This window comes from Rutilus rutilus (genome assembly GCF_951802725.1).
Source record: "Rutilus rutilus genome assembly, chromosome: 12".
NCBI lineage: Eukaryota > Metazoa > Chordata > Actinopteri > Cypriniformes > Leuciscidae > Rutilus > Rutilus rutilus.
The window spans coordinates 23,927,649-24,032,737 of NC_140217.1; the positions used below are offsets into that span (position 1 = coordinate 23,927,649).

A 105,089-nucleotide genomic window follows, 5' to 3' on the forward strand; every position below is an offset into this window, starting at 1 on the left:
TACACACTCGGCAAAGCCGTCAGCCATGCATCATAAATATCCCATTTAACTCTCGGGTCCCCAATTACAGCGATGTTAAGCTTAGCTGCCAAGCCTGCAGCACACTTACAAACTGCTACTATAGGTCACAATCTACCACCGCTGATGCTAAATTGACATTTTGTGCGTTCACAGGCCCCAGATAGGAAAACGTCATCCTCCTGATCTATCATCTCTGAATCAAGAATTATGATGTGTGAATTTCAAAATGTCACTGGGAGTCAAAGGTTATATGCTGTGCAGTTTAAAAGTTAAGTATGGGTAAGGGCCAGCCCTTCTCAGAGGAAAAGAAATGAGTTGGGAAACATATTATGACTTACTGACAGAGCAAGACAGACTCTGAAATAAGCCAGACTTTGTAGAAATGTGGAAGATGGCCAGTTGTGTCTCTAGAAACAGCTGTACTCGGCACTGTCAGACATGTAGGGTACAGCGAGGCGAAAGGCGCACCGGGGTAAAAAGGCACATTTGATTTCATTTTCCTCTAAACCACTAGATGGCACAAAAACTTGCCGCGGCACATTTCAAAACATCCACTTTTCAAGATATCACCACATTTAGGCCTATAACCATCATATTTAAAAAAATGAATTAAATATCATTTATTGTTACTATACTGTAAAGTTTTGTTAAATTATTATGGGATCTACTTCAGTGCTTTCTGAATCTTTACTTTTTTTATTGTTTCTGTATTTTTTAAATATATTTTTATATTAACATATTTATTGAACAAAAATGAATTCTTTTATTTATCAAAATAAACAAAAAATAGTACAAACTTTGCTAAAGTGATTGTTTTCAACAAGTATTAATCTAACTAAAAGATTATTAAAAACATTATTTTAGCTAAAGTATTTGTAGAAATAATATGTGCCTTTTGCTGGTGAGCTTTTTACCCCCTTATTTACCGATTCTCACTTCAACAGACCAGATGAACTTCTGTCACCTGCGAAATGTGGTTCCACCAATTCAAGAGCTCAAACTTACACTTACAACATAATTCACAGAGTAAATAGACACAACATTTACAGAAAAATGTGCCCGTTTTAATGTGCTTTTTGAAAAGTGATTGCCCAGCATGGCCCAGATGAGAGTGATCTCACTGTGAAAATAAAAAAGGAATCTGTTGACACAAAGATTAAATGTTGTAAAAGTACTAGCTGGTAAAATAGACACAATAGCAGGAAGATAAGAAAGATGCATCCACTCGAATATGTGAAGGTGATGATGGAATGATGGGCTAGCTAATGCCACACAAATGTAATAAATAGATGGAAAAATAATAAATCACAAATACACATAGGAATATTTGTGCATATTAATAAATAAATACATGACTATGAATTTTAAATCTATATTTCTATTTTTCTTGAATAATTGATTCATTTATGTCTGCCTGTATTTATTACCCTTCGTGTAACATTATGCTAAAGAGAGAATGAGAAATAATGAAACAAATTAATGATTGGAGATTGGAAATTTTAAATATAGAATTCAAAATCAACTTTCAGCTTTGCACTTTTTTCATAAGCCTATTTTTGCATTTCTCCAAACATTTTTGTTTTATCATTTTTGCATTGATGAGTGAATTTATTTATTTTATATCCTCGCAGGTTTAATTATTTATATATTTATTTACATGTGTTATTTTATGCAGGTGGTTTCCTCTTGCACTCACTAGTTGCAGTTTTCGTGATGTCTCTTAAGGCCACACACACACACAAACGGCAGAAAATTGCGGATTTACAAAGCCAAATAATAAACAGAGAGAGAAAAAAAGATAAGAAAATAAAATCAAAGAAAATAAAAACAAAACAAAACAAAACAAAACAAAAAAAAGATATAAACGTGAACACTGGGATTTTATTTTGAAATCGTTTGCGCCGGTCCGCCATTTCGTGCTTTTTGGTTGATGCAGTGTTCACACTATGGAGTGGGAATAGCTTCAGAGACACGGTAGTATTTGCAATGTGTTTTATTATTATTTTTTTCATTTATTTTTTTAGGTTCTATTTATGTTTGCAGTACATGTGCATATTTTTATCATGCAATAACCCTGATACATTCTGTATATCAACTGCACTTTATAAACAGATTCAAATAAGCTTTTGTCAACCAGCAATGGAACAGAGAAAAATAGCGCCTCTGTTTTGATCTATAACATTTTACTATGTTATCATGGCTTGACGACTGTTTGTATGATTTAACGTTACACCCGTAACCGGTTCAGTTTCATGAAGTAAACATTAAAGCACCAAAAGTGACAGGTTTCGAAATCAGCTCGTGTTTATCACGGCATAAATTGAAGAAGAATATTTAAAGTCCCTCAGTATTGATGTATATATTTTTTTAATTAATACGAGCGAATGGCGAGTAACGTAATGTGTTGTATGTGCAGTGCATCGATCGTAGTTTGTTTAATTCGTTCATGTGTTTTCTTTGCAAGTAGCTAATTCCTGGTCTGTGTCAACAACACAACATGTTCCATACTGTACTCTCTAACCCTGTTGTTGAATGAGGCTACCCTCGTGCGTTTTCGATCCAGGCATAGACATACCATAATCATCTAATCTAAGTTAGGTCTTTCAGATTGCTTGAAAAGTACAGGCAGGTTGGAGTATAGTTGGAAGTAAACTCTGCTGGACACTAGGGGCCCTCCAGAAGCAGGATTTCACACCTCTGCTCTAAAGCACACTCTCTGTCTAGTTATTTTCAAATTGTGATATTTTTCTTTGCACCTAATACAGTAAGATATTAAACCTGTTTAACTTTCCTTACAGCTAACACATAGAAGATGAGTTCTCAGCAGTTTCCTAGGGCTGCGCTGCCTCCTGCTGGGGCCGGACCGGGTCAGACTTCTACTGACAGCAGCGTTTTAGGGACACACTCAGGTAGGATTGTGATACCACCACTCCAGACCATTTAGTTTGAGATGGGGTTGTCACTATACCAACATTCCAGTAGTTGGTACTGCAGGATAAACTAATGTATCGATGAGCATCATAACCATGAAATTAGTGCCGTCAAGTTAATTTATCGAGGTTAATCGATTCTAAAATAAAAGTCTGTGTTTATATAATATGTGTATATATGTATTATATACACACACGCACACATATATATATATATATATATATGTGTATGTTATGCATACATATTCTTATGTGCGCACATATATACGTATATACATTATATAAACTAACTTTTATGTTAGAAACGATTAATCGCGATTAGTCAATTTGACAGCACTACATAAAATCAATATTGACATTTCTTTATTGAATATTGCATGGTTTATTATAAATGATAAATTATCCGTGCACATCATTATTTAAAAAAATGCATTTGCCCTCGTAATCTTTAATCAAAATAACTTCCCCTCGCACTTGCATCTCTTCTCTTCTATGATGATGATGTGCTTACTGGCACGAGGGCGGGACAACCTGTCACTCACATGAGATCTTAGCAGTAGCAAATAGCAATTCAGTCAATTCCCAGTGGACAAAATACCATCCTACATTTTGTCTTGTTCCAGAAGCCAATTCACTCAGATGTACAAAAGAAAAGAAAAGAATGCCGACTTCAATCAAAAACATCTTTTCTATTTAAAATTCCCTTCGCAATGACATCTTTTTTTCTGCTACTCTCCCTGAGAAAGGCATGCGTCGAAATGCATAGGAGTTTTGTTTTTTTGTGTGCAGCCATGAAATAATAAAAGCTTTTTAACTGAAAAGAGTGCTATGGTCATACCCCAGAGCACCTTTATTTTAATGCATCTCTGGATGCATTCTCCATTATTCTACTTAGTTTGAGGACATCTTTTCTCTGATGACGTGTGGGCAATGTGGGCCTTCCCACGAAGCTGGGCAATGATTCCCTCCAATTAGCAATTGGCAAAAGATAACCACCGCTTTCATTTTGTGCGACTTTAAATACTAATACAAGTGTTTAGTGAAGATTTTTTCTTTCCCTGTGGGCTGATGCAAAGACTCAATATTTCTTTTCATCCTGTCCCTTTACATTTACAAACCTACTGTGTATACATTAAAGGGTCATAAAACCCTAAAATATGTTTTTTTGAGCATTGAACATAATTCAGGAAACAGACTTCCTAAAATCAAAATTAACCGCATTTTCCTTGTGTGCATTACTAGTCTTGTGGGCTGCGTCCAAAAGCTTAGGCAGACCTATCTGGCAATAAGTGCGTTTGCACGCATGTTCTTAGCCCGATTATGCATAATAAGCCGACAATGCATGTAGTCATGTAAATATATTAACCCATTTTTTTCAGGCTTTTATTCGCATATAAACACACATAATAGTGCATTACATGGTAAACACAGAATCTCGTTCATATGTGTGTGGCTGTGTGCATAACACGCTATGCATCATGTAAATGGCTTTATGTGTGTGTGTATCATGTGTTGTTCAGATGTAAACGAAAAGACCAATTTAAATCTGTTCATCATATGAAGCGACCGTATCTCTTCAGAAGAAAAATGCTTGATTCATTTTTATGACCTAGTTGGACCTTCTAAGTTTTGGTTACTGTCCTAGACTTTCAATAGAGGGACAGACAGACAGACACCTCTCAGGTTTCATTAAAAATATCTTAATTTGTGTTTCGAAGATGAACAAAAGTCGTATGGGTTTGGAACAACATGAGGATGAGTAAATGATGACAGAATTTACATTTTTGGGTGAGCTATCCCTTTAAGGAGAAAGTTAAGCAATTTAAATTTGATGGAGTGTATTGATATTTTAATGTCTGAGTTATGATTGACACAAAGAACCACAGAAAACATGCGTCCATGTCGGTCTGTAGGGATTTTTTTATTAGCAACAACCTAGTGCTGAAGTACGAGTATTTTTGACATACCAATAGGCATGACGTAATGTGGTGAATATTGTGTTACAGTTGGCAGTGAGGACAGCAGGCTTGAAGTGGATCACCCTCAGGATCCTCCACCTGGCAGCGGCAGCGCTTGTGGAATTGCATCATTCCGTGAGGATAAGCAGGAGACGGTGGTGGTCAGGCCCTACCCACAGATCCAAGCCCTCGGCCAGCCCCCTGCTCTGCCCCAGCATGTGCCTATCCAGCCCAGCCCTTCAGTAACTGTGGCCGCCCCATCAGTTCATCTACTGCAAGGCCAGCAGTCCAGCGTCAGTGAGGCCTCTGTCAAGGTCGTTTATTTTCTCTTTCTTTCGTCTTGTGATTCTGTCAAAATTTTAAAGTCCCCCTTAGTCAATAATTTTATCCCTTAACTCATCTTTGATCATCAAAATTACATATTTAACTGTTTTTGTCATGAGAAAATCATTTCTTCGTGCCTTAAAATCGCTTGAATGTAAATCTAAACCCCTGCTTCATTTATTATATGTGGATCCATGAATACGCATGTTAGTCCCCGCCTCCACTCACTCACACGAGATCAGAATACCTGATGTACTTGCTCAACTTTACTGTAGTAAACACAGCATAGTGGCAAGTGTAAATATTGTTTTAATTCAGCCATATATGTTTGAACCAGAAAAAGAGAGAGAGCGAATTATACAGGCTCATCTACAAGTCGATGTATCAGAATGGTAATGCGATTTATGTATCACTCACGTCGGACACATAACTATTGATATTGATATAATTGATATGATTAGCCTTTGGCTTGACTACGTTATCAAACAGCTAATAATGTGTTGCTAATGTTACACAAACCATTTATTTTGACCACTTTGAGCCCTTAAAAGGTGAAACTAATATATTTAGTATATAACTATATACATATGCATGATTATACTTTTCAGAGGGCTGACCTTTCTGTATTTAAAATCCTTTTTTTTTTTTTTTTGATTTCATGTAATATTCAAATTTTCTGAGATTTTGAATTTGGGGTTTTCATAAGCTGTAAGCCATAATCATCAAAATTATAACTTTTGCACAATATTCTAATTTTTCGAGTTTCACCTGTATGTATGTATGTATGTGTATGTGTGTGTGTATATATATATATATATATATATATGGGTGTATTTGGGATACTTTAAATGCTAATTGTGAGGTTGCCATCAGGATCACCTCAACTTTAGGCTACCTGAACTCACAAATGATTTTTGTTGTTAATTCTCCAGGCTTCCCTGAAGTCACCTATGCCCAGTCGTCTTATAGCACCTGCTCCGGCTGTTAGCCAAGGGCATATTCCTGTTCCAGCCAAAGTGTCTGGACATATCACTGTTCCTCTTGAGAGCAGCATTGCTCCAGCCTCGATACCAGTGGCAACCATCAGTGGTCAGCAGGTATAAGCACAATCCACTAGGAACTTCTTCTAATCAGGTTTCTTTAGATACACATAGTGTGCTTATTGTAAGAAAGGTTTTGAGATGAATAATGTTTCTCCAGGGACAGAGTAACCTGCATCATCTTATGGCCACTAACGTGCAGATCTTCAGGGGCAGTGCACCTGCGCTACAGATTGGATCTCCTGCTCCTCCCCACACTTTTACCTCCCATCTGCCCAGAGGTCAGTGGTTTCATTCGTACACTGCTGACATGTAAGGAATAATTTGATGACGGGACTTTAAATTATTAGAAAAATAGTGCAAGCACAAGGTGGTAATGCGGCCGCGAAGCATTCATTTTCAATAGTTTAGCGGCCCAGAGTCAATTATTCCACTTACACTATGATTACCACAGCTCAAGACATTGCTCAGATGATGTCTTTTTAAAGACAATAGTCAAGTTTTTGTCCTTAAAACGCTCTTGTGTGTAAGACTAATTTCTTACGCATCTAACCCCAAGCCTCCGTTGCTAATTCCAAAACATCATTTTAGAGCTAGTAACGGAAGCTTGGGCCACTGATAGCAGACTAATGCAGTTATTAATGTAGTTAGAGAGAGAAAGAAAGAGAGAGATTAAGCGTGTGAATTACCTGAGTCTGTGCGTCTCTCAACAGGGTTCGGCAGCAGCGTCTCTAGTAATAGCGAAACTGCTCCAAGAACAGCGCCGTTATTACATCGCTAGTGAGACATGTCATGTAGCTTTTAAGTTGTTCAACTATTTTACTGATAAAATCGTCAGAGCAGTGCTGACGTCACGTTTCTGAACGAGTGTGTGTCCGTACTATATGTGTGTGCGTTTGAGTGGGAGAGAACGGAAGAGAGTGCTTTCCATACATAATAAAACATAATTTTGTGGCAAAAAACATGGAAATAATTTGTTGTTTTTATCCTATTGTTTACTATATTTATTTGTTTGGTCAGTGTCGTTATGGGGTTTGGCTCTTTTGCTGTTATAGGCTGTAAGGACCTTTGAAATAACTGAAATCATTTGGCGAGGTGATATGGAACTGTAATGCGGTCAAGACCTGCCTGAACTACTTTAGCGTGCGCTTCCCTGAAAATAATTGCACACCTTAGAACGTTCGTCAACCAGTCAGATTCAATCATTCAACTGCCCCATAGTATAATATTGCTTGAAGGAATAGTTCACCCACAACTGGAAATTCTAACCTGTATGACTTTCTTTGTGGAACAACAAAAAAATATATATTTTTAAATAATGGTAATCAGTGGTAACCAAAAATGTTCGGCTTCCAACGTTCTTCAAAATATAATCTTTTGTGTTCCACAGAAGAAAGTAATTCATACAGGTTTGGAACGACATGAAGGTGAGTAAATGATGACAGCATTTTCATTTTTGGGTGAACTATCCTTTTAATGTCTTGATTATTTAAATAAATAAAGAAGTCACTTGCTCATTTTACAATTTTTCACTGAAACTTTCAGGGCTAAAGCTGAAGTCGGCATGTGCAATGCTAGTTGACTAAATGGTAGGAAGCGTCAAAAGATCTTGCGATATTAATACGTGACGATATTTCTCGTTGAGGTGAAAAGATGTCTCATAATATCAGCATGATGGGGTTGAGATTGTGGCAAAACCTTTTACAGCTCTAGCAATATGTTCTTCTGACTGATAATTCATACTCAGAAAGTAAAACTGAAGTGACATTCATTACAAGATGATAAGTTAAAATTAGTTAAAAAAATTTCGTCATTGAAGATTTAATAAAAAATAGTGTTCAAATATCATCTCGTCTTGTTCTTGTGAACCCAATATCGTGTTTCGTCTCGTCTTGTGAGCTAAGTGTATCATCACACTGCTACTAAATGGTACTGCTGATGCTGGTTGACATTGGAAAAACTAATTTGTTGTTTCCCATTAATGTTTTCAACATTTATTTGCACATTTACTTTTATTACTTTTATGCTCAAATTATGTATTACTAAATAATAAATACAAAGATGTATTATTATTATTATAAATAATACAATTATTAAATATATTATATCACTTAGTGAGAGAGTGAGACAGTTGAGGCACATTGGTCTTTTTACCATACGATTATAATTGTAAAATTAAAATGTATATGCTAGGTTTAAATTAAAGGTTTAAAAAATGATGGAAAGCTTTTTGAATTAATCAGTGCTTTCTAAATTTGGTTTTGATTGGAAAATGTTCAGTTAATGCAACCTCTGGTTATAATATGTTGATGACTAACTTATACTTTATATTCTGCTTAGAAAAGGGTGTTAGTTTTGCTCTTATTAGTCCTGCACTGTCTAAATATGACTATATTGGTTGAATATTTGTCGTTTTATGCAACAGATCATGTACAATGATCAAAATGCATGGCAAACAAATCGCAAGTATATGACCTGTTTTTCAGCTGTGTTTGGCATTGAAGTAGCATTTGGATTGTGTGTATATAGGGTTTGTTACTTTAACACTACTGGACTCGTCTATTACAAAATATTTGTTTAAACGTCTGTGAAATTAGTTGTTAATCTGATATAGAGCCATTTTGCATGGCTATGAGTGTGATAATGCTCATAAATATCCAAGTATATGATACAGCTTTCATTCTTCAGGAGAAAAATGAATCATGTTCATGAGAAAAAAAGAAATCAGTTTGAATAAGGAAAGCCATATCTTTGTCATAGTATCCTTTCAATGGTTAAAATAACCACAGTCATTGCATGTGCTGCACTTTATTTGTACCATTTTTTAAGTACATTTATTTGTACCAACTATTTCATAGTTTATTTTTATTTATCTATTTACCTTTTTTAGAATTTGAAGGATAATAAAGAGACTCATAGATAAGTGAGATCTCTGATTGTCTAGAACACCCAAAAAAGTAGTGCTTTAAAGGTCCTTGAAAGCCCTGGAAATTCATTTTACAGTATCTGTACGATGTTTTAAATGCCTGTAATTTTCTGCATGGTTTGCACTGCTGATTTATGCTAGATATGACACACTTCACCTCTATGTGATGAAGGTGAATTTTCTGGTATTTTTGTTTGTTTGTTTTGTGACATGAACCGTAGCGTACTGTAATAAAGTTATATCTGTGCCTGTGTTTGGTGTTTCAGGCGCAGCTGCTGCAGCTGTCATGTCCAGCACTAAAGGCCCTACAGTTCTCAGACCAGCCGGAGGAGCCAACGCAGGCCCTAGCCAACCTACAGCTGTGCAACACATTATACATCAGTCTATTCAGGTGCAGAAGCTTTACAACTTACTGATCACATACAGTTAGACCCAACAGTCTGCTCTGGTCTAAACAGCACTTCATGTAAATGCCACGTTTAGAGCAGTGGTTCACTTCTTTTTAACTCCAAACCCCCCCCATTGTCCACAACAATATTCAAAGGCCCCATGACTTTTTACTCTCAATAATTTAGAGCTTGGCATAACTACAAAATAGTTTATTCATTGTAAAAATTCCCATGGAGTTTTGATTTTTATTAATTTGCTTTACTTTTCCAGGTCTAAAAATCACTAAATTAGGCTACCTCATATATCCATATGAGAACCACTGGTTTAGAGTGATCAGATAAACAAACCTACCTCATGTCAGGGCTGTTTGGACTTGTAATGTTCTGTTCTTTACATGTACTATCAATGTAAATCCCACCACAAAAAAAAGTAATGATTAATTTTTTTTAGCAACATATGTATAAGTTACATATGTACAAAGTAAAATAATTTGTTTTTTATTTAATGTTAAGGGTTGTTTACGGAAACATTTTACAACAAATTATTTGTTCATCCCTTTTCTATACCCTCTTGTCCTATAACAAATGAGTTAATAGGTTTTTCATTTGCATTATTGTCTGGTTCTTTAGTGTCTCCATGATGCTATACATTTGATACAGTGCAAAACATGGATGATTCACTGATAATTTTCAACTGTTCCAACTAATTCAACCGATTCCAAGACAAACATCATTCAGAACCTCATCTCTGATAGCCAGCTAGCCTTGCCACCTTGATTACATATTTAAATCATAAGAATTTGCAGGTCTAGATAAGTATGGAAAAAAATAGTTTCCAGACTATTCAGTTTTCTAAAATCTGAAATATATTTATAATACAATTAGAGTGTTTTTATGTTTAGTGATCATTTAGTGATTGTCAAACACAATGAATTAGAAGTGCACAATTTCATTATGTAAAACTGTTTGTATTCACCATAAGTGAGTGTTTGTTTATCGTCTAACATCAAACCATATTTACAGTATCAAACTGATCACAACTGATGTCAGAATATATGCAGGTAATTATTTTTATTTTTTTAGGTTTCTTCTCATCATATAACCTCATGTTATCACAAAAAAAGAAAAGAAAAATATTTACAGATGACCGTATTATATAATATGCCAAATATAATGCTGTAAGAACCATTTATGTTAAATATGGTCTGAAAAATATACAGAGAGGTTTGGAAATTTGAGTCTGGAAAAGGATGGAATTTTGAAACGGAAAATGTGTAGGAACTGGTCTGATGGTGGCACTGACAGTTCTGACAGACCACTCTCACTTCCTTAATGTTGAGTCCCGTTTTGTTTATGCACTTTGTTTGATGTTGCTGTCAATTTAGACAGTTGTGAAAATGTATAGATCTGCAACATCTTCCTTTAGTTCTTGAGAGTTCTTGATATTTACCCTCTGTCTGTATTCACAGTCTCGACCGTTGGTGACCACCTCAACGGCTGTTCTACCCACCATGGTGGCTCCCATTACAGCTGCTAGAACCCAGTCCCCAGTCATCAACACCCCCGTCACACACTCTGCAGAGATGGTTCATGGGTAAATTATTGTATCTGTCTCTTCGATGAGCACTATAACTATGTGTCATGATTGGATTGTTTGGTGCTATTCCAATAATAATCTTGAATTTGCTGGGGTTTTTTTAGGCGACCAGTAACCATTCACCCTCCACCAGCCGCCATCAACATCCAGCGTCCACCAACCCCCCGGGACACTACCACTCGCATCACCCTCCCAGCTATTGGAGCGCAGAAGGCCCAGCCCCCTCACACCATCACACAAGTCAGTATGAACCTATTAATCTAAAGGTATTTGAATAAAGCAGGGATTTTTAAACCTTTTGATGCCAAGAGCCCCCAAATATTACAATCCCCTGCAAAGGAAGTTTATGTTCTTGCTGGAACATAATGCCACAAACTTTCTTTCTAATACTTATGAACTTTTTTTTCTGTCTGCAGAAGCCAATCTTCAACACTGTGACCCCTGTTGCCGCTGCCACTGTAGCTCCTATTTTAGCTACCAACAGTGCTCCTTCAGCCACCACTACAGGTAAAAATTTCCCCCCAAATATTTCATCCACAGAGACGAGACATTTTCATGCAGTTCATAACTGTGTGTACCCCAAAACAGGCTCTGCAGCACATACCCAAATGACCAGTAGCACTATTGTCACTATGACAATGTCTTCTCACTCTCATGCTACAGCTGTGACCACCTCTGCTATTCCTGTCGGTAAGCACAGCCCATTCTCTACATGTGTTTATAACATTCAAGATTGTTTCTCAATACATTGTGAGTCTTTACAATTTTGGTCTTTAACAATTTTTAATCAATCCAGAACAATTCAGACCATTTTTATCCACAATTACATATTGGCATTTATGAAGAGACAGAGTGCAATGCTAAAACTTTTGGCGAGTCATGCTAATACTTACTAGATCATTGCCATATCCAATGAAATTCATAGTTAAGGCAATTCATCAACTGTCATTTTTGATGACAAACCCAAACAAACCTGACTTGTCAAGACAAACTTTGAATGTTGGCTTAAAGACTTAAACTTTGACCCTTTATTGACTTTACAGAGGGATAGATTAATTGTTTTATAGATGGATGGATAGATGGATGGATAGATGGATTGATAGATATATTGATGGTTGAATGGATGGATATTATGGATTGATAAATTGTTTGGATGGATGGAGGGATGGATGTAGATAGATCATTGTTTTCATCCGAGTAGCCTGATAAATACATAATCTCTGGCCCTGTTTAGACCTGGTATTAAGATGCGTTTTGGTCGATCGGATTACAAGTGAACAACGCATAACATTGTAGCGTATAACAGCGTAACAATACAGGTGTAAACTGGGTCTAAAACATTTTGAGCTTGTCCACTTTTGACCACTTCCAGAGGTAGTCGTTCAAACACATTCAAACAGCCACAAAAGACTGCCTACTCTCCATCTACTGACCTAATGCGTAAACATTATGGGAAGTGTGCTAGCCAGATGGGATTTAAACTGTCGACTGGAAACCCAAGTTTGGTTTGAAGAGAAAACGTACCAAGAACAATGTTCTCTCACCACTCCTAATTTCTAACACACACTCACAGAAACGAAAGTTGATGCTCTCTGTATGTTTTTCCATAGTCTCCGGTCTCGTTCATATGTAAATTGCGTGAGCTTATTTTGTCCATTAGATTGAAAGATCTGAAAAAACAAACATTTACCTGCCCATAGGTCCCCCCCCCCGAAGAAATCAGGACAAAAGTGGTTGAAAGAGACTGATTAAAACACAAGGTGTAAATGGGAATGTGTCTCCCTTGTCTACTTGTCATCCGATTGTCCAAAACGCATCTTAATACCAGGTGTAAACAAAGCCTCTGTATGTAACAGGCCATCCAGATCCAACACAAGAGTAGTCTTAGTAATTGTCAAAAATTGTCTATTGAGCAAGTTACCTAATAAATGCACTAAACCAATGAGCGCTGCATAAAATGCAACCTTGAGTGGCACGGCTAGGTGTGCATTAAACGATTTTAATGCACTACATGCAGGCAAAGAATCACCGACGTGAAGCAGAGACTAGAATGGTAAAATGAAGCGCAGTAATGAAGCGGATGACGTCATAGCTTTACGGATGCGGGCCCCTATCTGCCCAGGCCCATATGCACATGCATACCCTGAATGCCCAGGTGCGGATGGATGGATGGATGGATTGATAGATTGATTGATTTTCATTCTTGCTTAATGTTTCTGCTCTGTCCAGCTAAAGTGGTTCCTCAGCCCATTGCCCACACATCCCCACGTATCCAGCCAGAGTATCCAGGAGAAAGGACCAACCTGATTTCCATTTCAGGTCATCGCTCTTCTCCAAACCCTGTCAACATGGAAGCCCGCAGTGATAACAGGTGAAACTATCTTGAATTAATCCAGGGGTGTCCAATCCTCCTCCTGGAGAACCACTGTCCTGTAAAGTTGAGCTCCAACCACAATTAAATGCACCTGAAGTAAGGTAATCAAGGTCTTCAGGATTACTAAAAAGACCTTTGGACCTTCAGGTGCAGGATTGGACACCACTGAATTAAGCCATCTAAACCTAAGTAATTAGTGAAATATCATTGAATTGAAGCTCGCGTCATGTTATCTATGTGTGTTCTTCTGCAGGCCGTCAGTGCCAGTGCAGTTTCAGTACTTCTTACCCACACAGTACTCATCCCCATATCCTCTGACCCACACCTACACCCCCATCACCAGCTCTGTCTCCACCATCCGCCCCTACCCAGGTAAACACAACACACATGCTCAACCAGAAACTGCGCTAATATCCAAATGTTTCTTAGACTTCTAACACGGACTCTGTGCTGTTTTCCTCAGTCACGGCTCCCGCTCAGAGCCCAGCTCTTCCTGCTCAGGCTGGTGTGAGTGTGGCCACCACTGTGCACTTGAACCCCATGCAGCTGATGGCGGTGGATCGCATCGGCCTGCCATCTGCCCAGATCAGCACTCAGAACATCCAGTCAGCCTCTATGACTGCTCAGGGCATTCAACCTGCACCCATAGGAGTGCAGGGGCTGCATGCCACTGCACCAATCAGCACGCAGAGCGTACAGCAGGCTCCGGTTTCCACACAACAGCAGCAATCAGAAGCAAAACCACCAGGTAATTTTAGCAGAACTTTTTTTTAGATCTACAGTTTTTAATTTATAAGGTATTCAGAAACCGTTACTGAAAAAAGAAATAAATAATTAGCTTGCCCTAATAGGCCAGTACTCACTACATTAAAACATTTTTTCAGTATTCTGGAGATCTAAATGTCACCAAGGTAGTGTTATGTAGCTTGTTTTGTCAAAATTGTGAAAATTACATGTGGAACATAATTTAATGGGTTTAAATCTCATAACATCATTGTATTTTGTCATTTTCTAGCAATAGTGCGTTTAACAAAAATTATAAATGTTTTTCAAACATAAAATTAAATGCATTTTTTGTGTGTTTGTGTGTGTGGGGCTAGTGAAAATGGTGTCAGGACAAATAAAATCCGGACTAATGAGAATTTTTTGGACAATGTTTGTCCTGCTCATAAATATTTTATGAAATCTTTTTTGTTATACAGGTGTCGTTTTGGCTGAAAGTCCTGCTTTTGTAACTAATCCGATCGGGAGCACTTTCACTGGCACGCAGTCTGTCACTACGATGGTGCAGACACACCCCCAGGGGGTGGGCACAGGTGCACCCACACTTGTCTCCTCCCCTCGGCCTAGCATCCTTCGCAAGAAACCTGTGAATGAAGGGTGAGTCAGCTTTCAATCCACAGCCTTCATCATTGTTTCCAAAGCATGTGTATTTATAGTATGCTAACTACTAAGGAGCCAAACTAGCCATCATATTACATTACTTTCTCATTAATGGCATCCTGAGAAGTAACAGTATCCAATGTGCTCACTGTTTTTAAAGGCAGAGATGATGTTGATAAAATAGTTTGAGACCACTTTTGGGGTGTGTTTCTAGGGCAGTACGTAAAAGTCTGATCCCAGCGCAGCCGAGCGAGCCTAATGCTGGCCGAGTGGATAGTGGGATAAGACTGTCGGGATCCCCTCGCCCAGCGGGGTAAGCCCTGCCTGAAGATCCTTTATTATCCTAATAAGGATAGGACAAAAGACAATGCTGCTAACACAGGGTTCCCACGGTCCTGAATACCCTGAAGATATCAGGGTTAAAGTTTGGTTTCCAGGCCTGAAAACCTCAAGAAAGAGAATTCGATCTTAACTAGGGCTGCACGATAAATCGCATGAGATTGTTATGCGCATCTCGTCAGTAAAGCCGGTTCCTTGATTAGTAGTAAATCGCCATCACCTGCTTTCAGATGGAGCGGCATTTACTACAAAGAGCCGTAGTTAACTGACAAGCTGAGCCATATCGCATTAATATCGCGGACGTATCGCCAGCGATAATTAATGCGATATGGCTCAGCTTGTCAGTTAACTACGGCTCTTTGTAGTAAATGCCGCTCCATCTGAAAGCAGGTGATGGCGATTTACTACTAATCAAGGAACCGGCTTTACTGACGAGATGCGCATAACAATCTCATGCGATTTATCGTGCAGCCCTAATCTTAACATTTTCCACATTTTCAATATGTTATAGATTTTCTTTTTTTGTAAATAATTGAATCCATGTAAATCAGAATCAGAATATCCTTTGTTCACCAACTGTGCACAAACACACAAGTAATTTGGTATTGTTTCCAGAAGCACTAGGTACTTGCATGCATATATACTACACTGCCCGACTCTCTTGCACGAGTCGCTGTTTGGATTTAAATAGGCAAATGCTTTGCAATTTGAGCTTGATGAATCTTGACATTGTCATCCTGGAATATGGGCACGATGTGTCTTCCTACATGGTTGTTTAGGAAATAAGCTACACACTCCATTAATTAGTGTTAGAAGAACTGTTGCCAAACATATAACATGCTAGAAACATAATAATTACTACAACAATGATCATAGACTTAACTACAATCATAGAGACGTTTGCCAATTTAAATCCAAACAGCAATTATTTTTTGGCCGGGTAGTGTATATACACACAAGAATAGAGAGAAAAAATTAAATAAGTAGAATTAAATAGCGTAATATACATCTAGAAAAATTGCAAAAAAAAGTACAAATAAGGTAGAAAAACGTAACCAGGAGGCTTAATGAACAGATGTTCACTTTAAATAAACTTAAATATACTGTATTAAAATAGGTATGATAAATGTTTAATCAAAATGTTCTTTTTGACCTTGTAAATTTTAATCAAAATGTCATAAACTGGATCTTTTGTTAAACAACTTATCTCTGGTGATGTGCTCCAGTTATTTAGTCTGCTTAAACCTGCCCAGGAGAGTGAAATAATGAATTACAAATGCTCATGTTACTGTAATTAAGTAGTTTTTTTAGCAGAAACTGTGCATTAAAAAAAGTCGGCGCACCAAGGCTCCAAAAATCTCACACAGGTGACGTTTCGAGCACACAGACTCTCCTTCAGATTTGTTTTTTCCTGTTTTTTTTTTTTTTTTTTTTTTTTTTTTTTCGTCGAGCACCCAACATGAGCATTTTTTGCCAGTGATGTGTGTGTGCTTTTGCCCCGTTTAGTAGTTTAAAAATTGTGTACTTTTACTTGAGTACATTTTAAGTGATGTAACTGTATGTTTACTCCGCTATTTTCCCTCTGTTTGTGGTCGATACATGCTTGTTTTAAATTTCTCCTTCAACATGATTGGCTGGGTAGAGAGTAGGGCTGGGGAGGTCTTGTGGCTCCTGTCAAATCTAATCGTGCACAGAAAACTTTAACCACAGCAGTAGATGGCGCCAACTGCTGTTCATCACGGTTGCTCTGGAAGCGCATCCTTCAAGCAGCAATTCAGTGATATATCAGCATTTAATTCTACCTTTAATTTGAAGAAACATGTTAAGAATTTTTTGGGGGGATTTCAGCTTACAAGATGATCTGTACAACTACAGGGCCTGCAATTTCAAGTCAAATTGAGTTCAACATTTTTTAAGAGAAGAATAAGAATAAGAGGAGCTTATTTGCAGAGACCACCGTGGCCCTGCAAAGAGATGTGCATTTGTGGTGGTGGTGTTTTTTTTTTTTCTTTTGGAAAAGTTTTCCCTGGTAAAATACTTCTATATTTAATTTAATTTTAATTATTTTATCAGCATAACATTTGGAGTAAATGTAGCTGTGTAAAAGGTAGAGGTAAAATTCCCCCTTTTAGACCAATGTGCATGTCTGTATATGTAACATATTCGGATGAATAAATTTAGCATGCTTAAAGGTGAGATTACACCACTTTCTGGGGCAAGAACGTAAACTCGGCACAGCTGTTATCTGATTTTTATTCAATATAAAATACATCTTATATCACTAACAGTGTATTTGTTATTTATTATGAAATACTACAAATATTCTATGGAATTATGTAATTGCGCATTTAAGTTGAATAATGACATGCATGCATAATAACAGACAAATCATATTAAAGAGACATAACATATGAGTTAGAGAGATTCATCTGAAAGAATTTTTTTTAATTAATTATACTGGCAAACAATATCTTATTTCAAGGGATGTTCTAATGACAATTTAAAAAATATGTATTCTTTAAAGGGGTCACGAACTGGCTTTTTAAATTTTTTTATATTGTTGTCTGAGGTCAATTTATGACATTCGCTTGGTTTTTACATTCAAAAACATCAAAATGAATAAGTAATAGGCTATTTTCTACCCTGGTTTTGAGCCTAGCTCAATTTTTATGGGCGTGTCGCATTGAAGACTTGGAAGTAAACGGCCACTGCTATGATTGGATTACAGTTTTGCATATTATAATGAGTTCATGTAATGCGAATCGGTGGGCGGGGCTAAACAGGCAGTGTTGAAGTAGGCGTTGATCTTCTTCTGCGGAGGCGGTGTTTGATACCCTTTGACGTCATAGATCCCCACTTTGAAAAACCTGTCGTTCGCTGTGCCTGGTGTCAATAAAAGCTTTTATTGGACTAACAAGGAAGTTTTCAGTTCTGAAACTTACAGGATATTCTTATAGTATGATCACCTCTTATATGTCAAAAGCTCAAGGAAAATTTTATTTCTCAGTTCATCACCCCTTTAATAAAGCATTAATTTTGTGGATTTTAGATTTCCCTTCCTCCAGAATCCCAGTTAACCCCTGGTTATCACTGATATTATTGGGCTGCTGGCTTTTTTTGCATTGTTAGCATTGTATAGTGTTAACTCACTATCTTTGCCTATTTCAGTGCATTACGTGAGGTAAACTGTTTGATAATATAAGGGATTCTCATTTCTTTATCACAAAATGCTAAAACTGGTGCTATTTTGGAGAGAAATTGTCTATCGCTTTTGGTATGATACTGAACATATGAGTTTCTTTATGTGCAACAATAGCTCGCTCAGTGTTAAGACATTACAGCTGATTTTGAATCAATTTTTTTCATACATTATAATTTAAAATGGTAAACTGTGTACTGAAAATAACTTTTTATCTTTTCATCTCTATAATAGACTCTCCCTGTTGTTTTGGAAATAGATACATTTTTTCACTGATAAGTGATGTAAGCTACTCGTTTACTCTTCCTTTTTTCTGTACTTGCACTAGTAATATTTTTCACTTGTATATGTTTCAGTTTCAGTTCTCTTTTCACGCCTGAGCTCTTAAATTCATCTGCCTCCATTTTTAGTGCAATGGCCACATCTCAAAATCCAATGCATAGAGAGAGGAAAATACATGTTGCTATTTGTGCTGGAAATTACAAGAAATTGGGTCTGATATACACACTATATATATATAATTCCTGCTGGAAAAATCATGTTGGAAAATGTGGGAACCCTGTTAAGTTTTTGCATGCATGTGATCTCATTGTCAAAAACTAGTTTTATGCAAGCAGATCTTAATGTTTAATGTTGTTCTAATCTTTCTGTATTTAGAATGAAGCACAAATCTGATGTTCATGTTGCTATGGCGCCCCCAGTCATGGCAACTGTGGAGGCTCTTCCGAGTCATGGAGGTGAGCAGCAGAAGCTGTCCACTCCTGCTCAACATCATTCACAGGCCATTCCCACCCTTCTGGCTCCACCAGCTCCGACGCCACCTTCTCAGCCCACTGCCGTTCTCTCAGCCCTGCCCGCAGCCATGGCTGTCACTCCACCAGTGTCTGCCTCCATGGCCAATGCAGTTGCTTCTCCTACCCAGCCAGCGGCCAGCAGCACTGCTGCCCTGAGTTCCACTCTTCCAGAGGTTAAAGTAAAACAGGAAATGGAGCCAATGGACACTTCACAAGCAGGTAGGTGTGCTTGTCAAAATAAGAGTCCATCTATCAGGGCTTGATACTTGCTTTTTTCCCAAGGAGCACATGCTTCTAATTTGAAAAATGTAGGAGCACATAAATAGCTTTAGTGAAAAAATATCAAATAATTGTGTTAACCTCAAGGGATACAAGGTGGCATTTACAAGAAAAAGTATTTAAATTATTTGAATAAAAAAGTACACTGTTTTTAAAAAAAATTCTTCTTCAAACTGTATTTATTTAATAATTTTGGAATTATGCATGTTCTAAACATTTAAATAAATCTTAGAGACATATAATTTTTTAAGTGAAATATCAATAATATCAGGAAAAAAATATGTTCTGCATATTGTGAGACTTTTAATTATAAACAAGGCTGAAAAACACTAGGACTCTTATTTTGAAAAATCTTTCCTACTTGCAAACACGAGGAAGATAAAAGATGCACTCTTACAACGTTCTAAAACATATTACAATACAAACACCATAAAGTCATAATTTATCAACAGTAGATCATAAGCAGTCCATTGTCATAAATGCACTGTATTCATTGATTGCATGAAACCGTGAGCCTATAGAACGTGCAACAGCACTGCGTTTTGACTTTGAAACGTGCAGCGCTCACATATTTAAATAAATCATAGCTGGAATTGTGATATAAAACTTTTGTTAAACAATTTAACACTTTTAAGACCTTAAATTAAAAACAAAATTTAAGACTTTAAGGAGCCGTGGAGACCTACTTTTTATTCGCACATGTACTCTTAAATACATGCACAGATCTTTTTTCATTCGCAAATGCATATACATTTTATAATAACTACAAACAATTCTACATCCAATTCAAGTGATGTTTGGTCACATCGACTGTTTTACATTGGCTTCTAATAACATGCTAGTCCAATGAAATTTTATACATTTTCTTGATCACAGTGCCCTCAGTTCCTTCTTCGATGGGTCCGGCTCCATCCCTCTCCTCCCAGTCCTTATCTTCTCAACCTGGAGACCTCCTGCCTGGGGCCTCCCCGAGGAAGAAACCCCGCAAACAGCAGCATGTGATCTCCACTGAGGAGACGGAGATGATGGAGACCAACAGCACAGACGAAGAGAGAGCTAGCAGCCGACCTCCAGGAAACAGGCCAGAAAGGCACGAGTCTCCACCTAGAGAATATGTTGGTGAGCTTATATTTATATATAAACATACACACATCCTTTGATATCTAGGTGCTGCATTAGCAACTGAAGCTGATTACTGTGATGCATCTGTGCTTTTGCCCTTTTGGAAAGGTCAAGATGTGACCTTTAACTCATAATAACCAACTGACAGATTCAGTCTGCACCATGCAACAGTCACTTGGAATACATTTTTATTTATTTTTTTATAAAATGTTGGTTGTCATAAATTCAGAAACATCAAAATGATAAAACTACAGTTAATCCTTCTGCTAAATAAAAAACTAGGGCTGCTGATTCATTTCTGAAAATAATTGTGATTAATTGCACCTAATATTAAATAAGGTGTAAAGAAATATATTTTCACAGAATCTCCAAACTGATGTGGAAACAATATAAAGACAGTATTTTAAATGTTTTATACTTCAAATGTTTATTTAATGGCATGTTAAACAATACAATGAAGGTCAGTATCACTGAAACTGATGCTGATGAATCTATTAAAGGGATTTATTTTTATTTATTTATTTCATTTTTGGGGGATAAAATGAGTTACTATTGCCAACTGCAAATTATCATATTTTTTATTATAATTGAACAAGTACAGAACATTATTATAGCTATTATGAATGATTATAGAAATTTTTAATTTAAGTCAACAAAGCCGTTTTTACATAAACTCATTATAATAAATATTTTTTAGACAGAACATGTGAAACTAGTATTCTGCCAAAAAGACAAAAGTGCACAGCTATAGAGCAGTGCTCAACATTAACACTTGTCTGGGAAAAGTGGATTTTTTTGAAGGGGTGATGAGAATTTTACTTTAATAAAGAATTATTTGTAATTAATCTGGCAATGCGAACATGTGATATTTAATTCTGATCTACCTACTTTAGCATTATAAATGTTACATCACAATTTGATCTATACTGTCTTTTAAAAACAATAGTCGAATTGTTGGTGTAAAAATGATTGCACCCGGTGTAAATAGGACCCATTGTTTCCTTCCAAAAATTTCCTTGCACCAAATATTCACCTTTGTTATGAATACCTTAACGCTGTGTCCTAACCAGATTCGATGCGACATGTGATAAAAGGTACCATGTTAATCAGAGTTTTTGTCATAACCATCTGCGACGATGATTCTATTTTAGCGACGTCGTACTGTTTATGTGCTTTATTGGTAACACTTTACAATAAGATCTCATTTTGTAACATTCGTTAATGTATTATAACTAACTTGAACTAAGAAAATACAATACATTTGTTACAATGTTTATTAATATTAGTTAATGAAAATCCAGCTGTTCGTTGTTTGTTCATGTTAGTTCACGGTGCATTAACTAATGTTAACAAATGCAACATTTGATTTCCATAATGTATTAGTAAATGTTGAAATTAACGTTGACTAAGATTAATAAATGCTGTAGAAGTATTGTTCATTCTTTGTTAATATTAACTAAAGTAGTTGACTAATGTTAACTAATGAAACCTTATTGTTAATGTTAAAAGCATCTATTGTGAGTTTAAATATCATTTTGCGTGACCTTTATAGCCGTACTGAAAGCGACAATGGATAATTTACCTCAGATCTTGAAAATACATGAAAGGAAACGTTCAAACTGAGAACTCGATATGAACGAACAAGTCAATTCTATGAAAAAGACTGTTTTAGTCAGTCACTATGCATTTTTAATAAAAATTTTAGGTGAAATGTTTATGAATTTAATTATGTACTTATCCATTACGCTGCGAGTGCAGTGCGCTTGCAGAGAGACTCCGCTCTTCTGATTAGCTGTGATTTTTGATATTTAAAATTGTCATGTCTTGTAGTCGTGTCGTGTCGTGTCTGGTGTGGACAGACAAATTGCATGTCGCTGGAATCTGATCACATTGCGTCAGGTTAGGACACTGTGATTCTTTGAAACTTAGAATATGCATGAAACTCTGTGTGAGTGAGTGAGAGAAAAACCGAGAAACAGTATTTTATTGTTCTTGCCGAGATCACCTGATAGTGTTTTTGGTCTCTCTTGGTTGCTTATTTATTTATTTCCCTTTTTCTTTAGCAGTGTAAATGTGAAATGCTCCCCAAAATGAGTGTACACTTGTTCAATTGTAACTTTGATTAATGTAGATGAGGACGGTGTTCGCTATGTGCCAGTCCGACCCAGACCTCCCCTCACTCTTCTACGGCATTACCGTAACCCGTGGAAGGCTGCCTATCACCACTTCCAGAGGTACAGTGACATCAAAGTCAAAGGTAGGTACCTTTCAAACATCCTGTCTGCTTTCTCAGTTTGGTCTTTGATTTATTTTGGTGTGCAGTTGTTTTCTTGTTTCCTTGTGATAATGTGTATAGTATTGAATCAGGTCATGTAATGTGAGAAGTCATCTTGCTGCTCTCTCCGCAGAGGAGAAGAAAGGAAGCCTTCAGGACATGGCCAATCAGAGAGGAGTAGCATGTCGTGCTCAGGGCTGGAAAGTGCACCTGTGTGCCGCACAGCTGCTACAGCTGGTGGGTTCTGCAGCTGATGGTTTTACTTCCGCCATTAGTCTACAATGGCTTAAAAGAGTTTTATTGTGTTATACATGAAATATATTATTCTAACAGCCTGTTGTTGAAGCAGTTAATGTAACGGTTTAATGAGTTCCTTTCTTGTTTGATGACAGTCTAACTTGGAGCATGACGTGTACAGCCGGCTGACCACTCTGCAGGAAGGGCTCATCCCAAAGAAGAGAGCGGGAGCTGATGATGAATTACACCGCATTAATGAGCTCATACAGGTTAGTGTCTCCACGTTCCTCACCATGGAAACTACATCGAATGGGCACTAACTTGATTAACCAAAAACCACCTTAAAAGAGATGGTGACTAATGATAGAGCACCTAAAATGTACACTTCCTCTTATACTGACATTACATTTTTAACCTGAAAACAAAATGCAACAGAACATAAAGGTCTATATATTTGTCTGCCACAATAATGTAATGTCTTTTAATTGTCTTTATTGATTGCATTTTCATAATTTGAGCATTTGAATTAACACCCCTAGAATGTGTGTGTGTATATGTATATATGTGTGTGTGTGTACATATACATATAAATATAAATATTAAGTATATTAGTACTGGTCAAAAGTTTGGAAACATTTCTTTTTTTAATGTTTTTGACAGAAGTCTCTTATGTTCATCAAGGCTGCATTAGTTCAGAGAACAGAAAAATAGTAATATTTTGAAATATTATTACAATTTAAATAATGGTTTTCTATTTATTTATGGTTAAATAATTTATTTCTGTGATGCAAAGCTGAACTTTCAACAGAATTTTCTCCAGTCGGCAGTGTCACATGATATGCTGATTTATTATCAATAGTTTGTTGGGAAGCTGTTATACTTTTTTCAGGATTCATTGATGAATAAAAAGTTAAAAAGAACAGCATTTATTTAAATTTGAAACATTTTCGAACAAAATAAATCTTTACTATGACTTTTTATCAATTTAATACATCCTTGCTGAATGAAAGTATTAATTTCTTTTAAAAAAGAAAGAAACGAAATGACTGACCCCAAACTTTTGAACGGTAGTGTATATTGTTTCTGTATATTTCTTTTGTAAATAAATGCTGTTCTTTTTTTTTTTACTTTAATTATTCATCAAAGAATCCTGAGAAAATTATCACAGGTTATACAAAATATTAAGCAGCACAACTGTTTTCAACACTGATAATACATCAGCATATTAGAATGATTTCTGAAGGATCATGTGACACTGAAGACTGGAGTAATGGCTGATGAAAATTCAGATATTGATTTGACACAAATTTTACCAATACATGTAAAAAGTGACCCCAAACCATAGCACACCATACCGTAAATACATTCGTGACCTTTTGACCTGACTCTGTCCAGGGTAACATGCAGCGCTGCAAGCTTGTGATGGATCAGGTGACTGAAGCTCGCGACACCATGATGAAAGTATTGGACCATAAGGACAGAGTCCTCAAGCTGCTCAACAAGAACGGAACTCCCAAGAAGAGCTCCAAGTTAAAGCGCAAGGAGCGGGCATAACCGTCTTAATCTTCCTCCTTCAGCATAGTTGAACTCAAGAATGCTCTTCAAAAGCTGGATATGTCATGGTTTATCAGGATGCTGTGCACAATCATCTACTTTCTTTTACAGTCTCAAAGAGAGAAAGAGAGACGTTTGTAAACCATCGAACAGTTTTTACAGGAACTGCTGCTTACTGTGGACCGTCAGACTGTCCATTGGGTATGAGGCAGCCTGGTTAACCAATGCTTTTTGTTTTTCCCCTAAAGACATTTCCTTTCATTTTAAAAGAAATATTATGTTGTACTATTTTTGTTGTTGTTGTTGTTGTTGTTGTAGAGGCTAAGCTTTTGCGGTAGTGATCAGAAGATCAGGTCATGTTTGCTAGATGTAACTCCTGTATTTAGTTTGATTCACACCAGTACAAACTGCACATATACACGCACTCGCAACAGTGTGTGAACTTTCCATGTTTGGTGCCTTGTAACATGGGTGAAACTGGGGGACTTTTTTTGTGCGTGTGGGCGTAAAACACAAAAGTTAAACACTCCCAGATTATTCAACAAATTAAGCCTACAATGAAAATGCGGTTATAGTCTTGTACTAACCAGATAATGATACCCCCACCCCTTCTAGTTTGTTTTTCATCACTGCAAACATTCAAGCGCTATAGTGACTGATGATAGTACAAAGCAGTGAAACGTGTACTTGAAAGAATCAGTATAATTATGTGAATTTATATTATAAGAATGTGTGGATTGTTTTATGTTTCAGTGTAAGAAGATTGTTGTTAGTGGAAGTGATGTGGTTTTCACAGTCTTTTTTTTGTGACGTTTTACAGACTGTAAGTGAATGTTGTTCTGCGTTTGAATAATATTATTTTTTTCATTCTTTCATTTTTCTGTGTATACTCTGTTATGTGCTATTGCAGTAAAACTGGATACATTTACAAAGCATCTTGTTTAGCAAGTACATTTGGTACTGAATGTACCTCACAAGAAGTGATAATGTGCATGAGACTGTTATATTTTGAATATAATCACATGCGCTATAGTCAGTGCATTGTTAGGGATCTTTTTTTTCTTTCTTCAGCGCAACCAATGAAAGCTCAGATACACAGCAGGAAATCTGGCCTGCTGTTTCTACTGTACTCAGTGTACTAGAACAGTTTCCACAATGTTCAAATACATGTTTCTAATATAGCGGAGAAGGTCGTAAAATGTCGACTATTTTCATCGTTCAGGAATTAGCGTGGATTTATGAATTACACTGAATTAAGCAAATACAGGGATATTACAGACATGTCTGCGTTAAACTGAAAGCTACTTTTAATGCAATAATTTTTTTGGTTAGAGAATGGTAATTAACATTAGTTCTCCAAAAAAGCACATGGGATTCGTGCGTCTAAAAGTACGGCTCAAGAGTTTAACAAAATGATTGATGCATTTAATGTGTAGCAAATAAAAGGAAATTACCTTTATGTGAAATCTGAATATAAATACCTATATATATACTCACAATGTGGGAATGCCTGCTTATACACATATACACACATACATACATATTATTAGTATTATTTTTATTAAAGTAGGCATTCCTGCATTTTGATAGTCCAACAGTTTTATCTGATCTTGATTCTTACCATTTGTTTTATTCGTGTATACATTTCATACAAGGATAGACATTTTATTACCTATATAAGGATTTGACATGCTTTATTCTCTTAACCCTCTAGTGTTTTTCACGTGGCGATCAAAAATAACCGATTTCTTTTTTTATTTCAATTAAATGAATGTACTGTACTTTAGTTCGATGTTTTTTTATTTAATATTTTGTATTTTTAAGGGATTTTAAGGTACTATTATGCTGTAGTTCTAATCCATTTATTCCCTTTTGGAGTATAGACCTGAAAATGAAATTTCCAAATTAAACTGTCATAAATCTTGAATGCTTTAGTCTTTAATCTTGAATCTCTTTTCAAAGACGACACGTTACAAATTATTGCCGAAGTGAAAAAAGTGAACGTAAAAAAAGTTGCTGAATTTTAGGTTTATTGTTACAAAAATACTATTTTCAATTTTTATATGAAATATATATTTTCAAAAACACGTATTACTCTAAAACTGCAATAAAATCAAAGCCATAAATCTGAACAAGTTGTGTTCCAAATTTGAGCTTGATATCTCAAAAAATGAGCTTTCAGTAAGATTTTGTTTGGGCGCAGTACCAAAAGTTTCCACTAGATGAAATTCGCCTCGGTTCCAATTGACCGCGAGGAGTACAAGTGTGACTTTTTTTTTTCCAGCACCATTGAAACTTTTCGAATCATGACCATGATTTGTTTTGTGTGTTCACATAGCAAGTGCGAAAACCTTTACCAAGTTTCATTACATTCCTTAAAATTTCCAGTCAAAAATGACCGAAGAGGACCATAGGGTCAACTCTGTTGTGCGAACCGGTCACACTTTACATTAGGTGTCTTTAGCTACTATGTACTTGCATAAAAATAAAAACATGTTAGGTACAATGTAGTTATTGTGTTCATATTGTATTGCAAAACACTTTGCTGCTATTGATATGAGATGGGATACGGGTAAGATTATAGACAGGTTTAGTGGTATGGTTAGGTTTAAGGGTGGGGTAAGGTGTAACTGCTTTATTTACACGCAGGTATTATTTAACAATATAAGTACAATGTAAAAACATATATTCATTCAATAAGTGCATTGTTTCAAATCATTAATTTAAATGTTAGTTCATACTAGTAGTTAAAGACACTGAATATAATGTGGGACCAGAGAACCTGTTCTGAAAACACACCACATGAACAATCACATTCAATTCTTGCAATGGAGTTTAATATTGCTTGATAGAAATATGACTTTCCAGAAAGGCTCCACCCTAAGTAACTATGACACTATGCTATTTACAACTTGATTGCCCTCTTATGATCAGAGCTCAGCCCTCCATATGCCGTCACATGGGTCCAAAGGTCCAGCACTTCACATTCTGTAGATTGATATTTACATCACTGGTGTGTCTGTGCAGGTTCACATTGTCTTTCTGTTGAGTTTTGATAAGCTTTCATTGTACAAGACACTTTAACGTGAAGCTTTGTTTTCCTATTATTGATCTCATGTGTATTGTGGAATTTATAATCTACTAATAACTTTTTTGTCATTGTTCAAGATTTCTGATATGGAGGGCAGAGCTTCCTTGTATCTATCATTATGGATGTGTTAGTCAGGGAGCAAAGTCAAAGTATCATAAACACCTGTTGTCTCCCAGCAGGCACCTGAGAACATTTCTTTCGAAACACTGACACTGGGGATCAATTCCGAATTCAAAGAAGAGGAACAGAAAATACTTCTTGATCAGGAGACTTCACAAAATATCCACAGGTAAAAGTAGCTCGCATTGGATTTTGTTATGGTTAATGTTTTGAAAGTGTAGATGGTTTTGTTTTGTTATCTAGTATATAGATGGATAAGACTATTATATGATTCAGGGAATGTGTACGTGTATTTTAGACGCCATTTTGTCTTTTTTTCATGAGCCTCTCTTATTAATTTAACCTGGAAATAATTGATTATAACTTTCTCTTTGCTTTAATATTCAGGCTGGGGGACAGAAGGACTCAGTCATGGTGGTTTTAAGAAAGGTAAATTGTTTAATGTATTTGCTGAGACTTTCACCTTATCGAATACTGTGGCGTTTCCATGATGCCGCCTTTCTATTCTATGTTATCTATTTAATTGTATATGTTAATACAAATTAATAAACACAATTTCGTTCTGTAAATATACTTGGCCTACAAAGTCAAAGTCAGTCACACAGGTTTTTTTTTTTTTTTTTACATCAAAAGCAAAAAAAAAAAAATCTCTCTATTTGGACTATGCCACAGGTTTATGTAATTTGATTCTACCCTTAATTTAATAGTTTTATAAAATATTTTACTGTGTACTGTATATGTTGATAAATCGTGATAATCGATTTGACAGCACTAATACATATATATACAGTGCAATGCATAAGTGAATACACCCATGCTAAAGTTGACTAAAAAGAGGAATAAAAAATCATATTTTGGAAATTGAACTTAATGCCTTAATTTAAAAAATTAGGAAAAATCCAACCTTTAAGGACACCAATTTTCTTTGTGAATGAATAATGTATCGTAAATAAATAAATGTTCTTCCTTAAAATACATGGTGCATAAGTGAGTACACCCCTATGTTAAATTCCCATAGAGGCAGGCAGATTTTTATTTTTAAGTATTTTAAAAAAAAAAAAATTTAGGATACTATGCATCCTGATAAAGTTCCCTTGGCCTTTGGAATTAAAATAGCCCCACATCATCACATAGCCTTCACCATACCTAGAGATTGGCATGGGGTACTTTCCATAAGATCATCTCTCAATGCAAATCAAACCAGCTATTAGGCTAACTGAAATAAAACCATGCCAATCTCTAGGTATGGTGAAGGCTATGTGATGATGTGGGGCTATTTTAATTCCAAAGGCCAAGGGAACTTTATCAGGATGCATAGTATCCTAAAAAATAAATAAAAAAAATACTTAAAAATAAAAATCTGCCTGCCTCTATGGGAATTTAACATAGGGGTGTACTCACTTATGCACCATGTATTTTAAGGAAGAACATTTATTTATTTACGATACATTATTCATTCACAAAGAAAATTGGTGTCCTTAAAGGTTGGATTTTTCCTAATTTTTTAAATTAAGGCATTAAGTTCAATTTCCAAAATAGGATTTTTTATTCCTCTTTTTAGTCAACTTTAGCATGGGTGTATTCACTTATGCATTGCACTGTATATATATTCTAAAATAAAAGTTTGTGTTTATATAATATATATGTATATATGTATTATTATATTTATATATAGCACCCATATATATATATATATATATATATATGTATGTGTGTATATATATATACATATGTATATGTATATATATATATATATATGCTACTCCAAGGTGCTTTAAATGTATTACCATGTTCCATGTACAAAAAGCTGGAATGGAATGAAGTGAATTATCTTCAGTTAATTTAACTTAATGTAACATATTTTCTTAATGTTTAATTAATGTTTAATTTTGAAAATGTGGATCAACCACTTTAGGGAGATTATGTGTGGGTGGACTGCAGTGATGGGGTGCAGATCGGAGCTGAAGTCAGACTCTCTGACACTGGGCAACTTCAGCTCATCGACGATGAGGGAAAGGTAAGATCTGCAGCCAGTCTTTCTGCTGATGGTGAACAGCTGCTCTTGACTGTCTAGAAGTGTAGCTGATGTCTTCTTTGGCATGATTTCCAGGAGCACAAGTTTAAGAAGGATAACTCTCTGAAGCCCATGCATCCCACATCGGTGAATGGTGTGGATGATATGATACGGCTGGGTGACCTAAATGAGGCTGGACTGTTACGGAACCTTCTAGTGCGCTACAAAGAAGGATCCATCTACGTGAGTTCTTAAACACCACATCAGATAAATCATGTATTAAATGTTTTTTTATTAATTAATTGTTAACATAAATATATTCATTAAATTGCTTTCAATTTCAAGATCCATCAACCCAAAATAGCCAGAATAGGGATTGAATTGTTTACTTAATTCACCAAGTTCAGTTCATTCACCAGCTGCTCTTTGCCCTTCCTGTTTAATAAAAAGATTGTTTCCATAGTTCCAGGTTAGATGGATCATATTGTTATACAACATTGACATACCCATTATATAGTAAATCTGACCTACCAATTTTATAGTTCATAGCACTAAGCAGTTACATCATGTGTATTATTCATCCAACTGCAAAACTTTCATAGACTTTCATCACACGGACCTTTTATAATCTTAAAAAAAATAAATAATAATTTTTGTTTGTTTGTTTGATTTGACAGACATACACAGGGTCGATTCTGGTGGCAGTGAACCCTTACCAGCTGCTGCCAATCTACACTCCGGAGCAGGTGGAGCAGTACGCAGACCGGCGTTTGGGTGATCTCCCCCCGCACGTCTTCGCCATCGCAGACAGCTGCTTCTTCAACATGCGCCGGAACCGCAAAGACCAGTGCTGCATCATTAGGTCATTCAGGCATTCATTCTTGGGTGAAACTGACATTTTGTAGTACAGTTTAAAACTATACGGTTTTACGGTCCGTATACGGTCTCTATTTACGAATGTTGTTACAAACCCTTTCATCTGTGGTACAAATGTTTTTTTTTAAGGATATTCTGGCCACTCTTTTCCATATGAAGATAGTATCTCTAAAAATGACAGAAAAAAGCACTATTATAATTATCATAAAAGTGGGGCCACTAAGTGCAAATAGCGATAGATTCGAATTACACTAAGATAGTAGTATTTTCTTTGCACTTAATGTAAACACTTGTTAGATGCTGTTTATACTTAGTGCTATATCAGTGATTTCAGGCCCCCCCCAAAAATCACATTCATCTAATCTTTCCTAACGATCCGCTAGCTGCCCGCCCCATAAGCAGGCCGTCGTCTCTGTAGGCAGCCTAGGCTCTGAGATCTGCACACAAAAACAATTGGTTTCACCAACCACTCAAAACCAAAACAAATAGTGTTCCAACCAATCACCGACAGGGGGAGGGTGTTGTGAGCCCCTGTCGGTGATTGGTTGGAACACTATTTGTTTTGGTTTTGAGTGGTTGGTGAAACCAATTGTTTTTGTGTGCAGATCTCAGAGCCTAGGCTGTTTTTTGACGGCATGCTTATGGGGCGGGCAGCTAGCAGATCGTTAGGAAAGATTAGATGAATGTGATCTTTTTTTGGGGGGCCTGAAATCATTGATACAACCTTTAATACTTAAACAGAGGCATATACTAATTGCACCTCAGTGTATTGTAGTGTATTCTAAAATAGAATGCAATAATAACAACATATTCAGCGTATATTATTATATTTATTAAAATCATAAATGGTGGCTGCTTTATTGGGACATTACTTGTCCCTACCCCTAAAGTCGCCCCCTTTGCTTATCCCTGACCCTATCCGTTAAACAATTTATCCCCACTATTAAAAACTCATTTGCCACTTTATTTACACTTTGTTGAGTATGTTCCTAACTTTTGTTTAAAATAAATATCTCTCCGAGCTGATATGCAATAGGAAAAGGGAAAAGATTGAGTTTGGAAAAAACTATGCAGATTATGAACTTGGGTCAAGTTACCAGCGGGATTTCTTTTGTAGTTTTGTCTGGCTCAGATAATCAGATAATGCTGGGCGGAGTTAAGCCCAAAGTATTTCAGCCATCCACATTCCGCGATGGTCCGTAATTTTCGTCATCAGGAGGGTCCGTGGACGTCTGCACGTACTGTTCTCATGTCCAATTTTGTGCAAGTGACTCGAGCGCTTGAAAATAAAGTCCACTATATTTTCCGCTCTTACAGCCAAAGGAATATATTTTGAAAGGCTTGCGCACTCAACCGTCCAACGAAGCGGAATGCGGAAAATGAAGTATACCTGGGCCTTTAGCACACCTTGTTGGCAGAGGATATTTACATATTTCATTATATTGAAAAAAGTGTCCTGGATATTCTTAAAAAGTGTACCTTTTGAAAGGTTTGAATCCAAAGTAAATTATGACATAGAATTCATTTTAGAGTAAGCTATTAAAACTCATTGCAATATTATACTGTAAATGGCAGGTTTTATGTGCCAGCTGTGCAAACACCCAGAACAAACTGGGCCTGTGTGTTGACAAAAAGTCGGACTGACTCCAACAGCTGTCTTGCATTCTGTTGTTTGATGTGTTCTGAGAGCATCTGTATGTGGTGTGTTTGTCAGTGGGGAGTCTGGAGCTGGAAAAACAGAGAGTACCAAACTCATGCTGCAGTTTCTTGCGGCAGTGAGTGGGCAGCGCTCCTGGATTGAGCAGCAGATTCTAGAAGCAAACCCTATCTTAGAAGGTAAAGTTACTTATAGGATGCTCCTGCATCACTCAACTTTATAGTTCCTCGGGTAAGCATTTCAGTATTAACATCAATTCTTATTTTGTAGCCTTTGGTAATGCAAAGACCATCCGCAATGACAACTCCAGTCGCTTTGGAAAATACGTTGACATCCACTTCACTAAAAGTGGAGCAATTGAGGGCGCCCGCATTGAACAGTACCTACTCGAGAAATCACGTGTTTGTCGACAGGTAAACCAAACCCTGATAATTACATTGTGTAATTTGTTGAAATATTTCAGGGCAAGATAAAGCAGATGAAATGTAGAACTGCTTGTTTGCCCAATAAATAATAGTGTATTTTGTCACAGGCCCCACAAGAGAGAAACTACCACATTTTTTACTGCATGCTCATGGGATTGCCTCCTGACCAAAAGAAGGTCCTGTCTTTGGGAAACGCTTCGGAATACAACTATCTCACCATGGTATTGCTCATAATAAAGTCTATATCTTGAATTCTTCTCTCTTTTCATATGTTTTTACATATATTTTGTCAAAGTTATTCTGGAGCGAGAAGAATGATGTGACATTAAAGTTCACCCCAAAATGAGAATTCTGTCATCAGAATTTCTTCTTTAGAACACAGTAGATGATTTTTTTTTAATGAAAATTAATGTAGTTTGGACCCTCAATGCTCTTTTGTGTTCCTCAGAAGAAATAAAGTCATACAGGTTTGGAACGACATGAGGATGAATTTATGAAACCATTAAGGGATTACACTATCCCTTTAAGTATCATTACATTAAACATGATTATGTTGGACTAGGGTCAGTGCACTACATGTGAAGGACGGGATGATATTAAAGAGTTCGCAAGCTTCCGTTCAGCAATGAAGATCCTGACGTTCACCGAGAATGACTCATGGGAAATTAACAAGCTTCTGGCTGCCATCCTACACTTGGGGAATGTAGACTTTGAAGGTAAGGAGTTATTAAGAGCCAATGTAAGAGGAAATACTCATTTGATATTTATTTGCATTTTCAATTTTCAAGACACCGTTATGAACAACATGGAGGGCTGCGATATTCTTTCCTCTGCACATTTCAAAATGGCTGCACAGTTATTAGAGGTAATTGAAAACCAATTTTGAAACCAATCTCGTCTTTGAGTAGCACACTCAAGCCCATAGATCTGTTTTTTTTTTTTGCAGGTGGCCCCAGATGCCCTGGATGTGAGCTTGACACAACGCTCTTTGATGACCAACAGGGAGAGTGTGACTAAACCTCTGACTTTAACACAAGCAATGGATGGCAGAGACGCCTTTGTAAAGGTTGTGCATGTAGTGAATATACTGGGCAAACAATTTAATAAAAATAAAATAGGCCAAGCCAAAAATGGCAAAATATTTGGTGGTGTTTTAATGATCTTAAGCATTTTATTCACAAATTACTGGCCAGGAAATTAGCCAGAATTGCACAAATACTGTTAATGGCTTCAAACAGTTCATGAGTAATTGAAAAATGTCTCCCAGTTCGTTTTAATTTAATGTTCACTATAGGGTTCACATCTGGACCTCTTCTTGGTTGTCTTTGCAATTTGGGCAGGAGCATTGTCTCGTTCAAAAATAACATCAGCAATATTCTCCTGTACTCCAAAGCATTAAATGACTTTTCACTGTGAAGTAGCTCACCAAAACCAGCAGCTAAAAAGGCTCCCCACACGACACCTCTTCCTCCATGCTTCACTGTGGTAGAGATGCATTTATTATTATATTTCTCCACAGATTTTTGAAGACATTGCTCTGGAGCTTCACCATGCAACTCGTATTTCATTGTGATTCATCACTCCACACAGAACTTCCCATATTCTGCCAAAAACTTAATTCTGTTTTTCTGAGACAAGTAGTGCATTAAATTTCGCTAATTTCCTGACCAGTAGTTTGTGGTTAAGACGATTAAAAGCTTAGTGTTTAGCCAATTTGGGCTTGTCAGATCTGATATACTCCAATATAGAGCTGTCATCTTCTATCTGTGTGCAGGCCATCTATGGAAGATTGTTTGTGTGGATTGTGTCGAAAATCAACAGTGCCATTTTCAAACCACCTCCAGATGACCCCAAACATCTCCGACTTTCGATTGGTTTGTTGGACATTTTCGGCTTTGAAAACTTCAAAAACAACAGGTTTGTAATATAAATATGTTGTAATGTAAATACTTGAGGTCTCTCATGTTATTACAAAACCGTATGGCTTTCTGTCTTCTCTGGAACACAATTTTTATTTTTATTTTTTTTGAATATCCTGTCCGCTCTTTCCCTTTTAATTAAAATGTACCAAAACACATAAATCTATCCAAACATTTTTTTTTTAAAAGCAGTCCACACAACTTGTGTGCTATAGGCCAAGTCTTCTGAAGCCATATGATAGTTGTGTGATGAATAGACTGAAATATAAATGGTTGTTTACTGAGAACTCCTAATAAATTTGACCTCATTTTGTCACATTAGTTTTGAAATGTCAGTGACAATTGAAGCAATGACGTTTAATGCTATTGACGCTCAACCAGAGCCACCATAATTGATTTTAGGGCTCTTTCGAAAGGCAAGTTTCAGTAAATAATGTAGCACATGAGTCCACTTTTATAATGCTTTTATATTCATTTTCACTATATGGAAAAGAGCGACCAGGATATTCTTCAGAAATTCCTCTTTTGTGTTCCATTGAAAAAAGAAAGGAAGTCTTACAGGGTTTGGAACAACATGAGGGTGAGTAAATGATCACAATTTTTGTTCATTTTAATGTAAACTATCTTAATTCTGTCTGATTCCTACAGCTTTGAACAGCTCTGCATCAATTATGCCAACGAGCAGCTTCAGCAGTTCTTTGTGAAACACATCTTCAAGCTTGAACAACAGGAATATTCTCGTGAAGACATAGTCTGGAAGAACATTGAATTTAACGACAACCAATACACGCTTGATGTGCTCGCCATAAAGCCTCTCAACATTTTCGCTCTTATTGATGAAGAAAGTCACTTCCCTAAGGTTATAAAATATTTTTGCTTTTATTTACAACATAGGATTTCCTTTGATTATTTTTTGATCATGCTATGTGTGATCGATGTTTATGTATTGTTATCTCAAAACCACATCTGTAATCACAATCTGTAGTGGAGTAGTTATTTTACAGTTATATGTACAGTTATGTACAGTTGAATTTTTTTCCAGGGCACTGATGCTACCATGCTCAACAAGATGAATCAAGTTCATGGGAAGGGTAATATCTACATGTCCCCAAAAAATAATCACGACACACAGTTTGGAATCCGCCATTTTGCTGGAGTTGTCTACTATGACTCCAAAGGTAATACAGGCTATCAAACTTCCTCACAAAGTACTTTCCCATTAGTGTCTTTGGCTTTAAAAATGGAAAATGTTTTATGAAATTTACTGTGAATATAGGTTTCCTTGAGAAGAACAGAGATACTCTGAGTAGTGATGTCATCCAGTTGATGCAAACATCATCCAATAAGCTCCTAAAACAGATATTCCACAGTGAGCTCAGCACCACAGAGGCGAAAACTACCAGCAACCACACTATCGTCACCCCAAGAAACTCACTGCGGGTAAGTTAACACCAGCTAAAGGCTATTAGGGTATACACATCCACTGTACACTGTCAGGAACAGTATATAGACAAAAGTTTGTGACAGAACAACACCACACCTATATGTAATCGTTGAGCATTTTACTTCAAAGTCATGAGCGAGAGAGAGCTGGACCTCCTTAACAGCTTCCACTCTTCTACAATGACAAAAGGTGATAAAATGATTTTCATGTGCCTTCCCTCTTGTTTGCAACATCTTTAGCAAACAGCAGACTCAAAGAAGCGAGTGCCTACATTAACTGGTCAATTTCGGCAGTCGCTAGACTCTTTAATGAAGACTCTAGCTGCGTGCCAGCCGTTCTTCATTCGCTGTATTAAACCCAATGACTTCAAGAAGCCTATGGTAGGTTGTTCATCCATTTCTCCATCCTCCCTCAATGTACATGAACTGACTTTTCTCTCAATGACCCACATTTCCATTATTTTTTCAGCTCTTTGACAGGGAACTGTGTATCCGTCAACTTCGTTACTCTGGGATGATGGAGACTATCCGCATCAGGAAGGCCGGCTTTCCCATCCGCCACTCATTTGATGAGTTTCTGGAGCGCTACCGTGTGCTGCTCAGGTCCAGTGTTTGTGACCCCAAAACTGTGAGAGATTCTTTAAACTATGAAGATTATGTTGATTTTGTGTTGTATGACATGATTCAGTGTTGCAGTTGTTTCTGTAACATACATTGGTACAGTTTTTGAAGTGATTTTAGCCATTTTGCTAACTTACACATAGTTTGCCACTGAATTAGACCGGCCACATGAGTGGCCACCATTCATCCACCAAACCCTGCCCCCACAGAGACATGTCAGCCAACCTGATGTCAGCAAAACACTAGTGTATATAAAGGGCAGAGAGGCAAAGAGCGCTCTCTGATTGGCTAAAAAGGGTGGCCAGTCTATTTTGTTGTGGTTGTTTGCAGAGTTCATGGCTCATTTCTGTGATCTCCTTCCGGTATTAAGGGTATTTTATGTGTGGTATTTCAAAACAAGTATTTTTGCCTTAAAAGGTTAGTTCACCCAAAAATGAAAATTCTGTCATCAGTTAAACTAATTTCGTTCCAAACCTGTAAGAGTAATTAATAACAGAATTTTCATTTTTGGGTGAACTATCCCTTTAATTTCAGTTAAATAAATATTGGGCATGGCCCATCCTTTTTTAGCCAATCAGAGAATGCCTTTTACATGCTGGCATTTACTGACATCAGATTGCTGACAGTTTTTTGGATGGCAGGATTTTGTGGATGAAGGGATGTGGGCAGTCTAATTCCATAGCTAAGTGTAGCGGAGGATAGCAAAATGGCTAAAATCTCTTGGAGCATGTTTAAAAGTGTGCCAATGTGTGTTGCCATAAGACAAAATACTTTTGTATTAAATAAATATTCTTAAAATAATAAGCCAAAATAAATTGCTGTGTTGCTTCTCAAGTAAATAGATCTTTATTCAAGAATTTTTTGATGGGCATTTTAGATGCGTAAAAGTATTTTTTTTTTTGCATTATAGCACCTTGAATATTAATGTTAACTAAATCATATTAACTGTAATATTAAAGGAGACTGCCAAGAAATGCTCTGAAAGCATCTGTGAGAACGTTCTGACTGAAGATGACTGGAAGATCGGCAAGACTAAAGTGTTTCTGAAGGTACTGAGGTGCATTTTACAAGTACATAATTTCTAAAGTTGATCAATTCTAACGCGCTGCTTATTTTGCGTCAGGATTTCCATGATACTGTTTTGGAACTGGCACGAGATAAGGCTCTGAATGACAAGGCACTTCTTATTCAGAAAGTCCTGAGAGGTTACAAACACAGGTAAAAGACTGAGGATAATCTCCTATGTCTGTAGAGATTTTTTTTTATGCTGGTTTACCACTCGCCATTTTACTTTCTTGTAGGAAAGCGTTCCTGAGAAAGAGAGGAGCAGCTTTGACCATACAGAAAACCTGGCGTGGACACAAAGTCAGAAAAGTTTACAGAGTGGTGAGTTGTCCTTTAACAGCCGATTGACAAGGTGATAGTCATTGCTTGTACATGTTTGTAGAGTTTCACTTGTCTTTCTGTAGGTCCAGTTGGGTTTTGCCCGTCTGCGGGCTCAAGTGCGCTCTCGTCAGATGGCCTGGCAGTATAAACAGAAGCGACAGGCAACTCTTCTGCTTCAGAGTCAGACTCGTGGATATCTGGCGAGGAGGGAGTGGAAACGAAAGAGAGAGGCGGTGATCCTCCTGCAGGCTTACACCAGAGGAACTCTAGCCAGAAAAGCTGTCAATAAGAAGAAGAGAGATGTAAGAAACCATGTTTAGATCACAGTTTGCTTAATATCTCAAGGTACATGTCATCATCTACCTCTTTCCATGTTGTTTGCAGGCTTTCCTCTCACTTCAGGAACGTAGGGCAGAAGAACTTGCTGCTCTAGAAAGACAGAGGAGGCTTGAAGAAGTTCTGCAGCAGAAAAGAGAAAGAGAGGCAGCTGACCAGTTTGAATCCGTCACTGACCAGGAAATGGTGGATGATATATTTGGCTTCTTGCCTAGCATGGTTGGCGGACAGGAGGGCCAGGCGCCTGCGGGCTTTGAGGTGAGAGATCAAACTACTCAAAGAAGCATGATGTTAACAGTATAAAGCCTACTGTCACTTTTACAAGGCCTCTAAATTATCAACATGATCAATGCTTTGCTGAAATACCTGTTGTTATCCTTCTAAATGCCTTCTGTCATCTGATTGATAGTTTGAAACATAAGAATAACTTTTATATTGTTAGTAATATTTGAAGTTGTACTCTTACTGAACTGAAGCAACTTAGGTTTATTTGATTATTATTACATCATTGTTTAGAGAAAATAAATTATAAAAGGTTAGTATCGAATATGATATATCAGGCTTTTGAGGAATGTTTATTTGTACATCTCTCAATCATCATTGTATCGCATTACATTATATGTTTTGCCACCCACATTGAAAACTACAGAGTTTTGATTATAAATCTGAACATTTAAATATCATCTTAAGACATATTATTTGGAGAGAGAGCGAATTTTTTTATTTTTATACATTGTAGGTAGTCTGCTATACTGTTATAAAGGTCTCATTACTTTACATGGCAAACTATCAGAGTTTCATCTTACTTTCTGGCCATCTGCATCAAATTCCACATTTTTGCTCAGTATGGGCCTTTTTTTTTTTCTCGAGTATGAGCTCTATATTCCCCTATATCATAATCTGTCTGATGTATCAAATATGTGTGTGTGTGTGTGTGTGTGTGTGTGTGTGTGTGTGTACTAGTCCCTATATTGTAGTGTGTATTCAGTTTTCAGGGCCCCTACATTATGAGGACATGCTGATGTCCTTATAATTCAAAACACTAGATAAACATACTACATTTTTTATTACAAATGTAAAAAAAGGAAGTTTAGGGGGTAGGTTTAGTGTTAGGGGCTATACAATTTCATTAGCTCAGAATAAAAACCATTATGCCTATGTAATGCCCTCATAATGATACCAACATGTGTGTGTGTGTGTGTGTTTAGGACTTGGAGGGAAAGCGGGCTGTGCTTGAAGAGGTGGATCTGGATGATGCTCCAATGATGGAGATTCCAGAGGAAGACTACGACGATTTGGATGAGTACTCCTTCTCCAAGTTTGCTTCCATGTCCTTCCAGGGTGCCGCCACACCCACACATATTCGGCAGAGAATACGTCAACCACTGCTCTACCATGAGGACGAGAATGACGTCCTGGTAAGTCACCTTTGACTTTGACCAGCTTTTGGTTGGTTTATGTTGTGTCATTTATCCGCAGCATGGCACAGTTTTTGTTACGTTGACGAGTCACAATAAAAAAAATGAAAGCTTACTACTGACCTTCTCTTCTTCTCCACAGGCTTCACTAACAGTTTGGTGGATGATCTTGAGATTTATGGGTGATCTTCCCGAGCCAAAGGCTCAGGGGGTCTCGAGAGGTGGACCAGCCTTTGCTGATCGCTCCGTGCAGCAGGATGTGGCCTCCAGACAGGATAGACGCCTCAGCCATATGGTGGGCCTGGACCAGGTGAGGAAACATTACATTACATATTTCACTGCTGAGAAAGACAGCAGGTTTGACCAGCTGGCTGCACAGCAAACAACAGCTTAGACAGAGACCAGTTTAAACCTAAGACCAGAAAAGCAGGTTTATTATTCAATAATAAGAATACTCAAGGATTCTGGACACCTGCCAACATATTTCCCTTTTCTCAATGTAAGAAAAGCAATCAGCAGTCTTTTGTTTAAATATGCAAGGGATGTTCTGAAAGTGTTAATTTCTCTTTATTTTCAGAGAATGAGAAATACAAGAAACGCTCAGAACAGGAATGTCACTACAGGTCCAGAAGAGGCTTCCCGCAACAGAAAATCTTCAACTTTCACAGACATACTGTCCCGGAACAGAAAATCTGTTCAAGACGAGGGTGTTCCAGGCCGTAAACTATCTGCCATGCCAGAGCAGGGTCCTAAAAACAGAAAGGCCTCAACTTTCACTGATATAATGTCCCGAAACAGAAAGATCTCCACAACTCCTGAGGCGCTGCCAGCAAACAGAAGACCCACTAGAAAACCATCTGTTATAGCAGAAGAGGTGAGACACATAAATGTTGCATAAATTGGTCAATGATGTGGCACTCATCTATTATTTTGATTGATTAAATAGATAGGACAACAAATAAATATATATAAAAAATTATTAATTATTTAATTAATTTAGACTTTTTGTTAACGTCATTAGGTCTTGTAAAGTATCAGATAACTTGACCTGTTTATGACAAGACAAGGTTAGTTCAGGTTGTAAAATGTCATGTGGTGTGACATCCCTCCCCCACGCACATAATGAATTTATAATTCTTGATTATTGTAAAAAATGCTTTTACCTTGAAAATTGTTATTATGAAAAGGTTTTAGAAAATAATTATCACGCTTTTATTTAGAGTTAAGGAAAATGTTACTTGATAGTTACACCACATGACATTTTTATAGTGATTGTATAATATATTCTATATTCTATATTCTATATATATATATATATATATATATATAAATGGTCTAAAAGTTTTTCCAAAACCATATGAAACCAACATGAATGCAAAGAGTACATTTTTAAGAACTTAGCACGTTTTTTAAATTAGATTTTCAAAATATTTTTTTTCTTTTCTTTATCGTAGACACTATCGTTGAATGAATTAGTCATTAATTCAAATATTTTAAACTTGTGTGTTCCTGCACAAACCATTATTTTATTCAACTAAAAGATAAATGTGACACTTTGAATTGATAGTCTTAACTCACAAACTCTTCATTTTAAGGCAGAAGATGGGTCTGAAGTTGTCAAACAACCCACTGTGCAAACTATTAGCGAAGAAGATGAAATCAACGGAGACGGACTCACCCTGGACCGGCCAATGACATCTCTTGAAAAGTTGCATATCATTGTTGGATATGCCATTGTCAGACGTGACCTCAGGTTGTTAATTATTCAATACCATAAGTAATCTATTGCTTAGTGGTCAAATGTTTCTGCTTCTAAGTCCTTAGAATCTTTCATTGTTAGGGATGAAATCTACTGCCAGATCTGTAAGCAGCTCCAGGAGAACTCAAACCGCGGTAGCTTCTTCCGTGGCTGGATCCTCTTGTCCATCTGTTTGGGCATCTTCCCTCCTACTGAGCACTTCATTAAGGTGAATGAAGAGTATTCTTCCTTAATAAACTCTTTGATGCATCATTTCACTCTTGCTTCATGGGATAAGACATTTAAATTAAGTAGTTCTAAACGTATTCAGTTGTGTTGAACTTGTCTCATCTGTCTCACAGTACTTGCAAAGTTTTCTTCGTTTCGGTCCCGTGGGATACGCACCTTACTGCGCTGAGCGACTGAGGCGTACTGTTGCCAACGGAGTGCGTGGAGAGCCTCCCAGCTGGCTGGAGCTCCAGGTGAAGACACTTATGCCTTGTTCACACAAAAAGTGATTTTTGGGCTACACAACTGAACTGGCCATTTTGAGAATCTGATCACTAATGAGATGAATTGCTGGTAAAAACGAGATGTTATTCAATTTGGAAAAGGGACCCATTTCTTAATGTTATATAAATTGCAGCAGTGCATGCATGCATCCATGCATACGTTTTTTTTTTTACTATATGGATGTGGGCCGAGACTAATCATGTCACTCACAGTAACATAACTGGACTGGAGTCCAGTGGAGACTGGACTACAGCAGGCGTTTTCAACCCGGGGTGCAAAAAACAAATATGGGATATGGGATTTTATAGATTAAAATTTTAGGAAGTTTATAATAATTGCATCAAAATGCTTGAAAACCCTGGTATCTCACAGGAGACTGATCATGTGTGCTTCAGTGTCTTCAATGATACTCATAGTCATTGCTTATTTAGATAAAGTTACACTTTTCTGAATATCATCATGACGATGGGCGGCTCATCAAAAATAATGGCTTTCGGTGATGTATGTGTGAAAACCTCTTAGGTCTTTATTCTCCTGTGGTCCAGAAAGTAATGCAAAATGTAATATATATCTACTATAGTTTTGACACTATTATTCAAGCCCTCTCTGTTCAATCACAGGCCACCAAGTCCAAGAAACCCATGGCCATCTCAGTGACTTTGATGGATGGCAGAACTATCAGTATGCCTGTAGATTCTGCATTCACATCTAAAGAGGTCTGCCAGATGCTCTCACAGAAGGTCAAACTTCAGGACACATTTGGCTTCTCACTATATATGGCCTTATATGACAAGGTATGAAGCCCTCAGACTGAATTAAGAGTTTAAGTCAGATTTTGTTCATGGTTTCCCAATATGATTATAATTTAAGTATGGTTTGGTACTCTCTCTTTCTAGGTGTGGTCTCTTGGTAGTAGTCGTGAGCATGTGATGGATGCCATCTCTCAGTGTGAGCAGGAAGTGAAGAGGAAGGGTGGGCAGGAGCAACATGCCCCCTGGCGTCTCTACTTCCGTAAAGAGATCTTCACACCTTGGCATGACTGCAGCCAGGATAACGTTAGCACAGACCTTGTCTACAGACAGGTCATCAGAGGCATGAAATATGGAGAGTACCAGTGTGAAAAGGTGCGCTTGAGATCATTTTTTTATATATTAGTTATGATATTAGTGGTTTAGTTCATTAAATAGCAAATTGATGTTGAATTGTATTTTTAATTAATAAAACAAATACTTTTTACTAATTTACAATTTCTTTGGCAATTCTCACAATTTGTAAAGATACATTTCGTGATTTTATGTTCTGCTGACTAAAATGGCAGCTGTCTTAGCTGATTTACTGACACTTAGTGGTGTGGATGGAGCATCAAGCAAATGCATTTGTTTTTCCGTTACCAATGCAATTGTTGAAATGTTTTATTCGCTGTCAGCCATGATTACTTATTCCAGTGGGAGCAAGTCAAATCAAGTCACATTTACAGTACAGATTATTTAAAATCAGCAGTTATCACAGTAATAAACAGTATTAATGTTGCAAAGTTCTTCAGTTATGAAATGAAAACAATTTCAGCTGTAAAGCAGCTCTAAAAAGACCATAGTGTCATTATTCAGCTCAATTTAGTTCAATGTTGATTCAGTTTAGTTCAATAACAGTGTGAATGTTGCAAAGCTCATTCATTATGAAGCAAACTCAGTTCGACTAAGCTCTACAGAAGATAATAGTGTAATTTTTTTTTAATCTCAAGCCAGTTCAGTGTTGTTCACTTTAGTTCAATAATATTGCAGGTCATCAAATTTTGAGACAAATTTTATTCTACTATAAAGCAGCTCTATAGCTCTTATCATTATCCAGCTCAATCAAGTTTTGTTCTCATCCAATAGTGTCAGTGATAGTATTACTAAATATCAAGTGTCTTTTAAACTTTTTGAAAGTGACCGATAAAGCAGGTTATTGGAATACAATGAGTAGTTTTTTGCTGATGATATGATCTCAACATGGTGGCCCCCATGAGGTGGTATTCATTCCATGGTATTTCACCTTTCTATCAGGAGGAAGACTATGTTGCACTTGCAGCAAAGCACTTCTATGTGCAGTTTGGATCAGACATCAGTATGGAGAACACTAAGACTGTAGTTAAGGAGTGCATTTACTCCAAAATACTGGAGGCCAAGTCAGAAGACAAGTGGATCCAGATGGTCAACACAGCACATGCGCAAGTAGAGATGTTTCTTATGCTGCTTATGTTAAAATAATAATAAAAAGACACTTTCCACTAGTATGTCACAAGCATTTGTCTCTTTCTACTAGGGCCCATTCATAAACTCTCGGACCAAGCCTGATAAAGTGAAAGCAGAGGTGGTTGACTATGCTCGTCAAAAGTGGCCCATGTACTTTTCCAAGTTTTTTGAAGTTGCCAAGTTATCTGGTATGCATTGCATGCTAAGATCAGTATTACATTATAGTAGCTTTCAAAAGTTTGGGGTCAGTAAGAATTTTTAATGTTTTTTCAAATAAATTAATCAGTTCTTAAATTCTGTTCTTTTGAACTTTCTCATCAACAGTTTCCACAAAAATATTAAGCAGCACAACTGTTTTCAACATTGATCATGATGTAAAAAGAAATGTTTCTTGAGCATCAAATCATCAATAGAATAATTTCTGAATGATTTTGTGACACTGAAAACTGGAGTAATGATGCTGAAAGTTCAGCTTTGACATCACAGGAATACATTATATTTTACAATATTTTCAAGTAAAAATTTTATTTTTAATTGTGGTAATATTTCATAATATTACTTTTTTTGATAAAAAATCGTATGCAGCCTTTCAACCTCAAACTTTTGAACGGTAGTGTACATTGCAAATTAGATCATTTCCACAACTAATGCACACAAATAGCTTATGTATAATTTGATGAATGAGATTAGATCTGTGTCATTTCAATGTTCAGGTCCTCCTCTACCAAAGAGCAAGTTCATCCTTGCCATAAATTCAACGGGAATAACATGTCTAGATGAGCGAGAAAAGAATCTTCTGGTGCTGACTTACCCAGAGCTCACTGGGGTCAACGCTATTAGGTGGGCTGGACACCAGTTAATGATTGATGGGCTTGTATAATGTTGCCATTTACAATTTTAAAATATAATATTTTTGAATTAAATAAATATGAGTGATACTTTCCTTTGTAAATTCCATGAATTCCACCTGCCTCATCGCCTCCAGAGAAAGGAAGTGTGTGTGTTTGCTGACTATGAAAGGAGACTTCACTCTGAATTCAATTCAGGCCGTCGACATCTCTGATCTGGTAGCCATGTTTCTGGCAGGCCTCATACAACGTTCACAATTTGCTGTGACCCTACAGGAGGTTAACAGACAAGGTCAGAAGAGACAATAAGTTGCATACATTTCAGTAATGTTTTTTTTTTTTTTTTATCATGATCTGTCGTTTGACTTTGTTGTTGTCTAATGAAAAATCCTTTGGCTTTTTTTCAAGATGATCGAACATTTCTCAGCTTTAAGAAGGCAGAGCTCATCTACCTCATTCAGGATGATGAGTTCTCTGCTGCCCGTGGCTGGTTGAAGGGTAAGAATGAGCGGACGGGAGAAATCGGTGCAGTCCCTGCGGATGCTGTCTTGATTCTTCCAACTCTTACGAAGCCAACCAATGAACTTCTGGTAAGAGCTTGAATATATATTTAGGGGTTCAAGCGCACAGCGCTGAAACCTATTATAATTGTTACATTTTCCAAGGAGCAGCATTCTCCCCTAAAAGTGATCGGGCACACCAAACCGTAAGTCTTAGAGACTTGAAACTTTGAGGGGCTGGTCGTACTCACACCGCCTACAGCGTCACCAAGGCCCGCCCCGATCGGCCTAACGGGGCCACTACAGCGGTCAAAAGTATGGAATGGCTCATAACTACTAAACTGTCAGGCTCAAGTGTCTTATATCATTAGAATCCTTGCAAAATGCATGCCCCAGATTTGCTTGTCGTTCTGCAAAATTTCCGGGTATTTTGGACTATTTTTAAAAAACTTTTGCAAACTAGTCCTAGGTTTTTGGCCCGATCGGAACTGAACCAGTGCAACAAGATTCTCTGGAGTCTGATTGTCAATAGTTATTTAAAAAAAATAAAAAATTACGGTTCACAGTCCCTAAGGGGCGCGCCAAAATGTTCAAAGTGGGAGGAGCCACTTTTACTAAAAATGGCTATAACTCGTGAACGGAATGAGATATTTTCACCATACTCAGCGCACCTATGTGAGAGCTCATTCTCTGGCTGCTTTGAAAAGGATGCGGTGACTGCCCACTTGGTGGCGCTATAACAGGAAACAAAACATGTAAACGGCTATAACTACTTCACCGCTAGTCCGATTGACCTGAAAATTGGCATGCCGTGTCTTTGTCCGAGCTGACATGATTGTATATGCGTACATTGACCTATCTCAAAAAACATGTCCGCCATCGGCCAATGAATTACTGTTAACTGTTAAAAAACGTTAAATGCATATATTTCCTACGGTAAATTTCCTGTATTGGCTGTAAATGGTCATTTTCATGATTGAGATGGTAACAGGCTTGCTAAATAAAACATATTATCTTTTTACGCATGTGCTTAAAGGCCTTAAACTGCTTGAACCTCGATAATTGGTACTCGCGGCTATATTTTTTTCATGCTTTCCTATTGAGTTGAAAAGTACTTTAGATCTTTGAAGGTCTGGGTAATGGAATATGCCTTGATCGTTTTGGCTTATATTTATAATATAATTTATAATATCTAATAAAATATTTCTAAAAGCTCCTTGCATACTGACTTTTTTTAGAGCCTGATCAGCTTGTCCCCAGATCAGAGAAAGACCATCATAGACAACACTTCAAAAGGAACCATCACTGAAAGAGTGGCTCCTTCAACTCTCAAAGAGTTCTCCGTTGAATATTTCAGGTACTTGCAGCAACTCTTTGACCACAATATTACATTACATTCTGAAGTGTTTCAGAAGCAAACACAGTGTTGTTTCTGTCATTGTCGCAGGCAGCCTATCAAGGATGTGAACAGACAAGTGATCGCTAAGAATGCAGCACCTGAGAGGCTGTGGGCAAACTCCAGAGAACCCATCAGACAGCCCCTGCTGAAGAGACTAGTGGGCAATCCAGATTTAAGTCCACAGGCCTGCCAGGCCTTTACTGATATCCTTTGCCACACATATTTTGGTTATTATGAACCTTGATTATTGCCACAGTAGTAGTTGGCACCTTACTATTTACCTAATACATATCCAAATGATATGACAACTATTGTAATTTGATGTAGAGTACCCTAAGCGGTAACACTTTACTTGAAGGGGTGTGCATAAGACTGACATGACACCTTCATAATCATGACATGCACATGGTTGTATGCATGTTAATGACAATTGTCATTAAGTGTCATTCGCTCAATTATGTCATTTTTAATGCAAAGATGACATTGTTTGAGATGTCTTTGTTATGACAACTTGACATAAACAAATACATCATAACCTGTCAGTGTCTTTGTTATGACAACTTGACATAAACCAATACATCATAACCTGTCATAAATGTGTCATAAACATGACATAGCAGATTTATTATCAAATTTAAGAAACTACTTAGTTTTATGGGTTAACATTACATTAAACTGTCATGTGGTTGGTTTTGACATTGGCTGTCATTAAGCCATTATAACTGTGTCATAAATATATTTCTGACCACTTTTTTTTCCAGTATTCCAGTATTAGTTTTAATGACAAATTCAATTTGTACCACAGGAAAAAAAAGTGGTCAGAAATATAATGTAATGTTAACCAATAAAGCTAAGTAGTTTCTTAAGTTTGATGATTAATCTGTTATGTCATGTTTAGGACATATTTATGACAGGTTATGTTGTCAAGTTGTCATGACAAAGACACTGACAGGTTATGATGTATTGGTTTATGTCAAGTTGTCATAACAAAGACATCTCAAACAATGTCATCTTTGCATTAAAAATGATATAATTGAGCGAATGACACTTAATGGCAATTGTCATTAACATGCATAAAACCTCCTTCATATTTATGACGTGTGTCATGTCATGATTATGAAGCTGTCATGTCAGTCTTATGGACACCCCTTCAAGTAAAGTGTTACCATATAAGCCTGGTTATCCAGGAAGGATACAACCCCTAAGTGTGTGCTGATTCCTTGACTGATATAGTGTGCACCTATTCTGAAGTATATGGGTGACTACCCTACCAGACAGATTCAGAGCCCTCTGGAACTCACAGACCAGATCTTCGGTCCACCTACAAGAAATGAGGAACTCAGAGACGAGATCTACTGCCAGATCATGAAACAAATGACCAGCAATAACAACCGGTAAAAAAACAGAAGTTGATATTCTATTTCTTTCCTTGTGAATGCCTGTACACTATCATTCAAATGTTTGTGGTTTGTATGATAAAAAAAAAAAAAATAGGACTCTCTTGTGCTCACCAACACTGCGTTTATTTAATCAAAAATACAGCAAAAACAGTAATCTTGCTAAATATATTTGCAATTTGAAATAGCTGTTTTCTGTTTTAATATATTGAACAATGTGATTTATTCCTGTGATGGCAAAGCTGAATTTTCAGCAGCCATTACTTCAGATAGAAAGAAAATAACTGAATGGAACGTTCAAAAGAACAGAATTTATTTGAAATAGAAATCTTTTGCAAAAGTCTTTACTGTTACTTTTGATCCATTTAATGCATACTGGCTTAATCAAAGTATTGAAATATTAATTCCTTAAAAAAAAGTCATGTCTGCTGATATCATAGAGCTCTTTTGAACTTGGTACAAAGATGTGACACAGTTTCACAATAGTTCTGTACAGTTTTCCTTTTGGGATTTTTGTTGAACCATAGTCAACTTGCCCTTTATAATGGCGAGGGGAAACTATGCAAACTTTAACTTAGATCCTTCAGCGAACCATTTTTTTTTATAAGCTTCTTCTTTTTTTTTAAGTTTGATCATTTATTATTCAAGAATTAGGTTTAATTACAGTAGTGTTTTTTTTGTATGTTGTTTTGTTTTTCACACCTAATCATCTTTTCTGGTTATGCTTAACTATTGCCAGTATATTTAATTGCTATACAGTTAAAGTTCCAAGAGATCCAGTCATTTTCCTTTCCAGCACAGGACCAGACAATCATAATTTACACTGTTTCAAGTGCCAAAATGTTGTGTATCATTATGAAATTAAATAAGCAATGTGCATTTCAGGAAAAAAAATGTGTAAACTTTACTGTTAGCTGCCATAATACCTCGGAAGTAAGAAATAAATCCTAAATAGTCAAATTGGTCCTGCATAGATAGAATTAGTCTAGCAAATAATTCATTTGATTCCTCTGTCTGTTGTGCATGAGAATCAACAAGCATCAGGTTCAATGAACTGATTCATAGTTTCCATCATTTTCATTTAAATACATCTGAAATCACAATGAAATCAAAATTTACATTTCTTGTTTTTTTTTTTTTTTTATAGAATAAAATGGAATTTTGTAGTATTGATTTTAAATCCAGTTGAAGTTATACATGCACATCATGTACCCTCATAATCTTTAATCAAAATGAATTCAAATCCCTCTTGCAGTGACATCTCTTCCTTTCTATGATGACTTATTTACCGGTGTTTATTTAAGCTGTTTCACTCGGATAAATGTGACCCTGGATCACTAAAACAGTCACAAGTAGCACAGGTATATTTGTGGCAATGGCCAAAAATACAATGTATGGGTCAAAATTATAGATTTTTCTTTTATGCCAAAAATCATTAGGATTTTAAGTAAAGATCATGTTCCATGAAGATATTTTATAAATTTCCTACCGTAAATATATAAATAATTAATTTTTCTGAGTGAATGCAGCACAATCGCGAACATAAATGGACAACTTTAAAGGCGATTTTCTCAATGTTTCGATTTTTTTGCACCCTCAAATTCCAGATTTTCAGATAGTTGTATCTCGGCCAAATGTCCTATAACGAAACATCAATGGAAAGCTTAAGGCCTCATTATACTTCTGCGTCGGACATACGCCGGAGCCTATACGCCGCAGGAAACGTGTTGGTTTTAATTTATACTTCTGTGTCGTTGTCCGCGTTGACGCGCACCTGGGGAGCATGTTACCCCGAGGGAGGGGTTCTGGCAGACCAATCACAGCGCTTGTGTCCGCGTAGAATTGACGCGTTGTTACATTTTTGGAGAGGTGCACGTCAGGGTACGCCGAAGGGTACGCGCGCTACACACAGCCTACGACGTAGCTACGGCGGCAGTTCGACGCAGAAGTATAAAACAGGCTTTAGTTATTCCACTTTCAGATGAAAGTATAAATCTTATTTTTTGTGTTTTCTGGTCCAGGGTCACATATGTCAAAATAGGGATAGTCACAACTTTCGTTTCATGCCGATTTTAAACCACTTCTAGACATTAGATAGTAATGTGCCGTTTATATGCTGTATTATTAAGAGTTCAGATGCAAAAGCCTCTAAGTGCCATCTAGAATGATCATTTTTATCAAGCTCGTATATTTAAGTTCAATAATTTCACTTAAATGGCAATGCAAATTACCTTAATTGTCATTTAAGTGAAATTACTTAACCTAAATATACAAGCTTTATAAAAATGATCATTCTAGATGAAAATTTCAGATGGCACTTAGAGGCTCTGCATCTGAACTCTTCGTATGTATTTATATGTATATATGGAATTTTAGATGCTATTATTATAATTATATTAATTTATAATAAATAAATGGTAGATTATAACGGTAAATTAACATGTCCAAGTGTTGTTTGTGATTCAGGTACAGTGTGGAGCAGGGCTGGCAGCTGCTGTGGCTGTGCTGTGGTCTCTTCACTCCCAGTAACTCTCTGCTAAAACATGCCCAGCGCTTCATTGAGACACGCAAACGAGAGCAATTGGCCACAGACTGCCTCCAGAGACTGCAAGGGGCTCGGAGGTATGACATATGCTTAACCACGTTTCATTTCAACCCAATCTTTTTATCTTTACAAATGAGATTAAATGGCTTTGTGGGTAGAAGAACAAGAAGAAAATCAACGAATAAACAGACTTTAAAGTTGAAATGAATTGATTGTACATTCCCAAGTTTCATATCATGTGACTTCAGTTATAGAATCACTAAAAGCTAATGTTTAAGTCACTGTTCATGAGCATAATGCTTGTATTGTTTTTACTCTTTGAACTTTGGCTGGCTTACCTGGGAGCCATAACCTATTGGAGCTCATCTCAAACAGCATGTGTGTTATATTACTGGACTGCTATACTGTAAAGCATATGCTGGAAACAAGCCTGACTTATTTCCATGTTCAAAATGGATAATTGACATATGATAATTGATGATTATTGGTGTTTGAAAATGGCACACTGTTGCACAGCAACACCTCTCCTTTTATTAGCATGTTTGGAAGACTGGAGCAAATGCCAGGAAAGTAATGGGATAGTACAGAATTTGCAGCGGCTTCATCTGCCACTGCAACTGTTCAAAGACATTTGCTCCACTGATGCAGCCCTATAGTTGAAATGAGTCCACAAGCTGGGTCACAGATGATGAGAACTGCATTGTTGATTTGGTGTGATAATATAAATGTTTACTGTGTATAAGATGACATTTGTCATTGTTTCTGTGCTAGAATGGAGCCCAGAAAACTTCCACCTCACAAGGTAGAGGTTGATGCAATTCAGCAGAACAGCACCCAGATCTTCCACAAAATTCAGTTCCCTAATGCCACTCAAGAGGTAACACAACATAGAAACATATATATGCAACATATATATATTTATATCATGGTCTGTCTGAATACTCGATTCTGATTGGCTGGAAGGTAATAAAACCATTTAATGCAAAGGTAGTTCCAAGTGAATTGAAGCACTATTCGATATTAATGCACTGTTTTCATCGAAGCACACACACATACGTCACTCGCACACACACATACGTCACTCGCACACAGAGAGTGGAGATCACTCTGCCCAGAAACTTGTCAACGCTGCCCCGCGACTTTTAGTAATAAAATAATTTTGCCACTGAATCGCTATATTATATTTCTCAGCAACGAGGGGGTTACAGCGCTATTCCGAAGTAATTAAACTCACAGCTTTGTTGTTAATGGACAGAGAGAGATGCTGAACAGACATCATTTGTATATATTAGTATATAATTTAGCTACACTTATTTAGTAAAATTTGTATTTTATTATTAATTATAAAAATATTGCAACAAGCAAGAAATTATGCTATGGCGTACAATGCAAAACATTCCTGATTGGTTTGTTGTTTGCAACACATTCTGACTGATGCTTTCAGGACTATCAGTTCATTTTTGCAGTTTCAACAAAGCCTCATGGATGTAAGCCAGTTATATAAGATTATTTTAGGGACAACCATGTGGAATACTTAACATCTCAACGTTTAAGTTTATAAAAAGTCATAAAAAGTGGATATACAGTACAAGATTAAAAAGATTTAACATTTTCTGTGGCAATGCAGGACTAGCTCAAAATGGCAAGTGACCGTTCTGTCATGTGGCCTAAGACTCTCACAATGAATAGTGGGCCTTTGTCTGTTTGTGTGTGTTTCTGTGCTAGTAGTTTGCATCACAATAATTCTTGTAAAGTTCAAAATGGTTAAAAAAATTAATAATTAGCAGTTGAATAAACATGAAATCTACTGTGAATTTGTTGCCAAATGCAAGTTATGCATCTTATTCATTAAATACAATTATTTATTTATTTTTTGCCCTTCTGGACAGAATTTTGAGGTGGCAACCAACACCAAGATAAAAGACCTGGTCCAGAGCGTTTCTAAAAAACTCATGTTGGCCTCAGCTGATGGTTTCAGCCTCTTCGTGAAAACTCCTGATAAGGTTTGTACCCAGGCTACCGTGATGTATAACTAACAGCCATGGCTGTAACCTCGTATTCAGAATCTTAAAAACACATTTTGTTCAATCTCTATCTGATTATTGGAAGACACGTGCCCCCCTCTGTTTACGGTGGTCAATGATCCCATGTTCCTTTATATTGCAGCATTTTTTACACATGCTTTTTTCTGTATGTTATTCCGGCATTCTCTTTCTGTCAGGTTCTGAGTCTGACTGAAACGGACTACTTCTTTGACAGCCTGAGACAGATTACTGATTGGTCCAAGAGAGCTAAGAGAACGAATCAAGGTGAGTTGAGAAACTATTATGTGTTTTTTCTAGATCATTGATTAAGTAGAACAAGTTATTCACAAGTCAGTCACTGAATTCTAATCTATTGACATTGCTAACACTGTGTTAAACAGCAGGGGGTCCAGTGACTGTACCTTACACCGTTTTCTTTATGAGAAAACTATGGTTCAACATTATCCCTGGGAGAGATGTGGAGGCAGATCTGATCTTCCATTTCCCACAGGTACTGGCAATCTGTGTCATCTTGATAATGTATGGACTCCCATGTAGCTGTCCTGTAAGAACTGTATATTGGTAACGTAGGTACAATAACATTCAAAAGTTTCAACACTTTTATTCAGCAAGGATGCATCAAATTGATCGAAAGAAACAGTAAATACATTTATAATGTTACAAAAGATTTCTTTTTCAAATAAATGCTGTTAAACAAGTGTGAACAAATGTAATGGTTTCCATTCCAACTGTTTTCAACATTGATAATAATGATAATAAATTATTCTTGAGCACCAAATTAGCATATTAGAATGATTTCTGAAGGATAATGTGACACAAGACTGGAGGAATGGCTGTGGAAATATTATATTGTATTAATATTTCACAATATTACTATTTAAATTGTATTTTTGATGAAATAAATGCAGTCTTGGTGATAGTGTATATTATATTTTTTCCTTTTTCTCACACTATTTAGGAGTTGCCGAAATACTTGAGAGGTTATCATCGTTGTACCAAAGAAGAAATGGTGGCTCTCGGCGCTCTCCTCTTCAGGGTGAAAGTGGACAATGATAAAACTCAGTTTCCCATGATTCCTAGGATGCTGAAAGACCTGGTACCTAATGACCAGCTTAAAGCCATGTCTGCTGATGAATGGAAGAAGGTCAGTTCCAGTACACTGTTCTTTTAAGCATTGATATTTATGAATGAATGCAGCATATATGTAATATTATGTTTCTAAAGTGTTTCTTGTACACAAACATTCCTCAACAGCACATTTTTGCTGAGTACAATAAGCAAGCGGGCACGTCTGTGGATCAGGCAATGGTTGGCTTTTTAAAGATTGTCTATAAATGGCCTACATTTGGCTGTGCCTTTTTTGATGTGAAAGTAAGCAATTTGAGTCTGTATCACAATACATTTTTTGCTAATATTGCTTTTAAAAACTGAGCCTAATATGATGCTTGATATTACAGCAAACATCAGAGCCCAATTTCCCTGACATTGTGAGGATTGCCATCAGTAAACAGGGCGTCACTATCATTCACCCCAAAACAAAGGTATCATCAAATGACCAAAACGCTTTTAAGCAAGTATTTAAGTAAGACCTCAGATGAGTGGTAAAACTGTAAGCTTCAAAGTGAAGTTGCATTGTCTGCTTAAAATATGAATCATCTCTCATAACTCTGTCTCCAGCTTTGATTTTGTTGGACTAATTGAATTCTTCTTCTGTTCAAGGACATTCTGGCAGCGCATCCATACAACAAGATTGCAAACTGGTGCAGTGGAAGCACATACTTCCACATGACTGTAGGAAACCTTGTCAAAGGGAACAAAATCCTGTGTGAAACTTCCCTGGTAAGTGACACAGATATTGCTTACTCCAGCCTATTAACATTTTTCAGATCTCAAAATAACAGAATTCTGTGTTCATTAGGGCTATAAAATAGACGACCTGCTGACTTCCTACGTCAACATGTATCTTAATGAGAGGAAAGGACAAAGAAGAAATCAGCACTTTGACTAAAGATAACAACAAGCATAAGGAAAACATAGCCAATGATATATACTCTGTTATTAATTTATCAAACTGAACATTTGTCTGATTTTATTTTTCAATGTGATATGCTATATCTTGCAAAATGTGTGATGCCAACGGATGTGCCTATTTTTTCTTAATATAATGCCAGAATGTGTGAAGAAGAAGTGTAACTTCAGTTTGTTTACTGGTTCACTAATATTTAATGATATAAATGAATCATCATGGTCTTTGAATCATACTTAGTTTTTGATGTATTTCAACTTTTTATGTAAAATTGTTAAATAAATGACTATGAGGCATAACTCGCAGCATTGTACGTTTATTACTCATCACAGAGGCCAATGTCTTCTGGGTGTTGGTTCAAAAATGAAATTACGTACGCCTGTTGTTTTGTCATGTTTAAAATCAAACTGTTTCAGCTCTTGAATCTGACAGAAGACGAGTTCTTCTCTGGTTAACAGTCATGTTATGCTGTGTTTTGCCCCAGGGCAACAAAGTCTCGAGGGGCAGCATATAATGAGGCTTGGAGACGTCCCAATTAAGACTTGGCACTGTATTATTTAGCCTATTCTGGTAGACTAAATAGTGGACTCATTCAGTAAAGTGAACTATATTAGCATATCGTTGAAGACTGGCCCAAACAGAAGAAAAAGAGATGATGTGTGTCCTACACAGCTGTGATCTCCCAGAATGAAAGACAGATTATTGCTCTTGCTGTTCGCTCTGGGCTGCACATCTGTCTAAGGATCACATGGTCTTGTTTCTGGCCTCTGCTGCTCCAGTGTATGATGCCCCAATAGTCCACAGCAGGGACCCCGAGAAACAAGGAGCCCAGTCTGTTATTCTCTGTCCCACTCGCCCTTGTGTTTTCTGCTCAGATTTCTTCTCTCTCATTCTCCGAGTTCCAAGGGGCCTCGCCTGTCTGGCTTTCCACAGTCCGCAATGGATAATCTCTAGTCTTTGTTCATAAACTGTCCCGTTAAACGCTCAGTTCATCTTCTGTTTATTGATATGGTTGAAGGAGGGGGGTTTCTAACCTAAAGGCATGCTAGTCCCCGTTACCATGGTACCCCAACGGCTCCACATTGCGACCAAGGCATGCCATTATTCTCCCTCTGTGGAAATGTGCCGCTTCTTCTGACTCGGGTTATTGTGGAGCGCACAAGTGGCCCTCAGAAGAAAATACCATTGCAAAGAAAGGCTGAGGTCAAGGGTCACATTAGAGCCTTCCCATCGCAAACTGCGTTTTTGTGATCAAATTTGTTGGCTACACAAAAAGATCCACAGTATCGTATCTCAAATACAGCTCAGCCTAGGAGAGCAGAGTCTCAACTCCATTGAACTCCACTGCCTCTGAACAGAAGCTGCTGGTTTGCTTTTGCTTTTCAGGCAGCTGTAAGAGAGTCCTGTAAGAGGCTGTAGAACTCCCTCTCCTCAACTCCTCAAATCCTTCACTACGGCACGGGCTGTTGAGGGATCAACATCTCTGGTGAGTCTCTCATACATTTCATTCTTTTATAGACTTCATACTTTCTCTCAGTGTCTATAGAATGACTTTTCCTAGTCAAAGTGCAAGCCATTTAAACTTTAGATTATTCTGTACTTTATTTTTGATTTATTTTTTTTACACAGAATAGCTATTGTAAATCAGGAATTTTAATAAAATGGCTGTATTGTTTTCTACTCTCTAAAAAATCTCCTTTGTTGGATTAACTCAAATTTTTCGTTTCAATGAACCAGGTAGCTTACTTTATTAACTTAAGTTAAACAACAATAATTAATTTCAGTGTAGCTTATGCATGCCATTTAAACTATTTATTTTATGTACTGTGAATGTTTTGTATTACTATTTTTATATAATTACTATATTGCATTTTCCCAGTTTAAGTGCATGCCATTTAAACCATTTTTTTTAAATGTATTTTTTTAAATGTATATTTTTTAATTTATAGAATTACTACATTGCATTTCCCTTGTTTAAATGTATGCCAGGATCTAAATGTGCATGTTAATAGTAGACTTAATCAAGGCAATTTTATGAGTTTATTGGTCTCTGGAAGGTCATTTTAGCACTGCGTGATAAAATAAAAACTACTTGGCCAAGATTAATCAATCAAAATCACTTCAGGGGATCAGATATAAAAAAATGTAATTGGACATGTACCGCATTTGCTTTCACGTGGTCATATTTCATGTATTTGTGTATTATTGTAAAAAAAGAGAAGGGTTTCATACAGCTGAATTTCACCTTGAGTTTCTGTAAGCATGTTGGTCCCCACACTGAGCTGCAGTTTAGCTTTAGTTAATCTGCTGTTCGCCTCACGCCTGTTATTACTTCTGCTTCTTTTGTGAATATGGTATAGGAGCATTAGTGTCACATTGCAACCCCAGCTTGACCCCTACTTATTTCTTTAACACAAAAGTGATTTTGTATTGTTGGTAGCCTGCGGAGAGGTGCCTTGTTCTGCAAAGCTTTTGGTTTAGACAATCACAAAGCACTTGGACATGCACTTGGAGTTTTTCATTAGAAATTCTCAGATTTTATTCTGAGGAAATGTATTTTTCCTGGACCACACTATATAGTTTCATAAAATCACCAGAGCCATCTATTAACATCTGGATTTCTCTATCGCAGTCACACCTTTTTGACTCCAGCTGCAGTTCAGGACAGCTTTTTTTGTTTTTTAGTTCTCTACTTTTATCTGTTTAAATTATCGGAGGGTTTGGCATGTTCTGGGACTTGAGAATTTCCTCCCCCTCAATTACAAATCCTGCAGCATTTTCCTTTAGCAGGATCTTGAGACAATCCTTTGTACACACCCACTTTGTGTTTGTCTGTTCCGTTCCGAAAATATTGATAAAGAGTCTCCCTATTATTACAACTCCAGTGAGAGGTTATTGTGAAATGTTTTGGCAGCAGATTTTAGCACCAAGGCTGTTCGCTCTTAATACAACTGGAAAAAGCCACATTTTAATATCTTCCAGAGATGTACTCCAAAAAGGTGTGGAACTACAAGATGTGTGGAAGTACAATATGATTTTTCTTTTCATTTCAGTAATCAATTTCCTTATGTCTTCCATATGTCCACCCTGTGTTTGATATATTATCTTTAAATTCAAACCACTGACCTTGATTGGGGGAAGCCGCAGCAAAAATGGCTTCCCACTGCTCCGGGTGTGTGTCCACGGTTTGTTTGTGTGTGTATACTACTCACTGCTCCTAATGTATGCGCACTAAAGCCGGGGACACACTTTAATGACTGTAAGGCCGATTATGAATGTAGTTTGATATACGACTGATCATGCCCAAACGTGCCTAGTCAGAGACAGTTAAATTCATTCAGTTTAAAATCTGCTCCAGTCATTGGAAACAGTCTGTAAGTGTGTTCAGTCGGTCATGTTTCAGCTAGTCGTTAAGTGTGTCCCCAGCATAACTTGGATGAGTTAAAGGCAGAGGACAAATTCTGAGTATGGGTTAGCATACATGGCCTTCACATGTCACTTTCACTTTTTTTTTTTGCATTTGGACTGAGTCAAAGAAAAAATTATCGTTATTATCATTTCCTCTTTTAGTTTTTTCTGTTTTTTTTTATTTTATTTTTATTTGGAAGACAATGTTTTTTTCTGATTTTACTCAGTAGTAAAGCAGATTTGTTTAAATATTATTATTCTCAGAACAGTTTTTTTTTTTTTTTTTTTTGATATAATGTGATATCATCATTCCATGTAATATAATTGTGAGGTAACACTTTATTTTACTGTGTTACATTATGTTACATGTACTTGCCATAGTAATAACAGTAAATTATGCATAATTACATGCAACTATCCCTCAACCAAATCCTAATCCTACCCTAACCCTAAGTATATGTAGTTAATTAATATTACTCAGTACTTAAATGTATAATTACACTGTAACAGTGACACCTTAAAATAAAGTTAACTAATTGTGACCTTGCACACCCCAATGAATTTTAATTCAGAAATGAAAAACATCATTGAAGATGTGTATTAAGCCATTGTAAGTCATTGTATGCATGAAATACATTTTTTAAGTAGTTCCTGTCAAAAAACGTCCTTCATCCTTCAACTATAAATTTATTGAAACATCACCCTTATATTATGCAATATTCATAGTTTTTTGTCAGCTATAGCTCAAGTAGTAACCTATACTTTTAACCTTTCTTAAAAAGGTCTTCATCTCATCCCTGCAGATGCTTCATTTGGCCAGATTATTAATAGAGCAACTGTTGAATGTGAGGCAGGCTGTCCTGGGCACCCGCCAATGATTTGACAAACAAGAATGCTATGAGGACAGCTGGGTCAGGCTGTAAGCAGATAGCTGGGAGTGACTCTGGGTTGTCGTGACAAAGGTGTGGCCACCAGATGCACTACAACGCCTTCATGAAGCGTGTGTGGAGGTGTAGAGAGCAGTCAACTGCCTCTCCTGAGACACGACACATACATTTCTATAGCTGAGGTGCTGCCAAACAGCCAGACAGCTGTAACACTCCCTCACTCACTACTCGAATTAGTGACGGATAAATATTTACTGCGGCTGGAATATAAAGTGTTATCACTGCTGTGTCCTTTGCTCCATTTTTGTAAACATGTTTTGACAACAGAGGAGTTTGGAAACATATTCCCAAAGGCAGATGTAAACTTGCTCATTTCTTTTCTCAGATTTTAATACATATTTCTTTTAGCAAAACTGAAATGCTTAAATGCGCCATAGGTTTATTTAGACGAGTGATGGAAGTGTTTGCCAAACATATGTTTTTTGTTGATCTCTCAGTTTTTGATGATTTTTGTTGAAATCTTTGCATGGCTTCTGCTCCCTACATGGAGATTAGGCAGTTAGTCAAGGGCAGCAGCTCTACAAGAGACACCATCTCAGCTGCTCAGATAAAGAAATTAATAAATTAATAATAATTATAATAATAGTTTAATTTTTTTTTTTAGAAATAGTGAGAAATATTTTATACGCTGGTGCAGTTTATAAAATAAGTAAATATAAGAATACGATTAAAAATAAGATTTATTTAATTTTATATTTTATATTGAATATATATATATACAGCAAATATTTAATAATCTTATTTTAACTATACTGTTCAAAATGATTTTGAAAGGAGTTTTAAACTCTTTTTTTTAAACTTGTTTTAAATTGTAATGTATTCATGTAATGGCAAAGCTGAATTTTCAGCGTTGTTTCTCCAGTCTTCAGTGTCACATGATCCTTCAGAAATCATTCTGATTTGATGCTTAAGATTGCATTGATGTATTGATTCTAATTATTATCAATGTTGAAAACAGTTGAACTGCTTAATATTTCTTGTGAAAACCGTCATAGTTTTTCAGGATTCTTTGATGTATAGAAAGTTTAAAAGAACATAATTCATTTGGAAACAAAATGGTTTGTAACAGTGTAGAAGTCTTTACTTTCACAATTAAATGCATCTTGGCTGAATTTTTATTTATTTATTTCTTATATAAATTCGTAGTGGCCATAAAGTTTGGATACTCAGCAAAAAAGTCCCTTTTTCTGAATACTGTATACTTTAAAGATCATTTAATAGAAATACTAATTAGCTTTACATATTTTTATTGGGAAGTGTTTAAACAATGTTTTTTATACTTGTTCAGTGAGCTGTGAACAGTTATTGTACATGCACCTGTGGAGAAGTCCTTGACACTAACAGTTTACAGCAGTTGAAAGTGGGATGACGTTTCTTTTTTTTTTCTTTTTTTTGCAGAGTATAGATCATTTAATATAATGCATATATATATACTTTATTTTAAAGATTTTTCAAGTTAAAACAGAACAAACAACACTGGCTCGGATTACACACACACAAAAAAAAAAAAAATATATATATACATAATTCAGTTGAATATTTATCTAAATTCATTCATTTAAATATAAACCATATATGATTATTTTATACAAGTGAATTCAAACTAAAGTTAATTTATAATTTTTAACAAAATTTTTCTTTTCCTGTTTTTGCAGTTACAAAGATGGAGTTCCCCCTTACAGAAGCTCCCACCTTGCTGCCCAATCGATCCATGGAGAGCTGTCCATCTGTGGATAATACAGTGGAGAACATGATCTTTGGATTCTACTACATCATAGTTTTCCTTCTTGCGCTGAACGGCAATAGCCTTGCCCTGTGGATCTTCGCCCGCCAGAGAGCCAACTCTTCTCCAGCCAATGTCTTCCTGCTCCATCTCGCTGTGGCTGACCTGTTTTACATTTTCGTTTTACCTCTCAGGGCCACTTATCATTTAACGGGCGGACATTGGCCGTTTGGTGAAATCCCCTGCCGTCTCGCAGGCTTCTTCTTTTATGTCAACATGTATGCCAGTTTGTACTTCCTGGCCTGTGTTGCAGGGGATAGATACCTTGCTGTGGTGCACGCCGTACGCTCCCTCAAGGTCAGGCGCCCTCGCTACGCTCACATTGCCAGTTTTGTGCTTTGGGCTTTGGTGATAGTGTCAATGGCGCCCCTACTGGTCACCAAGCAGACCGCAGAAGTCAACGGCTCTACCGTATGCTTGCAGCTGTACAGAGAAAAGGCCTCACACCGTGCTCTCGTCTCCCTCGCCGTAGCCTTCATGCCGCCTTTCATTGCCACCCTTTCTTGCTACCTGCTTATAGTGCACAGTCTGCGAAAAGGTTCGAGGCTGGAGCCGGTGTTGAAACTCCGAGCTCTACGCACCATCGGCCTGGTCATGCTCATCTACATAGTGTGCTTTTTGCCCTATCACTTAAGCCGTGCAACCTTTATCTTGGGTCACGGACACCCAGACCTATCCTGCCAAATTAAAAGAGGGCTAGCCCTGGCTAACCGTCTCACTTCCTCTCTAACCTGCCTGAACGGGGCTTTGGATCCACTGGTGTACCTGTTTGCGGCTGAGAAGTTCAGGGGAAGCGTTCGCAGGCTTTTCTGCAGAGACAAATCAGGGGGGTCCGGCGCTACAAGTGGGGACCTGAAGGGGACACATGAGAGCTCTATGAGCGCAAAGTCTGAGTTCTGAGCGAACCATTGAAATGAATATTTTTCATCAGTTTAAGTGATTCGGCCCACACTTCCTGATCGTGTATGCTCAATTAAAGATCAGGAACTTCAAACAGCCTTATGCGTCACCAAGCACGTGATTTGGACATGTTAAAGTGAAAGTTATTCAGGATGGCACTAGTGACTGTTATGTTTAAGTCAGTTGTCAGATCACTGTTGACAGAAGATTCCATCAAGGCTCAAGAGATATGTATAAGACTGTGTACTGCCTTTTAAAAATTAATGTTGTCTTTATTAGCATATTACCTGTTTGCTAATGACATGCTTTGACTCGTTCTTTGTAAACTGTAAGCACTTCCTTAGTGCACATTCTTAATGAAATCAGTGTGAAGCTAATTAATTTCATATTTGGTACCAAACAATACTTTTAATACATTTTTTTTAACGGTCCTCAGGGGGGTTTTCTGGTTATAACACTCTCAAGCTGTGGTAAGAATGTGCGAAGGGTAACAAACCAGTGAGGAGTCGAAATGAATACTACTATTACATTCCTTGATGGCTATTTGTTATTTAGACTATTTAGATGAATGTGCACTTCACACTAGTCAATTCATATCCTAAAGTACCTTTTAATGTTTAAGGTATAATAATTACAGATTTCTTTGATGGCATGAAATACTGTTTTTGTTTTCACTTGTTCAGAAGAAGTTGTTATGTATCCTTATTTATATGATTTTAATTACTGTAACCAATTGGTATATATATATATTTTGTATTTTTGTGGTTATTATACTTATATCATTAATTTTTCTGTATTCCTCAAGTAAGATCTATCCATGAATCAATTTGTAAATGCATTTAAGTCAACTTAATAAATATAAATAAATTTAACCTCAAATGTTATTGATGATTCTTTTTATCAGATGCATTAGGTGATTACAATTTCAATTCCCCTCCCCCCATTCTCAACCCCACTATCACCAAAGAGACAAAGAACTTTGTCACATCTCATACAGCTCTCATTAGTCTTTATAACACTTGACTTGTGAGTATCATCTCATGTGACAGCTGCTAATGACAATAAGCAGAATCTTGTGAAACCGTCCTTTATCTACAGTATATGCATCGCACATGCTCTGTCCCACCACACTGTGGCCGTCACTGCTGAGCTCTTATTGACAGTAGAACATAACCGCATTCTTTATAGCTGTGTGCATGTCAGAAAGACGCAAGATGGAAACCACCAGGCTGAAGTGACTGTGGCACTATTCAGGTTCTCTTTTCACATCATGTGACTCAAACTGTGAGCAGTCAGCAGATTATTTTCTCTCTGTGTGTCTGACTCGTTTTCTGTCTCTCTGCCTTTGCTTCTCTTTCCTCATATTTGTGCAAGGTTTCCTGTCCATTAACGTAACAAGGCAGCTTCACTGAGTGAGAGAGAAAGAGAGTTAGAGGACAGTAATGTGTGTGCAGTGTATATTACTCAGGATTACTCAAGAGAACCTGGCAGTACGATCCTCAAAAACAAAACAAAAACAAAAACAAACAAAAACGGTAAACATTTAATTTAAACCCTTTCTTTCAAAAGAAGTAGAAGGTTTGATACCTGCCAGTATGATCACAAAACAAAGCAAAACACAAAAACAAAAAAGCAAAACAAAAAACAAACAAAAACAAAAACAGTAAACATTTAATTTGAAAACTTTCTTTCAAAAGAAGTAGAAAGTTTGATACCTGGCAGTATCACAAAACAAAACAAAACAAAACAAAACAAAACAAAAAACAAAACAAAAACAGTAATCATTTCACTTTAAACCTTTCTTTCAAAAGAAGTAGAAAGTTTAATACCTGGCAGTATGATCACAAAACACACACACACACAAAAAAAACTCTCTTTTATACTTCTGAAGCGTTGCAAATTTATGTTATGCAAATTTAAGACGTTAATCACTGATAATCTGTTTCCCCATGCAGTTCTCAAACCTCATTCAAGGTTATGTATATTCAAACAGGGCAAGTCAATGATGCCGTATGTCATTTTACTCTCATGTATCTTGCATTTGCATGGAAAAGTGCAGCTTGAACATCTTGCCCAATGTCTCCTTTTTTTTGTCCAAAGGAAGGATTTGGAACAATATGATGAAATGTCAGAATTTTCATTTTGGAGGAACTGTCCCTTTAAATACATCTAGAGAGACTGTATACGGTCAGAAAAAGATTTGCAAATGTTGTGCCTTTAGGGGCACAACAGCATTTTACAGGGGAAGTACCCTTAATGTAACTGAATACGTTACAAGTGTGCTACACAAGTCCCTTCCCTTTCAGGACCAGTGGTTTAGTCAAAAAGATAAACTCATAATAAGAGCCTTTTACACTACTGTTTATCTACATTTCTCTACTTTGCATAATGTCCATTAACACTTTCATGGGTTGTCCTTCTCATAGGTTTGGTTAGCAGGGTTAATCATTGATCTTATATGAAAGAACGCACTGTTGAGAACTCCAACAATACCACATACACCTTTTTCATCTCTTTTATGGTAAAAAAAAAAAGAGGTGTTGGAGCCGTGTGAACGTGTGAACCAGCCTTCTGTTCGGCCTCCTCTCTTGCTCACTCTCTCTGAGTTTTTAGACTCTGTGTGCACAGAATGAGGAAGTTCACCCTTGTGTTTGTGGCTGCTTCCTTTTTGCAGCTTTCGCCCCTCTAACAGGAAGAGAGAGAAGCAGCGAGCCTAGAGCCCGACAGAGCAGGAGCGGCTATCAGTTGTAAAAACGAAATGAAGCAGACCGTGAGACTCTAAAGCTGACCTCATGTTGATCTCCTATTGAAAACTGCTGGGGCCAAAATAACCTGGGTGTCTCCAGACGGAGGAAGGGAGAAGCCTTTGGAAAGGATGTTTTCCCACCAGCCATGGTACCATGGCAATATCACTCGGTCCACAGCAGAGGACCTCCTCTCCAAAGCAGGCAAGGATGGGAGCTTCCTCCTGCGGGACAGCGAATCCATACAGGGAGCGTATGCCCTCTGTGTTCTGTGAGTATTGCTGCTGTACCTCTCAGGTGGAAGGGCACATATGTGGCCCCTAATATTAGATGAAACATGCCCGTTTGAGTGCTTTGAGTTGGACAGTGGTTTAACCCTCTAAGCGCCAAAGTCGCAAAATTGCGACAAGACGTCATACTTAATAAAACAGGCTGTAGATCCTAATATGGTGTAATATCTCATTTGTATTCCCTACCACTAGATGGCAGACATGTAATACTTTGATTCAAGACCAAAATGACGTCATGTTCCTATTCAAAGTGTTGGAGGAAACATCAGAGCAAGTGAGCGATCGTGTCATTGATGCGGAAGCAGTTCAGTTCAGAGCGTCTGAGTAAATTGTGAGATTTGTGAGAGAAAATCGTCACAATGGCTAATAAAAACTTGTACCTTGAGGATGTGTTGCAAATGTTATTAGCCGATTCTGACTCTGAAGGGGAATATTTGCCTTTTGGAAATGACGATCGGCCGTCTAATGATCGCGCTTCTCCCGGTACATCTTTGCCGCGCAATGGTGCCGCCCGCGCCTCTCCCGGTACAACTTTGCAGCGCAATGGTGCCGCGCAAACTTCTCCCAGTACATCTTTGCCACGCGCGCTTTTCCCGGTACATCTTTGCTGCACAATGGTGCCGCGCGCGCCTCTCCCGGTACATCTTTGCCGCGCAATGGTGCCGCGCGCGCTTCTCCCGGAACATCTTTGCCGCGCGCGCTTCTCCCGGTACATATTTGCCGCACAATGGTGCCGCGCGCGCTTCTCCCAGAACATCTTTGTCGAGCAATGGTGCCGCCGCACAAGCCGTGAGTGTTCACGAAGCACAAACAGATAATTTTGATTATTTGCCCAACGTGGATGGGGTTGGCAGGGGTGGACGTGGTCTTAGTGTACATAAGAGAGCTATTGCTAGAGGTAAAGGCAGCAGAGGTAGAAGAAATGGTTACTTATAGTTTTACTGTTGATTTCCTCTTTTCCTGATCATTTGGAATGAGGATAAAAAGACAAAAAAAAAAAAAAAACACTCCATATATATTTTTTCCTGAATATTACTGATGAACTGATCAAAAAGTAGGCTACTGTTCACATGCGTTTTACTACTATATAGTATAGTAATAATTTAGTACTTTCTCCTGTTATTTTTGGTTTCCTCTTTTCTCATCATTTAGAATGAAGATAAAAAAACAAAATAAAAAAAACATGCAAATAAGTTCAAACATCAGTTCAATGTCTACTATTTCCTGAATATTATGAAATTCAAAAGGGCCGCCCCCGATGACGTCATAATATGTAAATTAGATGAGTATATTTACACCCCACATAAACTTTCAGTCATCCCCAACATTTTTCTAATTTACAGTAGATCTCTATCTTTAAGCCCTTTCAAGCCACAAGCTTTTGAAATTTTGATGTCAAAATTCAGCATTTTTTAAAAAAAACCTTGGCGCCTAAAGGGTTAAATGTGACATTTGCAGTGTGTTTGTCAATTAATTTGCATGAGGTGACATTTGAGTCTGTCATAAATATAAAACATGCTGGGTTTTTGTGGCACTGGCCCTGCAACCTTACTGTATACATGATGGTCTTTGAAAATCTGTATCATTCTTGGAATCGGTTTACAAAACAGAGGCCTATTTGTCTGCAAACTCTCAGTTTCCCTGTTTCCTTGCAAATTGTTCAGTATGTGTGGTTCTGTTGAAGTGTGCTTTGTGAATGCAATGAAATATAAGTCCAATATGATTCCTTGTATCTTGAATTATTAACAAAAAGTGTTGACTGAGACTCAAGGAAGTCGGTGAGGGGTTTCCCATTATTACTGCTTTCAGCAAAATGACCCTTTTCACTGTTTATGTGTGAATTGTGACATTTTACATGAAATTCGTTTTAATATGCATTATGTTTTTATCCTTCTCGATCTTTACAGGTACCAGAACTGTGTGTATACCTACAGAATATTACCAAATGAGGACAAAAAACTATCAGTCCAGGTAAGAAAATCCCAAATTTGGAAATGGCAGTGGTTACTGACCTCTGTTGAGAATATTTTGCATTGGTTTTTTCGGGTTGAAGCTTCCTGCAATGGCTCTGCTTTCATATTCGCACAGGCAGGTGTTGTGTGTGCTGGGGGACTATTTTGAGATGTGCACCGAGACACTTCTGCTTGTGACTTCAAGTATTCGAAAGTCACCAGAATGGTTTTTTCTTCTTTTTTTTTTTCGCTTTAGTAAAAGTAAAGCTTTTTGGTGGACCCCAAAAGAATTTGGACACATTAATCAGCCATAAAATCTCATTCATTAGGTACAAAATATCAAACATTGGCATATGCAAACATTTAGAGATTTCCTTGAAACTAACTTTTCACATATTGTTCCGCTGAATTTCAGGTGAACCACAAGTTCGTCACATTATCTATACAACAGGAACATGTTCAATGACCTCCATTTTGAACTATATATTGTTTATTAAATTATTAAATATATTGGTTAGTAATTCGGAACCTTTTTCTGTAAATTGTTTTGCTCAAGAAAAGTGCTTGTTCTTTATTGTGCAATATATTTATCCATTGTAATGAAATTCATGGATTTTTTGTTCACGCTAAATGCATTATTAATTTATTTGAATAATGTTAATCTGTCTACAACGCTGTTTATTGTCCGGTTGCGCTAAAATGGTGGTCAAGTGAAAGAAAAAAAAATAATACAATAGAACCACGATGAGACAAAAAGTAGAGGCAAATATACTCAATCATCTGCTAATTACGTGTTGCGCTCATAGTCTGCTGGTCACTTGACAAAACACTGTCCATTTTTATGACTAGTTGCACAGAACATCTGGCCTCCTACAAGCCATTTACTATCTTGTACTTGGTAATGAATGTGTGACCTTGTGACAGTTGGTTCTTCAGCTGCCAAAGACTCTCTGAGACCGTTGTGTGGGCGTCTTGTCTGTCAAGCTAGTATCTATTATGTCCTCTGCATTAAAGCAAGCATTGGTCTTCCAGCGTGACAGTGCAGCTGCAAAAACCAATTGGTGGTTTTATTCGAGTTGTACAAAACTCTTATTCTCGTGACAAACAAAATAATGAAAGCAAATTGGGTGACCTTTGATAATAATTTGCATTGTTCTCTCTTGGCGTTACATTTCAAAGTAACCTGCACTCAAGGGACGGGGCTAAACCAAAAACTGTTGTACAATGCCCTTCAATGTCTCTCTACCACAGTTCTTCCTCTTTCAAGCCAGCGTTGCAGCACAGCCTCAGTTTTAAATTATCCATCAGCGTGGGTGTTAAGCAAGCCACAGGGTTCCTCTTGCACCCCGCCTTGAATGGAAAGTTTCAAAGATGTGTTCATGCCATTTAATTTAATTAGATTTGCAAAATTCAATTGAAATTCATAGTTTGTGCTGACCTTAAACCACCGAGAATTAGTTTTTTATGCAAAGATTACGCTTGTTTCCTATTGCCAGTCGGACATCTTGTGATTAGCCACGCTAAGATGCGTGACATGATGTTGAGATGATTTTGTGCGCAATGCTAAAAATGCTGCCATTTTCCTTCATTTTCTCCATAGCCAAAAGTATTAAGACTGTGTGAAATTGATCTAACATTAGGGGCATTTTGGTTGTTGACAGTGGACAAAGTACTGTATGTACTATACAGTATGTGTGCTGAATTTTTCTGAATATCGTGTGCTTTTCCACATCATATACACATAAATATTTGGTTAGAATTTGTTCTTACTTTGTATAGTATTGCATATAATTGGGTCAAAACATTTGCTGAGCATCAAGACGTAAGTCAGAACAGGTGACTAAGAGCTTATATTCCAAAGTCCTTTGGAAAAAGTAGCTTATAAACCCTACTTGGCACCGACTGAGCACTTTTTAAAGGAAACCATGCAAAATGAAGAAATGCAATGTACCGCTATTGATTTCGGACAAAGGAAGAACAACTAAGAGAGTCGCTGGGATTATTGCTGGGAGTGCTGAACATGTTTATGCAAATAATGATTTTGTATATCGTAAAATGTCATACATCTTGAACATTTGAACACAATCTTTAGAATTTTTCTTGTTCATCTGGATACTTGGCTTTGTAGGCATCAGAGGGTGTGCCTATTCGGTTCTTCGTTCTGCTGCCAGACCTGGTGGAGGCATATTATAAAGAGAACATGGGTCTGGTCACACACCTTCAGTATGCTGTGCAGAAGGAGAAGGAGGAGGAGCCGGAGGAGGAACCAGGTAAGTCAATTACAATAAGCTTTGTCTATGGTTTCAGAAACACATTTATAGTTGCTGTTATCATGATAATGTACATACCTAGAGAGCAAAACCACTAGAAAAAATGCTTCTGTTTTGAAGTTTTCTCATTTTATTTTTGTTACAAACTCTATCATTATATTATATAATTAGATTGTAGTATTTTATTTTCTTACAGAGAATATTATTAGCATAACAATTTGAGTGAAAAGTTTAATTAAAGCAGTGGTTCCCAAACTCAGTTTGAGTGATAAAAAGGGGTGCACGGCCAGGCTAAATGAAAGTGTACAGAAAGTGTACCTATATCGAGGGTGCAAGACCCCACTGCAAAGTTATCCTGCTTATTATGGAGCTACTTGCCACATTGGTTAAGTAAATGATTAAACAGAAAATATTATTTTGGCATATTTTATTACCTTAAAGTCCCCCTGTGATGAAAATCAAACTTTAAATGTTGTTTATATGTCTATGTGGTGGTTTTAATATGCTTCAAGACAAACCATGTGCAAATTCATAAGTCAATGCCATTGCTGAGTATTTTCCCAGTTAACACAGAACGTTCCCCTAATGTTATTTTTTGGTTATTTTTTTGGGAACCAAATACTTACGTTAGGGGAACGTTCTTTTTTGGTTTTATTTTTATGTAACAGTAAAATAACGTTCCCAGAACGTTGCTGGGTGGTTACCATAAAAAATAACGTTCTGGGAACCATAAACTAACATTCTGAGAATGTTCTGGGTACCAAAAACTAACGTTATGGGAACCAAAAATTGTTAGCTGGGTTGTCCTTAAAACTGCAGTGAACCAAAGACAGTCTCAAAAACACGGTTTGAAATCACTGGTGTTTCTGACATCACAAACTACCTTGTAACCAATCACGTCAACGAGTGTATCTCTGAGCTGGTGTGAGTGGGGCGGGGCTAATTTGCATATTCATATAACCGCGTATACGAAATGAGCCAAAGGTAGAGTTACATTCAAGCTATTTTAAGGCATGAGGATTTTTTTCAGGGAAAAAACGTTTCAATATTTAATTTTGATGATCAAAATGAGTTTTAAGGGATACAATTATTGACAACAGGGGGACTTTAAGGACCCGCTTGAGCAGTATGTTAGTGGTTGTGGTTGCTGTCGGGGAATAACAGACCACTAGATGGCACGCCGCGATTAAAGAGTCAGGATTGAGTTTTGCAGTGAGATGTGTAAAAATATGAGGCTGCATTGTTCCTCACTAAGCATGGACAAGTTTGTGAAAGGATTGCCAGTGCCAGGTAAACACAAAGCAGAATCTACTTCAAACGTCACTACTATCAAAGCAACATGTCTACACAAAGCTAATAGAACCCATTATAATCAGTGATGCTGTCTGTGACATGGCAGAAAAGTTTGGGAACCACTGGATTAAAGAATGAAATAATTTATCTTTTTCCTTTTTTAATGTGGTCTCAGACATTTTGACCCCAGTGTAATTTTGGGAACTATGTGACTAATAAAATGTAAGCTTTGAAGTTAATGGTTCCATTAACTTCAAGGAAACTGTTTGGTCAAATCTCCATTTCCACAGAACAATTTAGTTTGCCGCCTCAGTTGCCACCCAGGAATATCTCAGGTAATGAAAGTAAAGATTGCCACAGTGATTCGTCCAGAGGAACCGATAGGGGAACAGAGCTTGCCCGTCCCTCCATCTCAGACACCTATTTCCAGCGTTTGCAGCAAATGGACATATCAAAGTACAATTTATTTAGTACAATTTAATACAATGCTAGATTAATCTGTTTTACCTTAAAGGGATACTCCACTTTTTTTGGAAATAGGCTCATTTTACAACTCCCCCAGAGTTAAACAGTTGAGTTTTACCGTTTTCGAATCCATTCAGCCGATCTCCGGGTCTGGCGGTACCACTTTTAGCATAGCTTAGCATAGCTCATTGAATCGGACAAGACCATTAGCATCTCTCTCAAAAAAATTGCCATCAAGAAACTTTGCTGCCGTACCATGAGTGCAGCAGGCGTAATGATATGACGCAGCGCCTGAAAATAGTCCCCAGCTCTGTAACTTCCAACGTGACCGGGACTAAGTTTGTCTAACCTATTAGACCTATTTTCAGGCGCTGCGTCATATCATTACGCCTGCTGGACTCATGGTACGGCAGCAAAATTTCTTGATTATTACGCAGGAATGAGAGTATAGTTCCTAGCCATATCAGCCTAGAAAATCGCAACTCTACATTTTCCGTCGGTCTTAGTACATGATGTAACTACAGAAGAGTCAAGTTTTAAATAGGAAAAATATCGAAACACTTTGGTCATTTTTTTGAGAGAGATGCTAATGGTCTTGTCCGATTCAATGATCTATGCTAAGCTATGCTAAAAGTGGTACCGCCAGACCCGGAGATCGGCTGAATGGATTCGAAAATGGTAAAACTCAACTGTTTAACTCTGGGGGAGTTGTAAAATGAGCCTATTTCCAAAAAAAGTGGAGTATCCCTTTAATAAGATCAATTTCTTGTTAAATACATTATGATTTAATTCTATCTGATGCAAGATTACTTAAAACTGTGTCAGTTCAGAGTCATTGTTCTGAGTAGCCTTGTTCTGGTGTGCTAATGATTCTGATGTTTAATATCCAGTCTATCAGAGGACCACCAGAAGTCCATTCAGGAGTATTTCCGCACATCTGTGTGTCTGGATGCAGAACAGGTGCAGAATGGGAACCCGACTCTTCCCCACTTAAAAAAGCTCACACAGAGTATCTGCAAAAACCTAAACAGGTACAATTGTTGTGAAAAATGTGTGCATTCTGAAACCTTATTGCCCTTATATGACTATTTTGGTATTGACACTTTATTTATTGTGCATTTAATTGATATTAACTGACATTCCTACTTGCTCGTAGTGAAATTGCTCGCACACTTCCGAGTCTTGAGGTACTGCAGAAAGTTTTGGATCCACCGCTGTCTCCTGGAGCTGGGAGACTAAGGAGTCAGGTCAGTAAGCATGAATCAAACCAGGAAGTGTTCAATTTCCCAAAATACCCACACCTACTAGGTAGTGGGATAGCTTGAAACAACAGTACTCTTTGTATCTGACTTTTTACTGATTTACATGATTTAGGGGTTAAACAGTATATTTCAAAGTAGTTTTTATTTGTAGCAGATATTAGAATATTAGAATCAATATTAGGACACATTGCGCAATAAACCACTGTTACAGACGTTAGAACCAAAAAATGTGTTGAAACACTTGCTGTTTCCCCTACAGACAAGTAAAGAAATGAGAAACGACTATATAATATGTACAAAAAAGTGGTATGTTGAGGTTTTTTTTTTTCCCACAATTAAAAAAAAAAACTTATATCTGTTGATTTTACTCTTTTCCAGCTTTCTGGAGATGCAAATCAGTCTGTGGCTTTCAGACTGGAGCAACTGACGAAGCTTATATATTCACTAGAAGACAAGGTAACACTGTTCTTTATTTATGGATGACAGCAAACATAGAAATGAAAATCTTATTGCGAAGTTGGGAACTTTAATTCAGGGATAATGTACATCCAGCCTTTTGTTATCTCAGAATAAACCCCAACAGAGTGATCAGGACCCCGACGCAAATTCCTTATTATTAGCCGCTTATTACACGGCTACTTGCCACATAGTAATATAATACTTGCCACAAGTAAATAATTAGACACGAAATATTGATCTGAGTTGAAATATTTTATTAGGTCTTTAAACGCAAAGCATCCGCGGAGAGAGCAGTTGCTAGCACGGCAAGTTCGAACTAGATGGACATTTTTAGAGATATATGGTACAGTCATACCATTTATTACACGCATTTCACCACATAAATAATTATGGGGATAAGAGATATTGATTTGAAATGAAACTGTTAAAGATTAAAAGCTTTTGAGATTTTAGATTAAAACCGTACCTGTTTGTTAGCTTACAATCCAACAGTGTACAAAACAATAGTTGCAAAATGGCAGCAGCTGCATTTGTATGAAACAAGAGAGAGCGAGTCCACGATACTGTATGACATAATTAAATAACTGTACAAAAAAATATTGATTTGTCTGAGTTTTAATATTTTATTAGCTCAACAAACACATACAGTAACTTCCACAAAGAAAAACCGTTCCTAGCAAGCATATAGCGCTGCTGACTTCAGTAACCTGGATGAGCCTGTGTTATCTGTTTTCAGCGGTTGTTATCGGGGAATAACATACCGCTGGATGGCGCGATTGACCAATCAGAATCAAGCATTCCACAGAGCTGTGTGATAATGTAGACTAACATACCCTCTTATTTACAGACCAAGAATGCTGTGTTTGAATTTGTCGGATATGATGGAGGGCACAGAAAGTCACTTATTCCTCCTGTGATGTTCGAAGTAAGAAATTCAGTTCAACAATAAATATACCATTTTTGGTAACACTTAACATTAGTTAGCACTACTACATTAGTTAACGAACAATACTACAGCATTTATTAATCTTAGTTTATATTAACCTCAACATTTATTAAAAAAATGTTTTATTAACTAACATTAACAAAGGTTTGTTTATTGTTGTGTTAGTTAATGCAGTAACTAATGTTAACAAATCAGATCTTAAGTGTTACCTTTTTTTTTTAAATAAAGGATTTAATTGCTTAGTTGATTAGTACATAAATATATAAATAAATATAAATACTGTATATCAATTCATGTTGTTTGATTACTGTTTCCGAAGTGAAAGTCATAACCTGTAACCTTCTTCCTGCTTGTAATGATGTCATAATGAAAGTATGGAGGTTTTCATTGCGACTGCTTTGCAGTCCAAAACCACATGCAAATTAGTGTTATGTTTGCCTATGTGGCGATAGGCAATGACATTTGCCTCTGGACACAGCCATCATAGATAACCTTTATAACTATTTTTGGCACATCAGAAGTGCTGAACTTAATTTTACTTGTCCTTTTCTGTGTTAACAGGTCAAATGCGACTCCCTCGGTATTTCAAACAAAATGTACCTCAAAGTAGATGTGGAAGGCGGGAAGGTTTACTTCAAGAAGTCCAAAGATGGACCTGAGGATAAATATTTTGTGCACAATAAAAGTATGCTGAACCATTTCATCACTTACATAACCATATACATTTGAATATGATTATGATTTTCCAGTATTGACAATTCCGCAGGCCTTCACTGTGGTTTATCAGGACTTAGGTTGCGATAATGTGTATTATCTTGTTTACTTTAACTTATTTTCTTATGTAAATCAAACACTGGGTTCAAGAGACATCGGTTGCCAGTCACAATAGTCAAATATACAGTTCAGTGGTGGTCATTATACTAAATATTTGACCTCATTATACTAGTATTCCCGAGAGCCATGTTACCAAAATGTGTGAAATTACCTATTAACTAGGAAATAATGGCAACATGCCAAATTCTTAATTTTCAGTCTTGCAGTTGGTGAAGTCTCAGAAGATGCATAACAGACTAGCATTGGTGGTCGAGACAGAGAAGGAAAAAACTCAGCGCAAAGACTATGTCTTTGATGACACAAAGGTAAAAATCCCACTGTCACAGTGGTGAGGACATTTTTTTGTATGGAAGTTTTTTAGGCAGTCACATAAATGAACAATTTGCATGTTTTTGTGTGTTTTTAATGTGCTCCTGTGTGTAAATGAGTATCTCAAAACACATTTTCAGAAAAGAGAAGGCTTCTGCCAGCTTCTACAGCAGATGAAGAACAAGCACTCAGGAAAACCTGAGCCGGATATGATCACCATCTTTGTTGGCACGTGGAACATGGGTAAGATCCATTTAGCCTATTAACATATATAGTATACATTTCAGTTTATTTAGTCCAAAACAGCTTCTCAAGGTATCCTCAATACAGATATTTTTGGAGCTGAAGCACAAATATTGTGATATAAGAGCTGTACACTGTTTTATTTTCATATATAATCTCACTTTAGCATATTTAAACTTATTACATAAATAATATACCAATATAATATTAAAGAATATACTTAAGTGCGGACTGAATGTAATGTTTTCAAACACTTAATGGCATGCCATTTACAGTTAAATGAAATTGTATAATGGTTAGAATTTTTATGAATTGCAATTAGTTGAGTGTTTTCTTTACCCACTTTCAAGGACTTCAGAGTGTTTTTATAAGTAATTTCATAATTACTTCTATCGTCTCTGAAATATGGTTAAAGTGAACTGACAAATGTACCGATACGCATTTATGGTAAACTAAAATATATTTAAATGTCATTTGATGTCATTTTTTATGTCATATCATGTATATAATTACACATTTGTAATAATGAACTTGCAATTTAGTACATTTAAATATATTAACTTTAAATGTAATATCAAAAGTAATGTCAAGACATCAAATTAAAGGTTGTATCAGTGATTTCAGGCCCCCCCAAAAAATGATCACATTCATCTAATCTTTCGTAACGATCCGCTAGCTGTCCGCCCCATAAGCATGCCGTCAAAAAAACGTGTCTCTGCAGGCAGCCTAGGCTCTGAGATCTGCACACAAAAACAATTGGTTTCACTAACCACTCAAAACCAAAACAAATAGTGTTCCAACCAATCACCTACAGGGGGAGGGTGTTGTGAGAAAATATTTTTTTTGGGGGCCTGAAATCACTGATACAACCTTTAAGTACTTCAAAGCATTATTAAAACTAAATGATTTAAAATGTACTTTAAAGTAAAACCTTTAATTTGACATTAATTTGACATTAGCTACACAGTCTTGAAAGTGTGCTCTCTTTAAGTGCACATAAGTGGTTATTATTTTCACTAATATTATATTATAACTGTAAGTACGTTTTTTTTTTTGTATAAGAGATTAAATGTGCACTAACTAGAGATGAAGTGAACTTGTGCTGTCCATTCAGGAAATGCGAATCCACCACAAAACATCACTTCCTGGTTGCAGTCAAAGGGTCAGGGAAAAACCCACGATGACACAGCCAATCAAATCCCACATGATATCTATGTAATTGGGACACAGGAGGACCCACTGGGAGAGAAGGATTGGATAGAAACCGTTAGGGGAGCCCTTAGGGATATAACCAACATTAGCTTCAAACAAGTAAGTGACACAAAACCCAACAAGAAGGCTTCGGGTGCCTTATGTGGTTTGCGTAGAACATCTGCTCATTGTTTATTCTAGATAGTTTATTCATATCTATGTTATGACTACTCCTGACAATGAATGTGTTAAATGGCCTAGCATATAAGCTAAATAATGACAGCTATGTGTTTTTTAACAGATAGCCACTCAGACACTGTGGAGTATACGGATTGTGGTTCTAGCCAAGCCGGAACATGAGAACCGCTTCTCTCACGTCTTCTCCGATAGTGTTAAGACTGGCATAGCTAATGCTCTGGGTTTGTTTATAGCCTTTTCCCCCGAAATTTTTTTATAGGAAATGCAAAGCAAGCTTTGTATTCTACTTCATTGTATGTAAAAAAAAGCTAATTATGTGTGTATGTGTGTTTAAAGGGAATAAAGGAGCAGTGGGGGTGTCTTTTATGTTTAATAGAACCTCCTTTGGGTTTGTCAACAGTCACTTGACCTCAGGAAGTGAAAAGAAACTGAGGTAAGCCACAACCCAAAAACCTGCCAGTGTGACAAATGAGACATTGACATAAAATACACATGAATAATAATAATAAGTAATACAATAACAAATTTAGTAACTTGATTACTGTACCTTTTCTAGGCGAAACCAGAACTACATCAGTATTCTGCGTTTTCTGAATCTGGGAGATAAGAAACTTAATCCTTTTGACATCACACATCGCTTCACACACCTCTTCTGGCTGGGGGATCTGAATTATAGGGTTGACCTACCATCACAGGTAGGTTCAAATGAATGTTCATCAGCAAACATGCTTTTTCCAGTAAATGCATCTAGGTAAAGGATGACAATTCTTTCATTTGGAAACTTTATATCAAAGAGGTAACTTGTACAGTTTTGCAACTGGGGTGAAATAAAGCTGATTTTGTAATTATTGTTAATGCATGTCAAATGCAAACACAAGAAAATAAATGGTTCATATCAGCAACTACTTTTATTTTTTTATCTGATAATAGTAATAAAACACTGTAGAGGTCATTGTATAACATATTTGATTACAAAATACATTTTAATTGTATTTAACAGATGTCTACAAATGAAGTTTAAAAAAGAAAAAAATATAGTTACTATGCATGTATATTTCATGAGATCAAATGAAGTGAGAGAATTCTTTTGTCACACCGCAGAACCGTTTAAAATGATCTATTAAAGACATTTTTATATATTTTAAACACTCTTCATGTTGATAAAAATGGTGTCTACGGACAAATTATGCATCAGCTACCCACATTATGATACTTTGAGGCATGAAGTGCCTTTGTGGTTTAGAGCGCTTTCATGTATATGAACAGGCAGTTCCTCTATTAAGAAAAGAGCTGCCACGTACTGCAGCTCCTGACATCAACTGACAGGAAAAGACAGAAGCTTTGCATAGTTGTTTGCTCTTTGCAGGAAGCTGAGAACATTGTGATGAAGATCAAACAGCAGCAGTATCAGGAACTGCTGGCCAAAGATCAGCTGAGCATAGAGATGGAAGAGAAAAAGGTCTTCTTAGAATATGGTGAGAAGCCACCTTTCTTTCATTGACCTAAACTCACTGCAGATATACAGCATCAGTTACATATACAAACATATACGCTTTTGTGCCCATAGAATAGGAACATGTAGAATGATAAAAATATTGTTATCATTTTTTAGGTTATTTGTCTAATCTAGCTTTTTTTATTTTGAAACTATTATTGGTGATGTTGCACTTGTGCATAATTTACCTATTATTTTGATCACCAATATCATTTTTGGACTAACTGATTACTCAGCTACAAAGTTACTCAATGTCCATCCCTGCTCCAAACAGGTAGTCGTAGCCAAAACACCCTTTAGTTGAGACAATATTGCTACGAAAAGACCTCAAACCAATAGAGCAATGTTGAAATTGCCACACTGTTTACACTTCCACTTGTGAATGGCTCACTTATAGTTTCTCTACACAGATGGAATGGGATATGAGAGTATTTTAAGTATTTTATTATCAACAAAACAAAACAAAAACTCACACACCTCAACTTTGACTCAGTTAGAAATTTTAGGACCTCAGGCTGTTCACTGGAGGTTTACTAACTTTAATCCAAAATAGATTTTCTTTTGATAGTTTGTATTATCATTTTTGCATCCAGTGGGGTTTAGCCTAACATCAAACTACTATATAAGGTACTATACACTAAATTTAGAAGAAATACATACACTACTGTTAAAAAGTTTGGGGTTGATAAGATTTGATAAAAGTCTCAAAGGCTGCATTTATTTAAAAAATAATAATAATATAAATATTTTTATTATATTATCTCTAAAAAATATTATTTATCCCTGTGATGGCAAAGCTGAATTTTCACATGACACAAATCATTCTAATACGCTGATTTGATGCTTAAGAAATGTTTCTTATTATTATCAATGTTAAAAATAGTTGTGCTGCTTAATATTTTTTTAGTGGAAACCATTATACATTATTTTCAGGATTATTTAATGAATAGTTTTAAAATGTCTTTACTGTCTCTTCTGATCCATTTAATGCATACTCAATAAAAGTATAATTTTTTTCCCCAAAAAAATCCTGCTGACCCCAAACTTTTGCACCGTAGTATAAATATATATGTCAGCAAGGTATGTTATGCCAAATTTCTTGAGTAATAGAAGCGTGCTTAATATCATATTCCATTCCATTCATATGTTTTACTTTACAGTGGAAGAGGAGATTACATTTGCCCCCACGTATCGTTTTGAGAGAGACACACGGGAGAGATATGCCTACACTAAAGCCAAAGCCACTGGGGTATAGCGTGAAAGCCACCATACATCTGAACAACCTTCCCCATGCAGCAGATATATTATGAAATTGAATTTAATGATGAAAATCCTCTTTACATAAATATTTTATCTCACAAACAGACAAAATACAACTTGCCTTCATGGTGTGATCGTGTGCTTCGCAAGTCCTACCCTATGGTGCATGTGGTTTGCAACTCATATGGTTAGTTCGTTATATTTAAAATGGAGGTCCTATAATGCGGTTGAAAGACATCACTACATTAACCAATATTTCTCTTTGATATTTTTTAGGATGCACCAATGATATCATGACAAGTGACCATTCCCCTGTATTTGCCACATTTGATGTTGGTGTGACTTCTCAGTTTGTCTCAAAAAATGGTATGATGTTGTAAATATTTCACTATGGCAACAACCCCATTTTAATAGAGAAACTTTGCATCCCGGCCAGCTGTCTTGTGCATTGTGCTAATGCACTATTTCTTAACTCATTTGCTCTTTACAGATCTGTCAACGGATGCTCAGGGTGCTATAAAGATCATGAACTGTGTGGCTAAACTTTTGACTAAATCCAAGACCAAGTTCTTCATTGAGTATCACTCAAGCTGCTTGGAGAGTGAGGAGCTATATCTTTTTTACTTTCTCTTATGTCTTAAATGATCACAAATCATTTGAATCCCACACCTTTTTCTTTGTAAGATCACATAAGCTACTGCAAAAAGAGAAAAGTGAAGTTAAATACTTCCTATTCATTTTCTAGAGTTTGTGAAGAGTCCTGAAGGAGAAAACCAAGAGAACACAGAGGGCTCAATAAAAGTACGATTTGGGGGACAAGTTGAGGTAAAAACTCTATTGATAAATGTAAAAAAACAAAACAAAAAAAACATCATACATTGAAAGCTCAGCCTTATCTTTATGAAATCACTTTGCAGCTCACGCCCATCATTGCAGACCCAGAATACCTCCTTGATCAGCACATCCTCATCTGCGTTAAATCTACAGATTGTGATGAGTCATATGGTAAGGGTTAGCCTACCTAAAATGTGTGAAAGTTTACCAGTACTCACATGCTCGTAATTTTAGCTGGCTTTGGTAACTTGCAAGCACATCATTTTCTGATTTCATTTTTAAAGTTCATAGTTTATTAAGAAAACTATGTTTAACATGCACCATGACTATTGGAATATTCCTGTAAACATGAAATCAGAATATTCCAAATAAACTGAATAAATGTTGCATGTTAATAAGATAGTTCAGTCATGGTGAATATTCCGAATAAGGTGTTTAACATTTTTTGATGAACATGATGGCATATGGGAATTGGATTTCTAAAAACTGGAATATTGACTTTATCTGGTTATAGCATGTGTGCACATGATGCTTACATAATCAGAATAAGACCATATTCTGATTAGTATTGGAATAGTCGTATGCATTCAAACACAATAACGCTGCGCTCTGTCTGTAGGCGAGGGCTGTGTTGCTCTACGTTCTGCTGAAAGCTCTTACACTGAGTTCTCCATCGATCTCACTCATCATGGAGAGCACACGGGCCATCTAACAGGTGGCATTCAACTCCCTAAATCTGAAGGAAAACAGGCAGAGAAGCTGTATGGTGAGTGCACAATGTGTTTCTGTACAGCAATGCCTGATACAACCGGTCCACGATCGTGATGTAATGCTTTTCTTCCTGAGTATCGAGGCTATGTTCCTTTCCTTAAGATTATTTTTCTTTATTCCAGATTTCATTAAAGTCGGAGATGACCCAGGAGCTGGTAAAGGGAAATCAGGAGATAGTACCAAAATGTAAAATATTCGCATCTTCCCTCTTTGCCATTTACTTGTATTTATTTAGCAGATGCTTATATCCAAAGTGTTATGTTATTATTGAATTACTTTTTCAAAATGACTTATTCACAATTCTTTACAAAAATTTGATTCGGTTATTTTTGTACAAATATATAACTTTGACATTCTTTGACAGATCTTCTTCAGTCCTCGCCTCTGATATAAGTAACCCCAGTTATATGGGTGTAGGCTACAAGAGCAATAACCAGGCAGACAGGGGCGCCAGCAACATTATGTCCCCTAGAACAGGGCCATCCTCTGGACATTCATCAAAGGACATGGCGCATGGCAGTCTCTCCCCAAAAAAGTCTAGTTATGACCATGCTACATCCAGCCCAACTGCAAAGACATCAACCCCTGTGTAAGTATATTTTGAAATTAGGTAACATTTTAGTTTAGGGTCCAATTCTCACTATTAACTAGTTGCTTATTAGCATTCATGTTACTTGGCTGTTTATTAGTAGCCTACTTATAAAGCACATTTTAATGCCTTATTCTACATTACCATATTCTACATCCCTTAATTCCACCCAATACCTAAACTTAAAGGATTAGTTCACCCCAAAATGAAAATTTCCTAATAATTTACTCACCCCAATGCCATCCAAGATATCCATGTCTTTCTTTCCTCAGTTGGAGAGAAATTATGTTTTTTGAGGAAAACATTTCTGGATTTTTCTTCTAACAATGGACTTCATTGGTTACCATCATTTTTAAGTCAAAATCAATGCAGTTTCAAAAGTCTTTGAAGTGTTTAAACGGGCTGTACGCGATCACAGCTGAAGAAGAGGTTGTTATCTAGCGAAACGATAGGTCATTTAAAAAAAAAAAGATAATTTATAGACTTTTTACCTTCAATAGTTCGGATTGAGCTGATCAACAAACGGACAGGGAACTACATCATCACGTTGAAAGGTCACGCCGGTGTAGCAGTCGATTCTGTTCCCTACCAGAATTCCTGTTCCCCCTGAACGAGCCGTGTCTGCTGACAGCGCATGCGTCATAGCATTTTTTTGTAAATTTGGAGTGCTGTCAGTACAGAGAACAACGACAAAAATCGGTGTTGCTTACAACGTGTTATCCTCTTTTTAAAATTTGCACCCTGTTGACTTCAATGGGGCAAGTTTTAAACCTGCTTTTAGGCTCTTAACATCCTTGATGTGTCATTACAAGTGCACAGGTCATGTGAGTGATTCCTTCGGAGTGAACGCGGGTGAATCTGACTGCAGTAGATGTGAAAGAAATATATATATATACCTGTTTTCGGTCGAAGTCCACAGTAGTCGATTGTCGAGTTCACGCGCGTGATCATAGGTACTAAACCTATGCGCGTGAACTCGACAATCGATTACTGTGGACTTGAAATCTGTAATAACGTTTTAAATTTGAAAAGAAATAATCTGGATTGAATTGACAGATGGGGAAAAACTCGCTAATAAAAAAAACAATAAAAAACAATAAAAAAACGCTTAAATTTCGGGGAAAAATACAATCCTTTTTTAAGCTTTTGGCTTCCCGTACATCCAGTTGTGCTTCTTGCTCGTATTCAGTTCTGATGGTACGCATGGTAACTCGGCAACTACGCATGATTTGTAGTATGATTGCGTAAAGGGAACAGGAATTCCGATAGGGAACAGAATAGACTGCTTCACCGACGCCGGCAGTACTTTTTGAACTACTATTCATATTCATCAGAATGTTATTCATATACTATTCATATTCATATTCACTGAATACTATTATTATATATATAATAGCAAACAATACTATTTGAACTATCCTCCTACGTACGGTCGCATTGTAAACAGTGGGCGGTACTTCTGCCGGTGCCGGCGTGACCTTTCAACGTGATGATGTAGTTCCCTGTCTGTTTGTTGATCAGCTCAATCCGAACTATTGAAGGTAAAAAGTCTATAAATTATATATTTTTTTTAAATGACCTATCGTTTCGCTAGATAACAACCTCTTCTTCAGCTGTGATCGCGTACAGCCCGTTTAAACACTTCAAAGACTTTTGAAACTGCATTGATTTGGACTTAAAAAACGATGGTAGCCAAAGAAGTCCATTGTTAGAAGAAAAATCCAGAAATGTTTTCCTCAAAAAACATAATTTCTCTCCCACTGAGGAAAGAAAGACATGGATATCCTGGATGGCATTGGGGTGAGTAAATTATTAGGAAATTTTCATTTTGGGGTGAACTAATCCTTTAATAACTACCTCACAACTATTAATAAGGTGTAATTGGACTTTATTGAGGCAAAAGTTGTAGTTCATAGTTAATATTGAGAATTGGACCCTAAATTAAAGTGTGTCCTCACATTTTTATCTCCTTTATCTCATCAATAAATCTGTCATGTCATCTGACAAAGGTCTTTGATTTAGTCAAAGGTTATCTGGCAAATTCGAGTTTTTAACTTATCAATCAGCTGATGTTGGATACTTGTGCATGGTCATTTCCCCTTCTTTACATTTAGACCATTTTTGCTGTCATGCAACACTCAAAGTTAATAACTATTAGTTTAAAAACATCTCAGAATGAATCAGGTTTTCATATTGTATAGTATGGTATGTTGTGATGCCTAAATTCACTTTTAGCATTTAAACAATGATAACAGGTTTAGGTTTTAGGGTAGAATTTTAACATCTGCCGATTATTGGTTTGTCAGCCATCATAATTTTTTTATTTATTATGGTGCGTTCCTAATATTTTTTGTGACATTTAAATAAATGTTTTCTGTTTGGAACATTAAAATATTATTTTTGATTACCAAAACAAAAAACCGTGTACAAACGAATACTTCTCAACCTGACAGGTTGCATCTCTTAAAGTGATTCCAGATTAATATACTAAATACAATTTTGCATATTTGTTTTTGGCTACAGATCTGAGGATGGACAACCTCCAGAGATGTTTGACAATCCCCTTTATGGCTCAATGAGTGGATCAAGAGGGGGGAAAGACCATCTCTCTCCTCCAGATCCTCACTTCTCCTTCCCCAAAACAGACCTTGACGCTGACCGTCAGGCCCCTGTTCCGACCCCTCGCTATCGCTCCTTCACCTGTTCAGAAACCAAACCTCACTCATCCTCAGCCACAAGCACTGTGAGCAGCGGTCTACAATCCCAGATCATCACCAAGAAGCCTGTGGTGCCTTCTCGCTCTGAAGGGGGCATGACTGGGCCCAACAGACCTCCGGTTCCTGTGAAGTCTCGCTCTGGTCAGCCACAAGAGCTTCAACCAAAGCCTAGAGACTACAGAGACAGCTCAGAGCTGCCATCCAAGATACGACCACAAACCAGACCAGGCCAAGCCAAAGATGGTATGATAACTATATGCTCCACATTCCTTCCTTGCGGAAGACTGTAGATCAGGGCTCTCTATCTCATCCTTCATCCTTTAAGCGTATTTTAAGGGTGCATGTAGACAGCTCCAGCGATTATAATGGGATCTAACCCAACCCATTAGGCTAAAAAATAATCATGATAACTCTATTTGTAATGGTTTTTGAAAGAACTCTCTTATATGCCTACCAAGGCTGCATTTATATGATCAAAAATACAGTACAAAGTCCAGAGGCGTTTCTAGCCTTTCATCAGTACTGGGGCACGTGACACCATCAATTTAATAAAAAAAAAAAATAGTATTAGTAATAGTAAATGATATTTAATAATTTTTTTAATACTATTTTTTGATATAAATGGATATGAATTGTCTTTACCTAAAGTATAAAGCTGTTGACACACAATTATTGTTGACAAGCGATAGAAGGCCACCCCTAGAAAAGGGGTCTAGCGATGCCCATGGTACAAGCGGTAATATTATGAAATATTATTACAATCTTAAAGAACTTTTTTCTATTTGAGTATATCTTAAAATGTCATTTATTCCTGAATTTTGCTGAATGCTGAATTTTCAGCATCATTACTTCAGTCTTCAGTGGCACATGATCCTTCAGCAATCATTCTAATATGTAGATTTGATGCTTTAGGAAACATTTATTATTATTATCAATGTTGAAAACAGCTGTGCTGCTTAATATTTTTGTTTAATAATATTAATAATATTTTTGTGTAATAATATTAATATTACTGTTTTACTGTATTTTTTATCAAATATATCCAGCTTTAGTAGAGACTTATTTCAAAAACGTAAAAAAAATCTGAATTATTCTAAACTTTTGGCTGGTAGTGTAACTAATAAAAAGTTTAGATTAAGAATGAGATATTTGAAACTACAAAGCATTTATGTATGGTTTATGTGATTTTTATATATTTAATTATTCAACATTTATTTAATTAATTTTCCCTTCTTTTTCATTTGCAACATCTGTCCTCAGTGCACCATGAGTCGTCGCAACCTCTGAAGATGGGACGGCCTTTAAAATGATTTTCTATTGGTATGCCATGGCAATAGACCTATCAGCGCTGGTGTGATCTTCATATCTCATACTTTAGACTCTGTACTGGACAAAAGCCATAAGCTTCTTAATCTCTGAGTACTCAAATTAATAAGTGCATAAACAATAAAAGGAACTTGGATATTGATTTTAAAATGATTATGAATGTTTAACAGTTTGAATGTTACTGCATATAGTCATAAATAGAGCAATCTTTCCATCAACCTGTGTTTCAACATTTTATATTGCTTAAAATATTTTATTAAAAGGAGAAAGCTGTAATCTTCTAATAAAACCAAGTGTTGTACAGTTATTGGCTTTTTTTTGGTCTGGAAACCCACTTTAAATGACTGAGTTTTAATATTTAGGCCACCAATAGTTGTTCTTAGGAAATCAAGCAGTGTAACTTGTTTTACAGTAGGCTATATGGCATTGCAGAGTCCATATCATAAGTGTAGTGCTTCCCTAGTTTGATCAATAACAAGGGACAGTTCAATATACAAGAGAATGGGACCCTGACATAAATTCTATCTATAGTCTGTGCCTCCATCTGCTGGTGATAGAGGGGAATTGCTAGAGATTCTCTTATTAAAGGAGGGACCATAGGATGTATGTTAGCAAGCCGTGTGGGTAAAGTAAAAGTTTATCTTCTGGCATTTATTTAATTTTATTATAAAATATTTTATTTAAAAATAACAAGCATTTTTAAGATTCTTTCATGATTAGACAATTTACTATTCGGTGTTTGTGAGGGATTTACCGTGATGCGTACAGAAGACGCAAAATCTCTCCACCAATGGGACCATTACGTCTGAATTCTTCTAGCCAATAGAAGCACGAAGAGAAAAAAACGGCAGCTTTTTGATGACGTCAGTGACCAGAAGCACAAAACCGCGTGAAAATGGTAAGTGTTTGTTATTTAGCAATAACATACAATGATTATTACCTTTAAAACGTATATAATTTATATTAATTAAATAGACCAAATAAATCCGTTTCAAATATGTAACATGTTTTATTGTTTTCTGTTCACCAGCGTTGGCGAGCAATTAATAATCACCGCAGCCTGCTAACGGCTAGCTCTCTGGATAGCCCAATAAACCTGTCCTGTCTCAATCAAATTATTATTATTATTTTAATTAAATCCCTATTAGAAGCAACTATGATTTACATCTGATATTTTTACATTAATGTATGTCTTTATATTTTATGTGGTCGAATAGTGTTCGATAATTTGGAGCTAACGTTAGTAATTTGCTTTCAGTGTTTGCAATTTAATGACTTCTCTCATTGCCTGACAGTAACGTTATATTTCACAGGTTTAATCACATTTTAATATCGCGTAACCAATTCTTGTTCTTCATGTGAGAACATAATGTAACATTCAAACATTTAATTCCTCAGCTCTTCTACTCGTTCTTCAAGTCCTTGGTCGGCAAAGATGTTGTGGTGGAGCTCAAGAATGACTTGAGGTAAGCACTTTCTTTTTATGCGTGTCATACTTTTAAAATATAATATGTGCTCAGTGTAATGTGTGTGGAAACTCATTACATTCTGATTTTCAACTTTGCAGCATATGTGGAACATTACACTCAGTTGATCAGGTATGGCAGCAAACCCTGCTTTGTTGAAATCTAAGCAAATGTTGTGTGAATTTCGATTTTAAAATGAAACTTGTTCTCCCTTCACAGTATTTGAACATCAAACTGACAGATATCAGTGTCACTGATCCAGAGAAATATCCGCACATGGTGAGAACTTGTCAAGTGTATTGTTTGTTATAGATTAGGAAGTGTTGTGTGGGTGTGCACAATATTCAAACCACATAATCAGTCAATAGATTGAAAAGAGAAGTAATTATATGGTATAAATCTGTTTGTGCCTGGAAGCTCAGGAACCTGATCTTGAGCAGGTGCTCAACTGATGAACACTCTTAGGAGAACTCCATCTATAGAAATGACTCTTAATATTTTGTATTGTTTTAGTTGTCGGTGAAGAACTGCTTTATCCGTGGATCGGTGGTGCGGTATGTACAGCTTCCTGCGGATGAAGTGGACACGCAGCTACTACAGGATGCTGCACGCAAAGAAGCTATGCAACAGAAACAATAATGCGTTTCCATTTGAGAAAAGGTTGTTTTGTTGGACTGTTCACACGCATCATCTGTGGAGTTTTGTAGGTTAAATAATCTTTTCTTTTTTTTTTTAACTTTATGTAAAGTTTGTTGTTGTAATTTTCCTTTTTACCTCTTTTGTCATGAGGCCCATTGTTGAGAGGGTGTGACTTTTTTTTCAGTTAGTGGTTGTGTTCCTTTTAATGAATGTTAAGAAGGTTCTGTACTGCATCTAAATTCTTTGTTTTTCAGGCCTACTGATACAGTAATAAAAGTATTTTCTTTCATCGCTTTCTTTTTGATGAAAAAGCTTGTGGTGTTTCTTTTTAGTTCAGCCATTGGCAAACTTGAACAGCATTAAATGTTGATATACTGGTTAAGGTGTAGGTACGATTCATTCTATATGATTTGTTGAATTGGGATAATGTGGGCTGCATAGGTTTTTTTTTTTTTTTTTTTTTTTGTCTCTGTGGTGCGGTAAAGATATTTAGCTATTTAAAATGTCGAGAAGCTAAGTCATTTGGCATCATTATGACAAGTCATAAGATTTATTTTTGAATAATTTATTCAAATGATTATTTATTCATTCACTTATTTTACACCCATTGTTTTCAAATGAAGTCCCTGCAAATACTCAGGGGTGGGTCAGTGGATGAGATGGGCTACAGAACAATTCTCTTAATTATGACATTTACTATTAAATAGTTTCTACCTAAATCTGTTAATCATTATGTACTGTACATACAAGTAAGGAAAAGTATATATTACAGCATTTGGCTATAGCGGTGTGTTGTTTCATTTGAAACCTTTTAATTATGACATTTATTGTATGGTGAAGTACTAATCACAAGACTTTTGCAATATTGATATTTAAACAGTTTCAAGTTAAGACTGTTAGCAGTCTATCACTGCAAGTGTTATAAGTAAAGTCACTATTGGATCAATTATTATATTTAATGGAATATTGCAGTATTTATTGTAATAATTTACCCGTGCACATCATTATTTATTTATTTATTTAAATAAAATAAAAAAGTAGGGCTTAGCACCCTGGAATTTACATTTGTGTAAGACAAATTTCGCTAGAAGAATAAATAAGTTTATCAAAAAATATTGGTCCCTTACATCTTTATCAAAGTTGTGCTGCTGACCAAATAAAACATATATAACAAAGAAAAACTCTGTGATGAAAATGTGCGTACAAAGATACAGAAATTCTTCCAAAACAGATTTGTATATGTGCAATCCCAGTCAAGATGAAATATAGATTCGTCTTCAGCACCACAAAAGGAATAATCTTGAATTAAAATAACTTCCCTTCCCGCTTCCAGTGACGTGTTCCCTGGCGCGAGGGCCGAACAAACTGTCACTCACACGATATTAGCAAACTTTTACAACAATTCCGGATGGATTACATCAAATCCCGCCCTACATTTTTTCTTGCCCAAGTAGCCGTTTCTCACTCAGATGTAGCCTACGTCACAATAGCCGTTTTATGAGTGCCGAAGGATTTGTTAATTAGCTCACCAGTGAATGAACTTGAAATTTGTTAATTTGGTTGAACCACGTGTGAAACAAGAGAAATTGCTACCAGCCGTTTGTTAATTTTCCATTTTAGGCCTTGCTGACACGCTCGCGGGTAACTCTTAAATTACAAAGATACAGTTAATGAGAATGGTAGGTGTGATTTTCATCCTTTCCATAAAGTTGTTTATGGTTATTTCAATACCTTGTGTGATCTCTAGAAAGTATTAGGCTAACGTATACTTTATCATTGGCGCGTTCCGCTTCATTTCGAGCTCAGCTGATTCAGAACGCTCCCATGATTTCCACAACATAGGCCTACGTTTTGAAACTGCTTTTAACTGTGAATAATAAGTAGTTGATTATGACGTTAAATTTGTCAAAATGTCAGGTGTCTGTCAGTGTTTATCACAGAGATGTATTACTTCTACTACATGGCATCTGACAAGCACAATGGGTCACTGAAGTCATAAATTGGGAATTGTATGGATTTCGTACTGAAAGAATTCCAGACAAGTTCAAGTGGTGTTTATCTGTGTTTTTAGGAGAACCACATGGAGGAGTGTTGCTCTGAGCGGCACCACAGCAAAGTAAGTTGAGAGAATGACCTAGGAAGTCGTCAATTTAGCAACGGTTAAAGTTTTAAGAACGATAAGTGACCAATTTAGTTTTTCATGATATTGTTTTGTCATTTAGATGGACGATCGCATTGGTAAAGGTTCTGCTCTAAACTCTATACTCCAAGAGCTGCTTGAAGAAAAGGTAGGGTTGTATAGAAAAGGGTTTTTAGTTACGTTTTTTTGTGTATAAGTGATCAGTTTTTGAATCTGTGTTTTTTAGATTTCTACTCAGAAGAAAAATCACTGGATACTTGGCCCCGAGAACCTCAATGACACTCTTGTTCATGATTTTGAGCTAGAAGAAGCAGCGTAAGCTTTGCATCAGTGCATGGTTGTGCATTCACCTGTGAATAAAAGTTGCAGGTGAAAGTTCAGTTTTTAAAAATGACTTCAGCTAATAGGAAACTGTTGTAAATAAAGTAAATATATTTGTGTTCTGTTCTTGTGCTTATTAATGTAGACCCAGAATAGCCAAGCTGTTGTAAATCAGGTTTGACAAAATTCAGTTTAATGTGTGTAAAGGCTTGATTATTTGCGAGGGCCAAAGGAGTCCGACTCCTCGCCATTCAACATGTCCTTAAAAATATAGTGAAAATTGTTGAACAGTAGGTAACCAGTGACCTCGCTAGGGTTGTTTTGGGGTTGAGTTGGATTAGTTAATAGAAAATATGATTAACCTGGTATAAAAACAATGGTAGTTTTTTTAGATGTCCTTACTTTGTGAAACAAGTGTCTGTGTATCTACTTAATTTTGGGTGCACAGAGGTTTAGTTAAGTATAAAGGTATTTACTCAGTATAAAAATTACAGAAGTCAATGGAAATTCCCCACCATGGTAGAAAAAACTTGCATGCGTTGTATTCTGGGCTATATTGTTGCTTTTTTGTTTTATTGGTTTTTAAGAAGGAAGCAAAAGAATCTCAGACCTGTTCCAGAGTAACACAAGAGGATCTAATACCTTTTGGTTTGTAATGGATAGTTTTCTGATCCCTCTCCCCAATCTCTCACAATGACTGTTGCAGACTTGCATTGTATGATGTGTACATTATAGGTTTGAGCATTAGTTGTGGAATCATTTTGGTTGATGTTTTATATATATCAGCATGTTGAAGTGGTGTAAATCTGGTTGTGGTGTTTTAGATGGAGATGTTTGTCACCTGTTGACTGTGAATCAGTACTGCTGTAACTTAAAGAAAATGTCTGTGGAAAAACAAACTCTGTAGCCCAACTGTTTTGTAGTGTTTCACTCCTACTGGGGTTAGTTTATTCTTTCATAGTACTCTAGTTCTGTAAAAGGAATTGATACTACAGAGGTGTAGAGCTTCCAGTGTTGCTTTTCACTACCCCAAGCTTGTGGTGATTTGGTTCCGTGCTTATTGTCTCGACTCTCTAACAATTCGGTCTTTGTTGTAGCATGCAAGCATTCCCATAATGCTAAGCTTTTACAAATATATGAATATATAGGTATATAGAAAAAAGGGAAATGTTAGATGATTAAACTGGCAAGAGAATGGTGAATGCACTTGAAACTTGGTGTTAAAAAATGACCCTGACAAAGGTCTTTGTCTTTCACTTTCATGTTGCCTTGAATATGAAATAAATAGGCTATACACAAGTGTTAGACATAGAAATCCAATACTTTTATTTTACATTCATACATCTATATTTTACAATAAGCTTAATGCATTTTTTTTATTATTTAAAAAAGCCCGATCCCAAAACAAGTCCTGAAGATGTATAGCTCACGCAATGATTTGCATTTTTTTTTTTCTTAAAGTGTGTGAAAAGCATTTATAAAGCACACATGCACACACACGCAGTCACAGCGTCCTTCTGTCACACATTCTTGCATGTCTACACACTCAAAAAGGAAGAAAAAAAAAAGGACACATGTTGCCCTTCAGTTGTACCTTAGTAGAGCTGGGCTGAATGAAAAGAAATTCAGACACCATTGAGAAAGGCACCTTGAGTACACAGTGTATACACAGACAAAAAGAAAATAAAGACAATAGTAAAACCTTTTAATGTAGCTTCTAGAACAACAACAAAACTGTAAACCTTCACTTGCCAAAAGAAATAAAAAGTCACGTTTCTATACAAATACATCTGAAGCAAAATATCTCCTTGATCATAACATAGCAGTACCTTTTTTTTTTCTTTTTTTTCTTCTTATTATTACTTTTGAATGCATATGTTCTCATGTAATTCCAGATCGGCTCTGCCAGCAGAGAGCAATCTTGATGTAAAGTAATTACACTTTGTCACAATATTTATGCAGTTTCCTACATAGTAAAAGTTTATCAGTGGCAACCCACCTCATGCATGTTTTCCATTTGAGAGAGCAGCCATCATTCTCAAAAGTACACGACAAAAACCAAGTAAGATATTCAATGCTATAGTCACAGTTAGGAGATCCTCTTACAAGTCAGAGGTTGTTCCAACATAGTGTAACCTGTACATTTATATATAAAAATCTATAGACACACAATTCTTTGCTTTGCGAGAAATGTGTTTGACTTAAAATATTCCAACCTCGATCAAAATCCCCAATACCTTCAGAAAAGTATGGGGTTTTTTTTTCATTAGAAAATACTGTATTTTCAAAAACCAGATTTAAATGTTTTACATTCCATCCTTCTTCCAACAAAATAAAGCTTTTTATAACTCAAATTGTAAAAACACTCCCAACATTAATATATATTCATATGTAAATATAAACAATAAAGTGACTACAAGAGATCATGTTGTTCTATGTTCAAATGTAGAGGAAACCCGTTTAGACTGGCATTTCATGCCAGTTTTTTTTTTTTTTTTTCTTGTCCGATTAACACAGTGTGGCACTAAAATTTTGAATGATTGTACAAGTCAGGTCATATAATGCCATGGTCAGGTCTGCCCCAAAGTGCCTGCTCAGCATGCCTTCGTCAAGTCAGTCGGTAGGTCTGTCGAGGACATGCGATATTGGATTTTGGTGTTGGTGATCGCGCCATGCTTCTGCCGAAGGTGTAACCGCAGCTGACTCTTGTGGCGAAAATGCAAGTTGCATTTCTCACACTGAAAAACAAATGCAAGAACAGAATATAAGACGAGAATGAATGCTTTTGCACTTTATAGATGTAGTTATGAGTTGGCTGTACGTATTCTTACATGATAGGGCTTTTCTCCTGTGTGTATTCGCAGGTGGCTTTTCAGTGTCTGCAAATGGCGGAAACGAGTGCCACAGATCTCACATGGATATGGCTTCTCTCCGGTATGAATCAGAACGTGAGCCCGAAGGTGAGCAACCTGTGCAAAAAAAGGTTATGTTATTCTTTCAAATCTCTTTTTCTCTGTCTCTACAATTGACTTAACTCGAAGCACTCACCTGCACAAATCTAGCGCCGCATGTCTCACACTTGTATGGCTTTTCTCCTGAGTGAATCCGTGTGTGGGTTTTGAGGTTTGCTGGTCTGTTGAACTGAGCTCCGCAGATATTGCATCTATATGGTTTCTCTCCTGCAACGCAAATGAAAAGGAGGTTAAGCAAAACATCGAACGTCAAAGCCAAAAGTACATTTGTAGCAGCAGCGGTTTATTTTTACCGGTGTGAACTGTTTTATGACTGGCAAGGTTTCCCTTGTAGCGGAATGCTGCTTGGCAACGGTCACATTTGTATGGCTTGTCGCTGTGGACCTGAAGCGTGTGGCGTTTCAAGGCTTCCTCCTCTGCAAACTTGGAGTCGCATTCATTACAGAAGTAGGTTCCATTTTCTGTGAGGCAAAGGAGTAATGGTTTTAGGTTGGTTTTGGAAGACACAAACAGGTTCTTAGGAAACCATTTTGAAGAGTTTCTTACCACAGCTGGAATCAGAGTACTCAGAGTGCATCTCAGACATCTCCTCGGCCAGACGTGAGGCAGACGTGTTGGGACAGATGTCAGAGTGCTGTGGAGACTGGGAGCCGCAAGACGAGCATTTTAAATGGCTCATATAGAGAGAAGAGTGGCTGTCACTGTTCCTCTGTGATCCCTCCAGAGTTCTGATGAGGAGAACACCACATTTTAGGTCTTTATGCAGAGGAATTCACTCAAATTTTTATAGGATACTGAATGAATTTCACACATTCCTGCTAAGAGGTAAATCCTCTGTGTGCTTTAAGAGGATTGGAATGGATGAAGAAAAATTCAATCTGGCTTTGTGGAGGTGGTGGGTGGAGAACAGTTTCACAAAATACTCACAAACCGGCAGTTCTAAACTTTACTGCATTAGGAAACAAGATTTTCTAATCTGTTTCTGTACACATACTACAGGATGACACCTTAAACCTTAAAGAGTTTCAGATTTCCTTCAGAAAAACTCACCTGTTGATGATGTTGTTCAGGCGACTGGCCTGAGGCACAGTGAAGTCTTCGCCTTGCTCGCTAATTTTTGTCGTTGCCTTCGAGTCGGGATGTTCAGAGTCAACGTGGTGAAGGAAAGCAGACAAGCCCGGCCTCGGTGGGGAGTGCATTCCAGGGTCACGAGGATTGGTCTCCTCCTCCTTGGAGCTTTGATTGAGCACAATGAACTTGTACTTCTTCCAGTTGCGAGCTTTAGGGTCTTGTGTACCTTGAGAGCTTGGAGGTTGCGAGGCCTGTGCGAGGGCGGCGTTTTTGCTGCTGCTCGACTCTGTTGGGGAATTGGGCTGGCAGTCTGATTTGAGGGGGCTCTGGGGGCTGCTCATCAAGGTTTTGCGTCCATTGGAGGATATGCCCATGGAGTAGTGTTGGTGGCTCAAATGTTCCTCTGCCAGGGAACTCTGCTCTTTCCCAGTCTCCCTCTGCTGCTCTTGGGCCAGACTGGTAAAGCCATGTTTCCTGGAGCTCATCCCGATCGAATGAACCACTCCCTCCAAGGTCTCCTGCTTCATTTCCGCATCTCTTCCCAGCTCCCTTGAGGAGTATGAGCCTGCGTGGCAAGCGGAGCTTGAGCTCCCGGCGGTGGCGCTGCGGGTGAAGTCGGCCAGCACAGTGTTGTTACCGTCGACCGGAGAGCAGTGTTTGTGATGGATGATGCCTCCCTTTGAGAAGTCGGAGAAAGTGTTCTTGGTGTCTGTAAGCTTGCAAAGAGGAAAGGGGAAACCTTGCATGGGAAACTGGCTGTACAGGTATGAGTTGTTGGGAGCGTTGACCCCGTTAAACATGCAGACGCCATAGGGTCTCCCATCTCTGAAAGTCGCTGCCCGTCCAGAAACGTTATCCATCACCTCGTGGGGTCTGTAACTGTGAACGTCTTGAGGTAAAAGCAGGGGGCTGACCAGAAAGTCCTCTCTGGGAAGTTTGATGGAGGAGTCACTGCATGGGAATATTGAGCAAATTAAAGACCTTGGTTTTCTCTCAAAAAACTATTTAACATTCCATTTAGCATTCTGTATATTTAAGCACTAAGGGGTCATTTATGAACAAAGCAAAACATACCTGGACTTGATGAATCTGTGGCAGGTGTCAACAACATGGTCCATCTGCAAGTAGATGGCTGTGTTCATGATGGCCATGATGAGGCTCTCCTTCAGTGCGAGACGTGAAGTGTACATAAACTCCAGAAGGATTGCGAAACCCTCTGGGTCAACTTTTGGGTCCAGACTGATGGCGTTCAGGTTACATTTGTGTGAATCAGTAAAGATTGAGTAAAACAGCCCACTGTGAAGAAATTATTTTAGTTTTAATCACACTTTAACATATTTCCACCAGAGGCAAGCATGTAACAGATATACAAATAGCCTTCAAATGCACCTGCATGCCATAAGGACTGTTTTGTGTGCTCGAAACTGTTGTCTGTTGACCAGAATCGTGACATCTGTGAGGATATCTCTGCTGCGCAGTCGGTTCAGGTTGAGGAGGACATCACTTGCATGACGCGTGAATTGGATGCAGCTGTCGGCTGCACAAGCCATTTTTTCGAGATCTGTTGGGAAACACAATGAACCATGAATGATGTAATCGGTGCTCACTGAACAACGTGCTAAAATCAGAAAAGTTGGGTATTATTCCAACATCACAGGAATCTTTTAAAGCTTATATTAGCTGTTAGAAACTTTAGAAACAAAGGCATTGCTGTTGTTCTTTGCTTTTTTTAGGGAGGCATGTCAAAACATCTATTAAGAATATAGCTTTAATCATGTTATGCATAAAAAAAAAAAATTGTCAATGTGTACCTCCTCTGCTTTTCCTCTGACAAAGGAACACAAAAGGAGACGTTATGGAGAATGACAGCCTCAGTCGCCATTCACTTTGATTGCAACTTTTTTTGCATACAATGAAAGTGAATGGTGACTGAGGCTGTCATTCTGCCTGACAACTCCTTTTGTGTTCCACTGAAGAAAGTGAGCCATTAGGGTTTGGAATAACACGAGGATGAGTAAATGATGACAGACTTATAATTTTTGGGTGAACTATCCCTTTAATCTGAAAATCAATTTCATTTATAGTCATCTCTCTTTCTCCGGTAGGTGGCGACAAATGATGAAAATATTTAGTTAGAGATCTGACGTCCATCCACGTGCAGTGGTTTTGTCACGTCTGAGAATCGTTTTTCATCCTACCTAAAATTATCTTTTATCTGACCACATTTATAGGAACCTTAATCAAGTTTTCACAGCTAAAATTAACTTTCTCGGAAAATGCATATTTATCTTGATATGTCCCTAGTTCACTGAAGTGTGCATTTACACAGCTTTTGCCTTCTGAAGAAAATAGCTTCTTTCCCTGCGATTTTAAAGACTAAGTGTGGAGGAGAATAAACTCGAATGAGTCATGGGAAAATTAGGTTGTTTATTACAACACTGTGAACCGATACACTTCACTATTGAGGAATGGGTGTAATAACAGACAAAGTGGAGTAGACAACAAACACAAAACAAAGAATGATGTTAATACTGTAGAAGAGTTTATTTTTTTAATAGATTAATTTTGAGAACACATTCTGCAACGTTCAGACATTGAACGCATCACCTCAGACGGTTCTCTCAATCACATCTGGCGCCTTGACACAAATATAGTTTCACTGGACGCCTTTAAATAGTTAGGCGAACATTTCTCACATGTTGAACATTCAGTATTAGAGATTCTGTTTCCATTTGAGCCTACATAATATCAATATCCCAGACCGCGCGCTGTCATGATGCCAAAGCAGCTGTAATGCTCTTGTGTGAGGAGGCAAAACACCCATGACAGGGAAAGGGATATGGATTTTAACCACTAGTAAAACACATACAAATTAGACACAGAAACCACAACACCGGAATACATCAGCTCTTTACAACGTTTATGAAAATGTATTCTATAGACCAGAACTTTCGTAGCCACTCTGATTGCACGTTCTGAACTACTTTTACTTTTGTTGTTTAAGAAATCCGAAGTTTTGCGTCCACGAGATGTCACCCAGTGACCGTTTTGAAGTTCAGCGGCACTAAACGACAACACCTGCAACTCGCATATCAAGTCATATTTGGCAAATTCGCATGTATTTAACTGTCTTAAATCACTAAGAACGTATAAACAGAACGTCAACTTCTCACGAACACAGAGAAGTGTCGTATGGCAGAGCGCACGCGCTCGTGGTTAATTGAGCTCTCACATATCTCGCATTCTTACTCTGTTTAGATCTTCTTAAGTATTAAATCTTATTTAACACTTTTACTCGATATAACACCAATAAATGTGCTCACTCCAGGAATAGTCCACTCCAAAACACAAACAGCGGCAAGATTTATGAGCCACTGCTCAATGTCAGTCAGCACTTTGTGATCACTTTAAATATAGTAATTTCTTTTTAAACCGGTCTTATTATCCATATACATCTCTACATCTTTCTATTTTGTTGCATTTCTGACGAGAACATTACAACTTACTCTAAAATGAAACGCACAACACATTGGTGACAAATGTATACAAAGAAAATAAACATGACAAGAGAGAAACTTGTGCAGGTCTGTTATGCTCGTGCTGCTACAAAGTGACAGCGAACCGAACGATGCAAACTTTTCTATTGCATCTCTACCGCCAAACGCTGACGGATCTTAGTAAAACACGATAACAAGTAACAATTCAAAAGTCTCTGCTACTTTTTAAATATATATTGATCGCTTGTGCACTTTAGAAAAAAAAGAAGAAAAAAAAAATAAAAAAATAATAGCAATATCAGTGATGACAGTAATGAGCAAATAGCCCTAAACAACTGATCACAGACCTCACATTACAACTAATCAGAAACCATATCTAAGCTTAGGATGTGATTTATACCAGCATACACACACTGAAAACACAATGTTTACAGGTTTTGGCACAGGACAACAAAACCAAGACATCAAGAGAAAGAGCGAGCGCGAGCGTGAGTGCAAACTACTTTAAAACATGCGCCGAGAAAGAGGAGTGAAATCGTCGGATGTCTTCGTTAACGCTTTTATCTTTGTGTTTAACCACGCAGTGCACAATCTCTGCTGTATTATCTTAACCCCCATGTGCTATTTAGTCAACTTTGTAAGCAGTCTTGTTTGGTCGCTTGGGCAAAAAAAAAAAAAAAAAAAAAAAACGCGTGTCGCGTCTAAATGTTCAACCCTCTGCTGCAAGTCCTATTTACGACCCCAATGTTCCGCAGTGAGGACTGACAGAGCAGTGTGGTTCTGTTCACGCAGGACGACCTGAACTGTCAAAAGCATTTCACCAGACAGACCCACTACATAAACACTCCGCTCTAGAAACTGTCCACAAAAACACCTTCAAATCAGCCGAGATAAACATTTAACCATAAAATCCAATAAAACAGCCTAATGAACATGTGTGAGTAATGGCAACAGCGCGCCAGAAGGAAAAGAATGTAAAAAAATCACCTGGTAGTGCTTTCCTAGAAACTTCTTGCATCACCACTTCTAAGAACCCCAGTTCTAAGAATCAGGAGAGCTCAATTCTCGGAATTTGAGCTGGCGACCATACCATTTTTAGAGGACAGGGGTGTGTAAGATTTTGCTTTAAGTTTGTATTTCTTTAGTTATCGTCAATAATTGAATTTCATACTATTGCACTTCAATAATAAACTACAGTGTTTCTAAATTCGATGTTTAAAATGTAAATTAAAGAATCATATTTCCGTTACGATTGAGAAAAATAGTTGCATTCAATGTTTAATTCCTCCTTTCTGATGGACGCGTCCAGACAGAGACGGTCACGTGGCCAGAGAAAGTGGCTTACGTACGTTGTCTCTTTAGCCCAGCCTCAAAATACTCAGAACTAATTTACTATTCCATGACATAAGCAAAGTGTCCATTCGTTGCCTTTCCCTGTATTAAACCCACGGCCATAACCTAGTCTTTACAGAACATATCTGGATCGCTTATTCACACGGACACAGTTTTTTTTAATTACTTTTTTTTTTTATTATGATTTATTGTGTTATTTTCTCTCTCTAAGTGATATCGTTTTCCTATTATGTTACCTCTTCAAATCTGTGGACCTGCTGGCCAGTGTGCACAAGGGTTTGTTTGACCGGGATTATACTGTATGAACATTGAGACATTGTGCTTGAATGCTGGCTTAACTGGAATGTCGTTAATTTGTTAGAAAATGTAAACTTTGACTCGACCTGCTTTGTTCTCGTCGTGGTTTGTCTGTTTATAAGCGATATGCTACTGACGAACTATACCCTTAGTAGCCTAACGGTTATTTGGCATATAACGGCGATAAATGTGTTTAGGTGGTTGTGCTTCAGAGGAATATAGATACATATTTGTTAAAGCCACTTTGTTTCGGAATTGTGCAGTATTAGTTATTTAATTGTCAGTTGGCGGTGAACCTTACTGCACTTTGCGCGAGCGCTTGTCTCGTGAAGATGCCAGGCAACAACTGACTGACGAATTAATCTCATTCTTTCGCACAACTCCGCATTACTGAGCCATGCTCTTGGAGCCGCGCTTTCTATACTATTTGATGCCGCATTCTCTACTGGTAAAGTATCCATATCCGCCACGAGAGAAGACAGAAGCACACAAAAAACAACAGTTCGTACAAACACTTGTTGTTTATGCCCACGAATGTGATGTTATTTTTGCTTCACGATACGTAGGCTAATCGTGGTTTGTCCAATTTATTTATATTACGGTATTCCGTTGTACTTAATTATATTCTGAGCAAAAGTTGAATACAATTTTGTGAACTACTGTTCTAAAGTGTCGAAACTTCTATAAACTGGTAACCTGAACACGTCCATTGAAATTAAGCTGCAAAGACCGAAATGACAGCTCCTGATCACCGATTAACCTCGGGCCTCCTTTCATTAAAGCCTTTAGGCCACACATAATATTTTTAAGAATGCATTTAGTATATATAGTTTTTATATATATAGAAACAATGCTGCAAAAATGGAGAAGGAGAAGTTTTAATTATTTGAAAATAGCACAAAGCTCTGCATGTTTTGACATCTTGGTCGTTACCTCTTAAAAGTTTCTCTCGTGTTTTTTAATGTTATTATATGGACATGATTTATTCTGTCATCTGGTAAGAAGGTGTTTTTTTTAAGAATCGTCTGTCATTAAGCATAAGGAGACGGCATGTCTGTTTTGGTATTTTGCATGCATGTCTCCCGTTTTTGTTTTTTCTTCTTCACTAAACGCGTACAGCAATGCTGGTACAAACGCACATCAGGCGTCGTGTTTTTCATCCAACTTGCAGAAAACACTCGAAAAGTGTCTATGTGACGTTCCCTGAGTTCTCACTTTCAGCTACAGCAGTAGTTTCTGCAGTATCCCTATATAATTTCATTAGAGTACCTGATAAAAAAAAGTAGTTAATTTGACCCATCGGATATAATGGATAAGCAGCGTCAGATATTTAAAGTTCAGCTAACTCTGGCATAGAGAGCACAAACTTCGATGTTTGTGTGAGAAATAAATACTTAATGTTCTGTTTTTAGCACTAATTTTTAACATTAGCCTATATTTGAGCAAATAGCCTAGCCTATATCGTCTGTAATTTATCTGACATATTCTGGCTTTCAGGTGATTTATTATCATAAGTTAAAGTGCTGAGCAATACTGTTCAACAACATGAACTTAATATGTGAATATTCCCTGGGGCATTTTATAATCTCACTTTGTTATTGACACTGCAATTAATTATATTAGTATGTAATATAGGCTATATATAACAGACTCTGGAATGCAAGTAACTTTACCGCTGGGTTGTAAATTTTGGCTGGCTCGTAGTCTTGGAATCTGTTTTGCTCTTGACATTTTTACATTTCAGGCCTGTTTGCTGCACAGCACAGGGAGTATGTTTTGAGATGATGTCCTTTCATGCTTCATGGTGTATCATCATGAGTTTACATTAGAGTCATGATGAAGATTGCTTGTTAAATTGTTACTGTGGAAAAACTATCAACATTAACTGCTTAGAACAAGTTAAATACTTATAAAACCCTTTTCTGTCTCCACATTGATTTTTTTCTACAAAGTGTTTATAATAACCAAATGGTCTGTATTTGTTGCTTCTGTGTATTGTAAATTCATGGAATTCATGTAGATCCATAATGACGAAGAAAATAATAATAAAATATATTTATATATATATTTCTAAATATTGATGTCAAGACTTTGATTTGCTTACTAGTTCTTTTGTGGCATGTACATGTGTGGGCATCAATCTACTGAGATGTGAATGCATAATCTGAAAATATGATCTGAATAGTGAATGTAGAACTATAATCCATGTGCCATAATCACATTTGTTCTCATACTTCTGTAAAGCTAACTGTAACTGGACAAATCTGACCTACTACTTTTTACACAACTCTCACCTGTAGTTTTAAGCTTGGGCAGTCAAGAGAAATGTCATCAGGAACATCTGTTTTTTTTGTGTGTGTGTATAAAGTAGAAGTTTTGAAAGTGCTTAACCAAATACTGTTGTAAAAAGGATGATGGGAATAACAAATTAAGCCACTTACTAACTGGATTTCTTAAATCTTGGTTACTTAATTCACTTTGAATTTACTTTTTGGTTTGAAGCGTTGACTGCTGAGTGATTTGACTTTCTGACATGCTCACCTGGGTAACTCCGTTTGTGGCTCCAGCTGGGGGGAGCTGGTCCGTTCTCCCTTGAGCCATTTATACCCTGACACAGAAGGAGCATCTGTTGGGCTGTGGTGGAAAAAGGAAGAATATCAGTGCACATGTTTCCCCCCTAACAGATCAAATGCTTTGGTCTGGATTTAGTTGGTGTTTCCGTACTTTTTGCAGCCATAATATTCCGTAATATTCTGCTGATTATAAGTCAGAGAAAAAAAAAACTGATTTTACAGGCTTAATGATTGTCTTGAAGACCAACACACATATGCATCAAGTACTGGATAGTAACTTATTTATTATTTGTTTTTATTGATACAATCTGACTTTTTAAGACCTAATTTTTGGGATTGTTGTTTACCTGTTTCTTAGGCCTATGCACATTCATGTATGCCGTTTATATTTCAACAACAAATGACACTCCTTATAAATTTATGCAACAGGGCAGAACATGTAAAATTAATATATTTTATTATAAAATGTCTGTACTTAAAAATATATATTTTTTTCTATTTTTGTGACTAGGGTATGCTCTTTTTGTAAACAAATCAAACTGTAAATGACCCGAAGTGAAGAAGTTCAGGTTTGTACTTATCGTTCTTCCTGCTATTTATCTTTTTGGGTTTCATTAGTCTTGACTCATGCTTTGCATAGCAAAGCATTTGATGTAATTGTGAGTGTTTTTTTTTTTTTTTGTCATTTAGCTGTATAGCAAGAGTGTCAGCATTGCACTCATTGGCGTGAAATGGTGGAACGGCAACAGATTTTTTTTAGTTTTTTTTTTAAACAGCTGAACTCTTGTGACACCATAGCGTGACTCAAAGGAAGAAGATCTCGCAAAGTAGTGAGATGGAGATCAAATCAAGAAAGTGAAAAAGTGACAGAACGTGACATTTAGTTTTCCTTTCTTAGTCCTGGAGTTTTGTTTCAAAACAAGGACTATTAAAAAGTTTGGACTTCATTCCACTATGAATCTTCACCTAATAGACATATGCACAAGTAATATAACATATGTTATTCAATAATACTCAGAGAGAGATGGATTTATTCATATATATGCTCACGCACAAAGAATATTGAAATGTGTGCAAATGATCATCAATGTGCTTTTACTCTTGCAACATTCACTAAATTTGGCTCATTAATATACAGTAATATTCAGGCCATCTCAAAAGAATCTGAGATGAAATGTTTACCTCATAATTACCCCTGAAAGAAATGTGTCGCTATTGTTGAATTTTACAAGACAGGAAAACATGTTCCAAAAATAGTTTTGCCTCTGTGTTACCTTGGCTAGTTGTACCCCGGATTGTGTGGGCTGATTTTTTTAGAACAGAGGTGGAACAGACACACAAGATGGAACGCCTCTATACTTTCTTGTGAAGATCATGCCTAGGCAGTCATAATAGAAGCATAAAGCGAAAGCATGAATATATTTGACCTTCTCGTGACAGCCCACAATGTAAAATTTAATTTCAACAACAACCCACATAAAAAGCATTTAGTGTTGTGAAGAGGCAGAAATCATTTACTTTCCTCAGTTTAACACTGATTGACCTACTTTGTTATTTTGGCCTGAGGAGAAAATTGAATCAACGTAATAAATTGATTTTTTATATATTTGACCCCAATATATTTTACCAGCTTTGATTCAAGTGTGTTAGTTTAGAGAACATAATTGTTGTAGATGGAATAGGAATACTTAAGACAAACTTGTCTTGATAGATTTCTTTCTGACATGAAGCTGTTCCACAACGGGCCAAATTTAGCAAAGATTCATTCTATGAGTATAGCTGATGTCAAGCACTTAAGGGTATATAGAATATTGTTCTTTCCATGATGACATTTTTAATCCTGTTCACTCTTTGTATTCACGTTGGTTTCATATAGTTTATAAAAACAGTCATACCAATTTACCGACCTAAAAATGTCACGTGGTGTTACCAAAAGTCATAGCATATTCACCTTGAATGCATGCGAGTGTATACATCTTATTTTCAATGTTACACATCATTATTTTCAGTAAAGCTTATACTATTTTTTTTAACAAACATCATGATTAATAAAGTTTTTGAGAGTCACACCACATGACATTTTACAACCTAAACTTACCTTAAAGTCAAATTATCGACTCACGGTCATGATATGGATATGCAGAGTTCTTCTCTTTGATAGAATTTCCTTTTGGTCTGACCATATGACTTTGCTTTGTCGGACATGTTTTTTTATTATTTTTATTATGTCATTTAGCATTGAAACAGTTTTGTTAAAAGATTATGCCAAACTACTTGTGGTGCAGGCAGAAGAAGAGTCAAAAGTTCCAATGCAAACTTTTACTCACAATATAAATCAAACTGGTACATATAAGACAAGCAGAGGTTCTCTCACACACACATAATACAACATAGATCAGACAAAGACTGACTGCACAGATGGAACTTAAATACAAACACAGATGAACACTGATTAACAGAACACAGGTGATTCAAATGACGATGATGACTAAACAGGTGACAAAACTGAACTGATGATGACAGTAACCATGGATACAAAGGAGCGGCGGGAAAACAGAACAAAGGAAGACATGTGACTAATGAAAACAAGACTCAGACAGAAACACAACCGTGACAACTTAAGATTTTCTTTTCAAGAATTACATTTTTAATAAGCCATTTTTAATAAGCCCCCCCCCCCCCCCCCCCCCAAAATTTTTTTTTGTAATACAGATGTCAATAATTGTATGTATAAAATGCATTTTTATGTGTTCATGAATAAATTAATAGTTATAATAAAAAATAAGCATGCCATTGACCCATTATTTTAGTGTATAGTTATGGAAAATAGCTTTCGCCCTGAACTGAGGAAGGGGATTTGAGGTTTTCTGCCAATTTATGTTGGTAATTATTTACAGCATCACTTGGATACTTTTTTTCAACCTTCACATAAAAAAAAAAAAAATCTCTTCCTTAATGGAACCACACGGATATCCACCCATC

The 105,089-nt window shown here is 36.9% G+C and overlaps 6 protein-coding genes and 1 long non-coding RNA gene across 9 annotated transcripts; 6 read left to right on the plus strand and 1 right to left on the minus strand.

Moving 5' to 3' along the window:
• The first annotated feature begins 1,933 nt into the window (after positions 1–1,933).
• On the plus strand, positions 1,934–25,611 carry sap130a (Sin3A-associated protein a). Of its 3 annotated transcripts, none has more exons than XM_084425601.1 (21): positions 1,934–1,995; positions 2,820–2,930; positions 4,958–5,223; positions 6,166–6,330; positions 6,434–6,554; positions 9,466–9,590; positions 11,058–11,182; positions 11,290–11,425; positions 11,602–11,692; positions 11,774–11,875; positions 13,415–13,556; positions 13,813–13,931; positions 14,023–14,307; positions 14,762–14,939; positions 15,157–15,255; positions 19,138–19,493; positions 20,430–20,672; positions 22,807–22,932; positions 23,084–23,187; positions 23,343–23,456; positions 24,583–25,611. In XM_084425601.1, the coding sequence occupies exons 2-21, from the start codon at positions 2,834–2,836 to the stop codon at positions 24,739–24,741; spliced, it is 3,153 nt and encodes a 1,050-aa protein (XP_084281727.1). In that variant the 5' UTR covers positions 1,934–1,995; positions 2,820–2,833; the 3' UTR covers positions 24,742–25,611. The 3 variants fall into 3 exon arrangements, with proteins under 3 accessions (XP_084281727.1, XP_084281728.1, XP_084281729.1); XM_084425602.1 differs by having other exon boundaries at positions 4,958–5,202; XM_084425603.1 differs by lacking the exon at positions 15,157–15,255.
• Positions 25,612–27,841: 2,230 nt separating this feature from the next.
• Positions 27,842–55,591, plus strand: myo7ba (myosin VIIBa). The gene is made up of 48 exons (XM_084426136.1): positions 27,842–28,121; positions 28,340–28,381; positions 29,868–29,969; positions 30,063–30,209; positions 30,644–30,828; positions 32,557–32,678; positions 32,770–32,912; positions 33,032–33,145; positions 33,487–33,640; positions 33,713–33,789; positions 33,871–33,990; positions 34,699–34,841; positions 35,492–35,702; positions 35,886–36,021; positions 36,120–36,283; positions 36,527–36,667; positions 36,756–36,914; positions 37,867–37,956; positions 38,031–38,125; positions 38,209–38,293; positions 38,377–38,595; positions 38,678–38,887; positions 39,838–40,047; positions 40,190–40,357; positions 40,625–40,921; positions 41,643–41,800; positions 41,888–42,014; positions 42,148–42,267; positions 42,919–43,092; positions 43,195–43,422; positions 44,344–44,511; positions 44,603–44,720; positions 45,246–45,372; positions 45,518–45,672; positions 45,789–45,970; positions 47,119–47,237; positions 47,328–47,482; positions 48,520–48,673; positions 51,143–51,298; positions 51,993–52,098; positions 53,111–53,224; positions 53,443–53,530; positions 53,647–53,756; positions 54,225–54,410; positions 54,521–54,637; positions 54,724–54,807; positions 54,986–55,105; positions 55,185–55,591. The coding sequence occupies exons 2-48, from the start codon at positions 28,364–28,366 to the stop codon at positions 55,272–55,274; spliced, it is 6,666 nt and encodes a 2,221-aa protein (XP_084282262.1). The 5' UTR covers positions 27,842–28,121; positions 28,340–28,363; the 3' UTR covers positions 55,275–55,591.
• Positions 55,592–56,641: 1,050 nt separating this feature from the next.
• Positions 56,642–63,191, plus strand: gpr17 (G protein-coupled receptor 17). The gene is made up of 2 exons (XM_084426137.1): positions 56,642–56,778; positions 61,303–63,191. Exon 2 carries the CDS (start codon positions 61,311–61,313, stop codon positions 62,328–62,330), a length of 1,020 nt encoding a protein of 339 aa, XP_084282263.1. The 5' UTR covers positions 56,642–56,778; positions 61,303–61,310; the 3' UTR covers positions 62,331–63,191.
• Positions 63,192–64,786: 1,595 nt separating this feature from the next.
• On the plus strand, positions 64,787–86,081 carry inpp5d (inositol polyphosphate-5-phosphatase D). Its single transcript, XM_084426890.1, has 27 exons — positions 64,787–65,345; positions 67,272–67,335; positions 69,445–69,586; positions 71,170–71,335; positions 72,235–72,375; positions 72,501–72,591; positions 72,985–73,062; positions 73,913–73,990; positions 74,573–74,696; positions 75,044–75,150; positions 75,295–75,397; positions 76,512–76,708; positions 76,890–77,007; positions 77,123–77,219; positions 77,343–77,481; positions 78,153–78,261; positions 79,442–79,530; positions 79,647–79,728; positions 79,818–79,907; positions 80,032–80,142; positions 80,287–80,366; positions 80,459–80,546; positions 80,995–81,141; positions 81,269–81,332; positions 81,511–81,735; positions 84,259–84,695; positions 85,713–86,081. The coding sequence occupies exons 1-27, from the start codon at positions 65,206–65,208 to the stop codon at positions 85,760–85,762; spliced, it is 3,357 nt and encodes a 1,118-aa protein (XP_084283016.1). The 5' UTR covers positions 64,787–65,205; the 3' UTR covers positions 85,763–86,081.
• Positions 86,082–86,599: 518 nt separating this feature from the next.
• On the plus strand, positions 86,600–88,172 carry smx5. Its single transcript, XM_084426535.1, has 5 exons — positions 86,600–86,676; positions 87,177–87,244; positions 87,346–87,376; positions 87,464–87,523; positions 87,758–88,172. Exons 1-5 carry the CDS (start codon positions 86,674–86,676, stop codon positions 87,881–87,883), a joined length of 288 nt encoding a protein of 95 aa, XP_084282661.1. The 5' UTR covers positions 86,600–86,673; the 3' UTR covers positions 87,884–88,172.
• Positions 88,173–89,445: 1,273 nt separating this feature from the next.
• LOC311301081 lies at positions 89,446–91,673 on the plus strand. Its single transcript, XR_014629395.1, has 4 exons — positions 89,446–89,562; positions 89,955–89,999; positions 90,106–90,171; positions 90,250–91,673. It is a non-coding gene; the product is annotated as an uncharacterized lncRNA (long non-coding RNA).
• On the minus strand, positions 91,647–98,926 carry bcl6aa (BCL6A transcription repressor a). Its single transcript, XM_084425932.1, has 9 exons — positions 98,872–98,926; positions 95,777–95,948; positions 95,462–95,683; positions 94,367–95,338; positions 93,863–94,044; positions 93,610–93,777; positions 93,393–93,523; positions 93,176–93,313; positions 91,647–93,082 (listed from the first exon to the last, which is right to left on the minus strand). The coding sequence occupies exons 1-9, from the start codon at positions 98,900–98,902 to the stop codon at positions 92,939–92,941; spliced, it is 2,160 nt and encodes a 719-aa protein (XP_084282058.1). The 5' UTR covers positions 98,903–98,926; the 3' UTR covers positions 91,647–92,938.
• Positions 98,927–105,089: the final 6,163 nt, after the last annotated feature.

Coding starts and splice junctions, on each gene's coding strand:
- myo7ba (XM_084426136.1), top strand. Junction 29,970..30,062: donor TCATCGACGATGAGGGAAAG/GTAAGATCTGCA, acceptor CATGATTTCCAG/GAGCACAAGTTTAAGAAGGA. Junction 40,048..40,189: donor AGGACGAGAATGACGTCCTG/GTAAGTCACCTT, acceptor TCTTCTCCACAG/GCTTCACTAACAGTTTGGTG.
- inpp5d (XM_084426890.1), top strand. CDS start 65,206: ATGTTTTCCCACCAGCCATGGTACCATGGCAATATCACTCGGTCCACA. Junction 67,336..69,444: donor ACAAAAAACTATCAGTCCAG/GTAAGAAAATCC, acceptor TTGGCTTTGTAG/GCATCAGAGGGTGTGCCTAT. Junction 71,336..72,234: donor CAGCAAATGGACATATCAAA/GTACAATTTATT, acceptor TTTAATATCCAG/TCTATCAGAGGACCACCAGA.
- smx5 (XM_084426535.1), top strand. Junction 87,245..87,345: donor GAGCTCAAGAATGACTTGAG/GTAAGCACTTTC, acceptor TCAACTTTGCAG/CATATGTGGAACATTACACT. Junction 87,377..87,463: donor CATTACACTCAGTTGATCAG/GTATGGCAGCAA, acceptor CTCCCTTCACAG/TATTTGAACATCAAACTGAC.
- sap130a (XM_084425601.1), top strand. CDS start 2,834: ATGAGTTCTCAGCAGTTTCCTAGGGCTGCGCTGCCTCCTGCTGGGGCC. Junction 2,931..4,957: donor CGTTTTAGGGACACACTCAG/GTAGGATTGTGA, acceptor ATTGTGTTACAG/TTGGCAGTGAGGACAGCAGG. Junction 19,494..20,429: donor AATGGACACTTCACAAGCAG/GTAGGTGTGCTT, acceptor TCTTGATCACAG/TGCCCTCAGTTCCTTCTTCG.
- bcl6aa (XM_084425932.1), bottom strand. CDS start 98,902: ATGCAAGAAGTTTCTAGGAAAGCACTACCAG. Junction 95,949..98,871: donor TTCTAGGAAAGCACTACCAG/GTGATTTTTTTA, acceptor GTTTCCCAACAG/ATCTCGAAAAAATGGCTTGT. Junction 95,684..95,776: donor ACAGTCCTTATGGCATGCAG/GTGCATTTGAAG, acceptor ATTTCTTCACAG/TGGGCTGTTTTACTCAATCT.
- gpr17 (XM_084426137.1), top strand. CDS start 61,311: ATGGAGTTCCCCCTTACAGAAGCTCCCACCTTGCTGCCCAATCGATCC.